The sequence below is a fragment of the Macaca thibetana genome, chromosome 1 (assembly GCF_024542745.1).
Source record: "Macaca thibetana thibetana isolate TM-01 chromosome 1, ASM2454274v1, whole genome shotgun sequence".
Classification (NCBI taxonomy): Eukaryota; Metazoa; Chordata; class Mammalia; order Primates; family Cercopithecidae; genus Macaca; species Macaca thibetana.
In genome coordinates, this window is record NC_065578.1 from 62775285 (window position 1) to 62919463 (window position 144179).

The window sequence follows — 144179 nt, forward strand, 5'->3', positions numbered from 1 at the left end:
AATGTCTATGCAGCGTACAATCATCCTGTTTTATTCTTGGTCATTGGTCCACAGAGCCGATAATTCTCTCATTTCTGTCTGTATGCGCTCATCAGGCCCAATGGCTTCTTTCCCAATTTCAGTGCTACCCACAGGGGAATAAGACTCCTTCTGTTGCTTTTCATAAATACTACAACTTGGAAATCTCTGCAAGTCAAGTTTTGAATGTGAGTAGAACCTGTGAATATGATGATACATTACTCCTATGAACATGTTACAAAGGGAGATTATCCAGGTAGGTCTAATCTAAGAAATGGGGACCTCAATCCTACAACTGCAAGGAAATAGATCCTGCCAGCAATCTGAATGCTCTATGTTAAAATCAGATCAAACTTTAAAAATTTTTAAAAGTTTAGTGTGCATACAAAGAATAGTTTACAAACTGGGAGACATCTAACCAAAAGTGGCAAGAAGCCTAGCTCACAGCAGTTACAGTGCAGCTTATAAACACTGAGGAGGAAGTATTTGATCTTCGTTACATTCTTTTTAAGGCAAGCAGAGCTGTTAAGCTGATTTGTCTATAGCCAATTGGTTTAATTTCATTCAATCACACTGTCAAGGACATTTTGTGTTTTGTTTATGTCTAGAGCAAGTGTTTCAGGGAAATAAGCATGACTTAAGTTTTGGCTACCTGGCTATGGGTGGTTGGACTTAAAATATCTAAACTGGGGCCTCTATTCTTATTTATCTTTAACACTTGGAAGCAGATTCTTCCCAGAGCCTCCAGATAAGAAGCCAGCTTGGCTCTTGACTTCAAATCAAGGTGTTCTTCCCAGAGTCTCGAGATAAGAACGCACCAAGCTTGGGTGGGTTCTTTTTTTTTTTTTTTTTTTTTTTTTTTTTTGAGACGGAGTCTCGCTCTGTCGCCCAGGCTGGAGTGCAGTGGCGCGATCTCGGCTCACTGCAAGCTCCGCCTCCCGGGTTCACGCCATTCTCCTGCCTCAGCCTCCCGAGTAGCTGGGACTACAGGCGCCCACAACCGCGCCCGGCTAATTTTTTGTATTTTTAGTAGAGACGGGGTTTCACCGTGGTCTCGATCTCCTGACCTTGTGATCCGCCCGCCTCGGCCTCCCAAAGTGCTGGGATTACAGGCGTGAGCCACCGCGCCCAGCGGGTGGGTTCTTATCTTGAGGCTCTGGGAAGAATTTAATGAAATTAAACCAACTGGCTATAGACAAATCAGTTTAAACAGGTATGCTTGCCTTAAAAAGAATGTAATGAAGGTCAAAATACTTTCTCCTTGATGTTTGTAAGCTGCTATATATCTATGATTACCAGGAGGCAACTGAACCTGGCCAAACCTTTTGATCTATAGAATTGGGACTTCTTGGGCCGGGCGCGGTGGCTCAAGCCTGTAATCCCAGCACTTTGGGAGGCCGAGACGGGCGGATCACGAGGTCAGGAGATCGAGACCATCCTGGCTAACACGGTGAAACCCCGTCTCTACTAAAAAATACAAAAAAACTAGCCGGGCGCAGTGGCGGGCGCCTGTAGTCCCAGCTACTCGGGAGGCTGAGGCAGGAGAATGGCGTGAACCCGGGAGGCGGAGCTTGCAGTGAGCTGAGATCGGCCACTGCACTCCAGCCTGCGCGGCAGAGCGAGACTCCGTCTCAAAAAAAAAAAAAAAAAAAAAAAAAAAAAAAAAAAAAAAAAAAGAATTGGGACTTCTGATCTACAGAATTGTGACACCATAAATGGGTGTTATTTTCAGCTGTTGAGTTTGTGGTAATTTGTTATACAGCAGTAGAAAAGTACGGGTCGAGTATCCCAAATCCAAAAATCCCAAACCCAAAATGCTCCAAAATCCAAAACTTTTTGAGCGCCAACATGACACTCAAAGGAAGTGCTCATTGGAGCATTCTGAATCTGGGATTTTTGGATTTGGGATGCACAACCATTGTAATGCACACATTCCAAAATCCAGAACAATCTAAAATCTGAAACATTTCAGGTACCAAACATTTCGGATAAGGGATACTCAATCTGTAATACAAGGGGATTGCATAAAGGAATGATTATCAGGAGGCAAGGAACATGGGGATCATTTTAGGTCTGTATAAGGGGCCACAGTAACCTTGTCCAGAACAGCAGACCTGCCAGTTAACTCGTAGAACCATGAACTATCATAATGAATGGGGGTTGTCTTAAACCACTCAGATTTAGACTGGTTTGTTATGCAGTTAAAGCTAATTGTTACAACTTCTGGGGTGAGAGAAGTATAGATCAATTCCTCCTAAATGAAAAGCCCCATCATATTTCCAAAGATACTGAAGAATATAGAAAGGGCATGAGATCTGAATTTGAGCCCATGACTCTTTATAAGTTATCATTTATTGATGACTTATTAACACTGGTAGGAGCTCTATATTCACTATCTAAACCATACAATTGTAAGGTAGGTATTTTGAAGGCTCGGTGAATCTATGTTATATTTTCATTTTGTGGAGTTAGATAACCTTGATTACATTCACCATTCAATCCTCAATTCTCTCTTCTATAAAATGGGCTTGATTATACTATTTAATTCACAAGATTACACTGCTATGTAAACTCCTGTGCAAATATTAGAACTCATTACTAGCAGTCCAGGGTTCAGTTTTCACATCATATTTGCCACTGAAACTCATCTAGAGTGACTACATCAACACACTGTATCTACATAACATGTACTATATCAGCATATATATCAACACTTGGTTTGTGAGAGTCTGCACTCTTAGGGGTCTGTTCTCCTCCCTGCTTGATCAAGACATACCAATTAACCACTAAAAGAATATAATTCACAAGTTAATGACAAGCTCTGGTTTTGGAATTGGGGAAGGACAGCTAATATTTTTGAAGGCCTCTATGTTTCAGGCACCAGGCTAGATGATTTACTTCTATCAGCTGACTATGATTGAATTTGTTTGGACTGGGTCATTTAGAAACCATTTCAAGTAGTTCTACTGTGAGCATGGGTCACAGTAGAATTCTACTGTGTATCCATGATTGAGAATTTCTGACATACAAAACCCCATTAAATCTCGCAAAAAATATTCCAAAATAGGCGATATGTTTATTTTACAGTAAGGAAATGGATGCCCACAGACATTAACTTTCCCAAGATCACACATCTTGTAAAGCCAAGTTTTCTGCCACTTTACCAAAATGACAGGTTTCTTGAACAGAGGAGACAATCACTCTTACCAAATTAAGGGAGATACTAAACCGAAAAGCAAGAAAGACTGAAGATTCCTACTTAATAATCAAATCCCCTTGGTTGACCTTGCTATCCCCCGTGAAACTTTTCCAGCCATATCAGTCCTTGTTTGTTGATCTCCTCACTTTATTTCTACTACACGAGTAACTGACTAATTTTGATGGTATTCATACTTATCCTTACCATATATTTCTTTCTACATTGGTCAAGTCCTCCTTGTACATTTCCTAGTTGCCAACCTGGTGCCACAGCGGGCAAATCATGGGAACAGCCCTGGTTTTGGAGCCAGACCCACCTGAATTGGCCTCCCGCATGGACTTAGCTGCGTGGCCATGAGACAAGGCATTTTATTCTTTGAATTTCAGTTTTGTAAGCATAAAAAGGGGAAAATAAAACCCATACTTTAGTAAGGTTTAGAAACACTACACTCAGTAAGTCATAGCTAAGTCACCGTCACCAATGGTAGCCAAGTGTGTGGTGCAGCAGGAAACACATGGAAAGCAGTAAGTCACATCAGACCTTTGGAGTCGATTCCTTTACCTAACTCAAATGCCCTCACATTTAGGGAGAAACAGAAAGAATTAGGACTCATGAAATCGAGCTGGGGCTGGCACTTCTGTCCCTCCCAACAGGTTTCCAGAAAGCTACTTACACACGATGCACTCGCCAAACCACTGGAAATCATTCTACTTTATACTTTTTTCCACCCTGCCTCACGTCCTTGCCCTATGAACGGGTTCCTACCCCAACCTCTGCCCCAACACTTAGGGGAGGAGTTGCGGGCCTCTTTTTACAGTGGATAGGATTCCGAAGGGGAGAGTAAATCAGTAAGGCTCCACCCATTTCACAGGAGGCCTAGAGAGGGCGCTCCCCTTTCCCCTCCCGCCTGACCTGCCAGGAGGTGGGCTGGCGCAGAGGGAGGGAACTGTCCCCTGTCCCTTTAAGGAGGAGGGCCACGCGCCGGCCGAGAGTGCGGCATAGCCCCCACCCGCCGCGCCCTCACCCCAGAGCAGCTGCAGCCCCAGCCGCGGCCGCCCCTCCGCCAGCCGAGTCAGCAGCTCTGACCCCCGGCAGCAAGTCGCCACCATGGTGAAGATCGTGACAGTGAAGACCCAGGCGTACCCGGACCAGAAGCCGGGCACGAGCGGGCTGCGGAAGCGGGTGAAGGTGTTCCAGAGCAGCGCCAACTACGCGGAGAACTTCATCCAGAGTATCATCTCCACCGTGGAGCCGGCGCAGCGGCAGGAGGCCACGCTGGTGGTGGGCGGGGACGGACGGTTCTACATGAAGGAGGCCATCCAGCTCATCGCCCGCATCGCCGCCGCCAACGGGGTAAGGGATGCGCGGCCCCGCGCCGCCGTGCCCCTTGGCGCGTGTGCGACGTGCGGCCTGCGGCGCCCTCCCTGGCTCGGGGCTGGCCGCTTCCGCGCGGTCGCCCTGGTCTCCACCTTCCGCTCCTCCCCCTCCTCCGCGTTCGCTCTTCTGGCCTGGAGGCCCGACGGAGGTAGCCAGGCTGGGGAAAGCGGCCGTGGGACCCGGCAGAGCTCCTCGCCTGACTCCCGGGGGGCGGGGAGGCACGGGCGCGGAGCCGGGCGTGACCTTGGGAGGCCCGCCCGACCCTCCGTCTCCGCCCGCCGCCTTCCCTCTCCCAGTCCCCCGCCCCTCCCAAGGCCTCTGACATTTGCCTTAACCTTGCCACCCGGGAAGATACGGTTACGACGCAGAGTGCCGTCGCCTTAAGCAGGAAAGGTTAGACAGCCGCCGCCTCGCCCAGAGCCCCCTCGCATCCCGCCCGCTCCCCTGCTATTCTCGGCTGGGACTGGCGCTTCCCGCTGGCTCGGAGCCCGACACTGTGGGGCAAGGGTGGCGAGAGCACCCATCCCCCTGGGGCGTCAGGCTGGCAGATCTCAGCAGGCGATTGCCAAGCTTCTCTTCCCGCCCCCTAGTTTGCCTTGGTTCCGAACTCCTGCCCTTTACGCGGCCTGCTTGCAGGGGGGCAGGCTTTTGAAAAATCTAGTCTTTGCCCAGTGGTGCCCGGGATCTGTTCCACCGACGGGGCTGGAGCTGAATTTTCATTAGAATGGCAACAACATACCCAAAGGCGCCCTTACGCAAGCAAGCAGTCGTGGCAGGCCAGGAAATGAACGCAACACCTTGGTTCCGCCCCGGGCCAAGGAACATTAACTGACTTGATTGGGCGGGTCCACTCGGATAGGTGAAACTTTAAAAAAAGGTTTTTCAGTAAATCTGATATATGAAAATGTGGGGCCGGGCATGGTGGCTCACTCCTGTAATCCCAGCACTTTGGGAGGCTGAGGCGGGTGGATCTCCTGAGATCAGGAGTTCGAGACCAGCCTGGCCAACATGACGAAACCCCGTTTCTGCTAAAAACACAAAACTTAGCCGGATGTGGTGGCGGACGCCTGACATCACGCCACTGCACTCTAGCCTGGGCGACAGAGTGAGACTCTATCTCAAAAAAAAAAAAAAAAAAAAAAAGAAAAGAAAAGAAAAAAGAGAATGTGGATTGATAAGTTGAGGCTATTCACTTACTTTTGTAAAACATTTCTAAGGAGTCAGAGGACCAAGTTTTCTTCCTATATTTTAAGTGAGATTTGACTTATGGCCAATTCTTCTGGAACGCATCCCCTGAAATGGATATTTCTATTCATTTTAATAGTACTTTGTTTATCTTATATTATTGACATTGAGTACTATTTGCCAAGCACCATGGTAAGCACTTCATTTCTGGGTCTCATTTATCCTCCTGCAGCTCTATAAGGCAGATGCTATTGTGGGTATCTTCAAGTTGCCAACGAGAACACTGAAGCTTAGGTAGGTTAAATAATTTACAAAAACTATAATGGCAGCACTAAGAGTCCAATATAGATCTGCCAATCCCAAGAACTTCAACATCTCCTGAGAATGAAGGGACCCTTGATCTCAAAGATCTGTTTTCCAGGCTCCAAAATCTAAACTGGGCCCTATCTACATCTGCCTCCCCGGGCCAAACATTTATAAGCATCAGTGAGGGAAGATTGCCTGGATTTGTCTACTTTGTGCTCCTGAATTTTCGGACAAGCACAAATTCCCATGAAAGAAGGACAAACAGTAGCTGTATTCCAGTAGATCCCTTCATCTCCCCATTACCACCTGTGCTGAATTTGCATTTCATTCATTCATTCAACAGATCCTGTTGAATACCATGTTCAGAGAAATGTGTGGACTAAAAGGATGATGCAGACACAAGATTTGTCCTTAAGGAGCTTACAGCAGAGTGGAAATTTTAGGTGCCAGGTGGAAATTTGTCCATTTGGGAGTAGTGTGGGGTGGGAAGGAAAGAATTAGTTAAGACTAAAAAAAAGTTCTTAAAACTTCATCACCCTTTAGCCATTGCCCTATTGCTTTTCTCTCAGCCAACCTTTGTAAAAGCTTTCTGCATTCCTATTTCTCATTCTCACCTCTAGTTTACTCGCCATTTCACTGCAATCTGGCTTCTGCCCCCTTCACTACTCCAGTAGAATTGCTCTGGCCAAAGTTACTAGTGACTTGCCAGTTGCTAAATCCATGGAATACACTCTCGGTTTTATCTTCTTTGGCCTTTCTGCTGCATTTGGCACTGCTGATTTTGTACTCTTAAAGTTCTTCCTCCCTTGGCCTTGCTTACTCTCCTGATTCTGCTCACACTTTTTGGAAGTTCCTTCATGGGCTGCACATTGACTCTTCCCTAGGTTTCTTCTTTCTTTCTTTCTTTCTTTCTTTCTTTCTTTCTTTTTCTTTCTTTCTTTCTTTCTTTCTTTCTTTCTTTCTTTCCTTCCTTCCTTCCTTCCTTCCTTCCTTCCTTCCTTCCTTCCTTCCTTCCTTCCTTCCTTCCTTCCTTCCTCCTTCTTTTTCTCTCTCTCTCTCTCTCTCTCTCTTTCTTTCTTCCTTTCTTCCCTTTTCTTTTCTTTTCTTTTCTTTTCTTTCTTTTTTTTGAGACGGAGTCTTACTCCGTTGCCTAGGCTGGAGTGCAGTGGCGCTATCAGGTCACTGCAACCTCCGCCTCCCCAGGTTCAAGCAATTCTCCTGCCTCAGCCTCCTTCGTAGCTGGGATTATAGGCGTGCACCACCATGCCTGGCTAATTTTTGTATTTTTAGTAGAGACGGGGTTTCACCATCTTGTCCAGGCTGGTCTTGAACTCCTGATCCACCCTCCTCGGCCTCCCAAAGTGCTGGGATTACAGGCGTGAGCCACTGCGCCTGGCCTATTCCCTAGGTTTCTATGCTCAGCTTGTTCTCTGATTTTGTTCACTCTGTCTACTCACCTGGGATTTTAATATGCTACTCTTTCTCTTGTGATATGATTGAGTCCAGATAGCATCTTCAGAAAGCTTTCTTGACACCCCATCCCTACCACTCTTCTTCCACCTATTAAGTGCTCCTTTCCCATAGATAATTCTAGAATAGATATATTAAATTCTAGTGAAATTATCTGTTTTTTTTTTTTTTTTTTTTTTTTTTTTTTTTTTTGAGACGGAGTCTTGCTCTGTCGCCCAGGCTGGAGTGCAGTGGCCGGATCTCAGCTCACTGCAAGCTCCGCCTCCCGGGTTCACGCCATTCTCCTGCCTCAGCCTCCCGAGTAGCTGGGACTACAGGCGCCCGCCACCTCGCCCGGCTATTTTTTTGTATTTTTTTAGTAGAGACGGGGTTTCACCGTGTTAGCCAGGATGGTCTCGATCTCCCGACCTCGTGATCCGCCCGTCTCGGCCTCCCAAAGTGCTGGGATTACAGGCTTGAGCCACCGCGCCCGGCCGTGAAATTATCTGTTTACATGTCACAGCCTCCTGCTAGAGATTAGGCTTCTTTAAGACAGGCCTGTTTTCCCTGTATCTGCAATGCCTAGGACTATGTAGCATTCAATGAATTCTTGTTTATTTGCTCTGAACGGTGGGTCACTTTTGTATTCTAGCACTTGATTTAAAGCCAGCATATAGTTGGTGACCAATAAATTTATTCACATCAAACATTTATTATGTGTTTGCTTTGTATCAGACATTGTACTTGAGGTATAAAATATTTGTGCCCTTGGGAAAGACATAGTCTGGGAGGGATGGTAGATAGGAGTCAACAGACAGCACAGTGTGTCAGGTGTTGTAATGGAGGGATATGCAGGTGTTTTTAATGTCAATGACTACTTGGGAAGGAAAGATGAAGGGAGGGAGGCTCCATAGAGAAGTGGTAGCTGAATTGAGTCTTAAAGAATGAGTTGGAGTTCCCAAAGTGGGTTTGTCGGGTAGGAGGAATTCTCGGCAGAATGAATACAAATTGAGGGAGTTTAGATTAGAAACAAATACAAATTTCTAATCTTTTTTTGTTTCATCCGCAAAGATTGGAATAATACATACCCAGAGAGCCTGTTGTGAGGATTAGATGAAACAACATATTTACAAGTACCTCACTTGGAAACTGTTCGAATGACAGGTGTGTTATTGTTTTGCTGGTATTAGGACACTAATCCAACCTGATGCAGGTATTAGCCACCCAGATGGTCTCCCACCTTCCTCTAATCCTCAACAGCCCCAACCGATATAGAGGGGTTCCATGTTAGTCAGAACCCAATTGGGTACAAATGACAAAAACCTTACTTAGATTACTCCAAGTGAAAAAGGAATTTATTGGCCCATGTTACTGAAAAGTCTAAGAGAATCCCAACGAATTCTGTAGTTGAAACTATTCCTGGTCTCTAAAAATCACTTTTGGGTCTAATGATCTGCAAATGACCAGCATTAGAAATTGAGGAGAGTTTAAGCTCACAAGTAAATAAATGTGTGCATATTTTGAAGGATGATTTATCACCACCCTAAGCAAAATAAAATAAATGCCTTTGTGGGAGCTTGTAAGTAGGGTATTCTTTGTTGTTGTTGTTGTTGTCAAGTTACAGGGATTCTTTTGTCAGCGACTCCTTTGCTACTCGTCTGTGGAAACTATGGAGCCCCTCCTCAGAATATGTATATTTTAAAATTTGAGACACGGTCTTACTCTGTTGCTCAGACTGCAGCACAGTGGCACGATTGTGGCTTACTGCAGCCTCAGTCTCCCCAGGTTCAGTTGATTCTCCCACCTCAGCTTCCCAAGTAGCTGGGGTCCACAGGTGCATGCCACCATGCCTGGCTAATTGTTTTATATTTTTTGTAGAGATGGGGTTTCACCAAGTTGCCCAGGCTGGTCTCGAACTCATGGGCTCAAGTGATCTGCCTGCCTTGGCCTTGCCTCCCAAAGCACTGCGATTACAAGTGTGAGCCTCCGTGCCTGGGCAGAGTAATTTTATTTTTAAGTGAATAAAATACAAAGCATTACAAAGGAAGCAAAATTGTATTGAAGTATAATCAAAATATTAGAAAACCAGATTTGTTATATATCAAGATACATGCTTCTTTACTGACATATTAGATAGCAAGATTCGTGGAGGATCTAATACTGCCTTACTTCAGAGTAGTGGTGAGTATAAATGATGTTTTGAGACATCTGCAATCTCAGTATTTTGAGATAACTAAATAGGATATGAAAATATAATTTTTATTGATGAGAAATTCCTAGGTAGTAGTAGTAATAGTAGCAGTAGTAGTACTAATACTGTGGTTTGCTTCCTACATTTATAATAAAAGGAAATGTTAAATTTCAGTTAGATGTTGGTGAAAATAAAGATTGTTTTGTTTATTTTGTCATTCATATTCGTGGACCCCATTGAATTCTACCCAAGGACGTCTTGAGGTGGGGGGAGGGGATGTAAGCATTCCAAGTTAAGAACCCCCACACTAAACAATGATCCTTTTTTAGTGTCAGGTGATGCCTGCACCAAAATGGGCCTCAAACACATGACCCAGAGGTTGAGGGTCTCATGTTCTCAGAGCAAACTAGTGGGACTTCGCAAACTTCGCCTTATAGCGCAGGAACTCCACTGTCTCCCACTTGAAGTAAACCACCCTTTTCTGAATTTTCATGGGGTCCATCTGCAAACACTGCTGAAGGAACATGTTTCTGGCTATAGGAGTTCAATTTCCTGAGAAGGAGATAAAAGAACACTGAGCAGGAAGGGGAAGGTTTTGGGACTCTTGGGTAGTTGGAGTTAGGTGGAGGCACCTTGCTACCTTTACTTTAAACCTTATATCCCCGGGGCAGGTATGACTTGGCAGAGAAACACCTTCAAGTCACTTTTTTTTTTTTTTTTTTTTTTTTTTTTGAGACGGTGTCTTGCTCTGTTGCCCTAGGCTGGAGCATAGTTTCAGGATCTTGGCTCACTGTAACCTCTGCCTCCTGGGTTCAAGTGATTCTTCTGCCTCAGCCTCCTGAGTAACTGGGACTACAGGCGCGTGCCACCATACCCAGCTAATTTTTGTATTTTTAGTAGAGACGGGATTTCACTGTGTTGGCCAGGATGGTCTGGATCTCTTGACCTCGTCATACGCCAGCCTCAGCCTCACAAAAGTGCTGGGATTACAGGCGTGAGCCACCGCACCCAGGCCAAGTTACTTTTTAATATGCTGTAACCACCCCCCACCTTTTAAAACAAACAAACAAAACAAAACAAAAAACACTTTTTAAATTATGGTGGGGCCAGGCACAGTGGCTTACTGCACTTGAGTGGGTCACTTGAGCCCAGGAGTTCCAAACCAGTTTGGACAATATGGTGAAATCCCTTCTCTACAAAAAATAAAAAAACTTAGCCTGGTGTGGTCGCAGGCGCCTGTGGTCCCAGCTACTTGAGAGACCGAGGTAGGAGGATCACGTTCAGCCTGCGAGGTCGAGGCTGCAGTGAGCTGTGATTGCACCACTGCACTCCAGCCTGGGGGATGGCAAGACCCTGTCTCAAAAATAAGTAAATAAATACAAAATGAATTATGGTGGGCTTTGAACAATTGTTCTCCCCTTGTTTACACTTTCTGATTTTGAATCAGCACTGAATGCCAGGATGGATAACCTATTGTCCTTTCCATCCAGGAGCATACAATCTTTTGGGGGAGATAAGACAGAAGAAACACATAGACATACAAATAACAGAATTAGAAAACATGCTGAGCTCAGAGAGAGAGAACATTTTGGACTGGGAAAGAAGTGCCTGCACCTAAAACCAATTATGTCTTGAAGAGCTGATAGTGTGCGACAGAAGACAGTGGCTGCCCTTCAGGTGGGGGACCTGCCAAGAGAGGTGAGGAAGAGGGAATAGGCAGGACTCTTTTAGAGCCAGGCACTTAGTCACTAAACTATCTTTGTTACATAAAATATTTAAATCAATTTGCTTGGGAGTTTCTCTTTCTTGGCTTCACTAATGCTCTTGGTGAAAAATCTTTTTCCTTTACTTTCTTTTTAATCAAATCTAATGCTAATGAAATTTTGTAGAATAAAAAAAGCATTCTCCCTTTTTAAGATAAAGGGTTTGTTTTGTTTTGGTTTTGTAAACAAGATAACATACAGAAGAGTGCTCTACTGTTTTAGAAAGAGTGACTCATTCAATAAATATTTATTGAACACCTACTAGGTTCTGGGAACTAGGGATTCAACAGTGAATTGAACAAAGTTTCTGCTCTACAGAGCTGTGGGGTTCTAGTTGATCCTGAGAGATGATAAACATGTCAAATGAAGATCAATTCTCTGAAGAAAAATAAAACCCAGTGAAGGGGACAGCATTAGAGGATGGGCTGCTCTTTTTAGTGCAGCACTTGTAAAGGCCTCTCTGATAAACCTCATGAGAGCAGAGACCTGAATCAAGTGAAGGAGTGAGCCATGCAGATATCCATGAAAAGACTTCCAGACACAGGAAGAGTTAGATGGAAAAGATAAACACATATAATCATTTAATATTGTAAAATTATGCCTCAGGTATATAAATGTAGCATACATTATATTGTACAAAGGGTCCCAATATACTATGACATTTTACATATAGATTATAAGTATTATTATATTATAAATTTATCTTGGGATAATAAGATGTATAATCAGCATTGATCAAATATTTAACAATAATTTTTTTCTCTCTTGGACTCTAGGGTAGAGAAAACTTTTCATCTACCCTCTTAGATTATATACTGGGGGACTTGCAAATTAAATGTAAAAGACAAATTAGCAACAAAAAGACATTTGTGGGAGTTTACAGAAAAATGTGACAGGAGGCAGTTAGACTTGGGGGCCTATATATCATCTCAGTAGGGGAAGGCGGAGGAGGAGAAGAGCGTTTGCTGGAAACCATGACTTTAGGAAAGATATATCAGCCCTTAAGAAAACAGGTAGGAGATACTGTAGTTTTATGCCAGTGTCTATTTAGTTATGGCAATAAGAGTCGATCTTCCCTGGTTGTGAAACTCCAGAGTTCCTTTGGGGCACACTGCTTTTAAGACAGATGAAGGAGTTTAGTAAAAAGCCCATTTTTAAATGACTGCGGCTCAAAATAATTTTTATGTCACAGTGGTATAGTCTGGATCCCTTCAGACTTTAGAAGAGCTTTCAGGAGAATGATTTGAGTGAGCTACACTTCTAAGAAAGTGAAGCAGGAAAGTTTGGACTGATCCCTTTATTCTCCTCCAAGTTCCCTTGAGGCCCACACAGACATAGCCAGTTATTCTGTTGACTTTGAAGCTGTGCTCACAGTTGGGATCCACCTTTGAAAAATGGCTCCTGAGTGTGTTAAGTAAGTAATGGCTAGCCGAGGGCTTCAGTTGGGAGGACTGTGGAGACTTTTCTCCCCTGGGGTCCTCAAAGGGGAAAGAAATCACAAGGGGGCAGCATAGGGAGTTGTTTGGAACGGGAGAGAAGGCTGTGCTTAGTGTTGGGATATGTGGATGGATATAAGCTGGGTTTTGTTTTGTTTCGTATTTTAAACTTCAACTGTTAGAAGTCCTCCTTCCCGTAGCTTCTCCAAATCACCACTGAGCTGATTCCCCAAGGCATAAAGAATTAACACAGTGAGTAATGCTAGTTAAGTCATGCCAATAAAGATTTAATCATGAATCAGAAACCCTTGGAAAATTATGTTTTCATATTGGAAAGGTGTTCTTTTTTTCTCCATTTGTACCCCAAAGTGTTTTGAAGGTTGAAATGCGATAGGTGGTAGGACAGAAATATTTGCTTGACTTGTCCAGTATGCTAATGGTGTTGGAACAGGGACTCCAGTCTTCTGATATTTCATCTGGTTGGTCTTTTCCATAAATAAATATATCCCAGAGCAAGTACCTCTGGGGATTGTTATAATATCCTAGTTAACAGCATGGAGAAACTGGCTTGGTCTATGTTAAGTAGGAGTTTCAGAGCTTTTAATATGTGAGTCCTGTGAGTTTGTAAAAGGATCCCAAACAACAATTTTGGGAAATACCAATCTATACCATGCTGGGTTGATAGGACCATCTATACTATACAAGAATCTTCACAGATTTAAGTTAAGTTTCTTCTTTTTAAACTGCCATTAAGGGCATGCAGGGAAGGTGAAATTTTGTTTTCATGTCCATATATACCGTATGGTTTATTTTGGCAACTAATACATGAATTTGTTCTTGGCTGCTTTGAGTGCCCGTGAAACACAGCACTCCTTTCCAGTGGAGGCACCCCAAATTCCTTCCAGTTACCCAGTCAGTACTCAGTGTTCATGGTTCTCTCCATCAAGCCCATGTGTGGCTCCTTGTGTAAACTTCAAGACAAATTATCAGGCCCCCTGTCCCCACTACATAACTATGTATAACTGTATATATAGGGAGAGAGTTACATAACTCTCTGTGTGTGTGTGTGTGTGTGTGTGTGTGTGTGTGTGTGTGTGTGTAAAGAGAGGGGATATAGTTGTATATTTACATATGTGGACCAGTCAGTAGCCATAGTAGTGTTAACATTGTTGCATTGTGCTGGCCCCAGCCATCACAGTCCTGTCCCGGCAGTGGAGTAGGTCCACAGGGAACCCTGGTTCCACCCTCAGGGAGGAACTCTATCCACCTGCTCGTGTAGCAGTGGACATTGGAGAAGGCCCTAAAAGTCCTTTTAGGGCCGTACAGCTTATGTAACCTGCTTCCTGCTGATAAAAGTTGGAGGATAAGAGGCAGGGGTGACTTTTGCAGGCCAGGCTCGTGGCTCTTTCACTGTACAGTACCTTCACAAATTTAGTAGGCTTCTGGCCTATCCTGACCAGTTCCATGTGCTGGTTATCACAGTGAAAGTTCTCACCTAGATAGTTTTGAAACCTAAAAACTTTGACTTGTATTTATTGGATGCTCTGTCCCTCCCCTGATTTCTCTATTACTGATGGTTACCTTGAGATAGGTGGAAAAGATAGGCTAGTATGAAGACAGTATCCTTAATCTGATTTTGCTGGTGGGCTAGTTCCCATTGTCTGACAGAGAATCCTGGGGAATATTTTATTTATTATTATTTATTATTTTTATTTTTTTGAGACAGGGTCTCACTCTGTCATCCAGGCTGAGTGCAGTGGTGTGATCATGGCTCACTGCAGCCTCGAATTCTCAGGCTCAAGCGATCCTCCCACCTGAGCCTCAGCCTGGGACTACAGACATGCACCACTACACCTGGCTAATTTTTTGTATTTTTGTAAAGATTAGGTTTTGCCCTGTTGCCCAGGCTGGTCTCCAGCTTCTGAGCTCAAGCAATCCACCCGCCTCGGCCTCTCAAAGTGTCAGGATTACAGGTGTGAGCCACTGCATCTGGCCCTGGGAAAGATTTTAGACACAGCCTTTTCTGCTAAGCCTGCTGTTTACCGTATAGCTGATTTAAATTGGTTCCACAAATAGTTGTCATCTCAACTCTGCGATGCCACAAATTCCTGGATTTGGGCAGCATCATTTGCAGGCCACAGTTAAAAAAAAAAAAAAAAAAAAAAAAAAAAAAAAAAAATTCCCTTAGCAGAGCCCATTAAAGCCCTTACCTGCCTTTATTTCTGTCTGCAGAATGGCCAGCCCTTGCCTGAACTCCCCTTTTTATTGTAGCAAGGGGTAGTCAACAAGCACTCATGTTCTGAGTTCTCCCAACCATTTGTCTCAAGCTACAAATTTGGTTGGCCAGGGGTCTGCCTCCCATGCTATCAGAGGCAACAAATTTTTGCATGCCATAAAAAGCATGCTGATGCCACATGTTTTAGATGCTGTTTTGGTACAGAATACCAACTTTTCTGTTAAAATATAGGTTTGGCTGCTGTTAGCAGAGTTTCCAAATAAAGTGCTTAAAGGTTGATAGTAATGGAACCCTTCCTTTCCTATCCTGAGTGTGGGCAGTCCAGGGCTGATGTGTGGCTCCATTATGGAGAGGTACCCATGCCCCTGTTCTTCTGTTGCACAGCCTTCCTTGGAGCGTTGCTCTCATCTAGGTCTGGGGTGGCTGCCCACCACCTTACCATCATGCCAGTCAACATGCCAGCAGGGGGAGAAAGATTGAGGAAGGCATACCTTTCTCAGAGTTTGAACATACCCATTGCACTCATGTCCCATTAATCAAAACTTAGCCAAGCTCACCTCTAGCAGCAAGGAGTGCTGCGAAATATCAGTCTTATTCTGGGTGTCATCTGTCAAGCTAAACATTGGGGATTTGACAAACTAAATGAAACGGAGAATTGATGTTGGGGAACAACCAATAGTTTATACTATCCTAAGCATTCCTTCCAAATTTGATGAAAATCACTGTCATTTTCAAGTGGTAGTGTTACAGAGAGAAGACAGAACTTAATTTTATATGGGCAACTAGATTTTTGGAAGAGACCTTGGCTGTCAGTTATTCCAACCCCACATTAGAAAGGAACCAAGGCACAAACATTGCCATTGTGTGAGAGTCTTAAACTACTTTATTGAGATATAATTCACATACCATATAATTTACCCACTTAAAGTGAATCATTCAATATTTTTTTAGTATATTCGCAGAACTGTACAACCATCACCACAGTCTAACTTTAGAATATTTCCATGATCCTAAAAGAAAACCCTTACATTAGCAGCCAATCTCCTTCGCTTCCCTACCCCTTCAGCCTTAAGCAGCCATTAGTCTATTTTCAGTCTCTACGTTTGCGTGGGTAGATTTTACATGGACCAAACGTACAGTTTCGGTTGCCAGGCAGGAGAAATTACATTTACCAAGTGAAAGCACAGGAGCATGAGAAGCAAAGTAAGGGCTGTGTTAGGAGCAGCGGAATTAGTATCCCATGCTTCTATGTGCCTTGTCCTGAGCATCGGAGAGTTAAAGATGTCCTCATTCACCAGGAGCCACCAGTTGAATGGGGAAGATTGACACATACAAAACCAGACAGTAACCATTAGGTGTTATAAAAGCTAACACAAAAGGAAAAAGAGATGGCCGTGGGAGCTCAGGGCCAGACTGGGATGGACGAGTGTGCCTGGGATGGGTGGTATGCCTGACGAAGGTGTCCTGCAGGAGATGAGTGTGTCTTTCTCGGCAGACTCTCTGTCCACAGCAGACCAGGCTGTCAAAAAGAGGATGCGACATTTCTCCAGGAGAATAGCTTCTTCATTTTCATGAGGGTAGGCAATCAGATTTCTTTTTTTATAAATATATTTGAACTTATATATCCAAATTAGTATCGTACCCTGCCAAATCGCCGCTCTGGGAACCGCGCGTGCACTCCAGTGATGCGTCTAGTGCTGAAAGCATTTGAAACTCCTCTATGGGAATTATCTTTCAGCCAGTCGGTTTATGGGTCACCTAGGAAAACCAGTCACATTATTTTATAGTCATGCCTCATTTTTCACCTAAAGTGATGTAACAAGATTTGATCACCCACTTTATTCATTAGACATGGCTCCAGCCAATTTTTGTCTTTTTCCAAAGTTCAAATCTACTCTCAAAGGATGAAATTTGTCATGACTGAGGACTTTCAAAGAAAGTGCCACAGACAGTAAAAACAGTTCCCCACTAAAAGAGTTAGAGAGATGTCAGCATTGTTTGAATAAATATGTTGTTTCCCAAGGTGATTGTTTTGAAGGAGATAATGCTAATTGAGATGAATTTACTCTGGCATAACTGTTTAAAGGGAGTTACTGTATTTTATACTATTCAAGCACGTTGACCTGTAGAGAGGAGCTTAGGAGACAGTTCTTGCCGAGGCAGAGTCCAGCATTCTGCTTTCTGCAGCCTACCGCAGTGGTCTGGGGTTACAGTTCTCCTCCATTTTGGTAAACATTTAAACCTGCTTTGGTGAGGCATTTAGGAGCTGTACAAAATGGGAAGGTTTGTTAAAATACAAACAGACAAAATGGCCAAATACCCAGCCCAGACTGAGGAAGAGAATCCTGTCAGCTCTAGACCACAGAACCTGAAACCCAAATGCTAAGCCAGTGCCCACCTCGAGTCTGTGAAATTGTCCCCTGACTTCAGAGGCCAGAAAATGGATCTGGGATGGCATAACTGGGTGGGGACAGGGAAAGGCCTTTTGATTTAGCAATAAAACTATTAGGTTACACCACCTCCATGGGGACTTTGAAAAATGTGTTCTGTGGAACAAGACGAAGTGCATTTTAAAGGAAGATTTGGAAATGAAGCAAAAGGGAAATAAGTGTAGAAAACTCAGATGGAATCAGGGATAAGATTGGCACCTGTCATGAAAGCCCAACTTCCTCTCTGGGCTGGGCCACACAGTTCACTCCAACTGCTTTGTGTTCAAATCCATGTCCATGAGAAAATCACTTATCCCACAGTTCGCCATAGATAGCTCCTCCATATGTAGATGTGGTATTCAAAAGAATAATCATAATATCTGCCTTGAAGGATTCTTGTGAGGATGAAATAAAATTTGCGAAGCACTTATTGTAGGGTCTGACCTTGTAAGTGGTTAGTAAAGAGAAGATTCTGATGATTCTACGATTATTGTGATTATTGCAAATACTGGGGCCATTGGAGGGCAGAGGGAGGAGACAAGAAGATGGGCCTAGGGAGGGTCTTTGTGCCTCCTCCCACCCTCACTTTTTGGCTGTCCTATCCTGCCTCTGTCCACACATTATCCCTTGGACTTTATCTGTCAGGCAGAGGTTCACAGTTGCTGTAAATCTCAGCCACAGGCCCACTGATCTGAGACCTTCACCTGGTTTGAGTCACAAGCTAGCAGTGGCTAGCTAAGGATGGATATTTCAGGATGGATCTGTGGAATGGTTACTGGGCCCAGGCCTATGTCTTGCTGCAGATGGGAAGCTGCAAGAAATGTATGCTGACATTTCTGGAAACCTCCTGGGACATGTGGATATGTTCATTTGACAAGCATTGTGAAACACTCTTTGTGTGCCAGGCACTGCGCACAGTGGTTGTGGATATAGGATGAGTAAGACAAAGTCCTTGTGCTTAGGGTGCTCATGCTGGTGAGACAGACACTCCATGGGTAGTTACAACAACATGGTGTGAATGCTAGAACAGACAGTCCCTGACTTACCATGGAATGATGAATAACAGTTGTTCAACTTTACAGTGGTATAGAAGTGATACACATTCAGTAGAAACCATACTTCGGATTTTGGATTTTGATCTTGTCTCAGGCTAGCAAAATGCAAGATGATATTCTAGGAGCAAGCCGCACCTCCCAGTCCACCATGTGGTCCTGAGGGTAAACGACCAGTAATGTACAATACAGGGTACTGTATTTAATAAATTACATGAGATCTTCCAACATTTTTTTATAAATTAGGCTTTGTGTTCAATGATCTTCCCTAACTATTGGCTAAGGTAAGTGTTGTGGGCACATTTCAGGTAGGCTAGGCTAGGCCATGATGTTTGGTAGGTTAGATGGATCAGATACATTTTTGACTGATGGTATTTTCAACTTACAGTGGGTTCCAAATGGAAGTCAGGCCACTTGGTGGCTACCTAATTTTACCACGTAACTTCAGTTCATAGTAGTGGCTTGCAAGTGAAGACTTTGAGACTTTGCTTCAAATCTCAGTTTCATAATTAACTGTACAATATCATGTATTCTGCTTAACTTATCTAAAACTGTTTTCTCACCAGTAAAGGGGGATTAATTCCAATATCTGCTATATCGGAGAATTTTATGAGGATTGAATGAAATAATGTACATACAAAGGTTTTGTGAACTCTAAGGTGCAACTCAAATATAAATTATTTGGTTGTTTTTAAAACTCCACTATTGCTTCAGGAAACTCACCCCACTGGGCTAATTCAAGCCTCTTGCCAAAAACAAATCTCTACACACAGTTTTGTCTAGTTCCCTCGAAGTCCGAAACTCAGACATGCTAAAGAATAATAAAAAAAAAATTACAGGCATTATGCCATTTTGAGACTCTTACTAGAATATCAAAATTACATCTTTTATGGTAAAATTTATGTTAAAAGTATATATAATCTTTGATGTGAGATCTGAGTTTGATTCCTGGACATGCTAGTTATTAGCTGTTTAATCTTGGGCAAATTGCTTGAGCCGCTTCTTTACTCATTTGTGAAATTAAAATAATACGTTGAGGGGTTTTGATGGGAAATACAGACACTTTAAACTTCTTGCGAAAGGTTTCCCAGCTATTACCCCCTCATTTTAACTTCTCTTCTTCCCCGATTTGCCAATGACCTGTCAAGATGCTCTACACCTGTTAGCTTATAAATTTCAGAACAGAAATGTCTTTCTTACAGAGAGTGTTTCATGCACAGAGCCTTGGGGGAGGGAGAACTTGTTCTATATAACTTTAGGTTTTCAGTAATATGTCATCAGCCTGATACTCACTTTTCTCAAAAGAACAAAGCAACCAGCCCCAAAGTAAGCAAAATTGATCCTGAGTGGCTTAAGTACTGGTTACGGTGTTTGGTGTTTGTACGCCAGGTCTACCCCTTATCGTTTTAGGATAGTGGTTCTGGTAAATAGTTGGTTGGGTACACTTGCTCCAGAAACCTCCCTGAATAAGATTTGATGGGGGTACTTTCCATCCCTGAAACATTTACTGAGCATTTCCTTATTGCTCAATACAGTGCTGTGTATTTGGGGCATGCAGCAGTGCGTAAAACAGTCTCAGCAAGTGGGCATTTCAATATAGTATGAGAAGTGCCTCGTTAGGGTGTATTGAGGGCCCTACGGAGGGGAACACGCAGGGGTGGTCAGAGGAAGCTTCCCAGGGGAGATGTGTTTAAACCAAGTCCTGAAGGATGATGAAGAGGAAGCCAGGAAAAAGTGCAGACACGGGGGTATGAAGAAGACATTCTATGTAGAGGGAGCAGCACTTGCAAAACAAGGAGGTCCTTGTAGAAAGTAAAACCACAGCCTTAGACTGTAAAGCAGGACTCATCCTAACTCCAGCATTGCAGGAACGGAAGAGGGAGGCCGCCAGTGACTCAGCTGCCATCACACAGGTCCTTAACCCCTAAGGCTTTCTTTTATATACAGGCCAACCTAAGGCCCAGTCTGGGAATTATCCTAAGGCCCAGCCTGGGTATTCTCTTATGGCCCAGCCTGGGAATTCTCTTATGGCCCTGAGGGAAGGGAGGATCTTGGAGACAGGATCAAAAAGCTATCTGTAGGCCGGGCAGGATGGCTGGCACCTGTAATCCCAGCACTTTGGGAGGCCAAGGCAGGCAGATCACGAGGTCAAGGGATCAAGACCATCCTGGGCAACATGGTGAAACCCCGTCTCTATTAAAAATACAAAAATTAGCTGGGCGTGGTAGCACATGCCTGTAGTCCCAGCTACTCGGGAGGCTGAGGCAGGAGAATCGCTTGAACCAGGGGAGGTGGAGGTTGCAGTGAGCCGAGATCACACCACTGCATTCCAGCCTGGCAACAGAGTGAGACTCCGTCTCAAAAAAAAAAAAAAAAAAAAAAAAAAAAAAAAAAAGAAAATGCTATTTGTAAGGAGGATTGGGTTGAAGTATTTGCCCAGTAACATATTAAGGCTGTCAGGAGCTGGGCATGGTAGCTCATGCCTGGCCTGTAATCCTAGCACTTTGAGAAGCCAAGGTGGGTGGATCACTTTAGGTCAGAAGTTCCTGACCAGCCTGGCCAACATGGTGAAACCCCATCTCTACTAAAAATACAAAAATCAGCCAGGCATGGTGGTGCATGCCTGTAATCCCAGCTACTTGGGAGGCTGAGGTAGCAGCATTGTTTGAACCTGGGAGGCGAAGGTTGCAGTGAACCGAGATCGCGCCATTGCACTCCAGCCTGGGGAACAAGAGTGAAACTCTGTGTCCAAAAAAAAAAAAAAAAAAAAAAAGGCTCTATCAGTTTGCTTTGACTCTTATCTTTCTTTAACCAGCAGGTTACGTGACACGTAACACCATCTGTGTGTGACCTCCTCTCTTCACTGGGGCAAGCCTTCTAACTTGGGTCAACTGGCCTGAACCCATATGTAGAATGATTGATGTTCACTAAGTTAAATTATACATTTACAGATGCAAAAAAAAAAAAATTAGACATACAGTGTGGTTGTGTTGTATCCTACTGCTCTAATATTAGGAAAGGGGCTGGGATGCTAGGTCAGCTATGACCCTCTTTTCCTTTTGTTTGCATTGGTCTCTATTTCTCTCTTACTCTCACCACTTTTCTACCTCATGTTGAGTAGCGCCATGAAGATCCCTCCATCACTCTGCCTGCAGATATCCTGGGAAGCAATGTAAGCTTTCAGCCTCAACCACGCAGACTAACCAGCTCTACTTCCTTCACTACTGCAGTTTCTAGTTCTGTTCCTAATTGCTGCACAAGACTTTGTGCTATTGAAACTACTTGGAATGCCAGTTCCCAGGCGGAGTGCCCTCTGTTGCAGACACCTTGTGCTTTGGGAATTTGTCTGTGATTAGGGGAGTAATTTTCTATTTGAGGTTGGTCTCAGGGAGGGAAACCACTCCTGACTACTGCCTGAAAACGCGCCTCCGTGCTCAGAAACAGTAATTACAGGGGTCCTTTGATGCTCTCACTTAAATATTTTAGTTACTCACACATTTATTGACTATCTATATGTGCCCAACCCCATTCCAGGTACTGAGGTTAAAAATGAGTGAGATGCAGTCTCTCTCTCTCCACACCACTGAGCAGAGGAGGAAGCTTGTTTGTACATATGGAGCCATGGCCCATGCAGGGTTATTTAGTGCTAGAAACCAAACACTCTGAAGCAAAGAAAAAGTGTAGGGGGTTGGGGGGCAGGGTAGGGGAATAGTCTACCCAGAGTGCCTGTCACTCAGAGCAGCCGCTCTGCTGCAAACGGAGTTGGCCTATTATTATTGTTATTATTATTTTTTTTTAGCACTTAGCAGTTTCCTAGGGCTGCCATCTGCCATAACAAACTGTGCGGCTTAAAACAATGGATATTTATTCTCTTGCACTTCTGGCAGCTTAGAAGTCTGGAATCGAGGTGACAGCAGGACCATGCTCCCTCTGAAGGCTCTAGGGAAGAATCTTTCCTTGCCTCTTCCTACCTTCTGGTGGTGGCTAGCGAGCCTTGGTGCAGTGTAACTTCAATCTCTACCTCTGTCTTCACATGGCATTCTTCCCTATGTATCTCTTCTGTCTCTGTCTCCAAATTTCCCTCTCCTGAATCCTGTCATTGGATTTAGGGCCACCCTAATCCAGTATGCTCTCGCTGTAACTTGATTACATCTACAAAGACCCTATTTCCAAGTAAGGTCACATCCCCAGGTACCTGGGGTGAGGACTTCAATATATCTTTTTTTTTTTTTTTTTTGAGGGGGTGGGAGTAGTGCACTATTCAACCATGACATCTATGCTCTCTCCACCAAATGCAGGTGGGTTTTGTACAGGCACCAAAGCACATATACTTTGCACTTGGGCAATAACCCTTTGGGAGTCACTTGGGATCTATTTCCTCTTAATTTTCTTCAAGTTTAAACAAATTTGATCATCCAAAGGAGCCATACATAGCCCGATGATGAGAAACATGAGCTTTGGCATTAAAACTGGTATTGAAGCCTGCCTTTCCAATTTATTGTGAGTCCTTGAGCAACTCATGTAACTTCTCTAATCCTCAGTTTCCTTATCGGTAAAATGGGAATAGTGAGAATCCTACACCACTGAGTTGTTATTAAGCCTGCATGGAAACCTACATGCAATGATATTCACTGTGCTGAGCGCTTTACATGATCTCATATAATCTTTCCAACAACTCTTAATTGATTGGTATTTAGACGCCTGTTTTACAGATGCAGAAATAGAAGCTAAGTGATTTGCCCAAGATCTCCAAGATACTGAAGAGTATCAAGAGTTGGAATTTGAACCTGGATTTCCACTGTGCTCTATTCCTCAAGACCCTTTTAATTGTTATCTAGCACTATAGTCTAGGGGTTCCTAAACTTTTTAAGTGAAAGTCCAACTTTTTATATCCCTAAAGCCTAGCTCTCACTGAAGCCTTGATTGGGGCCAAGAGAGAATGCCTTGCTGCTGCCCCCACGAGCCACCGTCCATCTCAGGAATTCCCACAGATGTCCACATTTACCCACATGCTGTTTTAAAAGCTTTTGTTTATTGAGTATTTACTGTTCACCTGGCTGCATATTACATTACGTGGAAAGGTAGCATGATAGTTACGTGTCTGCGCTCTGGAGACAGACTGTGTATGAGCTGGTGTCGTCTTAGAGCAAGCCTTCTCACTTGGGTTGGCCGAATCAAATCTATATGTAAAATGAACAATATACAGTTCACTAAATCAAAGCCCATCTCCACAGTCTACCTGACCTTGGACAGATGACATAATCTCTGTATCCCCCATTTTCCTTATCCCTAGGATAAGTGCTGAGAGTAATAAGCCCCTATACAGTTGTTGTGAAGATTAAATAAGTTAATGCTTGTAATGCACTTGAAACATGACCCAGCACATTGTGGCCTACTGAATTTATCTTCTACTACATACAGCAACCTTTGAGCAAGCATCATTGTCCTTACTATTTTACAAATAAAGAAACTGAGGCCAGAAAGGCCATATACCACTAGAAGGTTTGAGCAAAGCCAGGATTCAGACTCAGGCCTGTTTGACTCCAGAGCCCAGTGGTTAGAGCAGGAACTGTACTTGATTCATCTTTAAATCCTCCTTCTGCTACCTGTCTCATTCCCCCAGTGCCTGGACCATGGGGGATGTTTAATCAGTATTTATCTCACAGATAAACCCATTGCATCTGTGCCCTCCTACCTGGGCTTACCTGCTTTCGAGATCAGCGGATGTGTTAGAAGGAGGTGATCAGTCCTTATCAATACCTCTTTCTGTTTTTAGTAGTTTGGATAACATTTATTGAGTGGCTACTATATGGCCAGGCATTGTGGTAAGCATTTCACACATACTTTTCCTCATTTACTTTCAGAACCTTTTAAAGGAGGCTTCACTCTCTCCAATTTATAGAAACTCTGGCTTACAGGGACCCCTTAGAAAAGGATGTTCCCTCTTTGTGGTCACCTTCATTCATGTCCTTTACAGCTGGACGTCCAATTTTGGCCAGACCATATAATTGAAAATGATCTTAGTAATGAGACAGACAGAAAATAACCTCACCATTTCTCTCCTCCTCTTCTTCTTCTTCTTTTTTTTGGAGACGGAGTCTCGCTCTGTCGCCCAGGCTGGAGTGCAGTGGCCGGATCTCAGCTCACTGCAAGCTCCGCCTCCCGGGTATACACCATTCTCCTGCCTCAGCCTCCTGAGAAGCTGGGACTACAGGCGCCCGCCACCTCGCCCGGCTAGTTTTTTGTATTTTTTAGTAGAGACGGGGTTTCACCGTGTTAGCTAGGATGGTCTCGATCTCCTGACCTTGTGATCCACCCGTCTCGGCCTCCCAAAGTGCTGGGATTACGGGCTTGAGCCACCGCGCCCGGCCTTTTTTTTTTTTTTTTTTTTTTTTTTTTTTTTTTGAGACCCAACCTTACTCTGTCGCCCAGGCTGGAGTGTAATGGCGCAATCTCGACTCACTGCAATTTCCGCCTCCGGGGTTCAAGTGATTCTCCTGCCTCAGCCTCCCGAGTAGCTGGGATTACAGGCCCTGCCACCACACCCGGCTAATTTTGTATTTTTAGTAGAGACGGGGTTTTGCCTCAAGGCAGATCACTTGAGGTCAGGAGTTCTCTCCTCTTCTTAAAAGCCCCAGAGTCCCACCATATTTTAATTATTTGATGGAGGGCCAACCACTGCCTGCCACAAAACTTAAAGGGGCACAATTTCCCTTGTGATCTTGGTGAAGGGAGCCCCTAGAGTTGTGCAAGGCAGCTTTGGGCAGAGGTGAGTGAAGCAGGCACTGCTTCAACCCCTTATGAGGCTGCTGGCAATCTTGCTTGTTTTTCCGTTTTCCACCACAAGAGGGAAACATACGACCATGAATGATTTGAAAATAAAGCGATTCCTTAACTGATTCTCTTTTTTTTTTTTTTTTTTTTTTTTTTTTTTTTTTGAGACGGAGTCTAACTGATTCTCTTTTTACCACAGAATTTTAATAATTGTGCTCCTGGTAAGCTAGAATGGGGAGAGTTCTTCTGTTAGCGCCAAGTGAATATTCTTAAGGGATTGAAATTCAGATTGTCTTAAGAATTCTCCAAAAAGGAAATAAAAGAGACATAGAAAAATGTTACATGAACCATATAAATGGCTGTTTTTATAGGTCAAAATGGTTGAATATGGGTCATTTCTGATAAAACAGGAGATTTCTTCACATGTGCTTTACTTATGAAAAGGGGTTCCTAAGCCTTGCGCATCTTCAAATTGAGGAGGTTGTTTTCAGATGTAACCACATGGGTTCAGAATGGCAATTGTGCAGATGGGGAATGCCTTCCATGGCTTCTCTTTGCCCTCTGAGTGCTCATAGCTCTCTTGCAGGCTTCCAGATGAGTACTTTTTCCTCCATTTTAAAATGATTTGTTGACTTATCTGTCTCTCCTTCTGCACCAAAAGTTTCCTGGCAGCTTGAGTCTTCCTGAGGTGTACAGTGCTTGGTGAAATGAATACAACACATCGGTTTATACAGGAAATGTTGGGTAGATGCATGGGTGAACAGATGGACAGCCAACTGATGCATGCTAAAGGTTGTACACTCTCTGAGGAAGCTGTTTTGTTTGTTTTTATTTCCAAATCTACTTCAGGAGTCTTTGTGTACATGGGATTCTGTAGAGCTCTAAGCCATCTGGCCCTTGTAATTCTTCTGACCTTGTACCTTCTTCCAATTTTAACGTATTTTCTCCTTTTCTTTAGAGAACATTTCCTAACTCTACTAAAATGCACACAGCCAATGGCCCGTCCCAATAGCTGGGTATGAAACACACCTGCATGTTTTCAGATTCAGAGTAGTGCTAAAGGCTAATGCCTATGCAGGGCTCACAGAGCACTGGAACCAGCTGGTGCTAAGCTCTTTACATTTGTAAACACTTGTCTCTTTATACAGCAAATCTATGCAGTAGCTACTACTTTCAATCCCTGTTTCAAAGGTGAGAAAATAGAGGCACGAGGAGCCTACGTCCCTTGCCCACGGTCCCCCAGTCAGAAAATGGTACTCGGCCTCTCTGCTTGCTGTGGACTGAGGGAGCTCAAAGGTGAAGGGGAGGAAGTGTTCTCTCTTCCTTTTCTTGCCTGTACGGGACAGCAGGTAAGGCCTGGCTCACAGCTGGCAAACAGGACCCAGGACCCAGCTGGCAAACAGGACCCAGGTTTTTAAACATTTACGGAGCCCTGGTCAGCCCTGTAAAGAGATGTAAGTGGCTATAAGTAACAGAAGCCCAGTTAGGGTTCAGTCAGCCCTCGTGAAGCCTGACGTGCAAAGACTGCACACAGAGAGAGGGGCGCCTCCTGCAGCCCTGAGACACAGGCAGTGGGGCAGATGGACTTCAAGACCCTGAGACACATTTTGGGAGACCAGGCGGGCAGATCACTTGAGGTGAGGAGTTCGAGACCAGCCTGTCCAACACAGTGAAAGCCTGTCTCTACTAAAAATTAGCAGGGCATGGTGGCACATACCTGTAATCCCAGCTACTCAGGAGGCTGAGGCATGAGAATTGCTTGAACTTGGAAGGCAGAGGTTGCAGAGATTGCACGACTGCACTCCAGCCTGGGTGACAGAGTGACTCTGCCTCCAAAAAAAATAAATAAATAAAAGACCCTGAAACAAGAGGAACCCGGGCAGCGTCTCCTGTTGATCTCAGCACATCTGTTTCATTTTCTTCTCTCTCTGCTGACCCATTTGTCAATGGAAGTTAGGTTTCTCACTGTGTTATTATTATTATTTTTTTACAAACTCATTTAATCAAGTATCTATGAATATTTCAAATTTTTAAGTCAAATATTTGTTTTCTTTTAAAATTCCTTGTCTAATAAGGAAAACTTTTCAAGTATTCAAGTTGTTCTCATGTAGTCAAATAATAACAGCAGATCCTTGTACAGGGCATATATAGCAGCTCTGGTTTCAGAACTATCTGTAAATTACTTCATTCAAACATGACTACAACAAGTAAAATAGAGCTGCTACCATTATCTCCATCTTGGCAGATGAGGAAATGGAAGCACAAAGAGGTTAAGTAACTTTTTCAAGATCATATTACTAGTAACTGGTGGAATAAGGGTTCAGACCCTGTCTCTTTGGCCTTAGAGTCTGTTCCCTCAAGTACTACAGTATACTGTCTGCATCTAATGACTTAAAGTTATAAATATAATACAGTCCAAGTTGTCTGGAATGTTCCACTAATGTTTATAATTTTGATAAAATTCTTCTAATACCTCCTTAAACTTGAAATCCTGTCTAAATAAGTAACACCACCTGCACATTATGAACTGGACCCACACGGCTAATCTTTAGATAAACTCATATCCCACATTTCTTAAATGTATTTCAAATACCAAATATACCTAGTTTTCCCCCACTTATTCCAAAATTATTAATACTATGTTTATTTTATTATTGGTATCCTATGTGATATACTTCATCATCTGTACACTTAATTTTAAGAGAGTATGTTTTAAAATGCCAACTTAAAAAACCATTCTCTCACCTGAAGTGATGAGGGGTTACCTTTCCAGTTGAATTGGGGTGACACCAGCTGGGTGAGGTGTGGCTTGGCCAAGGGTCTGGATGTGGAGGCACCGAGTCCAGAATAGTAGCGCCAAAAGGAAGTCTCCAGTGGCTTGTGTTCCCAGCCCCTGTTCCCCGATTCTCAGGTCTGATGAATCTGCAAGCCCTACCTATGTGAGAAGATTCATCTAACCTATTTTTTGCTTGATTCTATTTCGAATTCTTTTCTGATTCTTCCCGTATATCGGATCCACAACTCTTAGAGATGTATGAGTGATCCAGAGTCGGATCCTGCATAGCTGTCACGGACTCTCACATATTGTCAGGCTAGTAGCAGTTCTATGGATATTCTCATGACTCAACTGTTCTTGGCCCACAGCTCATAAGTTTACCTGTCTTTCTGGTTCAAGGGCTAACCTAATCTGACTAGTACACTTTTGAGTCCCAATTCTAGATTCCAAGGAGAGAAAACATGAGTGGTCCAGCTTTAGTCAGGTATCTACCCCTTTTGCTCATGGCCTGGAGTCAGGGTCCTGGAGTAGAGACATGGCCCCAGGCCTTCACTCTTATGGAATAGTTGGGGGACAGTTCTCAGAGAAGGGAGGGGATGAGTAGAAAGCACAGTATGGAAAAAGGGTCAGAGGAAAGAGGTTGTTCAAGGAGTATCTTCACGGTAGGAGAGAGGAAAAAAGAAATCAGTGCTCCAACTGGGCCAAGAACTCAAAGTTGAAGTTGTATGTAGAAAGCTGGCAGAGGAATGGTGCTGGACGAGATCACATTGACTGGGACCCTCAAAGCCAACCCAGCTAAGGATGGAACCCTTTTTGCAAGCCTTGGTTAATCTTTTTCCGGTCTTCCTTCTCCAAGCTATTCAAGGCACCACTGCCAGCCAGTCAACTTTCCAAAAACATATTGGTTTATATTCTTTTTGCTTGAAAATTTCCATAGCTCTGCAGCACTTACAAAATAAAGTTTAGTACAGTTCACAAGGCTCCATAGACTTGCCCCAACTATTTCTCCAGTCTCATACCTCTCACTGCAACCTCTTGAGAGCCACAACTCTGTAAATACACCTTCAGGATAGCACCAAGGCCACCACGCTGTGATGGCTCCTTTCTGATGTGAACTTTATGAGGACAGAGGCCCATCCCCCTTTGTTTCTATCTCCAACCCCACTCAGAACGTGGAAAAAAAAATTTTGTATCTTTACATCATTTTCCAGTTCATAAAGGCTTTCCTAGACATTCAGTGAGGCAATCTTCACAAAACCCTTGGGAGAGAGGTATGATTTCATGAGGAAATTGAGGCCCAGAGGGACGAGGGGCTGGCAATGATTTACCTTATACCAGGCACGGTATCGGGTGTTTTCACATGTCACCTGTTTTCAATTTTCCGAACAACCTTCAGAGCTATCCCCATTTTATAGGCTCAGATGAGTTAAGTAACTTGCTGTAGATTGTACCTCTCATACATTTTACAGTGAAAGATTTGAGCCCTAGTTGTGTCTGGCCGCTGAACCTGTGCCCTTTCCATTAGAATGCAGTACCTTGCCTGGGGCTGAGCGTTTACTACCTGCTTAGTTACTGGTAGCTGGAGAAATGAATGACTGTTTTTCACTCTTGGGGACAAACTTCAAGCCGTCTGTAACAGGCACCTGCAGCTATCACAACCATAGGGCCTTGAGCTGGGGGTCTGATTAACCCTGCTGCTTTAAGCCAAATTTCTGCCTTTCTTTCTAGTGCTTATGCCTGGAAATAGGGTTATCAGGTCCATCCCTTATGCCCACTCCTGGGACATTTGCTAAAAAGAACTCGGTGTGAAGAGGTGAACCCATTCAGGCCAGCCCTCCTATGGGGCCTGGGACATCATTATTAACTGTCCATTAAATATTTTTTAGAGAAACATAGAAAAGAAAGAGTGAATAAAGGATTGGTAAGTCTACGGTTTCTGCTGTGTTCTACTGGGAAGGTATCACTGCTGATGCGAATGGGAGCTGGAGTCTTTGTGAGGCTGGGAGCGAAGGGGTTCATAACTCTGCCATTGTGAAATTGATTGGGCCCAAGACCAGTATGAAAGTTCCTTGTCTGAAGGGAGTAATCCTTAAATCCCCCATATGGTTTAAATGTAATTTGTGTCATTGTGAAGGAGTACTGGCAATGCAGGCGAATTCATTAGGCCAAATTGGGTTCGCTATGCTCGACAGTAACGTTTCTGAAGATGAAGTTCAACCTTTGCTGGAGAGCTGAAACAAATGAGTTTCTTAATAGCTGCCCCACTTAGTCTGAGTGTCTTAGGAAGCTTAATGTTTTTAATGTCTCTTCTTTTTTACTATACTTCACAGTCCATCTAACATTGCTGCTTCTGGTAATATTTTTATATGGGGTTGAATTCTGTAGTGTTCATAAAATTATGATCAGGCCCATTTTTAGAATAGAAGCTTTTCTAGGGCAAGGATTATGTCCTTTTGGTGTAGTATTGCATATTGACAAACACCATGCCTGGCATGTGTCATTGCTTAAAATGTTGCTCTCATAGTTCTGCCTTCAGAAAGAACTTCACTGAGAGACTGGCAGGCTGCCAGCAGAGACCATGCTGGAGTGTGGTATATTATGTGGGCAGAGAGGCTTTGGTATGGGATGTGGGAACATCCTTGTGCCCAAGTACCCCCAAATTTACCCTGGGATTTCAAGATCTCATTAAGAAAACTACCAATTACGTGGTTGGTTGCTCTGTTATTCCAAAGAAAAGATTATTGGAGTGATATTTCATAAATCTGGATCTATTATCGAATATGTCAAGACACACATGCCAGCCTAATTTACAAGCCCATATAAAACCAGAGAAAACTTGGCACAGAACTTACAAAATAGGAATTTAGAAAATCATTTATAGTAGAAAAACAGTGGTTATGTAAACTGTTAATAAAGCATGCTTGCTTTTTCAATTAATTTCTAAAGAATTTGACTTTTTAAAACAAATTAAGAGCCCAAAATAAGCTATAAAAAGTAGTTGTCTTTTGCCTGACAGGTTTTCAACGTAATAAATGTGTTTTGTGAATTGTGTTAATGTTATGTCTCGAGGTATTTCCTGCACATGGGCCAGGCCCATTTGTCATTTGAAGGGGGCCAGGCTCCCTTGCCAGTGGCCTACTTTCCACTCGTGAGCCCATTATTCCTGCTGGTCTTCTGCAGAGCAGCCTTGGAACACAGGCGCATTCTTGACAGAGGGCAGTTGGCAGCTACCAGTGCATGTCTACTTTCAGATGCTGCTTGACAAGTTAGTATAAAAAGACTCAGATTTTGTTGCTCAAGGGATGATTCACTTTTCCCTCGAAAACCTTAATTCCTCAGTGCATGCGTGGTCTGTTGTCCAGGCTGGAGTGCAATGGCACCATCTTGGCTGACTGCAACCTCAGCCTCCGAGGTTCAAGCAGTTCTCCTGCCTCAGCCTCCTAAGTAGCTGGGACTACAGGTGCACGCCACCACGCCTGGCTAATTTTTGTATTTTTAGTGGAGACAGGGTTTTACCATGTTGAACAGACTGGTCTCGAACTCCTGACTTCAGGTGATCTGCCCACTTTGGCCTCCCAAAGTGCTGGGATTACAGGTGTGAGCCACCATGGCTGGCTGAGAACACACATGTTTGTATTTAAATAGATCAGTAATAAAATCTTGGGGATTAAATGGAATTGGATATGAAATTTACTTAGGTAAAATGTTTTTAAACATCCTAGACTCTTCAGATACAAAGGACTTAAACTGCTTCCCTAAAAACATTTTGTTAAAAGTCAAGTACACTTACAACTGAAAAAATTTAAAAAATCTTATGTTCATATTTTTCTAAATAATAACTTGATCCAAACCTGTGCACTCAGAAAAACATATATATATATATTTTTTTTTCCATGTTTTGCTTACATTTTTAAGGACTTGGTGCATCCTCATGCCTGCTTTTTTGTATATTCAAAGGAATGACCAAGCTGTTGGTTATTCAGGGCAACTTTGGAGGTATCTGTTTTTCTAGAACTGAACACTATTTTGTTAAATCTTTGGTCGCCAATGAATAAATCTGTTAGATGATTTTTTTCCTGATAGATTGCATGTGTGAAGTAAAAAAAATTTCTTAGGTATCAAAATGACAGTGATGTAAGAAAACCGGGGGTAACTTGAGCTCCCTCACTTCCATTTTAAGATTGACCTTTAGCTTGCTAGGTGGCATGGAGCAACTCTAGCTGCAGATGGCCTTCTCAGAGATGAATGCCCAGAGAGGCTCTGGTTTAAGGGGTGGCAGGAGCAGTGAGAGCCACACCAGGGTGTCTTGTTCACAAACCTGCTTCGTGGGACTGCTTTTGCCCTCTTTGCCTGGGCTCTGATTGTAGAGCCTGGCAGCCACCTGGTGTTTACAACTGAAGTCGGCTGCATGCAGCACTCCTTGGAGCTATCTCTACCCTAACGGGGAAATGAGACAAAAATAATTGAAGGGTATTTGGCTTGGTTAAGTGGGCAGAAGTGTCCTCATCAAAACAACTTTGAAGACCTGCTTTGTGTGTGGGTGCGAGTGGGTGTGTGGCCCTTAACTTGTTCACAAGGGACAACAACAAGGAATTAACCAAGCTTTCTCATTGAGAGTGATCGTCCAGGCAAACCCTCTATTTTAGTTACTCATACGACACTGTTGCAGCTTCAGGTTGGACAGACCTGTTTTGGAGTCCCTTGACTGCTTTCTGGACACCCTCACTGAGCCAGTCGGTGGAAGTGAAGGATGAGTGATTTTGAAGAATGGATTTCTGGGACGTATAGAAAAATGGAAGAAGGTCCTCTCCCTTTGTTGACTTTTGCTACAGCTCCCTACCACGATCAGAAACCAGGAACAAGTGGATTACGGAAGAAAACCTATTATTTTGAGGAAAAGCCATGCTATCTGGAGAATTTCATTCAGAGTATATTCTTTTCCATAGACCTAAAAGATCGCCAGGGATCATCACTGGTGGTTGGTGGAGATGGGCGGTATTTTAATAAATCAGCAATAGAAACGATAGTGCAGATGGCAGCTGCCAATGGGGTGGGTATATGATAAGTATTGTTATGTTTCTGGCTCTCCAAATAACCTCTTAATTTTACAGAAGTATACAAATGTACAAGGATTTATATGTGGTATACACTTCAATTCTACTAACATCCGGTTAAGTTTCATTGTAACTTTAGTGATTGTATGTTGTGAAAATACTTGAGAAATTACATTAACCACACCGGGATACAGGAATGTTAAGTTCAGCTTCTTAGGTATTATGCTCTGTTCTATTGCTCGACAAAGTACCTGTTGCTTTTTAGACGTTTAAAGCACACTGCCGGTCTTAAGCTGTTTTATCTACATTCTAACTAGCTTCAAGGGGCACCCTGTCCTATGTAAGAGGGCTCTACTGAATGGTGGAGAGAAGAGGATTTTGTTTTCTTTCAATGGCTTTCTTGTTGAAGTTCAGTCACTTGTCAAACAGGAAAACAAAAGCCAGGGCATGCTGTTGTTTATGGATCCTGGTAGTCATGCAGAAATGCTAGGAGGAGGTTGGAAAATGTTAGGTGTGAGCCTTTCGAGAGGACCTGTTACAGGGGCACCTGCTTATAATGACCTTGGACACAAAGAAGCCCTGTGCATGGTGAATTTGTGCAGCAGGGTAGAGATAATAACTCCTGTAAGACTATAGTATGAGGAGGCTCTGCTAAACCTCTGCATCATGGAAAACCGTGTTGGCTGGATTAAGCAAATGAGAAGGAATATTGTACCAGAAAGCATTGATCTTGATAATCTAACAGTTCGCACAGCCCACTGGTTTACAGGAAGGTGGGCATCGGAACATTGATGTTTTTTGCTCTGCAAATTCCTCTCAGGGACCAAAAATATATTTTTAGTGTTTTAGATAATGATTAGCAATTAGTTGGAGCACATAGTCCTTCAGTACCTGCAAATTTTAAAATCTGTTGTATTTCTTCTCTGGAAGAGATTCTGATTCTGACAAGATAAAATTTAGTATTGCAACTACATGTGTTAGACATTCATTTTCAGTGTATTTTCAAAATACGCTGAGCAGGTGTGTTTGCGAAAGCCAAATTAAAACAAAGCAAAACAAAATAAAATGTACCACCACACGAAATTTAAGTGTTTGTAGATCCTATTGTTTATAATGAGAGTTTTCCTGATACTCAGTTTCAGAATCTGAATGCCTCTCATGTAAAAGTTGCTGATAAAGCACTCAAATATGAAATTATTATGAAGCATACACATTTTTTAAGATAAAATGTGACATGCCATAAATTTTTTCTTTGAGGAGAGCTGCAAAGGGAATGGTATTAAGATGCTTTTAATCTTTGGAGAGGGAACGAATGGAACATTATTTCTCCGCATATATCTAGACTGTTGAGTGGATCTGGTACCCTGTCCCCTTTGCTGTGATATATTTGGCTCCATTTCATTTTTGTGTGGAGCTGAAGGATGTGGAAGAGGTGGTAGGAATGTGTAATTCAGGCAGACTCTACAGACTTTCTCAGATTTGCCCTCTGAAGGTTTACTAAATAATACATTTAAATGATAATAATTGACTAAATATGGTAGCTGCCTATTTGTTAGAGCTGTTGGCAGCCCAAGAATATTTTCAAGTCTTTTCAAGGTAAGCTTAGAGGTGAGAGCCACCTTATTAAAGAGCACTGCATTTAAAACAGTCATGCTAACCAACTGAATTGCTTAAAACATTAGTGGACTGATAAAGCACTTCAATCTGATGCACTTTAAACCTATGAAATTCTAAAGGGTTTGATTTCTTCTCTGTCTAACATATCCTACATTCTGACTGTTTTAACATGCCTTTGATTGTGGGTAGGGCTGCAGGGAGGAAATCTAAAGGAAGGATAATTATTGCCACAGATTTTGACAAAAGTTAATGCTCCTTTCTTATCTTCATTAATAGCCACTGTGCCCATAAGCTGATTCTTGGAGGGCTTTTCAGCCCACTGAGCTAAATGGAGATCATTTTATTTTTTTCCCTTTACCATACTTTATCTGGTGCATTTATGGGTTATAAGTTTCTCTTCATTTTTATTTATATAGAGCTCTCTGCTTTTGAAGGACATTTTATTGCACAAAATAAGATATTGATGGGCCCCTTTTAGAATATTGATATCTCATTCAGTCCCCAGAGCTCTCAACCGAGAGGTAAGTTTAGAGGTAAGAGCAGGACCCATGTGCATGATTACAGGACAAAGAAAATGGAACTTGGTTTTTAATGAAACCTAAGAAAATACCAAGCCCTGTTTTCAGTTAAAAGGAATATTTAAAGTTTACTCCTTGCCGTGTTTGACTATTAGATGTTTGGGGAACAACGAAGTACCCGTTTTGGCGGGGAGGCATGAGTTTTAAGGAAGGGAGTCGTGGGAAAGGAAGGCAGGCAGGGGAGGCCATTTGAGAATGGACTCTTAGTGCCTGGCTGAGGGAGTTATCTCTACCTTGGGGGCCAGGAAAGGTAAAATATACATAACATCAGATTTACCATTTTAACCATTTTCAGTGTATGGTTCAGTGGCATTAATTACATTCACAATGTTGTACAACCATCACCACTATCCATCTCCAGAACCTTTTTAAAAAAATCATCCCATACAGAAACTCTGTACCTGTTACACAATCATTTCCCATTCCCACTCCCGCCAGCCTCTGGTAACCTCTGTACTACTTTCTGTCTCGATGAATTTGCCTATTCTACTTCCCTCATAGAAGCAGAATCAGACAATCCTTGTCCTTTTGCATCTGGCTTATTTCACTTAGCATAATGTTTTCAAGCCTTGTCCAGGCTGTAGAATGTGTCAGAATTTTATTCCCTTTTTTTTTTTTTGAGTTAAAAAATATTTATCCTTATGATCTGGCAGTCACATGAGAAAAAAAAAGAAAAGAAAAAAAATTATCCTATATATGTCCTTCCAGTCACATCCATACCTATATATTGCAATGTCATCTTAGAGTACAGTGACAAATTCTTTAAAAAGTTTTAATTGTGGTAAAAACACATAATAAAATTTACCATCTTAACCATTTTTAGGTGTATGCTTCAGTAATGTTAACGAAACATTGTTGTTCAACATATCTCTAGAAATTTTTCATCTTGCCAAACTGAAAGTCTATGTTCATTGAACAATTCCCCATCCTTCCCTCTTCTGAGCCGCTGGCAACCACCATTGTACTTTGTGTTTCTATGGTGTTGACTTCTTTAAATACCTCATGTAAGTGGAATCATATAGCATTTGTCTTTTGTGACAAATGTGAGCAAGTGTGGGAACAGATCAAAAGTGCCATGGGATGTAGAAAGCACTCTGTAGCTCCATAACAATCATCAGTATTGATTCCACACTATCTGCGGGTTCCTACAGTCTAAAAAGCAGCCTAATGACAGCATCCACCCTGGTGATTACCATTTCCTGGGGAAGGCAGGATATAACCAATATATTAGGGGAGCTACAACAAAAATTGTCCAGAGATCAACATATGAGAGCCAAGAGGTAACTGAAGTGAACCAGCTGCTTCTTGGGAGGTGGTTGGTAGTGGAGTGGTTGACAGTTTTCAATTTGTATTTTTTTTTTTTTTTTTTTTGAGACGGAGTCTTGCTCTGTCGCCCAGGCTGGAGTGCAGTGGCCGGATCTCAGCTCACTGCAAGCTCCGCCTCCCGGGTTCACGCCATTCTCCTGCCTCAGCCTCCTGAGTAGCTGGAACTACAGGCGCCCACCACCTCGCCCAGCTAGTTTTTTGTATTTTTTTAGTAGAGACGGGATTTCACCGTGTTATTAGCCAGGATGGTCTCGATCTCCTGACCTCGTGATCCGCCCGTCTCGGCCTCCCAAAGTGCTGGGATTACAGGCTTGAGCCACCGCGCCCGGCTCAATTTGTCTTTTGTGAGAAATGCTGTATGACAAATTTCACTTAGCATAATGTCCTCAAGGTTCATCCATCTTGTGGCATATGGCAGGACCCCCCCCCACACACACACTTTTAAGGCTGAATAATATTCCACTTTATGTATACACAACATTTTGTTTATCCGTTCACCTCATGGTAGACGTTAGCGTTCTTTCCACCCTTTGACTTTTGTGAGTAATACTGCTATGAACATTGGTGTTTAAGCATCTGTCTACGTCCTGCTTTCAATTCTTCAGGTGTATACCTAGAAGTAGAATTTCTGGGAAGGTTTTGGGGTCAGAAAAGGGACACAGCATTATGGCTTAGAAAGATGAACTAGATGGGTTTGAGTAGGTCAGATGGATCCAGCCAGGGTCGAGCAAGAGAGACTCATGTGGGAGAGAGGCAGGGGAGATTGAGTTAGGAGCTGTTGCAGTGGTCCAGGCATCTTTAAGGGAAGGAGAGTAATAGAGCAGTGTCTCCCCTGTATCCGATTGAGAGCAATATTCCTGAGGGTGATTCCCAAGAAAGAGCCTGATCTGGAAGGGGAGTTCTTCCACCAGATGTACTTCTTCTTGGGCTCAAGAGAGAAGCTATCTTGCTTCTATCTCTCAAATTTTCTTCTTACTCTTACCCCTGGCATAATCCCCTCAGCCTGGAACCATTACAAATCTCACCATAAGGAATGGCAGAATTAAGGGGTGACATGGGTGGTGTAGCTTAATATCATCAGCCTCTCCTTCCACACCAAATATAATCTATATAAAAATTGGTGTGCTTGGTGTGTAAATACAACTCGACAAGCCACCCCTAAACCCCTCCTATGGACATTCTAGAACTGCCTGAATATAGGCTTTTATTCTCACCACAACCACACTGGAAACTGCTGGAAGGTGAAATGTCAGTGTTGAGTCAGGAGGTTTCAATACTTTCCCCCACCGTGGCCACTAATGTGCTGTGTGGCCTTGTCATGTCATCTATGCCAGTGTCTGCCATAGCACCTTTCCATTAATGCTTGTTGTTATTGCTGCTGGATGGAGGCAAGAATGAATGAATGGGCAGGATCATGATAACTCTGGACCTCAGCTTCCTCATGTTTGCAGTGGTACTTGGGAGGAGCAAATGTGGGAATGGATCAAAAGTGCCGTGGGATGTAGAAAGCACTCTGTAGCTCCATAACAATCATCAGTATTGATTCCACACTATCTACAGGTTCCTATAGTCTAAAAAGCAACCTACTGACAGCATCCACCCTGGTGGTTACCATTTCCTGGGGAAGGCAGGATATAACCAATATATTAGGGGAGCTATACCAAAAATTGTTCAGAGATCAACATATGAGAGCCAAGAGGTAACAAAGTGAACCAGCTGCTTCCTGGGAGGTGGTTGGGAGGTGGCTGGTCGGAAGTGAACCAGCTGCTTCCTGGGAGGTGGTTGTTGACAGTTTTCAATGAGCTATGGAAGGGTGGCAGAGCCAACAGTCCCAGAGAAACTCTCCCCAGGAAATCCAGGTATCTCATGGACATTCTCAACATTAGAAACACATCTTCCACCATCAAGTTGTTTCTTCAATCATATTTATCTTGGGTGAAGCAAAAAGAAATAACAAACGGAAAATGTAAAAAAAATCCCTGTTTTTTAAGAGGAACTGACAACACCTCAACCTTCTTTTCCAACTTTAGTCATGTTGAAACAGATATAAATTACTGTCATTTTAGCAAAAAAGATTTAGGAGCGGTACTTCACCATCAGTAAGAGCTATGGGAAGGTAAGTTAAGAACGCAACAGAAGTCCCACCTGTCGCCCTTTCATGTAGGTCGTTTTGACTGGTTTACTCAGGAATAACTCCAGCATTCTTGTCTTAGGCCCAGGAGGTAACCCAGGTACACTGTAACAGGAGTATGTGTGTCTTGCTTTGAGGAAACCCACTATATGAAAAAGCCAAGCTTGACTGGAAAGATAAATTGATGAGTCATTTTTCAATAATCTTGCCATAAAATTTGCCTTTTTTACTTCAAAAAGATTTTTACTTTAAAAAAGCCTTGTCTTTGGGCAGAATCCCTTTAACTAGCTAAACCTTTTCTTTTCTCCCGTTGTGGATTGAAAGTATGATTGAATTGGATAAAAATTTGGGTTTTCTCATATTCTTTCAATGTATCCACATTGTGAACCTGATCTGGAAAGGCTCTTTTTAATATGCTGTGTTTTCATGCCAGAGCCTTCTAGTGCACACAGACCACACACTCTTCTAAAACTACAAAGTCCCAAAAACCATCTGAAGGAATTTGTTCAACATTGCTGATTCTGCTTCAGTAATATGGTGGAGACATCCAAGCTGTAGATTTTTATTAAATAAAATCTTTTCTTGTCTAACAGATTAATATTATTATTATTATTATTATTTTGTCCATCTGCCTGTTATCTTGGTGTTGTTTCTGAGCAGTGACTCTGGATGTATTGATGTTAAAGAGTGTGTTCTGGATTTCTTCTCCTAGATTGGTCGCTTGGTTATTGGACAGAATGGAATCCTCTCCACCCCTGCTGTATCCTGCATCATTAGAAAAATCAAAGCCATTGGTGGGATCATTCTGACAGCCAGCCACAACCCAGGGGGCCCCAATGGAGATTTTGGAATCAAATTCAATATTTCTAATGGAGGTGAGTTTGCTGTCATTTTGAGGACAGGTAAGTTTATCTTCAGTAGGATAAACCAATAGCTGGAGCCTGGGGAGACCAGGGTTTTGGTTCTGATCCTTTGTAGGGGGCAGGAGGGTGCTCTTTGCTTCATTTCAGTGACAGTGAAATGCTTCTCATTTGACTGTACCTGAATATGAAGAGCCATGTACAACTCATCCCTAACATGATATTTTCTTTTAGAAAAATCCTGCCACCTTGCTGGCTGAATGATGAAATGGTAGATGTGCTAGTGAAGAGGAACTGATGAGCTTTGGATTCTTTGTATTTCCATGTGAGCTGCATGAAGTGACCACTGTTTGCGGTTTGATTTCCAGGTCCTGCTCCAGAAGCAATAACTGATAAAATTTTCCAAATCAGCAAGACAATTGAAGAATATGCAATTTGCCCTGACCTGAAAGTAGACCTTGGTGTTCTCGGAAAGCAGCAGTTTGACTTGGAAAATAAGTTCAAACCCTTCACAGGCATGTTTACTTTCCTCCTCTTTCTGCCCACTCCTATTTCCACGTTGAGCGATTTTTCTTTCAACGTTTTAGTACAGGGTCTTCAGCTTTGGAAAGACTTCCTTGAGTGGTCTGTGAGCTTTGCAAGTGTTAGTTAATTAACGAGTCTGGAATTAGGTTTGGGAGTCCAGAGACCTGGGCTCCCTGGGCCCTGCCAGGGATCAGCTGCATGACATCGGGTAAGTCATTTCCAACACTCTAGGCATTAGTTTTCATGCCTTGACTAGAAGACCTGTAAGATTACATTCATAGTTAACTTTTCATTGACTTCTTGCTACATACCAGGGTCTTTACACACATTAATCCATTTTATTCTCACAGTAGATCTGTCAGGGCAGCACTGTCAGCATTCATTATTACAGATGAGGAAACAAAGGCTGAGAGAGGTTAAGTAACAGGCTCAAGGTCATGGTCAATGAATGGCAAAACCAGGACTTCAACTCAGGTTTGAATGATTCGCAAGCCTACATTTTCCATTTTAGTTGTCCTCATTCAGTAAAATCAATCAGACCATTTTGGGGGGACCAAATTGCAACTCTCTACATAGGCAGCTGTGGCTAACATTTTGTTGTTGAATGCCAGGTATTATAATAATTGACAGAATAAACATTTATAAAAGTATTCAGATTAATAAAATGAGGATGAGACGATTGGCAATGGACTTGCATTTTGACTTTGCCCTAACGTGTATTCTTTCTTCTGAATTGCAACTTTATGGAATGCATTTTATTAGTCAGTTAGTTCCTGGCCAAAGGATGGATTGCATTTTTTGTTTCAACCTACTCATGGAAAGCTGACAATTGCATACTAACAAAGATAAAGTGCCACTTTGATGCATCTCGAAGACATTCTTGAGGTTCAGAAGATACCACTAGAGAGTTTCTTAAAATCTTCATATTTTGAAAATGTTCAGAACCCCTGAATATCCAACAGTTTTGAAAATGTTCAGAAGCCCTGAATATTCAACAAGAACAACAATACTAAGTTCTTATATTTGCTTTATTCCTTAAGCAGTACATGTGAAAAGTGATTCATTAAAAAATTTCTTTTTCCACTTAGTACCATTAAGTCTTGATGACAATGGACTTGGAAAAAGAAAAGGAACTAAAAGTAGGCATTATATTTTCTGCTCTCTGTAACACCAAAACACACCTCTCAAAATGATGAATGGGGAAGCACTGTGGTGGCCTAGCAGAATTTATACAACCTCTGTTGAAAATCCTCTGTGTGCCTCATCCAAGCTGTGTGGGCAAGTTTCTTAACGCTTCACACATTGAGTTTCCTCATCTATCAAATAGGACTAATAACATTTACCTCTCAGGAAAATTGTTAGTGTTGGATAACTATTGGTAGTATTGGATAGTATTTAACAGTCATATTATTTGAGCTGTTCAATAATTGTCCCTCTAAAATAGCAATAGCAGGTTTACAGCCATATAATCACATCAGAATATAATCTTTCTAAATGTGGTTAGTCCTTCCATCTTTTAATGTTGCTTGTTCTCACAGTGGAAATTGTGGATTCGGTGGAAGCATATGCTACAATGCTGAGAAACATCTTTGATTTCAGTGCACTGAAAGAACTACTTTCTGGGCCAAACCGACTGAAGATCCGTATTGATGCTATGCATGGAGGTATACAGTCATTTCTTTTCAATTCCCATCTCTCAAGGATAGGAAGTCGCTCTCTTCTGTGTGTATCATGATGCTTTCACAAGCCTTTTCTCAAGTCTCTCTGATGGTTTTTAAATAGAGTTATTTTGCAACCAGAGCAATATCCACACAGATCAAAATCTAATTGTATGTAGCAAAAATAGTAGAGACACTCCTCGTGGTAAGCTCGTGTGAAGGTCAGCGTTTCCACATTAAGCATCAGGTTCTGAGTAACATGCAACTGCTGTTGTGGACTCTCCCTCCCCCTCAGAAGATACCTTACATTCTTGCTGCACGCCCCCATGTATTTCTGAGAGGACGGTCATTTGGGAGATGTGGTAAACATACTCCTGAGCCCCACATCCCCACTCACCTGCCCCCACATGCTCCTTTTCTTAGAAGAGGGCAAGAGCAAGCTGAGGATTAAATTCAGGAACATCAGGATGTGTACAGCTCTGTCTTCTTCCTCCGGGGGTTGTGTGGTCAGGTCCATAGAGAGGGCAGCTATCACTGTGAACCAGAACCACGAGGTTTTCTCAGACATGTAGGTATATGAGAATCCCTGAAACTTATACACATACATCTGCCTGCTTGGAGAAGCCTTTCTGCCTGAGATTGAACCCTTTTAGTGATGCAATTCAGGGATTCCTGTGACACTGCAAACCACAGTTAGAAAGTCTTCTCCTGGTGAGCTAAAATCTTCCATCCTTGGAACTTCTCCCCTTGGGTCCTAGTTGGCCTCTGGACTCCCATAGAATGGATCTACTTCTTTACTCAGACAAAAGCGATTCTGTCATTTTAAACCATTCAACAGATGTGTATTGCAGACCTGCAACATGCATGCCTGGGGAATAGGCAGGAACTGGGCAGATCACTTTCTTCAAAGAATGTGCAATGTTTGGGGAGATGAGGTGGGTAAAAAACTAACCCCTGGGTTGGGTACGGTGGCTCATGCCTGTAATCCCAACACTTTGAGAGGCCGAGGCAGGCGGATCACGGGGTTGGGAGTTCGAGACCAGCCTAACCAACATGGTGAAACCCCTCTATAAAAATGCAAAAATTAGCCGGGTGTGGTGGCACATGCCTGTAATCCCAGCTACTCAGGAGGCTGAGGCAGAAGACTAGCTTGAAGCTGGGAGGCGGAAGTTGCAGTGAGCTGAGATCACGCCACCACCCCCCAGCCTGGGCGACAGAGCGAGACTCCGTCTCAAAACAACAACAACAAAACAAAAACTCTAAAAAACTAACTCCTGCCAGGCCAACAAAATGAGAGTTGGAATTTCAGGTATTCTCTTTGGAGTTGGAAGAAGGCATAATTTGACTAGGGGTATAAAGAAAGGTTTCCTGGAAGAAGTGGCAGCCAACTCAGTTCTTACGAAAGAAAGATCTAGAGTGATGAAAAATCAAGCAATAGTCATTCTCATGTGGTCGGTGGCTGTGACGAAGGCATGAAGGCTTAAAAATGGATGTCACATTAGGGAAATGAGGAGAGGCCTGAGCTGGCCAGAGAATGGGCATGTGAGGAGGGCATTGGGTAAGAGGAGCTTGTCAGGAGATAAGACTACTTTTCACCAGGTCTTTTGGCTGTTCTTCTAACACTTTTGTTTCTGTATCGCTCACAGCCCTGGCTGCCTTGACCTCATTCTATGGTGTGTCAGTAACCTGCTTAACAGGTGACCCCTCATAGTACACACTTATTCCACAGTATTCTGACCTCTGGGGCATGTACTATATTGGGATTAGTATCATCCTTGATGAAAATGCTCTCTTAGCATTTCAGAGATGTGTGTTCTTGGTGGTTATGTAAAATGTCACTGTAAACATATGTACCTGGCTTCTCCTGTTGTTTGTTGGTGGTGGTGGGTTTTTCGTTTTTTTTTTTTTTTTGAGACAGAGTCTTGCCCTGTTGCCCAGGCTGGAGTGCAGTGATGCAATCTCGGCTTACTATAACCTCCTTCTCCCAAGTTCAAGCAATTCTCCTGTCTCAGACTCCTGAGTAGCTGGGTTATAGGTGCCTGCCACCACACCTGGCTAATCTGTGTGTGTGTGTGTGTGTGTGTGTGTATACACACACACACACACATATATATATATATATATATATATATTTTTTTTTTTTTTTTTTTTTTTAGTAGAGACAGGGTCTCACCATCTTGGCCAAGCTGGTCTCAAACTCCTGACCTCATGTGATCTGCCTGCCTCAGGCTCCCAAAGTACTGAGATTACAGGTGTGAGCCACCGTACCCAGCCTGTTTGTGGTTTTTTAATCAGTTTGTCAGCTAGCTTGTCATAGTAGAAAGATAACAGCTCTGAATCCCAATTCCCACTTTTTCTAGCCATGTAAGTTTGGGCAAATGTCTTTACCTCAGAACACCAGCATTCCAATGTATCTGTAAACTGCAGGTGATAATCATAATGTAAACTTTGTAACATAACTGCCAGGGACTATTCTCAGTGCTTCATAACTCTTAACTCATGTAATCCTTACATCAGTCCTGTTAGGTAGTTAGCATTATGACCCTCATTTTGCAAATGGAAGAGACTGAGGCACAGAGAGTTTAAATAACTTTCCCAAAATTATACAGCCCATGATCAGCAGAGCTGGGATTTGAACCCAGACACTCTGATTTCAGAGTCCAGGCTCTTAAGCTCCAAGCTCTACCACCTTCTGAGCTTTTCTGAAGGACTGAATGAGAAAGCACAGGTGTACAGTAGGGCCTTCATAATGGTTGGTTTCCTTTCTTTTCCCCACTCTGCCCTTCATGAACTGGCCCCACCTTTTCCAACATAATCTCTCCTTGTTCCATTTTCGAGAACATTCTTCTCCAGTCAGGTGTATCTCTCCACTAGTCCCTGAACACATTTCACATGTTCTTTTTGTTTCTCATGCCATTCTTCTCCCCAGAATGCATCCACCTCAGCCCTGAATCCTCACATCCTTTCAGGACTTTTATTTTCTGATTCTACATACTTTTATTCCACATTGTATATAGTTGTGGGACCGTATGTAAAGAAGATCCTCTGTGAAGAACTCGGTGCCCCTGCAAACTCAGCAGTTAACTGCGTTCCTCTGGAGGACTTTGGAGGCCACCACCCTGACCCCAACCTCACCTATGCAGCTGACCTGGTGGAGACCATGAAGTCAGGAGAGCATGATTTTGGGGCTGCCTTTGATGGAGATGGGGTGGGTATAAGTGCATTTAAGTGAACTCTGGTGCAGGCCAGGCCTGATCCTGCAGATGGGGAAAAAGGTGGGCTGCTTCTGCCAGACCCTGGGAGTGACTGTTAAGAATCCCTCATTCTGACCTGAGGTCAGAGCTAAATTATTAGAAGACCCTCTTGAACAGGAATAGGAGTCATTGAAATGAAACCCACACGTTTAATTTCAGACATCCATACTTGCTAACAGTGGCACGATGATTAGGTTCTGGTTATGATAGAATGACTGGTATTTCATGAACTGGGTGAGTTCTAGATGCCTGTCTTAAGGTAGGTTTCTGCTCTCAACCAGCAGCTGGCTACTTACTTAATCTCTGGACAAGGTTTTGGTCTTATAATACACCCATTCATTCATTCACACGAGCTGAATATTGAAGCTGCAATTTCATGGCCTATATGAAGATGATATTGAGAGAATTAACATTTTAATCATTCTCTACAATTAAAATGTTTAGAAATAAGCTGTTTGATTTACAAGGGTGACTATGTACCGGACAAGGAAGAGATGTGTCTTAGGTTTATATCCCTATATCTCACTGATGGTAGACACTGTACACATTTACTTAGTTGAAAATATATTTTTGTTGTTACTAGTGTTCTTTACCATTAGCTAGAATCCACTGTTTCCTGAAAAATAATTTTTCCCTTATCAAAATGTTGGGAAATTAAAGGGGTTCCAGCAGACATTATTTTGTAGTACATCTTTGTGATGCAGTGCATGCTGGGAGTGTTTTTTGGCCACCCTCCCAGTTACTGTGGTACACAGACTGTGGTACACAGTTTACCCAGTAGACCTACCAAACTATGTAAACAGCCAATATTTCTTCTCTCATTGCGTTTTCTCCTCCCCTGGGAAAAAGATGATTGGTTCCAGAGTCTGGAAAAAGTCTAGGAGGTTAAAGTGAGCTGGCCTCTGGAGGGAGAACAGAGGACTCAGCTCAAAAGGAGGTTGTGCTTGGACTTTAATTGAAAACAGTTTTAACTCTTTGGCATGGAGGTGCCTTTGGCCCAACGGTACTGTATAAACCCATTGAAAATAAAACCCAGTGTTAAAAATGCAGTATGGAAAAGAGATCAATTTCAAATTTTATGGTTTTAAATTTTATAAAACCCCCGTGAAAGATAGTTTGATTTCTTCTAGTTTGATTAAAAGGTCTTTCTTTGATCCTCTCTTCTCCCCAAGGATCGAAACATGATTCTGGGCAAGCATGGGTTCTTTGTGAACCCTTCAGACTCTGTGGCTGTCATTGCTGCCAACATCTTCAGCATTCCGTATTTCCAGCAGACCGGGGTCCGTGGCTTTGCACGGAGCATGCCCACGAGTGGTGCCCTGGACCGGTAGGTCTCTCCATTCCCTTGACCTTCCTGTCTCGGGTCGTCCCAGTCTTCACTGCACCCTTCACTGTGCCTGGAACACGTGTCCTTCCCTTTCAGCATCGGCATCTGATGCATAGAGTGTGCTGAGCGATTCCTGTGTGAGGGGATGGGTGGCTTTTTCTGGATTCGATGCCCCTCTCCGCACTCCCTTGGCACCCTGGGCCTCCTCCTCCTGGCACTTACCACACTGTGTTCTAGTAGCCTGTTTTCTCTTTGGCCTGCCCTGCTAGACTGTATACTTCTGCAGAGAAAGGACTGCCTTGTTCACCATCCTGGACTCTGCCTGACCATAGTGTGCCTGGCACATGGTAGGACAAACACACACACGCATATACTTTTTTAAAGTGAATGAATAGTTGAGTGTTAATGAATAACAATGGAAATACTCAAAACATCATTTTGGAGGATCACTTTCCTTTTGCAGTGTGTACAGAGTGTGGGTGAAAGAGCAGTTTGAAGTATTTTTAGAGTTTCAACAGAACTGGATCGCTCATGCCCACACAAACACAGTGAATGTTTATATATCACTTCATTGTACAAAAGCTTTGAGGTGGCTTGTTAGATCATACTTAAAAAATTGAAAAATAAAAGTCATAACAGATGAGGACCAGGGAAAATATTAGTTAGAATATGTCAGGTGTGCAGGAAATGTTTGATGAATAAAAGGTAAAGAATGAATGAATGAGTAAAAGGTCAAGGCCAGAGAGGAAAGTAGGCTGTGATATATATCTAGGCTCTTATAGTAATAGCTAATATTTATTGAACATTACCTTGTTGTAGACACTAAATATTTTGCATGTTTTAATTCATTAATTCTTAGATGAACCCCATGAGATAAATCCTATATTTAACACCATTTTTCTGGTGGAAACACCAAAGGACAAAGAAGTAACTTACCTGAGGTCACCCAGCTGGTAAATGGCTGACTTGGGATTTGAACCCAGAGCCTTTGCTCCCACCCACTGGGCCATGCAGTTTTTTTCTGTAGAGGAGAGATGGTTATAGAATTGGTGCTGACTTTGCTTCGGCTAACAAGAAAATAGCCACTAATATCCATATAGTGGTTTGTAGTTTGTACAGTGGTTTTTACATTCACCATCTCAATTGATCCTCACAGCAGACCTCATTTTAAGGAAGAGGAAATGGAAAGTCAGGGAAGCTAATAGTCTTGTCCAAGACCTCACCACCAAATTAGAACTAGCATTTGAACCCAGCGTGTCTACCACCAGGTCCTGCATTTGAAATTATGAGCTGGTTTGAGGTCACACTGTCATACATTAGGCCTGTCAGGTCCTGGAATACCTTCTGTGTCATCCAAAAACAGTGTAATTCCAATTTTTGGAAAAATTGATAATCCACATATAGAATCATAACTGAAGTACCTCATTACCCAGATAAAAGTTTTTTGTACTTTCATAGTTTTCAAAATCATAGATTTGATTTTTTCCTCAAATATCAGAACACAAAGCTGACATTGCTTTCCTGGAAATAAGGCAAACGTTCTGGGAAGCAAAACTCACTCTAACAGTGAATGGAACTTATCAGGTAACTTTTCATGTTCAAAGGGAAAGGAATTTTTTTTCTAAGTCACTCAAAGGTTTTAAGTAGTCTAAAGATACCTAGAGAGAAATAAAACACATGTTAGAAGGGAAGGGGAACCACTAATCAGTGTGGGTGAAGCCAGTACATAGGGGAGACCCCATTGGGCGTTTCCCCTGGGGCGACTTCTTATGAGACAAAAGCAGCACTCACCAGGCAGCTGAATACTGGGCGGTCGGTCATCCTGGCTTTGTGACCTTGGTCTGATCACATAACATTCTGGGCCCTGTTTCCTTCTCTGTAAAATGCTAACTGCCCAGACCCAGTATGTCATGATTCTGTGATTATGGGTATATCAAAACACCATTATTCTCTTCTTCATAGATTGTATAGATGCAGTCTGTATCCAAAATGTGGGTTTAAACAGCCTAAACAGCAACCCTGAACATTTTACTATGGATGCTTCTTCTAAAATATTAAACTCCGTGATCTGAATTAATTCTTTCTTCTTCCACCTTCTCTGAATCCACATATAATAGCCCATTGTGCACAAGGTTTCTCTTATGATTTTCCACCAGTCTTAGATTTATGTGTGACTCTGTGCAATGCTAAATGGGACCCTTGATTACAATAACTGTTGCCCTTTTCCGTCCCTCACATGGCTACGCTGACAGTCCTGCTGTGATGTAACTTTGATTTCATGCCTTTGAAGGGTGGCTAATGCTACAAAGATCGCTTTGTATGAGACCCCAACTGGCTGGAAGTTTTTTGGGAATTTGATGGATGCGAGCAAACTGTCCCTTTGTGGGGAGGAGAGCTTCGGGACTGGTAAGTCACACTCCTGTGCTAGCATTTTCCTCCCTGTAACCACTATTTCCAGTAAAAGCTTAGACTGCTAAGGTAGCACTGAAATAGCAACAGTAGTTGATGTGTCCTAAATCAAGGTACAAATTATTTATAACAACCCTGGTGAAGTGTACACATTTGAAAAGGGGTGAGCACATTCAGCCAAAAAGGCTGATTTTACTTTCAGAGGATCACATGGACTCAGACAGGAAGCTGGGGGGCCTCCTCGGCAGCGTGGTCATTGAGTCTGTAGGGATTAAACAGAGTGATAAACAGATTTTTCTTCCTTCAGTGGTCAAAGAAACCTTCATAGATGTTTTCATTTCTGAGAAGAAATATGGTGGAGCAAGCCAGTTTTTTGTTTTTATTTAAGAAGAGGTTTCAGCACAGCATTAAATCTTTCTCTTTTATAGGCCCAAGTTTTCTATAGCAGAATAATCAAGGCTAAGTGAAGGAAGACCATGAGGGTGGAACTAAGTTGCTAGGTGATCAAGAAATTAAAAATACATCCTTGTGCCTGAGGGTGTATGTGTAATTGTATTAATATTCAAGTGAAAGAAGAGTACATAGTATTCTCGGGGGATGACCCAAGACCCATAGACCCCACTCTGTGCGCTCTCCTTCCTCCTTTCTGCTTGTCCAAATATTGACCCGAACTCCCACTTCTTTCATGACCTTCTCTGCTACCTCATGCTGCCTGCATCAGTCTCTCTTTTCTAAACATCTGTTCAGGTGTGTGGCCCTGTCCCATGTATCAGTCTCCGGCCAGGTTATAAGGCAGTTAAGTGACTACATCTCTTCTCCTTTTATTCCCTCTACCCGATATTTTTAAGTAAATGCACTGACCTTGATCCTATGGTGCTCTATTGTCACGCTTTAGTGAAGAAAAGAAGATCAAAACCAAGCATTCTCTCAGCTTTGCAACTGAGTTGCAGTTCATGCCAGGTTAAACAGAACAGAGTACTGATTTCCTTTCCTTTCCTATAAGTCTGGAGGTAGAGCGGGTAGAATGAGCTGCTAAATTGGAGGTACATATTTACAGAGTTCTAAGCAACTTGGTATTTTTGAGAGTGGTAATATTCCTTGGCAATGAACTGCCTTGACAGAATTGGAAGGTATGAAGTAGGCTGGATTAGTCTTGGGGTTGAACAACTTCCACAACAAAGGCTAGACAGTTTCCCAAAGTTGTAGGTGCTTAAATCAGAGATTACAAGGCCACTGCTTAGTCCTTTTCTACTTCATATAATGTGCACGGTGCCATGCTATTCTGAGGGATACTACATGAATGCCCAATGAGCCTATGAGGTGGTCTTCTCCCATGAAACTCCCCACAGTGTCATCTAGTTCAGGCCTGGCATCAGTCATTCTTTATGAATGAAGATGTCTTTGAAGGCAGCAACTGTGTCAAAACCTTTGGTTTCCTGTTCCCATGTACTTGTATCAGTGTGGAGCCTAGTGAAAAGATAAAAGTCTAGAGTCAGGTTTCCCAGAGCATGTGGGTATGTGGAAGAATATTAGTTCCATGAGAGGGTTCTAGGGGTCAAGAAAAAGTGGGAAAATTGGACGACACTTCTCTATCTTGGATATTCACAATGATATTAGCATTTGAAGATTCCAGAACATTCTGCTATAAAGAATCCTGTTAGTACAGTTTTGCCTAAACATAGTTTACCACTGTATGTAATAATTATGATGATATTATACAATATCATCACCGCAATATGATAATTATTATTACCATCATTTCGTAGTATGTACAGTAACTTTTTTTTCCACAGACTCATGTGGGAAGCCTTGGGCAAGAGGGATCAGAGCCCCAGAGATAAGTAGGAATCCCTGGTGCTGACCGGCAGGGAATAGGCCTAAAGACAGGATGGCACAAGCTGCTCCTCTTACATGACAGGTCTTCAAATACAAGAAGCAGCTCTCAGTTCGTTCCTTCCTCAGGCTGTCCATCTTTGTTTCCTCCAGTCATTCCTCGTTTCACATTGTTTATAGACTCAGCGCCAGCCTCTACGTGCTTCTGAGTTTACCAGTGCCACTCTTGGAAGGTGATGCCCAGAACTGAGCCCAAATCTTCCAGGGTTGGCCTGGCAAGTGAAGAGTAGGGTGGGACGATTATTTCTAGTGATTGGGGCACTGTATTTTTCTTGACATAACTTTCCTTTAGGTTAGTTTTTAGGAAGTTGCATAATACTGTTTAGCCCGTATAAGGTTGTGGGTAATTAAACCCTTAAAGTTTTTACCTAGAACTATTTGCCAAGGGAAGTCTCTCATGTTATGTTTGTGGAATTGATTTATTTGAACCAAAGTATTAGACTTTAGACTATTGTTAAAGTTTATTCTCATTTATTAACACATTCAACAAATGCCTAGTACCAATCATGGTTTTAGCTTCTCCTTGGTATATTTCATATCCAAAGAGAGAATGCACTTCATTATCATGAGGATAATCACAAGCTCTTTCTCTCTCTCTCTTCAAAAAAAGAAAATTGTTGTGTAATATTTCTGAGATAAACATTTAAACAGCCAGGCTGCATAGCCATGGATCTCCACTGTTGTGACCGAGTGCAGCTGGGCTTACTTAACTGAACTCCTGATCTTCTTATTTATAGAGGAGTTAATTTTTAGCTACTGTGTCCCTTGCTAGTGAATGTTTCCAACAGTTCTTTCATAGTTTCTCAGGGTAGACATTAGTGACTCTATGAACTTTGAAACATTTGAAATCTATAGCTTAATTGAGCACAGAGTGCTTTATTTCTGTATTTTTCCAGGCAATAGCAGAGGAAATTTCTCAAAAATGCTTCCTTGACCTTTCAGGGTGGGCCAAATCCCCTGATTATTGACTCTTGTGGCACCATGTACCTCTTCTTTGTTGTATTTGTTGCAGCTGTGATTTTACAATTACTTACGATTATTTGATTAGTGTCTGTTGGTTCCACTAGACTGTATGTGCCATGAGGACAGAGATCTTATGTGTCTTATCCTGCATTGTATCCCTTGAGCCTCCCGTAGAGCCCAACATAGAACAGGTGCTCAATAAACTCTTGTTGAATGAGTTCATGAACACTATTCACTTGGCACTTTCTATTTAGACAAACAGATTCCTGCTGTTGGAAAAGAAAGAACTTTAAAAGGTATCTGATGTAAATTCCTGTATGATGCTGGAATCATAGTGACTGGTCAGTGCTTTTCAGCTTAACCACCCACCTCAGTGGAGAATCCACACCTCACCTCTTGGCATAGTCTGGGACTCTTGAAATGACTCAACACCACTTCTACCCCACGGTCCAGGGTTGGGAATTCCACGTCTTTGTGGGAGAAATGCACTTTTGCAAAAGAAAAGAAGTTTGCTTGCAAAGAGGTGCAAAGGAGTCTAACTTCAGGACTGGCCCACCGAGTAAAACAAACCACTAGTGTCTGAAGAACAATCTTGCAATATTACTAACATTACCAAGTATACATTAGTCTGTTTGTGCTGGAGGAGCAGCAGCTTTCTCATCTGGATATGGTAACCACAGAAGCTAGGATACTTCTTCAGAGATCAGCATTACAAACACCAGGGATAAATAGGGACAACTAGACAGGATGAGCCTGTTGTTGTTAGTTGATCTCATGGTACAAAGCTGTTTTTCCTTCCTAACCGTGGATGATTATGTACATGTTTATACACAATGGCAGAGGGCAGACTGTCAGTTCCATCCTATCTTAGAATTGTTGGGACATTGAAAGTGAAGTCACTGAATAGTATAGAATACGATGCATTTGAACCCTTCCTCAGGAAAATAGGGGGCTTGGGAAAGATAGATGGGAAACCAGGTTGATGATGAACTTGGTATCACTGGAGATATGTAAGTTATGATCCGGTCAGGTCTAGAGGTTAGCAATATTCCCTGCCCTATCTTTAAAGGTTCTAGTGCTAATGCATCATACAGGAGTGATAACTTGAAGAAATGTGGCATTAACGCTTTGCAAATTTCTTTTAATTGTAGTTTCTTATGAAAAGTCCTTCATGTTTGTACATTTTGCATTGATTCATTCCTCAAATATTTATTGAACTTTGACTTTATCCTGGATACTGAGTTAGACTCTGGGTCACATGGTGAACAAGGCCTTCTCATAGAGGGCTCCGTGAATGACAAGTGTGCAAAGCAACAGAAGGTGAAGTACAGGGGTACTTCAGTAGCTTTATTCTCAGGGTGCCTAACTTGGTTCTGTGGTGTAGGAGATCAGATTTTGTTTCTGGTTTTTCTGCCCATTCTAACTTGCATAGCTACTGAGTACATTTCCCTGCAGGCAAAGCCCACAGGGGAAGATTGTAGCACCCCATGTCTGGGCATAGCCTAGACAGAATACCCCAGTAGAACTAGGCTTATACACTAAATATAACTGACTCAATTAAACTGTTATCTGCCTGTCTCCCTCACCTGTATGTCTGTGCTCATCTGTGAGGGCAGGAGACACACCTTATGCATCTTGGTATCTTCTTATGTGCTTGGTACATGCTGGCACTGATTCACATTTGTTGAGTGTAAAGTGAAGTTTGTGTTAGGACACAGTTTCTGCTTATCAGACACTTACTACCTTTTTCCAAAGGCACCTTATGGAAAGGAAACCAAGTTCCAGGGGGAGTAATGAGGCAGATCAGGCCTCATTGCTAAGTGGAAGGCCTGACATTTCCTGGGGACAGCCTCCTGGGAGCTGGAGTGGTATGGAAAAGGCTCTCTTTCCAAGTGAAGTCGTTTGTGCAGTGGAAGGCCAAGAGGACAGGACTGTAGACACAGCAGGTCAGCTGAACCTCCCAGTCAGTCAACTGGGTCCCGGCCATTCTTTGGGCAGACTGTCTTAACAACTGACTTTGGGCCAACCCCTGTTGGGGAAGTACAACTCATAGTCTAGGGTGGGGCGTGATCACAGGGAATGGTATAAGCACAGAGGGCATGGGGAGTGCATCCGGGATAAGACTGAAGTTGAAAGTAATTGCAGAACATGTTAGCCAGGCTAGTAGGTGTATCTGGGATGGACTTTCTAGGCAGTGAGAACTGTATGTTCAAGGGGCTGGAGGAGAGAGAGAAACTGACAGAAAAAGAAAGAGACAGACAGACACTGGTACTTTCAGAGAACTCCATGCAGCTGTTTTTCAGCTGTCATGCCCCCATCCTCAGGCCTGTCACCTGGCAGGAGCTGGACAGCTCCTGAGATGCCCATAGTGGTAACCGTAACCCAATCCCTAAACTGTTAGCTCTTGGCTCCCTCAGGAATGGTTGACATTTTTCTTGGCTGAGACCCAGAATGTGCCCTGACTGAGTCGAATTTGTGCTTATCACAAGGTGCTGATTAGGCCGAAGTAAAGTGACAGGTGTTTGAAGATGCTGAAAGGGTAGAATTCCTGTCCCTGAGCAGAGCAAGGGTGAAGAGATCCAGTGCAAAACCCACCACTGTCTTTTGTGCCAGCTGGGACTAGCAGTCCTTGCCTACAGTGTTTTCCCTTTCTCACAGTTAAATGAGCTCGGCTTCGTTTTCTTTCTAAAAATTAAAACATAATGAAACAAGTAATTTATGTTCATTATGAAAAAATAAGGAAGGAGGGAAAAAACACTGTAATCCCAGTGCCCGGAGGAAAGAGCATATTAGGTTATATTCTTCCATTTTCTTCTCCAATATGTATAATCAAGGAGCATTATTTTTAAAAGCATAATAAAGTCAGTGGAAAATGTAATAATTTTCCATAAAAGCCTTTTATTTTTCCCTTTATTCAAGACAGTATCTAGTAGTTATATCACACCTCACAGTTTATAAAATATTTCTACTTGCTTTTTCATAGTAATTTCTCACAGTTACTAGAGAGAAGTTAGCATTATTTCTGTTTTGCAGTTGAAGAAACTGAGGCTTAGAAAATGTAAGTGATTAGTCCAAATTCAAGTAGCTTACAAGTACCAGAGCCTCAAATTCACGTTTTCTGATTCTTAAGTATCAAGCTTTATCTACTGAGCCACGACTGCAAAAAGAATAGCTTTAGAAACACGTATATGCACCATTGGTATTTTCCACTGGAAACTTGGCGTCATTCATCAGAACCCTGAAGAAAATGAAATTTGCTCCACCTTCCTGAGTATTAATAGAATTACCTGGAGTTTTTGATACATCCAAGGTGATTAGTGATGAACCAGAATATCCAAAGAGGCTGAGGATTATACAATTGGAATCGGATATTTGTTTATGTTACCCAGGGCAGGTATTTTGTTTATAATATTAGGTGTATGATTTAGTTATCTCCAAGTAACTTGGCCAGAGTTGGGTAAGACTTTTATATTTTATTTTCATTTCCACACAAAAGAAAATATCAAATTCCTTACTTAGGTCAGGAAAAGCACAAAGGAACACTGCCTTCTATACTTTCAGTCTAGCCAAAAGAGAAAAAAGAAAAAAATTGAGGAAAAAAATAATAAAAGAAGGAAGAAAAAAACCCAGTGGAGCACAGACAAATAATTCCAAGCTGGTATACTGCTGTCATAAATTCCCAGTATATTGGGGAAGCTGCCAGAATCTTGCTTCTCAGGATGAACTGTTGCCAAAACGTATCATTTGCAAAAGCCGTAAGAGCCAGAGAGCTTTTTGCTCCTTAAAATAGCAGTAAAGGCAAATAAAAGTCTAAAGATAGTAAAATTAGGTAAACATTTTTAAAATATGTTCTATAAAGCACTAAAAATATTGCCTACTCTCTCTAGTTTTGCCAGCATCCAGGTTTTGAGGACAGTTAACTTCTAAAAGTAGTATCCCATTGAAGAGAAAAGTCTTTTGAAAGAAAAAGTCATATTTTTTAAGAACCAAAAATAGAAGGAGAAAGTGTTGGAATAAATTGATTGGTTGATTCATTCACACAGTCTTTCATAATTAGTTATTTACTGTATTCCTTGTGCTATGCTAGTCACCAGACTTAATTACAAGGATAAATAAGAGGTGCCCCTAAGAAGCACACAGTTAGTGGGGAGAAAGGCCCACAAACAGATGGTTGAGACTCAAGGAGGCTGATGTCACCCCAGATGTTCTGTGCAGGTTGCTATAGGAGAAGAAAGAGAAGGGAGCTCATGACTGCCTAGGGAAGTTGGGAGCTAGTCTTAAAAAAGAGCGGACATTTGAGCTGGGTCTGAAAAGATGAAGAGAGGAAGGAAAAACATTTACCACGTGCCTCCTGCATACCCAGCATGGTGCTAGATACTCTGACAATTCCAAGAAGAATAAGACCCAGCGGGAAGTGCAGGAGGGCAGGCACATAAAGAATTCAACATAAAATAATGTTAAAACATGATTATAGAGCAGTTGTATACAGTTCTATTTAGAAATCAGAAAACAAGGCTCCATGTAGACTGCTTTCTTTCAGAGTAAGGAGTTTAAAGGCAAAAAAATGAGAGTTGTGTTCCATATCAGGCTCTTGGAAAAGGGTGTCCATGCATATAAGCACAACCAGATAAGCCCATTTTAAAATTTTGTTAAAGATTTTAGCAAGGACCTTAACAGGAGACAAATGTATCAGAGTTTGTTTAACCAAACCTTAATGGTTAAAGAACAGTGTCTTAGAGTTGGAATTGCTGGATCCATGAGTAGGTCCATTTTAAGGCTTTGATACTTTTTTGCCAAATTGCTGTCCAGAAGGATTGTGCCAGTGTCCACTGCCACCAGCTCTGTGGTGGAATCCTGTTTCCCGTTTATCCTCCTGGCACTGGCTGTTCGGATTTTTACACTTGTGGATTTTTATACCTTTTGTCAAGCAAGTAGCAGTTTCTCATTGTGGTTTTAACTTTAATTTTTCTTCTTAAAAGTAACACCAGCTTTTTGTTATGCTAATTGGTTGGGGGTGTGTGTGTGTGTATGATTGCTGTTTGGCAAATCGCCTATTTATATCCTTGACCTGTTTTTCTATTGAAATTATTTTTTCTTATTCATACATAAGAATTTTTTCTATATTGAATGTATTAAACATCTGTCTTAAAATATATCGAATGTGGCCAGGCACAGTGGCTCACACCTGTAATCCTAGCACTTTGGGAGGCCGAGGCGGATGGATCACCTGAGGTCAGGAGTTCAAGACCAGCCTCGCCAACATGGCAAAACCCTGTCTCTACTAAAAATACAAAACTTAGCCGAGCGTGGTGGTGGGCACCTATAATCCCAGCTATTCGGGAGACTGAGGCAGGAGAATCGCTTGAGCCCAGGGGGTGGAGGTTGCAGTGAGCCGAGATCATGCCACTTCACTCCAGCCTGGGTGAAAGAGCGAAACTCCATCTCAAAAGATGAAAGTATATATATATAGTATTGAACATCTACCTTAAGTGCTATCCACTTTTAAACAACCATATCTCTTTAATTTTTTAAAGTTTGTCAATGGGCTTTTAATTTTGTCCATAGTAGTTTTACAGTATAGAAATGCTAATTTTTAAGTGGATAAATACATCAATGTTTTCTTTTATGAATACTGAATTTACATTATTTATCACCCCTAAGATTTACATATAAATATATAAAAATACATGTATATTAATATAATATATGCTAGTATTTAAAAGCTTTCAAGTTTCACATTCAAATTTTTAGTTCAACTGGAATTATTTTTGTTATGGTGTTTTATAGGGAAGAAAACAATTTTTTTTTTTTTTTTTTTTTTTTTTTTGAGACGGAGTCTCGCTTTGTCGCCCAGGCTGGAGTGCAGCGCCGCGATCTCGGTTCACTGCAAGCTCCGCCTCCCGGGTTCACGGCATTCTCCTGCCTCAGCCTCCGGAGTAGCTGGGACTACAGGCGCCCGCCACCGCACCCGGCTAATTTTGTTTTGTATTTTTTAGTAGAGACGGGGTTTCACAGTTTTAGCCAGGATGGCCTCAATCTCCTGACCTCGTGATCCGCCTGCCTCGCCCTCCCAAAGTCCTGGGATTACAGGCGTGAGCCACTGCGCCCGGCCAAGAAAACAATTTTTTAAAGCTATTTATCCAGTTATCCAAACGCCATTTAAAAAGTAATCCACTGTTTTCCCACAGCCTCCAAGTGAGACCTTTGTCATATACTCAAGCCTCATATGTGCTTGGATCTCTTTCCAGATGCGCTCTTTTGTTCTGTTAAGCTACCAGACTATTTGAATTATTGAAATTTTATAATAGTCATGTTCTTTTGCTGTTTGTTCATTTAAGATCTACTGTGTTTTTCCTTCATATTAATACTTTATAACTGATATATCAAATTCTACCTAATTATCTCACTGACATTTTTATTGACATTTGCCTTAAATTTCTAAATCACTTTGGGAAGCATCAATTTCTTTTCAGTATCATGTTGCCTACTTAATATGTGACTCCTCCTGTGTACCCAAGTCCTCAGTCAGGCTGTGTGATTCCGTTAGTGGGGTCTGCACACCTACTGTTGAATCCTGTATTAGTCTGTTCTCACACTGCTCTAAAGAACTACCTGAGACTGGGTAATTTATGAAGAAAAGAGGTTTAATTGACTCACAGTTCTGCAGGCTGTACAGGAACCATGGCTGGGAGGCCTCAGGAAATGTATAATCATGGCAGAACAGTGAAGAGGCAGCTGGCACCTTCTTCACATGGCTGCAGGAGAGAGAGAGTGAAGGGGGAAGTGCTTTACACTTTTAAACAATCAGATCTCATGAGAATTCACTTACTATCATGAGAACAGCAAGAGGGAGCTTTGTCCCCCATGATCCAATCACTTCCCACCAAGTCCCTCCCTCAACATGAGATACGGGTGGGGATGCAGAGCCAAACCATATCAATTACCTTCTCAGGTACTGGGAGAAAGCACGTTTCTCACAGCAGCTTGCTCTCCCCTTGCCAGGTTCTGACCACATCCGTGAGAAAGATGGACTGTGGGCTGTCCTTGCCTGGCTCTCCATCCTAGCCACCCGCAAGCAGAGTGTGGAGGACATTCTCAAAGATCATTGGCAAAAGTATGGCCGGAATTTCTTCACCAGGTGAGCCACAGCCCAGCTAGGGTACAAGGTAAAGTGGGGAAGTGGGCAGAGAGAATTCTCATGCATCCACAGCCTCTCCTGTCTTAAGTGATAGTAAAACCTAATTCATCCAGCCTCTCCCAATTGGAGACTTTAAAAATAATTTGGTCAGGGATGAAATGAAGTCAATTTTTATGTCAGCCATAAAGAGTGAGGCTTTAAAAATGTAGCTAACATAATCAAAAGAATAAATGCTTTATAAGCATTTTAAATGTGCCCATTGGTTGGACATGATCATAACATTGGATTTGGATTCAGAGAAATGGATTAGAATTTTATTTCTTCCCCTTACTAGACTGAGGAGCCATTTAGCTTTTCTCTGTACTCAGTTTTGTCATCTGTAGAAATGGGAATAACAGTCCAGCTGTTGAAAGAATTAAATGAATAATGAGTCTGAAAATGTTTTGTAAACTCTGGGGTACTGGAAGCCTAGAAACTTTTTTTCATAAATTATAGAAACAGTTATGCTTAGTCCACATCAACTTTTCTGCCTTGTGAAATAGGTCCCCAGGGGCTATATGCTTGTCAATATTTCTTTCATTTATTCAACAGATATTGACTGTATACCCGATTTCCATCGGGTACATGGAATTCAGCAGTGAACAAAATACTTAGAATACTTAGTAATTATTCTTTATCATGCATACTTCTATTTTTAAAAAGCATTCAAAAATTTGTTGACAGTAGTACTTTTCACTAATTCCAATTTGCCTTTCCCCCAGTTAGTGTAAAACTCTAAGAATTTTTCTGAACCTCAGTATTCCAATTATAGAAAGAAAATATGATAAAAAGGATATTAGATGAATTGTTTATGTATAAGAAATGAATAGGTATAATTTCTCTGGACCTCAGTTGCCTGTTCTACAAAATGGGTGAGTTAGACTAGACAATTTAAAAAATATATCCCAGATTTTATAGTCCATGATCTCTGGATAGCCAAGAAAGAATTCAACTAAGTAAATTAAGCTCCTTAATCAGAATTCTTTTATTAACTTTGGACGAGTCCATTGATCTCTTTCTGTCTCACGTTATTCTTTTGTGGAAGGAATAAGTAATAACTATCTGACACCACACAGTAGCCCTGGGAACCAAGGCAAAAAAACCTCTAAATAACAGACGGAAAAACCTGGTCATTCAGAACAGCAGTTATGAACTCTCTAGAATCTAAAGTATCATAAAAACAGGGCCATGTCTGTTTTTGTGCCCTAAGCACACAACTTATAGTAGAGACTGCATAAATATGTTTTGAATAGATAAATGAATGAGTTAACAGGTGAACAATAGCCAGAGTAGAATAAGGTTAGGAGGGGTTGTTCAGAGAAAGGGTCACACCCTTGAATTAGTCACAAACCTCCATATAAAAATGATTTTAACATATTTTTATTAATTATCAAATTAACTGCTAACCAAGGATTACAAATCAAGTCTTTAGTACCTGCATTTATGATTAGTTAAAACTCCATTATACTTTCCACTTACTGAACAAAAGTGCTAGGCACTTTTGCATGCATTGTCTCACTTTAGCCTCAAAACAGTTATTGATAAGGTAGCTGAGATTCTGAGAGATAGGGCAACTGGCCCTGTAGTCACACAATTAATAGCCAATAGAGGCTGAATTCGTAGCTCATCGGTCTGATTGCAAAACCCAGACTCTTTCTATTCCACCCCTCTGTGCCTAGGGTTTAGAAAACATTTCTCTGGAACACCCAGAGGTCAAAAATGTAAAGCACAAACACCTGGTTGTAATTTCTTGTTGTTTATCATGTTAACTGGGGGAAAGAGCTGACTTTAAGATTAAGGGGACTGTTTGGCCTTTGATTCATAGAATCCTGGAGCCAGAATAGGCTGGCCTTAATTCCCCGGCATTTCTCATGTCTCAGAGGTGTCATCTTGCATATATCGTATCTATTTCACGATTACAAATAAACATAGACTCTGCTATCTTGAGCTTCTAAAAAATAACTCTCTCAAGAGGGTATATGCCACTAGGTCAAGAAAAGCCACCTGTACAAGTCTTTAACATCATAAGAAAGAAGTCAAAAAGAATTATTGAAGGAAAACTCATCTTCATAGAATTTCATTTGTGATGCACGTTTTTCCTTGGCCCTTTTTCATCCACACTGGGCCTTCTCTGTCAGGGTGAACCTAAAGGACCTTGGACCAAAATCCACTCCCACTGAAAGGAAGGAGGCAGAACTTAAAATAAAACAAAACTAAAAAAAAAAAAAAAACATTGAGAGAGCATCAGGATAAACAGCTGATGCATTTGGGGCTTGATACCTAGGTGATAGGTGCAGCAAACCACCATGGCACATGTTTACCTATATAACAAGCCTGCACGTTCTGCACATGTATCTTAATAAAATTAAATTTAAAAAATAAAAGAGGCATTTTAGGTATAAAGAGTCAGTGTTTGGCATCTTCATCTGGTCAGTGAAAACTTGGCCCTGCTTTGGGAAACTCTTGTAGAGCTGGAACTCTCCTTAGTAAAAATCTCAGCAGCCTAAGGCGGGTCTCAGGCTGGGAGCAGGCCCTGCATTCACCCTAGAGAAGCCCAGGGAGCTTGGAGAAGTGCCTGAGTCACTTGCTCCTTTCAAGAGAGCTCTCCAGAGATAACATTGCTTTTCATTTTACGTCCTCAGGATGTGGTGATTAAACGTTAGATAGCATCTTTCAAAAGCCTTTGAAACCTCTTAGAGCTTTATTCTGTAGAAATGCCAAGATGGGTGTTTTCTGCTTATTCAGAAGCTCGTAACCCTTCCCTGAAATCCTCCAAACCCTTCCTTTCATCCCTGGCCTGTTCCATCCCCAGTGACTGACAGGCCTGTATTTTTTTTTTTTTTTTTTTTTTGCCAGCTTCTTCTGAAGTTAGATAGTTTTGGGGGAGGGCCAAACAAATGGTGAAGAAAGTGCTGACTGATAGGCCTTGGTGTGATCTGCAGTCAGCCCGTGGGTCTCAACTTCGTGACTTCTTCCAGGTATGATTACGAGGAGGTGGAAGCTGAGGGTGCAAACAAAATGATGAAGGACTTGGAGGCCCTGATGTTTGATCGCTCCTTTGTGGGGAAGCAGTTCTCAGCAAATGACAAAGTTTACACCGTGGAGAAGGCCGATAACTTTGAATACAGCGACCCCGTGGATGGAAGCATTTCAAGAAATCAGGTAGAAACAGACCTGTGTGTAAGTGGGGGAGAGACCTCAGAGCTTCATCTCTGACATCTCAAGGCAAAAATGAAAAAGTTCCTGTTGGCCATTTTTCTTTTGCTGCCGTGTTTTTCTAGGGTGGCTGTTCTTACCTGGTTTTCTACTATCCCACGTGACTCTCACATGCACTCGTTGGGACAGTGGTTTATGCCCTGGTTCTATGCACTGTCCGGTACCCTCATTCTGGGATCCTTAACCTGAACTCCAGAGGGATTTTTGCCAGATATATGTAAGATGATGTGTCCATTGTACATGCAAAAAGGAGCCCCAGAATCTAAGAAAGAGGGAGAACTGTGGGAACTTAGATATCAACTCCTCTCTTTTCTGTCAGCAGGTTATAGCAGAGTGACAGCATGTAAGTGGCATTATCCTTATATGTTTCTCTCATATGTTCTAATTTCTAAAGAAGAGAAAAATAGATGAGGCATTCCCAGACTTAGAAACGTTGCATCATCATTCGCAGCACATGACTGGCACCCCACCTGACACAGCAGTACCTGGCAAGATGCCACAGTTTAGGACCCGGAGCATCTCTAGATGTGGACAGGATCGTTAGTGCTTCCCTTACTGCATACCGGGTACCCTAGGCTGCAGGCTGGGTCAGGCTTTCTCCCAGCTTCTCACGCCCAGGGTTCTCTCACCTCTGCTTCTGTTGGCTGTTTTTGTCACAGAGTAGACTCATCTCTCGTAATTCATAATAGAATAAAGAGGGGGATGAAAATTCTATTACAACTTCCCAGTTTACTTTTTTCCTATAGACCCAGATTTTTGGCCTGGTCCTTGTCAAGGCATCGCATCGGGTTCAGAAGGGCTGGGCTGTGGGATTTACTGGAAGCTTCCCTCTGGGGAGTAGGCAGTGAATGGATGGATGGGCCACAGCGACCCTCAGTGCCTGGAGTCTCCCCTCCTCAACTTTTAGCACAAGTGGTTTCTCATCCTTGTGCTTGTTTGCCATCTTTGAGAACTTTGGGTCCAGTTTGGATGATTGTAAATTATGCCTGAGGTAATTAGAAGAGAGACCTGTGGTTGAGGAAGAAAGGGATGTAGAAAAGGAGAGAGTGGAGCTGAGGGATGGCAGAGTGGGACAGACGTTTGTGTAATTAAACCCTCAGAGACAGAAGGGAAATCCAGGAAAAGGAAATGCCAGCCCTGCAGTGCCTCTGGCATCTGCCCGGAGGGAGGAGAAGTGCAAAGGCGTGTATGGGCGGCAGTGGCCTAAGCTCGAGGGCTGCTCTCTGTGCTGTAAAGAAAGCAGCTGCCACACTTTCTGTCGGCAGAAAACACAAGCATTTCGATGTGAGACCAGATAGAAGGGAAAAATATGATCCAACATATGTAGATAGAACCTCTGCAATTTAGTGAAAAGAATTTTAGAGTCTTCAAGTTGAAGCTGTGGGGAAAGGAGACCAACCTTGGTGTGTTTCTACAAAGCGAGAAATGGTTACTGAAAATGGACCGTATGCTTCCCGTGGTGACTAACTGCAGCATGCCCTCTGTGTATTTCTTCTGCTGTCTTCACTAATCAGAGCTAATGAATAGCACCATTAAACACCAGATGGGGATTGGTGACGAACAGCAGGTGAGGAGCAGTGTCTTTCTGGTCAGTCTTTGGCGTTATGCAAGGTTCTCCTTTTTACGGAGGATGGGTAGACTCATAAAGACTGAAGAGTCCTCAGGCAACTGTCTGGCCCAGCCTTCTTTCCTCAGGCTGGGAAATATCTGCCCCAGAGATCCCACAGTTTTTTCCCCAAGTGAGAAGATAATTGATGTCCAGAGATACTGCTGGGGAGAAAAAAGGAGGGCAGCAGAGAGAAGGATGGGCTTGGCACTGCACACGGACCTCGCTTTGAGTCATCAGGGATCAGCAGGAGATTGGCCACTGGCCCCTGCTTGGTAGGTTGGGAATAGCCAGTCTCTGCCATTTGGGACCTCTGGCTTCCTGTTCTCTTTTGAGGACCTTTGCTGGTGGTTTGTAAGAGTCCTTCCCCTCATCTGCCAGAGACCTCTTCTGCTCTGGTTTCAGCTCCTTTGGTCCGTGTTTCCCTCTTGATCTGGGGTTTTTTTTTTTCTGCATCTAGCAGCTTTATGTGCTTCATTATTAAGCTTCAAACTGGAATGGTTAGTCCATAAATCACAGGGAAGTGGGGAGAGGAGGGAAGCCCTCACCTCACCCAGCATCACTGAGGTCAGGTCTCCCCTGACCCTGGAAATGCTTCTCCCCCCATAGCTAAGCCCCCATCAGCTGGATGCAGAGAGGGTGACGGAAGGCAGGCTTACGAGGTGCAGCTAGTACCATTTATCAAGGATTTAACTCTCCAATTGATCAAGTATGGATGAAATTACGTCACCAAATAGACCCCTCATAATTTGCCAGCCTTCAATCTCCCAGCATATGGGGAAAAAAATCTCTGCTTATATTTTCCAGGGCTTGCGGCTCATTTTCACAGATGGTTCTCGAATCATCTTCCGACTGAGCGGCACTGGGAGTGCAGGGGCCACCATTCGGCTGTACATTGATAGCTATGAGAAGGATGTTGCTAAGATTAACCAGGACCCTCAGGTAATGCCCAGTCCTGTACCCTGGTTAGTTCATTCTGTTCAAGGGAATGATGGTTTGAGCCTGTGTTTCAATGCCTACTTCTCAAATGACTCAACAAGGTACCAGCTGTGCTCACTTACCTCCATGTTTCTTTCTCCATGTCCGCAACATTACAGATAATAATTTATAATAATAAAAATAGGGAGGCTGAGGTGGGAGGATCACCTGAGCCCAGGAGGTCAAGCCTGCAGTCAGCTGAGATCACACCACTGCACTCCAGCCTGAGCAAGACCGAGACTTTGAATCAAAAAAATAAATAAATAAATAAATAATAAAAATAAACAATTTTCTGAGCATTTATGGTTTGCCAAGCTCTGTTGTAAGCCCATTATGAAAATATACTCATTTAATTCTCAAATAACTTAGACTGTTTTTCTCCCTGCTACAGATAAGGAAACTGAGGCACAGAAAAGTTAAGCAACAGTTCATAGGTTTACATGCCTAGAAGGATAACTAGTCTCTCTCTCTTTTTTTTTTTTTTTTTTTTTTTGAGACAGAGTCTCACTCTGTTTCCCAGGCTGGAGTACAGTGGCACAGTCTCAGCTCACTGCAACTTCCACCTTCTGGGCTCAAGCAATCCTCCCACCTCAGCCACCTGAGTAGCTAGGATTACAGGCACGTGCCACCATGCTCTGCCCATTTTTTTTTTTTTTTTTTTTTTTTTTGTAGGTGGAGGTCTTAGTACATTGCCTAGGCTGGTCTTGAATTCCTAGCCTCAAGTAATCTTCCTACCTCAGCCTCCCAAAGTGCTGGGATTGTATGTGTGAGCCACTGCACCCAACCCGGGATATCTGATCTTTAAGTCAGCCCTCATCTGGTGTTCTGCTCTGTCACCAGCCTTTTGTTGCTTTGTTTGGTCTGATCACCTGCTTGGGCAGAACACACACTGGTTCTTAGATTTGGTGAGGGACAGGAAGAGGCATAGTTTCATGTGTCTTCACAGAACAGTCTGCAGACCTGCAGCCTGGTGAGCTGGGTTCCTCAGCCATTCCCCAAAAAGTCTTCAGAAGTATATCAGAGTAAGGAGGGACTCTGGGAGCAAAGGGTGGGACAGTGAACTTGAAGGACAACCCCCAAAAATGGAGGAGCCAAGGGGAAGCAGTAAAGTGCAGGAGACAGTTTAAGTGTTTTTCACAACCCTCATCTCAACCAGAGCTCCATAGCTAGAAAAAAGTTGGGGAAGTGTTGTGGTACGTTAGCCCCTTCTCAGTGATTCACAGCATACAATGCACCATAAAGGCTCCAAGAATTCGGACATGGTGGCCTACACCTGTGGTCCCAGCTACTCAGGAAACTGAGGCAGGAGGATCACTTGAGCATAGGAATTCTGGGCTATAGTGTGCTATGCCTGTAGGGTGTCCACACTAAGTTTGGCATCAATATGGTGGCCTCCCGGGAGAGAGGAACCACCAGGTTACATAAGGAGGGGCTAACAGGCCCAAGTTGGAAACAGAGCAGGTCAAAACTCCCATGCTGATGAGTAGTGGGATCGCACCTGTGAATAGCCACTGCACTTCAGCCTGGTGACATAGCAAGACCCCATCTCTAAAAAAAGAAAAGGAAAGAAAAAAAGAGGGTGCCAAGAAGACTTGCAGTAAAGGTAACTGTTTAAATAGCATTTACTGAAGGACATTTCTCCAAAGAAAATATACAAATGGCCAACAGGTGGTCCACATCACTAATCATCAGGAAAATGAAAATCAAAACCACAGTGAGCTGTCACCTCACACCTGTTAGGATGGCCATTCTCAAGAAGAGAAAAGATAACAAGCGTTGGCAAGGATGTGGAGAAAAGGGAACCCTCAGACACTATTGGCGGGAATGTAAGTTGGTAGAGCTATTTTGGAATAACCAAAAGTATGGAGGTTCCTCAAAAAGTTAAAAATTTTTTGGTGCTACTAATATATGATCCAGTATCCCTCTTCTGGATATATATTCAAAGGAACTGAAATAAATATGTCAAAGAGATATCTGTTCTCTCTTGTTCATTCAGTATTATTCACAATAGTCAAGATAGAGAACCAACCTAAGTGCACATCTACAGATGGATGAAGAAATTGTGAGATATATATATGTGTGTGTGTGTGTGTGTGTGTGTGTGTGTGTGTGTGTGTGTGTGTGTGTGTATACTACAGTGGAAAACTATTCTGCCTTAAAACAACAAAAACCAAAATCTTGCCATCTTGCCATTTGCAATAACATGGATGAACCTGGAGGACATTACGCTAAGTGAAATAAGCCAGACACAGGAAGGCAAATACTGCATGATTTCACTAGTATGTGGGATCTAAAAAAAGTGAAACTCATAGAAACAGAGTAGAAAGGGGCTTACTAGGGGCTACTGGATGGGAAAAATGGAGAGATGTTGGTCCAAAGGGTACAAAATTTCAGTTTTGTAGTACGAAGCAGTTCTAGAGATGGAATGTACAACATGATGGCTATAATGAATAACACCTGAAAGGTACTAGGAGCGTAGATCTTAATTGTTCTCACTAGCACCACCACAACAAAAAAGGTAAGTAGGTGACAAGATTGATATGTTAGTTGACTCTAGTAATCAGTTCACTATGTGTTTGTATATCAAGACATCATATTATATACCTTAAACATAAACAATTTTTATTAAAAAATTAAAAGTAAAATAAAATAAATAGCATTTGCCATGCTTATTTTTCCACAAAGCCTTTTTTCTTCTAACACCTAATTAAAATCCTGTGAAACTCATTTGGAAACCCCTGGCAAAGTGGTTTTGGGCAAAGATTTTGGGGTTAGAGAGCTCTTGTTTTAAATTCTATTCCTGCCACTTAATAACTGTGTGTCCCTGGGTAAGTCGTTACAATGTTATGAGTCTTGGTTTTCTTGTCTGTCAAATGGCAAAGTAATACCTACTTCATCCAGTTGTTACTGGGATTTAAGGAGATAATAAATGCAAAATGTTTAAACACTGTGGTTGGCATATACCATTAACTTTTCAGAATAAGCAGCTCTCATAGTTATTTTAGTCTAATTTTAAGCATAACATAAAATTTGCTATTATAGCCACTTTTAAGTATACAGTTTAGTAATGTTGTACATATTCATATTGTTGTCCAACGTATCTCTAAAACTTTTTTTCCCCAAAACTAAAACTCTACACCCATTGAACAGCGCCTCCCCACTTCTCCCTTTTCTCAATCCCTGGTACCACCTTTCTCCTTCCTGTGTCTGAATTTGACCACTGTAGGTACCTCACATGAGTAGTATAGTTGCTTTTATTACATAAAGCAGGAGATGAGAGATTGCTTCACTTTTACATTTTTTCCAGTGGGCAGGCCCCAGTTTCAGTCATCACCAGTACCCTGTTGTGTTGTAGGCATCCCTAAAACTTCATCCAAAGGCAATGGGGTCTGCATTATAGAGACTTAATAGCACAAGAGAAAAGGAAAAAGGAAATTGTGTTTACTTGTCTTTTGATCATCAAGATAAATGCTTGGCACATGGTAGATTCAAAGAATGAAAGAAATTTGTTTCCTCTGAACCACAGTCCTCGGGAGGTGGGATGGCAGTGAATGGTGTGAGGATCCCACAATGCCCAGGTGTATCACCATCTAGCCGGGGAGCTGCCTTCCCTTATTCTGCAGCTGCTAGGCCATCAACACTTTGTGGGGACTGCCCAAGCCCTAAGGGGAATTGCACGTGGCAGTTTCAGCAGGTGGAGCTGATTCTCCTCATCCAGGTATAATGAATTGGTGGAGATTTAGACAAGAAAAAGTAGCAGTCAGCAGTAGAAAATGTACTACTCCTAGCTCTGCTATTGAGTCATTTAGTCAAATTACTTCATCTCTTTGGGTATCAATTTTCTCATCTGTAAAATGGGCAGTTCAACTAGATTATTAGTTGTTTTTTTTTTTTAATATTGAAAGCATTTATTTACTTAAGCAACACAATTCTTTTTTTTTTTTTTTCTTTAAGCAAGAAGTAGATGTGGGGAGGGGTTGTTGCATTTTTAAAGATTCCCGTATTAGGCTGGGCACAGTGGCTCACGCCTGTAATCCCAGCATTTTGGGAGGCAGCAGATCACCTGAGGTCGCGAGTTCAAGACCAGCCTGACCAACATGGAGAAACCCCGTCTCTACTAAAAATACAAAATTAGCCAGGCATGGTGGTTCATGCCTGTAATCCCAGTTACTAGAGAGGCTGAGGCAAGAGAATCTCTTGAACCTGGAAGGCAGAGATCGCGGTAAGCCAAGATTGCGCCATTGCACTCCAGCCTGAACAAGAGCGAAACTCTGTCTCAAAAAAAAAAAAAAGATTCCTGTGTTAGTCTGTTTTCACACTGCTGATAAAGATATACCCGAGACTGGGCAATTTACAAAAGAAAGAGGTTTAATTGGACTTACAGTTCACGTGGCTGGGGAAGCCTCACAATCATGGTGGAAGGCAAGAAGGAGCAAGTCATGTCTTGCATGAATGGCAGCAGGCAAAAGAGAGAAATTGTGCAGGGAAACTCCTGTTTTTAAAACCATTAGATTTCATGAGACCCTTTCACTATCATGAGAACAGCACAGAGAAGACCCACCCCCATGATTCAATCATCTCCCACTGGGTCTCTCCCACAACACTTGGGAATTATGGGAGCTACAAGATGAGATTTGAGTGGGGACACAGAGCCAAACCATAGCAACCCCATTGGGTACAGTGTGGGAAAGAAAGTGGAAGATATACAAGTGGATGTGGAGGCACTCAGTGCTCCAGGTAAGAGAGAGGATATTGACTTGGCAAGAGTTACAGCCGGAGAGTGGAGAGAAAAGGGGGCCGTGGAGAGAGATTTAGCGGAGAAAAGTCACTTAGGCCTGCTCATGGACTGAGCATGGGGAAAATGCAGAGGAACATGTCAGGAGCAACTCCTACTTGTTCACTTTACATGAAAGACAGTAGTGTTGATCCACTGAAATAGAAACTGCTGGAACTAGGTATTGGGGGATATAACATGTGTTTGTTTTTGGACTTCTGGAGTTTGAGGAGCCTTGGAGACCTGGAAGTGGGCAGTCAGACATATGCTTTTGGAGCTAAGCATCTGTGTTTAGAGGAAGTGATGGAAAAGCTTCTCTCTATGTCTTCCTCAGGTCATGTTGGCCCCCCTTATTTCCATTGCTCTCAAAGTGTCCCAGCTGCAGGAGAGGACGGGACGCAGTGCACCCACCGTCATCACCTAAGAAGACAGGCCAGATGTGGTACGTCCCTCCACCCCCGGACCCATCCAAGTCATCTGATTGAAGAGCATGACAGAAACAAAATGTATTCACCAAGCTTTTTAGGATTTGACTTTTCCACTAACCAGTTGACGAGCAGTGCATTTGCAAGGCACTGCCAAAGAAGATGCCCTTGGGAGCTATGAGGGAAAGAGGACCTGCTGGCTTAGATCAATCTCAATTCCTTTTCATGCCCTTCTGCATTGCTGCTGTGTGGGTATTTGTCTCCTTAGCATCAGGTACAGTTTACACTACAATGTAAGGTGCAGATGGAGCATCAGCAGCGAGCAAGGCCATTCTTCATCCTTAGGATGTGGCAATGAAATGACGGTGCAAATTCCTTTCTCTTTCGTGAATCTTTCCCCCCATTTCCTGTTTACATGTAACCCAACAAAATGCAATTTCTGGTGCCTTCTGTCCAATCAGTTTTTTCCTCTGAGTGAGACGTACTTGGCTACAGATTTATGCCTTGTTTTGCGACATTGTCCCATTCGCACAGATATTTTGGGATAATAAAGGAAAATAAGCTACAATTGCTTGTAAACTTGTCGTCTTTTTTTCTTAACTGCAAAGTACTTTTTTGATTTTAGGAAGAAAAACGATTTTTTATTTTTTAGAAGGAGGGGAGTATTGTATTTTGTTTTCATGTCCTAGCCAGAAAATGAAACGGTCTCTGGGCTAGGTTGCAAATCCTTAGACTCAAGAATTGTAATTTTTTTTATTGTCCTGAATATTCTAAAAAGTAACATAAATTTTAAGAGAATTGTAATTTAAAATCTTAGCAGGGTCACCTGAGCTCTGGATTCTTCCAAGGTAGACAAATCAAGCTTGACATGGTTAACTTGGAACAAGGGAAAGGAAGAGTGATTTTCCTCTTCCTAGTGCTTCAGTAGCAAAGCACTGGTACGTGCCCTGCAGTACTGAGATGCCTTGATGCTTATTGAAGGGAGGCAGAACCCTCAGAATCTGAGAGCAGAGTTACTGGCATGTGGCCAAAAATCTGAGCCCACTGGCATCTTATTCAGCTCAGAACACTTATATTCCATCCACAAATATATTATAGTTAAAAGCATAGACTTGAGAGCCAACAGACCCAAGTTTGAATCCCACTTGAGACCTTGAGTGACTTTTGAATATCATTATCCTTAAAGTGGGGAAGAAGATAGTTCTACCTTTATGAATTGTTGAGTACCTTAAGTGAGTACATCTGTGTAAAGCAGTGAGCACAGTATCTAGTGCATGGTAGGTTGTTAAATAAGTGAAAACTAGGATTATGTTTATGATCCCATTTTTAGATTTTAAAGTACTGTATATACAGGAAAAACGAAAACTATAACACTAATATTTGTAACACATTTTACATTTCCAAGGTACTTCCACAAAGTCACCTTGCCGTATGGGCTATTCCAGAAAGTCAGCCCAGCTCTGTACCCTTCCCCTACACAGTGTGGACTCCCTGGCACAGGTGGCAGGATCTTTATCTGGGGTAAGATTTCCATTGTTGCCAGCTCAGCAAACTGTGCTTTGACAATGATGACAATGATGGGTGTGGTGGTGATGAGTTTGTCTGGAACGTTAACCCCATGCCAGGCACAATTCTGAGTGCTTTCCGTATACTCTTTATCTTCCCGACAACTCTGAGGTAGTACCCTGAATATTCCCATTTTACAGATGAGGTTCAGTTACTCACTCAAGATCACACTGCTGGGGAGTGGTAGATGCCCCCAGACAGTGCAGCACCAGCCCTACACAGTTCAAACCACTTCAGATTTCTTCTACGGACTGGCTACTTCTAGGCTACACCTAACATGTGGAAGAAAGGTGTGCAAATGCCGCCGTGCTTAACGCATTAAAGGGGGATACTATGTGCTCTGAATGCCAAAGACTTTGTTATTTTGGCATTAGATTAGCTCCTGCAGAGATCTGGATATCTGGATATCTGGATGTATCAGTCAGCCTGGAAATATGTATTGACCCACATTAAGTGTGAGGTGCTTGGGAAGAAGAACTGTATAACAGAGTCCGTGCCGTCAAGCTGCCTGTAAGACTAGCTGGGGGAATCAAGTCTAGCACAAGTAGAAACTGTATGGGATAAATGTTATGAGTTGTATAGGCAATACCTACATATTCTCCAAGCACCTATTCTATCTCAGATGTTGGGCTAGATGCTTTCCAGTAACCCTTGAAGCGAGACATTATTCTTCTCGTTTTCGAGTTGAGGCAACTGAAGCTCAACAGAAGCTTATTAATTTGCCCCAGGTTCTCAGCTACCATGTAGTGGAACTAGAATTCTGACCCTAAGACTTGTTCATATTTCCTGACCCTTTTCTGCCTCCTCATCTGTTGAATCAGCTGCGGACGCTCCCAGTTCTGTGGCCCCTGGAATGGCTTCAAAAATTTCCTCCTCCTCCTCCCTGATCATATTTCAACTGCTTTCCCTGCCTCCACTTGGCAACAGCTTGGAAGTTAAAAGCTCAGGGGAGGAAGAAGGAGGTGGCCGGAGCCATGGGGCAGTGGAGGTGGGAGTGGGTAATAAGGATCACTGTCTCTCCGCGTGTGCCCCAGGGAGCGCGGGAGAGGAGTCCTGAGAGGCGGGCAGCAGCACCCAGCCAGGCTTCCCCGCCTTCCAGCGTTGATGTGGTCTGTGAGTCAGGCTTGTTTTCTTTGGGGTGTGGTGAGAATTTCAGTGAGAAAATTGGGTTGGAACTATTTGGGGCCCAATTCTGAAATTCCACTTTTCCTCTCCCTCTTGACATTCAGCTGTTCTCTCAGAGAAGCAGTTTCCTGTTCAGCCATATACCCCAGGCCTACACAATGGCCAGGCTCCCAGTGGCTGGGCTCTGCCTCAAAGGGAGTGAAAGCAGAGGCCAAGCTCACTGTGGTTCTGGGGAGTGTCATCTCCTTGGCCCTTCGAGACCAGGCTTGGGGACAGGGTACTTCTGCCTCTTCTGCCATGCTGCTTTCTTCCACGTTTCTTGTTGACTCATTAGAAGCTGGCCTTGCTTATAAGAATTATCCAGAAAACATATTACCATGAGTAAGAGGCGCCTTCCTTGTGTTTCTGCATTCCGAACCCCTCAGCAGAAGGGGTTGGATATGAGTATAATAGCCTTCATGCAGGACTCACTGCATGGCCCCTGGGCTTTGGCGGTGGCACCCCATGGCCTTCTGGCCTTCCTACTTGCCCCTTCTGATCCATTCTCCACACCACCAGCTAAGTGCTTTTTCAAATGTTGAAGTGCAGAGGCCTTTGTGTAGCCTCCAGGCCCGTGTGACTCGCCTGCCTGTCGCTTACCTGCCCGCTTACCTACCCGCTCCTCTCCCTTTACTCTCAGCCTTGCATTCCAAGCTTCAGTCATGGGGAACCACAGCAGCTCCCTCCTGCCTCCAGGCCTTGGAAGCTCCTCTTCTTTCCACCTGAATCACCTTTCCCCTCCATCCCACCCTCCACTACATTCTCCACCTTTCTCCGCCTTTCCCCTCTATCCCACCCTCCAAAACATTCTCTGCCTTTCCCCTCCATTCCACCATCTGCCGTATTCTCCCAACTCCTACTTGTTCTTCAGGTCTCAATTTAAACATCGTTTCCTCCAAGAAGCGCTTTCTGAGCCTCCGGTGTCTGGTTTGGGAGCTTTTTCTGGTTTTCCTATCACCTCTATTTCCCCCTTCGAGGTGCCTATCCCACTCTATGTTCCTAACCTGTTTACTTCCATTTCTTCTACTGCCCTGGGAACTCCTAGATGGCAGAGACTGCTTTTTTCACCAGTGTTTACCCAGGATCTAGGCCTGTGTCTGGCACATAGCAAAAGCCTCATTAAATATTTTCAGAATGAGTGAATGAAATCTACTAGTTGCACAGCAGAGTGTTTCATTATGTGGGATCTCCCTGACCTATGAGGCAGGATTATCTCAATTTTACAGGTGACAAGTGATTTGAGCAACTTCCATAGCTAGTCACTGGCTAACCAAGAACTCTTTCAAGAAGTGTTAGAGGCTGTAAGTGAGAAAACACCCAGGAGAGGGGGGCAGGAGGGTACTGGCAACAGATGGGAGTTATGTGTCATGGTCACTTTGAAGAACATGTTTAATTATTTCCCACTGCTACAAAATCAATTGGGGTGTATACTTGGGGAAGAGTTCTACTGAATACAGAAATGAATTCTTTAAGGAATACAATCAATAAAACCAGCCTCAATCCCCAAAGCCCCCCTCTGAGCAGATTCATAGAAAGGAACCCACGATGGGTAAAGTGGGTACCCTGGCACTGGGTGTCATGCTGGCAGGGCACACAGCATCTATTTCTGGAAGACTGAGAGGCTCTTCCCAGTTCTCATTATCAGAACAAGAAGCATTCCCACAAGTCGGTGTGTCATTATCCAAAACAAGTGAGGTCACTGGCGGGAGCATGTCTCATGTCTGTCTGATCATCCTATGGAAACTGTGGAGGGCTTTGGTTTGGTTTTCACCAAATGTGAAAGCTCCACCTACATCCAGTAAGTTGTCATTGTGGGTTTGGGTTAATAACTATTTTCCAGAAAGCGTGTCTTATGTGATTCACTGAGTGCAGCTCTCCAATTAACAGAAAGGCTAGTTATGAGTAGCAATCTCTTTGCTTCTCTTGATGGTGTCATTTCATAAAAGCTTCATCTTCATTGGTTTCTGACTTCATTTTTACGTGATGGTAGGAGGGCTATTATTATCCCAGATAAAGAAATGGAAGTTTTGAGAATTTATGTGATTTGTGCGGAGTCCCGTGAATGATGAAGGAGAAAGCTGACCAACCACCTCCAATCACCCTTGGAGGTTTGGATTTTTTTTTTTTTTTCTGTTCAACCTTTGCTGTATAACAAAGTACCCCAAAATCTAATGGTATTAAACTTTTGCATGATTTTATGATGCTCACAGATTCTGTAGGTCAAGAAACCAGTCAGGGCACAGTGGAGATAGAAGCTTGTCTTTGCTCCACGATGTCTGAGGCCTCACCTGGTATCTTTGTCTGTTTGGGCTGCTATAACAAAATGCTATAGACTGGTTGTTTTGTAAACAGTAGAAATTTATTTCTTACAGTGCTGGAGGCTGGGAAGTCCAAGATCAAGGCACCGGCAGATTCAGTGTCTGGTAGGGGCCCACTTTCTAGCTCATATATGGTGACTTCTTGCTGTGTCCTCCTATGGGGCGGACGGGGCAACAGGTCTCTCTCAGGCCTCCTTTAAAAAAGACACTAATCCCCTTCATGAGGGCTCCACCCTCATGACCTAATCACCTTCCAGAGGCCCTGCCTCCCACTGCCATCACCTTGGGGATTAAGATTTCAACATGAATTTTGGGAGGACACAAACATTCAGACCATAGGCTTTGGTCCTATGTCCCCAAATTTCATGTTCTTCTTACATGCAAAATATACTCATTCCAACCCAACAGCCTCAAAACTCTTAATTTATTCTGTCATCAACTCAAAAGTCTGAAGTCCAGAGTCTTCTCTAAATATCAGCTAAATTAGATATGGGTGAGGCTGAAGGTACAACTCATCCTGAGGCAAATTTGCTCTCCAGCTATAAACCTATGAAATCAAACATGTTATGTGTTTTCAAAATACTGTGGTGGCACAGGCATGGTATAGACATTCCCATTGTAAAAGGGAAATACAGGAAAGAAGAGGGGTTACAGGTCTCAGGACCCAGGTCTGAAAGCTAACCGGGCCAACGATGTTAAATCTTAAGACTGAGAATAATCTTTGGTTTGCTATCCAACCTGCTGGGCTCACTGGGGCAGGGAATGGGACCTCAGGCTCCAGAATATCCTACCTCCATGACTCTGCTAGGTGCAGCTCATGCTGCAGCTCTCATGGGTTTTAGTCAAGTGCCTACCCTTCTCCTAGGCTGAAATCACACATAGGTGACTCTACTGATCTGACAGCAGCTCTACTAGACATTGACCTAGTGGGGACTGTGGTGGCCCAGCCTTCTTGGCAGCCCTCTGCCTGGGTCACACACCTGAGGCTCTGGGTAGCTCCATCCTTTGAAATCTTGATGGAGGGAGTAATGCCTCCTTGGCTTGTATACTCTGTGTGCTGGTGGAGGTGGCATCTTGTGGACACTCCCAAAGTTTACGCTCTGTGCCCTCTGGAGGAGCAGCTACAGAGTACCACTATGCACTTGAACTCACTAGACCTGAACTTGGGGCAGCCAAAGAGCTTGGCAAAGAGCAGAGCCTTGAAATTGTTCTGTTCCCCCAGTCCCTTGCAGTCTGGACCTGTGAAGTAAGGAGCAGCCTTGATGATCTCCAAAATGCCTTCAGGATTATTCCATTGTCTTGCACAATAGGTCCTGGCTTCTGTTTAGATGGGAGTCTAATCTCCCTATTGTCTGGATGAATAGCTCCTAGCTTTGATTAAGATGGCCCATCTGAACTAACTTGGCCACACCCTTCATGTTCTTTCTCAAACAAGCTTTCTGATTTTTTTTTTAATATGGGTAGGCTGAGAATTTTCCAAATTTTTACGTTCTGCTTCCCTTTTGATTAACAGTTTCATTAACTTTAAATCATTTCTCTCTTCTCATATTTCACTATAAGCACTCAAGAGAAGCCAAACAGCACGTTTATACATTGCTTGGAATTTTTTCAGTCAAATATCCAATTTCATTGCTCACAAGCTCTACCTTCTACAAAACACTAGAACATGAACATAATTCAGACAAGTTCTTTGCCACTTTATAAGAAGCATGGCCTTTCCTCCACTGTCCCATAACATGTTCTTCATTTCTGTGTGAGATCTTATTAGAATGGTCTTCACTGTCTGTATTTCTGTAACTGCCCGATGGGTTCAGTTTGCCCCTGCCTAGACAGAGCCAATTTCTCAAGACAGGGGAATTGCAATAGAGAAAGAATAATTCTTTCAGAGCTGGCCGTGTGGGAGATCAGAGTTTTATTATTACTCAAATCAGTCTCCCCAAGCATTTGGGGATCAGAGTTTTTAAGGACAACTTGGTGAGTGGGAGAAGCCAGTGAGCCAGGAGTACTGATTGGTCAAGTAAGAGATGAAATCATAGGGAATTGAAACTCTCCTCTTGTGCTGAGTCAGTTGCTGGGTGGGGGCCACAAGATCAGATGAGCCAGTTTATCGATCTGGGTGGTGCCAGCCAATACATCAAGTGCAGGGTCTGCAAAATGTCTCAAGCACTGATCTTAGGAGCAGTTTAGGGAAGGTCAGAATCTTCTGTCCTCCAGCTGCATGACTCCTTAACATGATTTCTAATCTTGTGGCTAATTTGTTAGTCCTACAAAGGCAGTCTGGTCCCCAGGCAAGGAGGTTTGTTTTGGGAAAGGGCTGTTGTCATCTTTGTTTAAAACTATAACTATAAACTAAGTTCCTCCCAAAGTTAGTTCAGCCTATGCCCAGGAAGGAACAAGGACAGCTTAAAGGTAGGAAGCAAGACAGAGTCGGTTAGGTTAGATCTCTTTCACTGTCTCAGTTATAATTTTGCGGAGGCAGTTTCTTTTCTACCAATGTTCTGCCCACATCCATACAGGTATTCTGTAAGAAGACTGAAGCTCTCTCTACAGCTCTGCTTTTTTTTTTTTTTTTTTTTTTTTTTTTTTGAGAGTTTTGCTCTTGTTGCCCAGGCTGGAGTGCAATGGTGTGATCTTGGCTCACTACAACCTCTGCCTCCCAGGTTCAAGCAATTCTTCTGCCTCAGCCTCCCAAGTAGCTGGGATTATAGGTCTATGCCACCACACCCAGTTAATTTTGTATTTTTAGTGGAGACAGGGTTTCTCCATGTTGGTCAGGCTGGTCTCGAACTCCCAACTTCAGGTGATCCACCTGCCTCGGCCTCCCAAAGTGCTGGGATTACAGGCATGAGCCACTGTCCCGGCCCAGCTCTCCTCTTTTTCTAAGCCCTTACCAGAATTGCCTTTTATAGTTAATTCGTGGTAATGTAAGTATTTTCTAGCATGCAACTCAGAATTCTTTCAGCTTCTGTTCATTACCCAGTTCCAAAGCCACTTCCATATCTCAGGTATTTTTTACAGTAGCACTCCTACTTCTCAGTACCAATTTCCAATCTTGGTCTGCCTGTCTGCTATAACAAAACATAAACTAGGTAACTGACACAACAGAAATTTATTTCTCACAGTTATGGAACTGGGAAATGTAAGATCAAGGCAGATTTGGTCTCGTGAGGACCCATTCTCTGGCTCTGGTAGTGCTGTCTTGCTACCTGTCCTCACATGGTGGAAGGTGTGAGGGGTCTTTCTTGGGCCTCTTTCATAAGAGCACTCGTCCCATTCATGAAGGCTCTGCCTTCATAACCTTATCACCTCCCAATAGGCTCCAGGTCCTAATACCACCACCTTGGGGCTTAGGATTTCTTTTTTCTTTGTTTTTAAAATGGAGTTTTGCTCTTGTCACCCAGGTTGGAGTGCAGTGGCACGATATTGGCTCACTGCAACCTCTGCCTCCTGAGTTCAAGCAGTTCTCCTGCCTCAGCCTCCTGAGTAGCTGGGATTACAGGTGCCCACAACCACGCCTGGCTAATTTTTGTATTTTTAGTAGAGATGGGGTTTCACCATGTTGGCCAGGCTGGTCTCGAACTCCTGACCTCAGGTGATCTGCCTGCCTTGGCCTCCCAAAGTGCTGGAATTACAGGTGTGAGCCACCATGCCAGGCCAGGATTTCAACATATGAAATTCAGGGAGACACTCATTCAGACCATAGCACCTGGAAACACTGAAACATCTGGGAATAACTCAAATAGCTAGTGCTAGAATCATCTGGAGGCTTCTTCACTCATGTCTAGTATGACTCAATGTCTTGGGTCAGCTGGGATTGTCAAATCTCACACCTGCACATGACCTCTCCTTGTTGTTTGGGTGTCTCACAGCTTGGTGCTGGCTTCCAAGTGAGTATCCCAAGAGCAAGTACACCAAGAAGGTCCAGTGGCAGCTGGCAGCTGTATTTTCCTTTCCTTCCTTTGGAAGTCATGCAGCATCACTTCAGCCATATCCAATTGATTACCATCAAGTCGTTCAGCCCAGTCCAGATTCAAGAGGAGGGGAATTACCCTCTACCTCTTGTTGGGAGTGTGGCAAGGTCATATTGCAGAACAGTATGTGAGATGGGGGCTAGTGTAGCCATTTTTGGAAAATACAGTGTCACAACAGGATTCCTATTCTAAGCATTTCATCTCATTGGAACTGTGTGATATATGGCCTTTTGTGTCTGTGGAGCTCTTATTTTAATACAAGGCAAATGCCCCTAAACTAAGTGCTTTGCTCACTATACCTTCATGAGATGAGTACTGTAATATCCCCATTTTACAGATGGGAAACACAGAAAGGTTTGATAACTTGCTCCAAGTCCCAGCTAGTGAGTGGTGGAGCCAGACTTTGAACCCTTGTCCCTGGCACTGCTAAACTGTATGCAAATGAATGTCTTTTAGTGATAGGGTTTAATCTCCTCTATCTACAGTAAGAAAATGGAAGTCTATGATGCATTCATAGCTATTTATTGAGCCCCTACAATGTGCCAGACACTGCTACATCAGAGGCCACAGATTAGGCAAGAAGAAAGGTAATTAAACCAATAATGGGAATTCCCGGCACCAGGCATTGGGATGGAGGTCTCTGTGCATTGAGAGCTGTGGGAATAGAGGGGTGAAGGCATCTGTTCAGGGCACACAGCCCAGGGCCTGAGCCAACCTTTCTGTCTCTGCCATTAGCAAACACACCCCCAGATGTGAGCTTTTAGGGTTCATTGCCACCCTCCTTCAATGCCCCTAGGGCCTGCCTGGGAAAGGTGCCTCGCTTCATCTGGCCTGTCAGGGTCCAGGCAGAGATTCCTGCCCTGGCAGTGGCTGTCAAGGCCCTGCCTTAATCTCTCAGGTAGGCAAGCAGCTGCCTCCTCCGACTGCAGGGCAGGGCAGAGCTGCCAGCCCAGTGCTTCTGGCACACTCAGGGCCTTTCTCTTCTCACAAAGACTGCTGTGTTGGATCTGTTTTTCTAAGTCAGATAGTTATTTGATTTCCACCTCAGATCTCAGTGCCAGCATTTAGCGTTGCCAGCCTCACCGCCACCGGCCATGGTGCGAGAAGGAATTCGGGTTCCTGGAACATGGTCAGAGAATGCACTCCTTCATGCAGGTGGGTGGAGGTCAGGAGTGGCTTCCCACACCAGCGGTCTAACACCTGCCTGACTTGAAGGGGTTCTGGTGTCAGGAAGAGCTCAGGCTGTACTCGGCCATGCCACCTCTGTAAGTTGCCACAGACTGTAATGAAGACCAACCCAGAACATGCTTCTCATTTGTCTGTTCCCTCTGTCTGGGTCTAGTAAGCCGAGCCAGGGCAAACAGAGAGGGCCATCATCCGTGTGGGGTCATGCCTGGATGTGAGGTCATTCCTGGATGTGGGGTTATACCAGGATGTAGAATCCCAAGGCCAGGCTGGGCCTAAGTGGTGGAGAAATATTGTTAGTGGGGGCAGCCAGAGCGTCATAACCAAAGGGGACCCCAAACTAGGTTGAGAGGGAGGCAGGAGATCTGAGCCAGACAATGAGACAAATATGAGGGCTCTGGCTGGCTCAATTCAGGCCACAGGCAGGAAGGAGAATCATGAGGACAGAAACCAGGAGGGTCAGAAACAGGTTGGGAGGGGGCCAGGAATGGCCAGGTAACTGGCGGCCAGCTAAAGGTGAAGGGCTGGCTAAAAACACCAGCTTGGGATTGTGGGCATGCGCTCAGCGAGCATTTTCTGTGGGGGCTTGTGCATCCTAGGCGGAGGGTCTCTCTCCGGAGAATTTGTATGTGTGTTTCTCGCAGATGCCTCAAGGGTATAGCTAGCCTGGAACCCTTTTTAAAGTTAATTTATCAGCTTAGGGATTACAGGACCCCGCAAGTGGAAGGAAATGTAATCCCAAACCCATGAGAATATTCATGTTTAGAAAGTCCCAAAGGAGATGACTATTCTACCCAGAGCCCAGGCCAAGACACAAATGATCTCTCCATGGTGATGGGTACATTCTTCCCCCTGGTCCATCATTTCATCATTTGCTGAGATGCTCAGCTCTAGGTGGGATTTGGGTAGTGGAGAGAAAGGATGTCAGATCTAAAACCCATGTTATTTAGGCCCAAGACCTTGTCTTGTTTCCCCATGCGACTTAAAATCCAAATCTCTTGGTTACCTAAGAACTTTCTTTTTTTTTTGAGACGGAGTTTTGCTCTTGTTGCCCAAGCTTGAGTGCAGTTGTGTGATCTCGGCTTGAGAGAAGAGAGACAGACCCTCTCATATTGTTTTATATTGTTTTATACTCAGAAAAAGAAAGAGAAGCGAAACTAAAGGCAGATAGCCCGGTGCCTAGGAAACAGACCTGAAACCAAGGAACCAGACCTGAAACCAGTCCTGGGCCTGCCTGACCTAAGCCTGGTAGTTAAAGATTGACCCCTAATCTATAGATAAGATAACCTAACTGGTTATGTTATCTATAGATTCCAGACATTGTATGGAAAGGCATTGTAAAAATCCCTGTCCTGTTCTGTTTTGTTCTGATTACCAGTGCATGCAGCTCCCAGTACGTACCCTCTGCTTGCTCAAATTGATCACGACCCTCTCACATGGACCCCCTTAGAGTTGTGAGCTCTTAAAAGGGACTGGAGGCCGGGCGCGGTGGCTCAAGCCTGTAATCCCAGCACTTTGGGAGGCCGAGGCGGGCGGATCACAAGGTCAGGAGATCGAGACCACAGTGAAACCCCGTCTCTACTAAAAATACAAAAAATTAGCCGGGCGTGGTGGCGGGCGCCTGTAGTCCTAGCTACTCAGGAGGCTGAGGCAGGAGAATGGCGTGAACCCAGGAGGCGGAGCTTGCAGTGAGCCGAGATCGCGCCACTGCACTCCAGCCTGGGCAACAGCGTGAGACTCCGTCTCAAAAAAAAAAAAAAAAAAAAAAAAAAAAAAAAAAAAAAAAAAAAAAGGGACTGGAATTGCTCACTTGGAGAGCTTGGCTCTTGAGACAGGAGTCTTGCTGATGCTCCCAGCTGAATAAACCACTTCCTTCTCTAACTTGGTGTCTGAGGAGTTTTGTCTGCAGCTCGTCCTGCTACAGGTTCACTGCAACCTCTGCTTCCCGGGTTCAAGTGATTCCCCTGCCTCAGCCTCCCAAGTAGCTGGGATTACGGGCTTGCGTCACCATGCCTGGCTAATTTTTATATTTTTAGTAGAGATGGGTTTCTCCATGTTGGTCAGGCTGGTCTTGAACTCCTGACCTCAGGTGATCCAGCTGCCTTGGCCTCCCAAAGTGCTGGGACTACAGGTGTGAGCCACTATGCCCGACCTACCTAAGAACTTTCTAAGGGAGCTACAGCTTTAGCTTCTCACTCAACCTTGTTTTCCTGTTTCCACATTATCTTTGGCACATGAGGATTTCTCATACTTTCTTACAAATTCTATTGTGCATTTACAAGGGCCTTTGCTGTGGTGCATGGAGTATTTCTGGGTAACTCATAGATAGCTGGGAGGTGTTTCAGTGTGCCCAGAATCTGAAGTCCTTTTTCTTCCACTCATGCCCCTCCATTCCACCCTTACAATAGCCAGTATCATCTTAAAAAATAATAATAGTTTGTTTATAGTTTTTCACTTGCAACTTTTCAGTAGTTTCTCGTAGCTTTTTGTTCATTATAATATTGTTTTGTCAGTGTTTTTGGAGATCCCACAATCTTCCTCATTTCTCTTCTATAATCAGCACTCGGTTCCTTGAGCGAAACTCCTCTCAGATTCCATGTGGCCCCAGGGCTGTCAGTCACAGTACCTTCCGCTTCCTTTCCTTTCCACCCCCATTCCTGCTACAGGGGCGGGAACGTGGCCCAGGGTAGCCTAATCATTGGACCACATCCCTGTGGACATAGTGATTGGGCCAGTGAGTAGGCATGTGAACCAAGATGGACCAATCAGAGCCTTTCCATGATGTTTTTTCCAAATGGAAGGTAAAGGGGTAACCTTTTTGAATCATAGGTTACAAGGATATAGACCTGATGAGTATCAGTGACTCTTTTCCTACCAGATTGACAGATCCTGTCAGTGCAAGAGAGAATGAGGTAAACTAATAAATTCAGAAACAAGCAGAGATAATAATAACTTAGTGGAAAAGAAAGTCTTTTTTACATTTTTTCATTTATTTAGAAGATGGGATCTCACTTTGTCACCCAGGCACCATCATAGCCCACAGTAGCCTCAAACTCCTAGCCTCAAGCGATCCTCCTGCCTCAGACTTCTGAATACTTGGGACCATAGGTGCATGCCACCACATCTGGCTGGAAAATAAAATCTTTTTTTCTTTTTTTTTTTTAGACAGAATTTCGCTTTTGTCGCCTAGGCTGGAGTGCAATGATGTGAGCTCGGCTGACTGCAATCTCTGCTTCCCGGGTTCAAGCAATTCTCCTGCCTCAGCCTCCATAGTAGCTAGGATTATAGGCGTGTGCCACCACACCCAGGTAATTTTTTTTTTTTTTTTTTTTAGCAGAGACGAGGTTTCACCATGTTTGCCAGGCTGGTCTTGAACTCCTGACCTCAGGTGATCCGCCCACCTTGGCTCCCCAAAGTGCTGGTGAAACGTCGTTGTTGCCTGGGGTAAATACCTGAGGTTCATTGTCTTGTGCCAAGACAATTCAGGACATGGACACATGCAAGGAGTGAGTTGAGGAGCAGAGGTTTAACAGGCAAAAGAAAGAGAAAAGAGAACAGTTCTCTGTCTTGTGAGCGAGATGGGCGCCCAAATGGGAATTCTGGCCTGTGGCAGACTGCACCAGATTTTATAGACTGGCTTGAGGAGGTGGTGTCCGATTTATGTAGGGCCCACAGATTAGTTGGACTGGGCGGGACGTTTACATAGCGAGGGGGGAAGGCTGGCCACCCCATCCTAATCTTATTATGCAAATGGCCTTTCCACTTGGCCGGCGCCATGTTGTCTGCTTTTTACTGTAAACGTGGCCGGCTAAAAGAAGAGAACATGAAGCTGCCATTTTGAATATGCCTAGTCCCAGGTAGCCTTTTCCTATTGGCACAACTGCCGATATTCACCCTTGCAATCTTCCAGCTTGCTTGTCTATGTCTGAAGCTCAATTTTACAAGCTGCTCTTTGTTAGAAAAGAAAATGATTTGGAGGCTGCTTTTCCTTAAAAGGAAAACCTTGCCAAGAACTTCCTTACCATCACTATCTGCCCAAATAATTTCTTCTTAACTCCTATATCCCTGGGATTACAGGTGAGCCACCATGTGAGCCACTGTGCCCCGCCACGAAAACCCTGGGCTCCTGGATCCAGCCATATCTGGAGCTTCAATTACATGAACCAGTAAATTGCCTTTTTACTTAAATGAGTTTCCATGTAACAAAAAGAGTCTTGACCAATGTAGAGCCACATCCTTCACTTGACACTCGAAGACAAGGCCTTGTGTGATCTCCACCCTCACCTCACACTACTGTTTTCCTCCTCCCAGTGATCCATCAATACAGAACTTCTTTCAGTTTTTTTGGTTTTTTTTTTTTTTTTTTTTTTTTTGAGATGGAGTCTCACTCGGGCCCAGGGTGGAGTGCAGTGGCACGATCTTGGCTCACTGCAACCTCCGCCTCCCAGGTTCAAGCAACTCTCTGTCTCAGCCTCCCGAATAACTGGGATTGCAGGTCCCCACCACCACTCCCAGTTAATTTTTGTATTTGCAGTAGAGACAGGGTTTCACCATCTCAGCTAGACTGGTGTTGAACTTCTGACTTCATGATCCACCTGCCTCAGCCTCCCAAAGTGCTGGGATTACAGGCATGAGCCACTGTGCCCAGCGCTCTTTTAGTTCTTCAAGCGGGCCAGGCTCCTTCTTATCTCATGGCCTCCTCACATGTTGTTCTTAACTAATTCCTATACATCCTTCAGGTGTCTGCATGTAGGTCATGTCTTTAGAAAAGGCTTCCCTGACTGCCTGACTAGGCCAGGGTCCCCCTACAATCCTCCTCTACATTATAAACTCCTGCAGCACTCATGCTTTTCCCTCTCAGCACTCGTTGCAGTAGTAATGAATACATTCTTTGTTCACGAGATAATTCCTTGTTTACAGTCCATCTTCACCACTGGACTATAAGCTTCATGAAGTTAAGGACCATTTGTCTTTTTTAAATTGTTATTCTTTTTTTTTTTTTTTTCCAGAGTTTCGTTCTAGTTGCCCAGGCTGGAGAGCAATGGCATGATCTCAGCTCACTGCAACCTCCACCTCCCGGGTTCAAGCGATTCTCCTGCCTCAGCCTCCCGAGTGGCTGGGATTATAGGCATGTGCCACCACGCCTAGCTAATTTTGTATTTTTAGTGGAGACGGGGTTTCTTCATGTTGATCAGGCTAGTCTCGAACTCCTGACCTCAGGTGATCTGCCCGCCTCGGGCTCCCAAAGTGCTGGGATTACAGGTGTGAGCCACTGCGCCTGACCTAAAATTGTTCTTTCTTTTGAGGCAGAGTCTCACTCTATTGTTCAGGCTGGAGTTCAGGGGTGCAATCATGACTCACTGCAGCCTCTACCTCCTGGGCTCAAGCAATCCTCCTGCTTCAGCCTCCTGAGTAGCTGGGGCTACAGGTGTGCACTACCACATCTGGCTAGTTTTATTTTTTGTAGAGATAGAGTCTCACTATGTTTCCCAGGCTGATCGTAAACTTCTAGGCTCAAGTGATCCTCCTGCCTCAGTCTCCCAAAGTGCTGGGATTACCAGCGTGAGAGACCACTCCCAGCCACGCCCATTTATATTGATCATCCTTGTGTACTCAGTGCCTAGCACAGTGCTTGGCACAAAGTAGATGCTCAGTAAACATTTATCAAATAAAAAAAAAAAGAATAATTGAACGTTTGACGTGGAAACCCATGCTTTCGATCTCCACAGGCTTTGTAATCTAATACACAAACCTAGGCAATCCTGATTCATAACGTGACCACAGAAGGTTCCCTGGGGTGATAGAGAGCCTCATGCATGATTTAGTCAGGTATTTTGAGCTGGGATTCTGTCTGACCAGGCCAGAGTGGACCTTGCTCCCAGGAGATGGCAGTGTTGTGCAGTCTCTGACTTGTCAAGGCTCCCACACTGACTTCCCTGAGACCCTGGAAGCTGTAGAGCAGGACCTTGACTTCTCAAGCCATGGACGCCATGTCCCAGGGTCAGCTTTTTAAAGGAGCTGCGTGGGTTCAGAGCAACTGAGAAGCAGAGCCTTTGTTCCAGAGGCTGGCAGGCCCCCAATCCAAGATAAACAACCCTCCTCCCCAGTTCGAATGACGGATCTGGTTTGGTCTTCTGTTCAAGAACTCTCTTTCCAAGAGTGGCTGAGAGGCTCCTTTGCAGTTTTAAACTTTACAATCTCTTAGGAGAGAAGACCCAGGCCGCAGAGTTGCTGCCTCCTGGTGCTTTGGAAGATTCTCCCTATTCATACTTTCTGTCAAATCCCACAGCTGTTCCTTGCTGTGAGTGCAGACTAGCCAACCACCAACACAGACCCACAGGTCCTGTCCTGTTCGGATCCTTGCTCTGTCACTTACCGTGTGACTCAGGACAAAGCCCTTACCTTTTCTCAATAAAAGGAATAGTCATACCTATTTCTCAGGCTTGTGCTGAATGATTAAGCCAACAGTGCCTGGCACCTGCACCTGGCACTGTGCCTGGAGCATAGTGGGTGCTTAGTAAACATGGGTTCCCTTCCCTCTCCTCCTCCCACACTGTGCTTCGGAGGGGGTTGGGGGAAGGAATGTGAGAAAGGCTCTGAGCAGGATTTCACTAGCAAATGTCTAAAAACAACAACCGTCTTCACTTCCCTGGAGCACCTTCCTATCCCCAGTGTGACTGGAAAGCCAGATTAAAAAGCGCCCATGGTCATTGGAACTCACCCCAGTCAAATAATCCACGTTACCAGTCCAGTCCATGTGAGCCCGGCTCCTGCTGCTCCCCACTGTGGGGAGCCACGTGCTCCTGGGAATCCTGAGGTTCACCCTGGCCCAGGGGCCTTGGCTCCCTTTCAGTTCGTTGCTTTCTTTTGTGGTGGAGCATCTGGGCTGTAGCACTGGAAGCGTTTTGGCCCTGCTGCTGGGGCCTTTATCTCTGTGCTGTGTGCCATGTCAGAACCCATTAGGGACCAATCTGCTGAGGCTTTTGAAGGAGTAATCAGTTTGTAGAGGGAAGGGGCCGTGCCAAGCCAGGCCAGATGGAGTAAGTAATGAAGGCCCCAGATTAATCTCGCCTGTCTCTTTTTTCCAATATGAAGGCTCAACCCAAGAGCTTGGCAGTCTCAAGACAAATTATACTTGTCAGCTTCAAAGCATAAGTTCCCTTCCAAGCCAGAATGCACTTTCTCTCTTTCTCTCCCCATCTCCTTCTCCCTCTCTCCTGAAATACAAAACTGGAGTAAAAAACGGGGTGCATATGAGATGTTGTGACATTTTTGCATCATCGTAATAATAAGAGCCTCCACTGGGCATTTACGATGTACTAGACAACACACTGAGTCCTCTACATGCATTCAGCTTATTTATTTCTCACCATAATTCTACAAGATCTATACTAGTATCCCCATTTTATGGGCTAGGAAATCAATGTTCAGAGAGGATGATTAATTCAAGGTCACATAGTAAGTTGTGAAGCAAGGATTCAAACCTAGGTTTGTGTTACTCCAACAGCTACAGTATACACACCCTGTAGTTAATCTCTCTGACTTAAGTCTTCGCCTGAAGGGAGAGTCCATCTCCGAAGCCAAGAATACAGTATCCTGCTCCTTTCCATTGTTAAAAGTTTTCCCTGCAGTCTTGGGGTGAGAGCAAGGGATAAGGGTTGGGTTCTCAGAAAAACATTTCCGGAGGTTACTTTTGAAAAATCCTAGTCTTTGAGATACAGATACATGGGAACAAAGATCTGTGGTTAAATAAATTTGGGAACCCCTACATATAATTGTTTCTCCTGGAGTCACAAGACATGTAAGCAGGCAAGAAGTCTTAAGAGGTCCTCAAAGTAAAGAAGCCCAGTGAACTTAGTCGTATCCACTGTTTCCCCAAATTATTTGGTCCACTTATGTTTTTCAAGGCACAGCTAGAAGCCCCCATGTCTGTACTATAGCCTTGCTACTTCAAGTACTGTGCTCAGATCAGCACAGCAGCATCGCCTGGGAGCTGGCTAGGAATGCAGAATCTCAGGTCGCACCCCAGACCCACTAACAGTTTCCTTCCTTGACAACAGGGCTGTAGCAGGGAACAAAGGGGATCTGGTAGAGGGAGGACAAGAACATTAATGGATAGAGAGAAACCATAGGTGAAGAATGGACCTTCCCAGTGTTGCAGTGCTTCAGTGTTGCTCGGAACCAAGCTTGACTCTGCTCTTTGCCTTTAATGCTTCCAGCTCATCCAGCTATTGTAGTGCCAGTAGCTCCTGTATGCCCCATTGCGAGCAGTCTCCAGTGTCCATTCAGATCAGCTCCCCTGCACTCACACCCCTCCATTGTTCTCTTCCTGGCTTTCTGACTCTCTTGGTTCCAGAGGCCGCCTCTGCTGACACCCACTTCAGGCCACTCTTGTTAAGGAGCTTTAGGACACTTCTCTTTGGTTTTGCCCCCAGGCCCTCTCCTGGACCTGGTTGCAAAGTCTTCCATTACTCATTTCCCCAAAGGCTTATGCAAGATGCTGCCAAGAGGAGGATCAGAATTTTAGGACGATCTGCAAAACACTCTTTTTGGGGAATTTTAACTCAATGTCTCACATGGAGACCTAGGCATTCTAATTATCTTAACTGGCAGGATAAAGTAACAAGCAATTCTTGAATGGCTACTGTGTGCTTATTGCTGTATTTGGGATCGTGTGGAAGGCATACTGGTCACTGGACAAGGATGCCAGTGGATTACCCTTTTTTCATTGGACAAAGATTACCCTTTTTTTCTAGGTAATCCTTTCTCAAAGAAATTAACTGCCTGCATGCCTGCCTTCCTTTCTTCCCTCCTCCCTTCATCAAATATTTATATGCCAACTGGGGAATGCAATGGTGAACAGGACATAGTCTCTGCCCTTAAGGAGCCTCAGTCTGGTGAGGGAAAGAAAATACAATTATAGTTCAATGAAAGAGGTGCACACAGATGGCTGTGGAAGCACTGAAAAGGGGCTTCTAATCCAGCCTCGGGGAAGGGGAAATAGGGCTGTCAGGGAAGGTATGGAGGCAGTGATACCTGGCAGGGTCTAGGGCAAAAGCAGGAGTTGATAAGGTTAAAATAAAGTTGCAGGCCGGGCACAGTGACTTGATCCTGTAATCCCAGCACTTTGGGAGGCGAGAAGTGGGCAGGTTGCTTGAGGCCGGGTGTTCAAGACCAGCCTGGCTAACACGGTGAAAACCCATCTCTACTAAAAATACAAAAATTAGCCGGGCATGGTGGTGCATGCCTGTGATCCCTGCTACTTGGGAGACTGAGGCAGGAGAATGGCTTGAACTCAGGAGAGGGAGGTTGCAGTGAGCCGAGATTGTACCACAGCACTCCAGCCTGGGCAACAGAGCAAGTGAGTCTCTGTCTCTAAATAAATAAATAAATAAAATTTAAAAATAAATAAAATAAAATAGGGTTGCTAAATTTTTCAAATACAGATACAGAATGCCCAGTTATACTTGTATTTCAGATAAATAACGAATAATTTTTTTAACATAAGGATGTCCCAAATAATGCTAAAAATATTTCCATTATTTAAATTTAACTGGATGTCCTGGATTTTACCTGGCACCATTAGAACTGTTAAGAGATGTGGAAAAAGAGTTCCAGGCAGAGGGAGGAGCTTATTAAATACTGGGAATTAAGAAGACTGTGAGTCAGGGAAACCACAAGATGTTCAGTGTCTGGGAAGAGATGCTCCTATTTCCCAGCCTACAATAAAGGGATCTAATAGCTCCTCGAGAAAAGAGCTCAAATCTTGCTTTTTTTGTCTGTGCCTTCCTATAGCATCTACATAGACACCTATGGGCATAAGGAGTCCTTCCAACTTCCACTGCCCTTGCCCACCTTCAGGCCCATCCCATTACGTATCTCCCAGCAGATGCTCTGCTTTAAACTTCTCTAGCAGCATCCATTCCTGTCATGTAAGACTGAAGCTTCCAGGGTCACCTTATCATCATAGATGGCTGGAACTGGAAGGGCATTTGCATTTCAAAGATGAGGCAAGAGTGGTTCAAAAAGAGAAAGTGGGTTATACCAAGGACACCCTTGATATAATCAAGGTTAGTGGCAGAGCAAGCATGAGAACTCACATCTGTGACGCCATCCAGGTTTCCTTCTTCTGTACCTCTCAGCACTCTTCCTGCAGTCTTGCTGCTATGACCCCTCCAAGCCTCACAATGAAATTTGGTCCCCAGTGTTGGAAGTGGGGCCTAATGGAAGGTATTTGGGTCATGGGGGCAGATCCCTCGTGACTGGCTGATGCTGTTCTCACGCTGATGAGTGAGTTCTCAGTCTGTTAGTTAGTAGAGAAATCTGGTTGCTAAAAAGAGGCTGCCCCCTCCTTTCTCTTTTTGCTTCTCCTCTCACCATGTGATCTCTGCACACACTGGCTATCCTTAATCTTCCACTGGTGAGGCTGGCAAGCAGCCTGAAGCCCTCACCAGAAGCAAATGCTGACACTGTGCTTCCTGTACAGCCTGCAGAACTGGCAGTCAAATAACCCTCTTTAAAAAAATAAATTGCCCAGCCTCAGGGATACCTTTATAGCAACACAAATGGAATAAAACAACAGCTTTACCCATTTTGTCCAAATCTTTCTTATTTCTTCATTATCTCAGGAGACAATTAGACCATCCACTCAAACTTTGTCTTATTCATTATGAATGATTGTGTTTTCTCACCTTGAGTAGGTTGCTAACTCTCTGAGAACGAATTAAGTATGTTTGGTGCTTGGGCGTCATGCCCTTCCCATGGGAACTTGTGAAGCCCAGGTGAGTTGATGTTAAGTTTTGGGTCCCAGAAGTCAGAATTGGGCACAGAACTCTTACCCCAATCAGCAGGAGTACAAACCACTAGAACAAAGGCTGAGCCAGAGTTCTTGGAATTATCCAAAGATCAAACTGCAGAACTATTATGTTGGTGCACAAGTAATTGCATTTTTCATAATTAATTGTGGTTTTTGCAATTAAAAGTAATTGCAAAGGCTGCAATTACTTTTGTACCAACCTAATATCTCCATGGGTGCCCTGAACAGGAGCATGTGGGGCCAGGATCTGGACAGAAATGGAATGAAATGGATGTGAGTCCAGAACAGAGAGAAGAGGCAGCAGAGTATGCATGGCGTTGTGGGATGAATTATATCCTCCACAAAGAAGGTTTTGAAGTGCTAACTTCCGGTACCTCAGAATGTGACCTAATTTGGAAATGGAATCTTTAGAGAAGTAGAGTTAAAATGAGGTCGTCAAAGTGGTCCCAATCCAATATGAATGGTGTCCTTCTAAAAAGGGGAGATTTGGACACAGGGACAGACATGCACACAAGAACAACACATGGACATGGAAGTGGAGATTGAGGTGCTGCATCTATAAGTCAAGGAATACTGAAGGTTGCCAGCCAACCCCCAGGAGCTAGGAGAGAGGCATGCAACAGATTCTCCCTCACAGCCTCAGAAGGAACCAACCATGCCGATACCTGAATCTCACACTTCTGGCCTCCAGAACTGTGGGACAATAAGCCTCTGTTGTCCTAAGCCATCCACTTTGTCCTGCTTTCTTATGGCAGCCCTAGCAAATGAATATACACGGAGTACCTTGGAGTGCCCCAGGGTTCTGCCATGGACCCTTGCTGTCCTCTAGGTGGCATCATCCAGTTCCTTGGCTTCAAAGCCATACCTAAATCAGTAAATTCCTAATTTAGATCTCCAGCCATGGGCTCATCCCAGAACTTGAAGTTTCTATATCCCACGGTCCACTTGTCACTTTTTGGGATGTCTTTTAGGCACCTCAAATTCATGGGGCTCAAACAGAAATCTTGATCCCTTGCATGATCATAATCATCTTATTCTTTCCCTGGTGTGATGGTTAATTTTAGGTGTCAACTTGGCTGGTCCAGAAGGTACCCTGATATTTGGTGAAGCATTATCTCTGGGTGTGTCTGGGAGGGTGTTTCTGGGTGAGATGAACATTTGTGTTTGTGGACTGAGGGAAAGTTGATTGTCTTCCCCCTAAAGTGAGTGGACTTTATTCAGTCGAGGCCTGAATAGAATAAGAGGCTGAGTAGAAATAATTCTCTCTATATATCTGACTGTCTTTGAGCTGCAACATCATTCCTCTCTTACCTTCAGCCTTGGGCTGGAACTTACCCAATGGGCTCTTCTGGTTCTCAGGCCTTCAGACTTGGACTGGAGCTCTACCATCAGCTTGCCTTAGTCTCTAGTTGCCACATGCAGATCTCAGACTTCTCAGCCTCCATAATCACATGAGCCAATTCCTTACTGTCTCTCTCTCTCTCTCCGGGGGTGTGTGTGTGTGTGTGTGTGTGTGTGTGTGTGTGTGTGTGTGTGTGTTCTGTTTCTCTGGAGAACCTGGACTAATATATGTAGTTTTTCCCGTCTCAACAAATAATCCCCAGGCATCCAGATGCTCAGGCCAAAAATCTAGGAGCTATCCTTCAGTTTTTTCAGTTCAGTGTACCTGACAGTGCCATCAACTTGACCTCAGAAATATGCTCTGAAACTCTCCACTTTTCTCTGCTGGTGCCACACAGTTCAAGGCACCCGGATTACAGCAATGGGTAATCCACAGCTTCCGCTCCTGCCTCACCCCCATTCTCCACACGGCAGCCAAAATGAACTCTTACAAACAAAACCACAGCATGCCACTCTCCTTTTAAGACCCTCTAATGACTTCACAACACACTTAGAATAAAAACCAAACATCTAGCCCCAGCTCATAAACATTGCAGGATCTCGCCCTGACAACCTTTTCAACCTCCTCGCCAGGTGCCCTGGATACCCTGGCCTGTCATGGGTTCCTCACACACTTCGAGCTTCTTTTTATTGAGACGAGGTCTCACTCTGTCACCCAGGATGGAGTGCAGTGGCACGATCTCGGCTCACTGCAACCTCCACCTCCCCGGTTCAAATGATTCTCATGCCTCAGCCTCCTGAGTAGCTGGGGTGACAGGCATCGCCACCACATCCAGCTAATTTTGTATTTCTAGTAGAGACGGGGTTTCACCATGTTGCCCAGGCTGGTCTCAAACTCCTGAGCTCAAGGGATCTGCCCGCCTTGGCCCCTCGAAGTGCTGGGATTACAGGTGTAAGCCACCGCTCCCGCCTCAAGATCCTTTTTGATGGACTCTGCACTAGCTGCTTCCTTTTTGCAGAATCCTCTTCATCCCCTGCCCCGTCAATATCCTTATGATGTCCCCATGACCTTCTGATCTCTGCAAATGCCACCTCCTCAGAGAAGTCTCCCCTGACCAGCCATCCTGAAGCAGTTGCTTCCTCATTTACAACCCCACAGTACAATTGTCAGCATGAGTGGTATCTAATGCTATCAAACAAGTTGTCTATGTTTTTGTGTGTTCATTTCTTTATTTATTGTCTCCCCCTCACAAGAGTATACAGTTCAAGAGAGGGACAAGGTCTGCCTTGTTCACCATTCTTTATTCAGTTCCTAAAACAATACCAGGGCCATGGTGAGTGCCTGACAGGCATTTGTTGAATGATTGCCATGTGGCTTTGAGATGTGTATTTATGGCTCTTTGGACTATGCAGGTAGATCAGCCTGGTTTAAAAATAGAGGATTAGATGGACATCGGCTCCTGGTACATGGTTGATATTTGTGGCAAGCATTCCTGAGGGCCCATGCCACAGCCCCGAAGCCCACCTCTGATTTCAGCTGAAGCTGTGGTGGGCAGTTCTATGCTTCCTGCTCCCTAAGCTCCTTCCTTCCTCCTTTCCTTCCTTCCTTCCTTCCTTCCTTCCTTCCTTCCTTCCTTCCTTCCTTCCTTCCTTCCTTCCTTCCTTCCTTCCTTCCTTCCTTTCTTCGTTCCTTCCTTCCTTCCTCCCTCCCTCCCTCCCTCTTTCTGTCTGTCTGTCTGTCTGTCTGTCTCACTCTGGAGTCTCACTCTGTTGCCCAGGCTGGAGTGCAGTGGTGTGATCTCAGTTCACTACAACCTCCTTCTCCCGGGTTCAAGCTATTCTCCTGCCTCAGCCTCCAAAGTAGCTGGGATTACAGGCGCCTGCCACCACGCCTGGCTAATTTTTGTATTTTTAGCAGAGATGGGGTTTTGCCATGTTGGCCCAAGCTGGTCTCGAACTCCCAACCTCAAGTGATCCTCCCACCTTGGCCTCCCAAAGTGTTGGAATTACACATGTGAGCCACCACGTCTGGCTCCTAAACTTTTCTTAGGGTTTTTGAAGAGGCAAGGCAAGGAAAAGCAAAAAGAAAACGGCACAGTCCAAAAGAGCTACAGAGTTCATGCCCCCAGGATAATCTTCAACAAATGAGAGGTGGGAGTTTATGGATAAAAAGCCTCCAGTCTTACAAGGAACTACCCAAGGTGTATGCTTCACAATTTCTCGTGAGGGCTCCTGCAGAAGTGAACCATAGTTGCCCATAGTAGTAACTCGCTCACACTCTCCTATTGGCTGTTCCTCCTCCTCTGTCTTCCTCTCCCTGCCCCCTCCTTTCTGTTTTCTGGCTCACCTCCTGAGTAAACTACCTGTGTCCAAATCTTTGTCCTGGGCTCTGCTTTCAGGGGATAAGATAATGCTTAATAGTTTTTGGATGCGTGAATGATTCAATTGTAGAAGACAGTTTCAAAGCAATTTAAGAAGTGTTCTTTGCCGTATACTTGGAAAATATTATTAAAAGCTATTCTCAACTGCTTGTCTAGCCTATAGATTAATATGTTTTTGTTATGCTGTTCCTTTTTTTAAAATAGATTTTTATTTGTATGGATAATATCGATTTACAAAAGGATAATTTAGGTTTACATGCTTGAAGTTTCCAAGGTACCTTCTTTCCCATGGAATTCATTTGCCTGTTAGGCTCTAATTATTCCAGTCTGTATGACCTTGACCTAAACACTTCACTTCTCGTTCTCCCTGCATATAAAATGAGTGAGCTAGATAGATACTTTCTGCGGTATATTTAGGTACTGAGGTTCTGTAGGTCTATATGCAAGACCAGATTGTGTTTATTGAAGGCAAAACAGTTCTATTTCAAGGCAAGGGCTGCTTCCTATGACCAAAGGTGGATATATCATGAAGCTAGTGAAGCCTAAGCTTCAGGATCCTGCCCTTGCTCTGGCTCCGTGCAAGGCCCCACTGGGAAGCACCCTAGCAATGCGCTCATGTGGTCATATGCTTTGGTAAAATGTGCAATCACACTATTGTTTCTTGTTTTTCTCGATGAAGGTCTCCCTTTTTTATTTTTGGAAACGGAGATTCAGTCTTATTGCCCAGGCTGGAGTGCAATGGCACAATCTCGGCTCACTGCAACCTCCGCCTCCTGGGTTCAAGCGATTCTCTGGCCTCAGTCTCCGGAGTAGCTGGGATTACAGGCATGTGCCACCACGCCCGGCTAATTTTTGTATTTTTAGTAGACATGGGGTTTCTCCATGTTGGTCAGGCTGGTCTTGAACTCCCGACCTCAGGTGATCCGCCCGCCTTGGCCTTCCGAAGTGTTAGGATTACAGGCTTGAGCCACTGCGCCCAGCCAGGTCTCCTATTTCTCTCCTTCTCTCCCTCTCTCCCTCCCTTCCTCTCTCCTTCCTTCCTTCCTTCCTTCCTTCCTTCCCTCCCTCCCTCCCTCCCTCCCTCCTTCCCTCCCTCCCTCCTTCCTTCCTTCTTTCCATTTTTTAGACAGAGTCTTGCTCTGTCACCCCAGGCTGGAGTGCAGTGATGTGATCTCAGCTCACTGCAACTTCTGCCTCCCAGGTTCAAGCGATTCTCCTGCCTCAGCCTACCGAGTAGCTGGGACTACAGACAGCTGCCACCACGCCCGGCTAATTTTTGTATTTTTAGTAGAGACGGGGTTTCACCATATTGGCCAGGCTGGTCTTGAACTCCTGACCTTGTGATCCACCCACCTCAGCCTCCCAAAGTGCTAGGATTACAGGTGTCAGCCAATGCGCCCCGCCAGATCTCCCATCTCTTATAAGCTCTGCAAGCCTGGATCTGCCCTGTGGCCTCTTCCTGTGCCCTGGTTAAAGTCTGTCATAACTTCCTGCTGTGGCCGCAGTCTAGCTGCAGTGACCGCAGCCTGAGGGGTCCACGTGGAGAGATGCAGTCCACTCGTATTTGCTGTGTAAGTAAACCGTGGGTGCATTGAGATTTCAAAATGACTCTATCTTCAAAGTCCCTGAATTGAAATCCTTGCGCTGCTGATCTATCTTTTGGATTTTAGAATCTGGGTGGTTCCAAGCCTTAATTAGCACACTTTAGTCTAGACTACTTCTGTCTCCCTGAAAATGGTTTTAACAAATGATAGGTCATGCTTGTTAGGTAGACTCTTCGCCACAAAAAGGCCTCAAATTAATCTGCTCCACAGTATTTATTTATATGTAAAGTTTACTTGTCATTATTGAGTGTTAGGCACTGTGCGTTAAGAGCTTTACAAGCATTGGTTCTCCTCCAAAGAATGTTGTAAAGCATTATCCCCAATATATCGATGAAGAAACCTAGGCCCAGAGAGGTTAAGAAAATTCCCCAAAATCACACAGCTTAGAAATGGGAAAGTAAAAATTTTTTTTTTTTTTTTTAAATTTTAGACAGATCTCTCTCTGTCACCCCAGCTGGAGTGCAGTGGTGCGATCTCGGATCACTGCAACCTCTGCCTCCCAAGTTCAAGCGATTTTCCTGCCTCAGCCCAGCCCAAAGTACAAATTTAACACAAAGTTTTAAAATCCTCCGGGCAAAATATCCATAGACTCTTGGAGATGACACATTTGAGGGACAACATTGGTTTTCAAGTTAACATCTTGATATACTTTTAAAAAATCACTACTTTTTCTTTTCTTTTTCTTTTCTTTCTTTCTTTTTTTTTTTTTTGAGACAGAGTCTCGCTCTGCCACCCAGACTGGAGTGCAGTGGCATGATCTCGGCTCACTGAAACCTCTGTCTCCCGGGTTCAAGTGATTCTCCTGTCTCAGCCTCTCAAATAGCTGGGACTACAGGTGCACACCGCCACGCCCGGTTAATTTTGTATTTTTAGTAGAGGTGGGGTTTCGCTGTGTTGGCCAGGCTGGTCTCAAACTCCTGATCTCGAGTGATCCACCCACCTCGGCCTCCCAGTGTGCTGGGAATACAGGTGTGAGCCACCGTGCCCAGCCAAAAATCACTACTATTTTTGTACTTATGTTTTGTAAGTGACTATTATGCCATATATGCAGTGACATCATCATTCATTCCTTCATTTATACATCCACCCCTCCATCCATTCATCTACTCATCCATCCATCCATCCATCCATCCATCCATCCATCCATCCATCCATCCATCTGCTCATCTGTCCATCCATCCATCCATCTATCCATCCATCCATCCATCCATCCATCCATCCATCCATCCACCCACCCACTCACTCATTCATTGGTCCACTCATCACATTATCCACACATCTATCTATCTACTCATCCACCCACCCCTCCATCCATCTATCCCCCATCCATTCATCCATTCACCATCCATCCTTCCATCCGTCCATCCTTCCATCCACTTGTTCATCCATCTCTCCACCCATCCACCCATCGTTCATCTATCCATCCTACAATCTTCCCTGCACTGGGTCCTATTCTAGGTGCCAGACATCACACATCCATTTCCATGACACATTGCCTTTCATATTATTTCTCAAACTCAGAACAGCATCCCTTCTCATCTCTGTCCAGCCAGATATTACCAGCTCTCACATGCAATTCAGATTCCTCATCTGCATTGAAATTTTCTCTTCCTACATTAAACCAAATAATTTCAGTCAAAATCTGGATTTGGTGTAATATTAAGACCACAAGGCTGGGTGTGGTGGCTTACATCTGTGTGAGGCATTTTGGGAGGCCGAGGTGGAAGTGAGGATTGCTTGAGCCCAGGAATTTGAGACTAACCTGGGCAACATAGTGAGACTCTGTCTTTACAAAAAAAAAAAAAAAAAAAAATCAGCTGGTTGTGGTGGCATGTGCCTGTGGTCCTAGCTACTGGGGAGGCTAAGGTGGGAGGATTGCTTGAGCCCAGGAGGTCAAGGCAGCAGTGAGGGAAAAAAAAAAATCCACAAGACTTAGAATTTGGCAGATTTGGCTTAAAATCCCAGCTCTGTCCCTTCAATGGCTGTGTAACCAAATTGTTTTATTCTGTCTCTAGTTTCCTCATTTGTTAAATGGAAATAATAATAATAATTAGAATAATAATAATGGTAATATCTATCTTAAAGGTGATTGGAAGATTCAATGAGCAGTTGAATGTGAAATACATGGCAGGAAGTAGATGTTTAATAAAAGTCATTTTCTCTGTCTCCCTGTTGCTCCTTTCTTCTCCAAAAAACTGACCCAGTGGTCTGTACTGCAGCTGACTCAGATTCAGGTTGTTAATCAGTTAATGTGTTTAAATCATTTCTCTAATAAGAAGCCTATTAATTCCTCAAATGCATAGACTACATCTTATGAATCTGAAGCATCTTTCTCCCTGCATGGGGATCCATATGGTGCTAGGGATATAGGAGATGCCCCCTAAGTAGTTGTCAGTTCAAACTGGATTCAGCGTTTCACTCACTTCCTTCAGTTGCCATGAAAAAAAGGAGTGAGGAAGCTCTGCAGGAGGTTCTGGAGGCCCCGAACCGGCCAGGGGTCCCGCATGCCTGCTTGCTCCTAGTCCCCAGCAAGGCTGCTCATGTCTTGAGGGTTTCTATATCAAGACTCTTGTTCTCCCACCCAGAGTCTGGGGAAGGGATGAGGGTCAGGTGGAGAGGCAGGCGGTTGCAGAAGTCATGTCCTAAGTCTGAGTCATGTGCAAGGCTCAGCTTGGCATCTGGCCGTGGAGCCCCACGGCTCTTGTCTGTCAGGGTCTCTTAATGCTGAAGGGAAGGCAGCCCAGACAGCACCAAGAGGGCAGGTGAAGATGAATGCAGGGACAGCCAGGCGGCGGCCAGCCAGGATGCTGAGTTACACAGGGGACCGAGACATCATGGGATTAACTTGGCAAGACGTAAACTAGTTCTCCTCCCGCCGAGGGAGATGGCGACCATCAGTGGGAATGGAATGAAGCACACTTGCTGGCCCAGGCTAATCTCTGCTGAGTTTTTGTGAAACCCAAAAATTCTTTATGTGTGGGACTCATACATAATCTGCTGAAGTTCTAAAAACCACAGGATGAATGCATAGTTCATGCTGTTTGCCGGGAAATTTCTAATTTTCAAAACCTTTTAAAGTGTCTCTTTAAGAAGTCCACTTTAGGAAGTCAGCAAGGAAAACCCAAGAGGGAACCAGAACTCCAGAAAGGGTGGAAATATTGTCGAATTTTCCTGAGCACATATTCTGCTTTAGCCAGTAAACAAGAAGTTGTAATTAGATTGTTTCTGTAAATATATTTATTCATAGGAAATCAGCATTTACTTATGACATTTGTCCATAGGAAATCCCCAGCCCCACTTAATAGCTGTTGAATAAATAATTTGAGAATAATAGCTGATAGCACAGCAAATGATTGGCGCCAGGGTGTGCCTCTGAGGACACAGATGTAGCTCATCTTGAGGGGGGTTTCCTCACACACAGTCTCCAAGACTAAGATTCTAGTGCAAATGGTTTATTTAGGAAGTGTTCTCCAGCAACTCTTGTAGGGGAGTAGGGAGGCAAGGCAGGGAAGGGAAGGAGGCCAGTGAAGAATGAAGTTTTTGATCACCTTACCATCTGGGAAGCTGGAGCTTAACCCCAGTGGGGACACACTGGGAGCTAATGTCAAATACCTGCCTTAGACTTTACCTGCCTGAGGAGTGGGGGAGCTAGAGCTGCCCTGGGGCTGTTAATTCTAAGACTTGTCTGTCCTGTCTTGTACATGGATACAGCAGGTTTCCTCCATTTTAAAAAAGAAAGGCCTTAAAGGAAAGACATATGGATGCTGAGAGTCTGTTGGGCCAGTTTACCCCAAAATGAGAAGACCTTAGGGGACATAGCAGTTCTGCCACCCTGCAGTATCACCAGCCCCTAGCACGGTGCCTGGCCACAACAGGCAGCCTGTGTTTTTCCACTAAATGAATGAATCCACAACAGCACCCATTTTATTTATTTTTATTTATTTATTTAACTTTTTTTAACTTTTTAAAAAATTATACTTTAAGTTCTAGGGTACATGTGCACAACGTGCAGGTTTGTTACGTATGTATACATGTGCCATGTTGGTGTGCTGTACCCATTAACTCATCATTTACATTAGGTATATCTCCTAATGCTATCCCTCCCCCCTTCCCCCACCCCACAACAGGCCCCGGTGTGTGATGTTCCCCTTCCTATGTCCAAGTGTTCTCATTGTTCAATTCCCACCTATGAGTGAGAACATATGGTGTTTGGTTTCTGTTCTTGCGATAGTTTGCTGAGAATGATGGTTTCCATCTTCATCCACGTCCCTGCAAAGGACATGAACTCATCCTTTTTTATGGCTGCATAGTATTCTATGGTGTATATGTGCCACATTTTCTTAATCCAGTCTGTCATTGATGGACATGTGGGTTGGTTCCAAGTCTTTGCTATTGTGAATAGTGCTGCAATAAACATCCGTGTGCATGTGTCTTCATAGCAGCATGATTTATAATCCTTTGTGTATATACCCAGTAATGGGATGGCTGGGTCATATGGTACATCTAGTTCTAGATCCTTGAGGAATTGCCACTCTGTCTTCCACAATGGTTGAACTAGTTTACAATCCCACCAACAGTGTAAAAGTGTTCCTATTTCTCCACATCCTCTCCAGAGCCTGTTGTTTCCTGACTTTTTAATGATCGCCATTCTAACTGGTGTGAGATGGTATCTCATTGTGGTTTTGATTTGCATTTCTCTGATGGTCAGTGATGATGAGCATTTTTTCATGTGTCTGTTGGCTGCATAAATGTCTTCTTTTGAGAAGTGTCTGTTCATATCCTTCAGCCACTTTTTGATGGGGTTGTTTGTTTTTTTCTTGTACATTTGTTTGAGTTCTTTGTAGATTCTGGATATTAGCCCTTTGTCAGATGAGTAGATTGCAAAAATTTTCTCCCATTCTGTAGGTTGCCTGTTCACTCTAATGGTAGTTTCTTTTGCTGTGCAGAAGCTCTTTAGTTTTATTAGATCCCATTTGTCAATTTTGGCTTTTGTTGCCATTGCTTTTGGTGTTTTAGACATGAAGTCCTTGCCCATGCCTATGTCCTGAATGGTATTGCCTAGGTTTTCTTCAAGAGTTTTTATGGTTTCAGGTCTAACATTTAAGTCTTTAATCCATCTTGAATTAAATTTTGTATAAGATGTAAGGAAGGGATCCAGTTTCAACTTTCTACATATGGCTAGCCAGTTTTCCCAGCACCATTTATTAAATAGGGAATCCTTTCCCCATTTCTTGTTTTTGTCAGGTTTGTCAAAGATCAGATGGTTGTAGATGTGTGGTATTATTTCTGAGGGCTCTGTTCTGTTCCATTGGTCTATATCTCTGTTTTGGTACCAGTACCATGAACAGCACCCATTTTAGAATGGCCACAGTGAAGGCTGGAGAGGTAACCCAACACGCAATGGCAGGGCACCCAAGGGCAGGCATTTCTCCACATCCCAGGCTTTTGGATACAACTGTAAGGCAACTTTGACTTGGGGGTCTTGGGTCTCTATTGTGATGGAGATGAAGAAAAGACTTAAAATTGATAAAACCAGCTAAAGCTGGAGAGTAAACAAGATACTCGCCCAAGTCTAGAACGCTTCCTACAGATGTCCAGGAAATGCTGCCCTAGACTGATACTGTGTTTGCATCTTAGACCAGAATTAAAAGCAGTCCCTCATTTAGGAACCAAGCCAGCTGGTGTGGGAGGCAACATTTTATCGTATTAGAATTGGATATCAGAATAGGTGAGGTTGAGGATGCAGCCAGAAGAGGCAGGGGATTGAGAAGAAGACCACACCCAAGCTCTTTGGCTTCAGGAAGCTTCCAGGCCACAGTGGGGACATATTTTGGCAATTGGGCACACTGATTAGCTAACCTTGTCTGGATTGTAAATCTAGTTTCATCATCTATTAGCTGCTGGCTATGGACATTTTCTAGACTCAGCCTTAGTTCTCTCATTTACTCAGGGGGCTAATGCTCATTTCAAGGCTTTGTGAGAATAAAATGAAAGAATGGATAGATAACTCTGTTATCCATCCATAATGTCTGCAAGGAACAGTGCTGAACACACGGCTGATGTTATTCTCTCCCAGAGACTCTGATCTGTTGGGCTGCCGTCAGTATCCTCAACATCTAGCACAGTAACTGGCGTAGAGCAGATCGTGAGAAAGAATGTGGAACTGGGTGAAGTCATTTGTATTCTCCTATATCAATGAACTCATCACCTTCTCACCTTCCATCCAATAATTGGAGTTTACTTCCAATGTCCTGAACAAGTGAAACTTGAACTGAAAGTTTACATGAAGAAAACTTCATGTACCAAGTACCAAGGCTGGGGACAGATTTACCGATTTTACCTTTGTGCCAGGCACTGTGATAATCACTTTCTGTGGAAAGTTTGATTGAATCCTAAAAACAAGTAGTAGGTTAGAATAGGCCAAAATGGTTTAATATTTACAATTTCATATGCTTGTACTGTATACATGGATTAGGTCTTATTATTTTTTACATTGTACACATGAAAACTGTGAGACATGAGAAAGAAAGCAACGTAACCATGGTGTTATGGACGGTGTTTCTCAAACTGTAATGTGCACTGAGGACCTTGTGTAAGCGCACATTCTGATTCAGTCAGTCTGGGAACCATCTGAGATTCTGCATTTCTCCAAGTTCCCAGGTGGTTCCTGCTGGATGGACCACATGCTTTGAGTAGGGGATTTGAATTTTTCTGACTCCCAAAGAGACTCTAGAGCTGAGATGGGGATCGGGTAAGGAGACTACCAAACAAGCATCCTGTAATATGTTAACTTTTTTCATAGAGGAACTTTTCTTTGATCCAACTTTATTGCCTACTATACATTGAGCATATGATAGGCACACATTTGCCAACCAGAAGACTCCAGGATCTTTCTCTCTTCCTTCCCGCCCTCCTCTCCTCTCCCCTCCCTCCCTCCCTTCCTTCCTTCCTTCCTTCCTTCCTTCATTTTTTCATGCTTTTTCTCTCTCTTTTTTTGACTTCTCTTTTCCCTTTGCTTGTTATAAATTCATTAAATTTTTTTCAGATGCAAGTAATGCAAGTAGCAGAAACTGATTTTGGTTTAGTTGAGTCAAAAGGGGAATTAACTGGAAAGTCTTCCAATGTGGGCTCACAAAATTTCCAGAAAGTCTGGAAGACCATGTTTGGAACAGAGGCTAGAGCCAAGATGTATTAGTCAGGGTTCTCTAGAGGAACAGAATTAGTAGGATAGATGTATATATAAAGGGGAGTTTATTAAGGAGTGTTGACTCACACCATCACAAAGTGAGTTCTCACAATAGACCATCTGCAGGCGGAGGAGCAAGGAAGCCAGTCCGAGTCCCAAAAGTGAAGAATTTGGAGTCCAATGTTCGAAGGCAGGAAGCATTCAGCGCTGGAGAAAGATGTAGGCCAGGAGACTAAAGCAGTCTAATCTTTCCACGTTTTTCTGCCTGCTTTTATTCTGGCTGCGCTGGCAACTGATTAGATTGTGCCCATCCAGATTAAGGTGGCTCTGACCTTCACAGTCCACTGACTCAAATGTTAATCTCCTTTGGCAACACCCTCACAGATGCACCCAGGAACAATACTTTGCATCCTTCAATCCAATCAAGTTGACACTCAATATTGTCCATTACACAAGACAACTCCAGAGGGTCAAGAAGCTGGAGCCCCAACTTTCACTGTCTGGAAGGTGCTATGTCTGGGGCATGGCCTCCTGATGGAAGCATGGAATCTCCAGCCAAGCTTACCCCTGGGTCTGTGCCCTTCACCCCCAAAACTACTACTATAAAATAACTCTAATGACCTTCCAAGTTTCACCATCCCCCCATGAGTCAAAGAGTATTCAATTGGCTGATGTTGGCTTACATGCCAGGTCGGTGGCTGCCAGGTGACCAGGAGAAGGAGGCAGGGCACTGTCCCCTTTGTTCCCCTAATGGAAAGGAAGATTGATGCTAGACAGCACAACCTGCAAATGTCCATCACAGCTATGCATGACTAGTTTCTTTGATTCTGCCTTCTAGAAAAAAAAATAACTCAGCTGCCCTGCAGTTACCAAGAACCTCAAAGAAAAGAGTGAAAAGCACAGCCTGAGAGTCTGAGAGCCTAATCACCTTGATTTAAACGACATCAGACATTCAATTCTGCTCAGCTACAAGAAAAAGAGGAAAAGGGAAAAAATAGTTTTTTCCCTGGTTTTAGAATCTGCTGATGAAAATTCGGAAGCACTTCTTGGTGATGAAACCAAACATGGCTTTCTGCAGCTTGCCACGAGCTGAGAGACATAGAAAATCTTCCTCTCTTGGCCAGGCGGGGTGGTTCATGCCTGTAATCCTAGCAGTTTATTTGGGAGGCCAAGGTGGACGGATTGCTTGAGCTCAGGAGTTTGAGACCAGCTTGGGCAACATAGTGAGACTTCGTCTCAAAAAAAAAAAAAAAAAAAAAAAATTTAAAATCTCCCTCGGGAGCTCCCTTCCTTCCTTCCTTTCACGCTTTAATTAATTTCCATGTACGTGTATTCAATGAACATTTATTGTGTAACTACTCTGTCTCCAGACCTGTGCTAGGTGCATAGGAAACAATGATGAAAAATAGAATTCCTTAGGAGAAGCTCTGATGCAGTGAAATTGTAGGATATGAATATGATACAATGAAAGTAAGAGTTGCCATAAAATTAGTCCTGGAGGGCTCTGAGCATTGGGGAAAGGTTTTTATTCAGGTGAGTAAACTGAGCCTGCCACTGGCTGGCAGATTTACTGTTGAAAACAAAATGTTCTTAGCTACAAAAGCAACTGAATATTTTCAAGGCAAAAAGCCTCCACGCCCTTGCCTTATAGAACAAGTCACCTTCCGTTTGTCACCAGTAGACGGCGACAACACGACGGATTAAAGCTGGTCCTTAGTGAAGGAAACCAGCAGGCAACATCTAACTTCCTATGTAAGAGCTGGAAAAATAGTCTGGCAGTAAATTCTTTTCTTTCTTTCTTTCTTTCTTTTTTTTTCCTTGTACAAAGCTATTTCAAAACTTTACAATCTGTTCTCAGGGAGTAGGCCCTTACGTTAGTGAGGAAGGAAATTCACATAAAGAAATCAGGACCAGTGTAAAATCAATGGGACTTAGGCTGTAATAAAAGTCTAGAGGACCAAAAACCTAACAAAAATATTCCTCATTGTTAAGATATAATGTGTCTCTATGCACCAATTGATTAACGGTATTTATAGAGCAACTACTTAGTGGCGTTCTAGGGACTCAGAGGTGTTCAAAAAAGGTAACCCTTCAAGAGAAATATGAATTTCAAGGTTTTTTTTTTTTCTTTTAAGCACATGACATTTTTATTTTGGGCTGTACTTTATAAGGTATGAAAAGTAAATGGGATTTGCAATCACCATTTCTGCAGTGTAACTTTGGGCTGCTGGTTGATACAAACACCTCCATACTCAAAAAAATGCAAAATTATTTCTGTAGTGGAGTCATCTTGTTAGTCAACCATTTAATCAATACAGCATAAGCACTCATGTGTTGGGATACTGAGGTTTCGAAGGCACATTTTCTGTCCAGAAGGAAATTGCGATCCAGCTAGAGAAGAAAAACATGGGAACAAACATATTATTTAGTAACAAGTAAAGGGCCTGGTGTGGTGGTTCACACCTGTAATCCCAGCACTTCGGAAGTCCGAGGTGGGCGGATCACACAAGGTCAGGAGTTCGAGAGCAGCCTGGCCAATATGGTGATGGACTGAGACTGACTCAAAAAAAAAAAAAAAAAAGAGAGAGAGAAATAATATGAGGATTGCCACTTAAAAGGCACTCCAACATATTGCAAACCCTGTGAGACCAGAGACCATTTTGACTTGTTCATCAAACACATTTCGAAGAGCTGACATTTAGCATAAGTTCTAAGCATATTTACAGAGTCAATGAATCAACACACGAATGAATACCATCTAAAGGGTAAAGAATAATTCATTAATGAAATAATATGAGGGCCAGTCTTGGTGGCTTACACCTGTAATCCCAGCACTTTGGGAGGCTGAGGCAGGTGGATCACTTGAGGTCTGGAGTTCGAGACCAGCCTCGCCAACATGGCAAAGCCCCATCTCTACTAAAAATATAAAAATTAGCCAGGCGTGGTGGTGGGTGCCTGGAATCCCAGCTACTCTGGATACTGAGGCAGGAGAATTGCTTGAACCTGGGAGGCAGAGGTTGCAGTGAGCAGAGATCGTGCTGCTGCCCTCCAGCCTGAGCGACACAGCGAGACTCTGCCTCAAAACAAAAACAAAAACAAACCAAGAAGAAGAATCAAGTGAGTGGTGGTTTGGATGGACAGTTGGGTGATGGAAGGCTGTCTAGGGCAGGGGGTGAAGCATGGGCTTTCAGATCAGGGGGTACTTGGCTCCACCCGTGATTGGGGATGACCCTGGGCAAGTCATCATCCTCACTGAGAAGCCAGTGGGGCTGGGTTTGATCCTGGATGCATGACGTAATCTCTATGAGAATTTGAATCAGTTCACCATTCTGAGCCTCAGGTTTCTGGTCAGTTCAGTTAAAATGATAGTAACAGTACCAACTTAATGGGGTTGCTGTGGGGATAATCTAGATAATCCATGGAAAGAATTTAACCCACTGTCTAGTACACGATTAGCTCTTATGTTGATGGGGATTTCATTCCTTCTTCTGAAAACTGGAGATAACAATAGCCCACATTTAATAGGCCTCTTGTAAAGGTTAAGTAATAAATGTAAACATATTTTACGTGTATTACATGTGTTACATATAAATAATGCATGAATGTAAATTGCCAAGCACAGTTCTTAGCATACAATAAGTATTCAAGAACTGCTGCTAGTGAAAGTAAAGACCACTTATGCCAGGGTAGTCAGGCTTCTTGGAGGAAAAGAGGCTTGAAGGATGAATCATCTTTGGAAAGAATACAGAAGCAGGCATTCTAGCGGGGGCCCAGGCATATAAGCAAGTCATGGAGATAGAAATATGAAAGATGTGTGCTCGAGAAAAAACAGAATCCCTAAAGGAAGCACCTGATCAAATCAGAAACCTAGAAAGGTCGTTAGACTCAAGGATGGTCATGCTTGCAGCAGCCAAAATTGAGACTGGGTCATGAGATGAATCACTTCAACAAGCCACTTCCTTCTCTGGGCCTCAGCTTCTGGGTTGGTAGGGTTAGACAGGAGTGGTTCCTCATCAGGGACTCTTTCAGTGCTAACATTCTGTAAATACAAGTTTGATCCCACAGTGCAGTGTGAGCACACATGTTTATGCAGCCCCGGAGGACTTTAAAATTGATGTGTGAATGTCTTCAGTGCTTACACCACGGAGGCTAGGTTTCCTTCAAGCCATTCATTCATTCATTCATTTTTCTAAATATTTACTAAGCTCTGACTATGTGCAAAACACTATTCTACATGCCAGGGCTTGCTTTCTAAAACCAAGATCTGACTGCATCCCAGCCCTGCTTACTTACTTTCAATGACTTCTGGTTGACAAGCGCAAACTCCAGGCCACATAAACTATGTCCTTCCCTATTGCCATGCCTTGCTTTTGTTCCTGCAGTTTCCCCTCTCTAGATTGTCCCTCCAAGTCGTCTAGACTGGCCAGCATCTAACGATCCAGACTCCTTTAAAATTTCCCTTCCCTTCTGAAGCCATCACCAAATCTGCTTGTCCCTTGTCCCTAACCCACACTGGTGTAATGCTTTCTTCTCTGTGCTCACACAGCACTTTGTATCACCTCTGGTTACTGTGCTTGTCACTTTTTCAGTTCATTGTTTTTGTGGCTTTCTTTCCTGCTAGATTTTCAACACAATGAGGCAGGAACAGTGTTTTATTCATCTTTGAAACCTCAGCACCTGGTGTACTGCTTGGCACATGAGCAATAATTAAACATTTGATGAATGAGTTTGTTGAAGCTTTGGAAGTGGATGAGAATGGTGATATGAATAATATGACAATAATAGTGACTATTTTATATCATGTACTTCTTACACACCAAATTCTGAGCCAAGTGCTCTACATTCATGATCTGTTTAGTTTTAATCCTCACAACATGCTGTGAGGTAGGGCATAGCGGGTTGGTGAGACATCTGTCTCTGAAGTTACAGAGGCCAGAGTTTGAATTCTGGTTCCATGAGTTCCTTGTACACTCTTGTACTTTGTGCCTTGCAGTAGGGGATTTGGTTAAGGAGACGAGTGGGGCTAAATGCTCCCTCTGCTTACCAAACCAAGTACTCTGAAATGGGGTTGCACCTGCCCAGAGGAAAGTTAGTGCCTGCCCATAGGCTGCCCTTTTTGGAAGTGGATGAGAATGGTGATTTCATATTTGAAAAAGGGCACCCTATGGGCAGCACTGGCCTTGTCTAGCTCCAACCCATGCCAGCTGTGTGGCATTGTACAACTTACTTAACCCTGCTTTTTGCCTAGCCTTTCTCGTCTTTATAATGAGATTAAGACACCACTAACCTCGTCAAGTTTTTGTTAGGGTTAGGCAGGATAATGCATGTGGTATGCTTGGCACTTGTCTCAGATACATATCCCATAGATGTTAGTTTTTATTATTAGTAGCAATAATAGCCCTATTTGCCAAATAAGCACATTTAGAGAGAAAAAGAGTTGGCTGAGAGCAGAATTTGGGGGCACTCCTCCATTTAGAGGCAGCAAAAAGAACCAGGGGAGAGAAGGGCTGAAAACATTGTGCTAGGGTAAGTTAGAGGAGAGGCCGGTCAGGTATCAGAAACTTCTGAAAGATTAAGCTGGAAAAAGCCTGCGAACAGTCCCCTGGACTTAAAGTTAGAGATCACTAATGATCTTTGAATGAGAAGTGTCATGACAGCAGTGGGAGAGGAAGCCAGATTGCTGTAGGCTAAGGTGTCAATGAGTGGTAAGGCAGAAATAGTAACTCTGACCTATTCTTCAGAAATTAACTTGTGAAATGCTTGTTTCTGTGCCCCCAAATTCATATGTTGACATCCCCAACCCTAAGGTGATGGTATTAGGAGGTGGGGCATTTGGGAGGTGATTAGATCATGAGGTTGGAGCCCTCATGGATGAAATTAGTGCCCTTATAAAAGAAGCCTGAGGCTGGGCGCAGTAGCTCACACCTGTAATCCCAGCTACTCAGAAGGCTGAAGCAGGAGAATCACTTGAACCCGGGGGAGTAGAGGTTGCAGTGAGTCAAGATAGCACCACTTCACTCCAGTGTGGGTGAAAGAGCGAAACTCCATCTTAAAAAAAAAAAAGAAGCCTGACTGAGACAGACCTCTTGCCCCTTCTGCCATGTGGAAGGTGCTGTCTATGAGCCAAAAACTGGGCCCCCACCAGACACTGAATCTGCCTTGATCTTGGACTTTTTCAGCCTCCAGAACTGTAAGAAATAAATTCTTGTTGTTTATAAGCTACTAGGTTATGATATTTTGTTATAGAAGCCCAACCAGACTAAGACATGAAGGGTCAGAGGCAAATAGGTTAGTTGCTTTAGGGGGATTCAAATTGATAAACACCTTCCACATACTTTATTTCTTTTTTTAAAATTTTATCCACATGCTTTGTTTTAGGTGATAGGTATCCCCTTCAAAGGACCAGATCAAGGGAGCTCTAGGGAAACATGGACCCCTGCTCAAACCCCATATCTATCTGGAGAATCTGGCCATCTCTCCATCTCTCCAGACTCCTGGGATGATAAGAAGGATGATTTATCTCAACTACTGAAATACTGAATGGGGCTCTCTTGTATTTAAGGAGAGAAGAGAGCTGAAGGTATTTTTTTTTTTTTTTTTTTTTTTTTTTTTTAGGCAGAGTACAGTCAACAGAATACAAAGCGATAGAAGGATGATGTCAATGACCCAGGTGGATGGATTCATCCTGATGGGTGGTGGGGATGGAGAATGCAAGAGAGAAGACAAATAGACAAGTCAAGGATGCAGCCGAAGGAAGATGAAGGACTCTCTGATGGTCTGTCTTTCTTGGAACAGAAAAAGGTAAGGTCTGCAGAGAGTTCAGGGAGCAAAAGGTAAAGGGCCATACACTGGTCAGGACAGGTTAAATGCTGCAACAAACAATCCCCAAGTTTTAGTGGCTTACTATAATGAAAGTTTATTTCTCTTCATATCAAGTCCAGACAACATGGGGTTGGCAGGAGCCTCTGCTCCATGCAGTGATCAAGGATCCGGGATCCATCCATTTTATGGCTCCCTCATTTTGTGGGGCCTCAAAGTCCTTTTCTGAACCTTCTTCATCTGCTGGCAAAAGCAGGAAGAAAGAAAACGTGGAGGATGGTGTAGGAGATTTTATAGGCCACTCCTGGAGGTGTCGCACATCACTTTTGCTTATGTTTTGTTGGCTAAGCTTCAGTCACATGATGAATCTTAACTGCAAGGGAGGCTAGGAAGCATCATCAAACAGTGTGCACAATACCATCTTGTCTGTGTCCTCAGTGCCCAGTGCCTTGCACAATGTCTGTGCAATAGTGGATATTCAGAAACATCACTGAATAAGTACATAGGTGAACATGATCTCATTTGGTCCTCACTATTCTCTCTACTGGTACCCTGCTTGAGGTTCAAAGACAACATAGACCTAATGTCCTGGATATGATCTAAAGGTTGGGCTTATGCTTAGAGCTGGTCTTCCTATGATGCTGATGTACTGCAGGGATCCATTCATACTCTTTGCACTGGTATGTTTGCTAGCTGGGGTGGGACCTGAAGTCTGTAGTTAGTGAATCTGGCAGAATTATACTGCCTTCCTCTCAGGGAAAGAAATATCAGATCTTTTCTTTCAAAGCGCAGCACTATAACAAGTTGAGCGAATGTTTCTACAAGTACATTAACCAACTACAATTTCCAGTCCAAGTATGAGATAACCAGCCCATGATTTGGCTAACCAGATCCTACCTAAACCATCCAGCCCCTTGCTAAACTAGCAAGTCCCAAGATGAATGGACATGTTACTGACTGAACTAACAAGTCCCCATTTAAGCTAACTAGTTCCCGCGGCCACAAGGTACTGCTGATTCGACCGTGTCCTACAGAGAAAGTTTAAAACCCAGGACTGGGGTTAATCTTCTCCATGACCTTTATACTGACGCTTTTTATGGATAACATGCACTCTAGAAGGGGAAGGAAAGCTGGTGATGTGAGTCATAACTTTTCTAAAGGTCAAATAAAGGGCTCTTTATCAGGCTGGCGAAGCTTGCCGACAAGTGCAGCATGATGCGGAACCGCGTCGGGCAGGGAATGCCAAGGATATTTTTATAAACAACTCCAGAGCCATCAACAATGTGGGTCTGGTGCAGAGATTCCCATATTTGCAGATGATATTTCATGAGCCAGGGTGCCCGTGAATGAGAGTGAGTGCCAACAAGCCCAAGAAGGAGAAGGAAGCAGAGGCAGGCAGTTCTAAAACAAGTCGGTGTTTCAGGCCTGTGGAGACACAGGGGCTGAGGCTGACATCTCTAACTCACTCAGCCTGGTGTGGGGCAGTAGAGGCAGCGCTAGGTAGCAGGGTGTTGGGTGGATGGGAAGTGGGTAGGGTGTCCTAGTGCCAGGAGTCCTGCCCAGACAGTAGAAAGCAGCTGGGCCCTTAAGGATAAGAGTTCTGATGGCAAGGAGATAGGCATCCCATTCAAAGGGCAGATCCGTGGAGCCCTCAGGGAACATGGACCACCCCCTGCCTAAACCCCAAGTCATCTGGAAAATCTGGCCATCTCTCCAGCCTCCTGAGATGACAAGGAGGATGAATTTCCTCAACCACCCAACTCCAGACAGGATTGTGTCCCGTCTCATGATAAGGCAACTCACTTCAAAGCAATTTAAGGTCCAGGCTTTGGAGTCAGTGGGTTCTAAGTCCCCAGTTACCACCTAGTAGCTATGTGGCCGTGGGCAATTCATTCAACCTCTCTGGGCTTTAGTTTCCTCTTCTATAGAATAGTGATACTATTTTGCAGGTTAGTGAAGATTTATTTAACAAGATTGTGCATGAAAAAAGCGTAACCAACTGCCCAGAAAGCAGTAGGTACGTAATATTCAAGTTTGATTTCCTTCCCCTCAAGCCTGGCTTAGCGCTCTCTGGACCAGGTTTAGGCCTTCCCTTGTCACAGTGGAGCCTTGGATAGGCATGTGGCATCACTTCTACAGTGCCCACTTTGACTGCCTGCCCAGCAGACATGGGATCCTGCCTTGCTTCCCTGGCCCATGTGGGCCTGCTGATGGCTCCAACCTCCCTGGCAGGAGTTCTCAGGCTATGATCATTCTGAGATCATTCAGGCTTGTAGAGACACAGCAGGTAAGGCCTCATTCTCAGGCTATGATCAGGACTCATGCCCAGCATACTTATTCTTGGAAATAGCACAGTACAGGCAGGCAAGGTACTGGCAGGTATGGATCAAGGCTGGGAACCTCTGCCAGACTTCACGTAAAGAATTAAATCTTGCTCATGAATGAAGGCAGTTGTGGCTGGGCTGACCTCTCCCCCACGTCTCTTTCTAACAATGTCCAAATTAATGTTCTCCAGCTCTGCAGAGAAAATATTCTAAAGCATAGTAGTTTGACCTAAAGAAGGACTAAAAGTCAGACAAAAGTTCTACCATGTAATTTATATGTGCTGAGCTGATGTGGATGGGAATATGTTGGTGGTCAACCAGGGAGCCTTCTACATTCTTGAGTCAAATTGGAGTGGTATTTATTGTGGTCTAGGGAACTCTTTGGACAGGCAAGACTCCAGGCCAGTGTTTATGATAATGGGGGATCTCTAGATCACCTTTCCCAGGACATCCAGGGATGCTTGTGCACATGTGCACACTACATTTTAGGAACTCTATCCTTCCTTCTTTTTTTTTTTTTTTTTTTTTTTTTGTTTATTTTTTGTTTCTTGAGATGGAGTCTCGCTCTGTTGCCCAGGCTGGAGTGCAGCAGTGTGATCTTAGCTCACTGCAACCTCCACCTCTTGAGCTCAAGCGATTCTCCTGCCTTAGTCTCCCGAGTAGCTGGGATTATAGGCACGTGCCAGCACACCTGGCTGATTTTTGTATTTTTAGTAGAGATGGGGTTCCACCATGTTGGCCAGGCTGGTCTTGAACTCCTGACCTCAAATGATCTGCCTGCTTTGGCCTCCCAAAATGCTGGGATTACAGGTGTGAGCCACCGCGCCCGGCCCATCCATCGTTCTTGACTCCATCTCCATCCTTCTCCACTCACTCTGCACCAGCCACCATGGTCTTCCCAACTTGAACACTCTAATCATTACCCTTGGAGCCTTTGTTTTCACTCCTCCTCTTGTCTGGGAACTCTTTCTTCCCTCATCTCCTTCAGGACTCATCAGAGAGCGTCTCACTGACCATCCTTTATAAAATGGCACCCCCGCAAACTACTATTCCCTTATCATGGTGATGTTTCTTCTTACAACTTAGCTTCAGACCTATTACTACTTATTTTTTGTTTACTGTCTGTCTCCTACAAAATCAAGCTCCATGAAGACAGGTTTTCATTTTCATTTTGTTCACTGCCGTTTGCTCAGTTCTTAAAACAACCAGGCCCCTAGTAGACCTTTAATACTTGGTCAATAGATGTGGGACTTGACCTTCAATTCGGCCTGTTGTCCATATATAGTGAATTAGGTAGAAAGCTATCATTAATCTCTTTACACAGATGAGGAAACTGAAGTTCAGAGAGGTTAAGTGACTTGCCCAGAGTCAGTAACTAGTTAGAGAGAAGGTCATAACCAGAACCCAGATATCTTGAATCTCAATATTATGCAAATGATGTGAGTCATTTGTGCCTCCTTAATTCTTCAGCGCATTTCCCAAAGGACATCATATTGTGTTGCCTTAAAGACTGCCTTTAAATGGAGCACTGACATTTAAGCTTGATTGATTCTGCTCACAGACTTCTCAGAAATTGGAATTTAGAGGTAATAGGCAGAGACTAGTGCTTTTCAGTACAAACCACTTTTCAGTTTGTCCAGCATCTACTCTGAACTCTGTTTATTCCAGGTCTAATGCAGAAAATACATGCACTAAAAAACAAATTAAAAATAAATGATAAGTGAGTTAGAAACTGCCTGGGGCTGTCAGGAACTTATGCACCGTGCTCTGTGGGTTTTGACTAAATATTTGCTTTGCAAGTCAGGAAGCAGTATGTATTTATCGAGGCAGTCTCCGGCTGAAGGGCACACATGCTACTTCTGGGGCTTAGCGCAATCTTTCCAGAGAAGTGTGCACGCGGGCCTAAGTACCACGGCCTTCTGCAGAGAGGAGGCAGCTTGGCATCAGAGACCCGGGTTCTTGTTTGAATTCTGCCCCTCTCTTGTTGGGCAAATTTGGGCAACTTACTGCTCTCTCTGGACCTTTTTGCCCTTAGCATCCCATGACTTTAATACAGGCCTGAAAGACTTTTATCAAAATAAAAATAGTTAGAAAGAATAATAAGACCTAGTATTTGATAGCACAGCAGGGTGACTGTAGTCAATAATAATTTCATTGAACATTTAGAAATAATAAAAAGAGTATAATTCGATTGTATAATTTTGCAATTATACAATACAATTACACAGATGAGGAAACTGCAGTTCAGAGAGGTTAAGTGACTTGCCCAGGGTCCCCAACTAGTTAGATAGGAGGTCATAAGCAGAACCCAGACATCTTAACACAAGACGTAAATACTTGAAGGGATGGATACCCCCTTTTCCATGATGTGATTATTAAACATTGCATGCCTATATTGAAGTATCTCATGTACCTCATAAATATATACACCTACTATGTACCCACAAAAAAAAGAAATAATAAAATAATTAAAAGTAAAAATTAAGAAATCGTTTTGTGGTCAGGAAATGGTTCAGATGTGAGGGGTGGGGAAGAGGTTGTGAGTGCTTTTCTGTGTCTGTCTTCTATCTTTTCCATTGCGTTAACTCTTTTCTTTCTTGTTTTTACTCTCAATTCAAGCATCTCTTTCTCTAAGCACTTGTAACCAATGCCAGAACTTCCTGAGGGCCTTTGCTGTGTTCTTAAACAACAGCTAGTACCTGTGCCAGAAACAATCTGTGCTTGCAGGATAAGTGTTCGGCTATGTGGGGTGATGCGGTGGGCAGCGCCTAGAGTTTCCTCTGTCTAAAACATCACTCATCAGATCACACAGTGGGAAAGATGCTCACTGAACACGTTCACTCGGCAGCTGCATATTGAGCTCCTTCCAGAGGGATATGTCAGCCAACAGAGCTCAGCCTGGCCCTAGCGAAGCATAAGGTCTGGCAATGGAGAGATGGTTAGGGAATCAGCCCTAGTTCATGCTCCCGTGAAACTACTACAGGGAGCTGTAGACACAGGAGGGGCAACTCCTTCCAGCCTCAGTCTTGGCAAAAACCCTGGCGAACCTTTCCAAGGTATAATATGTGGCCTCTAAAACAAGATCTGAAATTATTCAGATAATTTCAGATAATAACTTCAGAAAGCTGAAGTTATTCAGGTAAAGGTGAGGAGGGAGAAAGTGTTCCGGGCTGAAGGTATATGTGTGTGTAAATGCAGAGGCCAGGCTGGGGGTGGATGAATTCAAAGAAGGCAGAGAGCAGGGGGCTGGAGTGGGAGAGCAGGGCAGGAGATGAAATTAGAGAGGAAAGGGGATGGGCTGGGTCTTGCCTAGAGCCGTGTGAGCACTTGAAACAGTTTGGGCTGGCCGGGCACAGTGGCTCACGCCTATAATCCCAGCACTTTGGGAGGCTGAGGCAGGTGGATCACCTGAGGTCAGGAGTTCAAGACCAGCCTGACCCACATGGTTAAATCCAGTCTCTACTAAAAAAAAACCAAAAACCAAAAATTAGCTGAGTGTGGTGACACATACCACACCCTACTCGGGAGCTACTCGGGAGGCTGAGGCAGGAGAATCTGGGAGGCAGAGGTTGCAGTGAGCCGAGATCGTGCCACTGCACTCCAGTCTGGGCTACAGAGCCAAACTCCATCTCAAAAAAAAAAAAGTTTGGGCTCTGTGCCCAGGGCAGTGGGCAGTTCCTGCAGCTTGGGAATGTCACATTCAGATTTGTACTTTAACAAGGTCACTCCCCACCTCTGCAGAGTGTACAGCCTCTCTCTGGAGGGAGGCAAGGCTGGAAAACCAGAGACTGGGTGACCGGGTAAGAGAAATCATAGAGCAGAGGAATCTTTTGACTCCAAGAGCAGGTCCAGGCTGTGGAGCTTCCAGAACAGGTTTTGTCTGCTGTTCTTTCTCAAACCCCCGTGGTTCCTTTTCTCCATGTGGCCACAGCATTCTCAAACTTGATTTTAATACATTCTGGGGTTTTGTCACATTAGAACAATGGGATACAACCTGTTTAAGCATGAGAACTGTTTCTTAACGTAAAAGACTTCACCCCCACGTCACCGTTCTTGTGCTTTTAGTGTCTGTTAATTGAGAAAATAACTAAGGAACAAAGCCTCCAGGAGATGGAGGCACACTTGAGAATTATGCCCACATCTGTATGGGAGCCAGGATTTAACCAGTCTGTTGACATGGCTGTTGTAATGTACGCATCCCTGGAGCCATCTGAAAGAACTCTGCATCCCCCGCCCCCAAGGGATTGGGAACCATTTTGCTGGAACATGTGTGTTAAGAAGCCACATAGACATCTGTCCCCAGAGTGCAGTGCATGGCTGCCTTCTCTGTAAACCGTGGGGTGCATAAACTCAGCTGGTTCTAATTGCACAGGGCATGCCATATTGTTGCCCGATGTAATGTCAATTTTTATTTATTTGTGTTTGTGAAAAGCAGGGCTGATTAGACCACTTAAAACTACACAGGCTGGTTAGAGCCAGGCTGGCGTTAGTGATTTCAGCTGCCCTCCCCAAAGTCATCAGTGCTCCCAGCTCTCAGCCTCCCTCTGAGAATGTAAACTAGGGGCCTTGTGCTATCATGATTTCTATTTCATCCTGACTCTTATAAACTACCATATAAAAAGCAGCCGCTGATGGTTTTTTTACATTTCAATTTCATTTTGAGGCTTGGAAAATCACAAAATAAAAATAGCCCTGAGAGTGGAAAGTTTGGGGGAGTTTGTTTAGCTTTCTTTGAAATATACTTTGTGAAGAAATGTCAGTCATGAGATCTCTCTTGGTGGAGTGCTTTATTGTTGGTGTACTTTTTTTACATCGCTTTCTCCTGTGTAATCCTAAGGGAGAGGCTGTGAGGTGTGAATGATTACTATCCTCATTCTGCAAATGAGACAGAAGCCCAGAGAGATGAAAACTCTGGCCTGGGACAAGATGGCATGACCGGGAATGGCAGAGTCAGTCCAGGTAAATCCTTACCCCAAATCCTGGTCTCCCCTTACAATCTTACATCTCTCCATGCCTGGTTCCCACCTTCCTCCTTCCTCAGGTGTCCAGACCATGTCTGGACAAGCATAGGCTCTGGCTTAGTCACCGGGCAACTTCCTCCCTGCCAAGAAACCTACTGCTCAGTATAAGACTATTTACTTACAGACCCTCTGGGTCCCCTTGCAGGTGGCCAGCTCCTTGAGGACAGGGCATTTGACTTTTGTCACCCCTGTGTCCTTAGGACCCAGAACAGGGTTTAGTACATAGTAGATACTTGGTAAATGTCCTCCAAATGGAATCATCATTGAATAAGGAAGGGTTGTTTTTTTTTTTAATCCTTCTATTTCATTCCATTTTGGTCCTGATTATAAATTGGCCATTAAGAGATTGATTAAAGTCTTGAGGTTATTACTGGGCTTATCATTTTCCAAACTGTGTTTTGAAGAATGTTCTGAGACATGTCAATAGGCATTCCCCTAAAATTAAAATTTTCATGGTCATAGAAGTTTGGGGAATGCTGATTAAATTCAGCAGGTTTTTTTAATTGCAGATGTTCTCAAAGCATAGATCCTTCTCCAGGTCTGGTTCCCTTCGAGATCTCTCCATCTGTATGAGTTGGAGGCATACTTCTCCATTCTCACGGTTGTTTAATGAGTAACTTTTAAACACACACATCTGTACTTGTACACGGAACTCTTGTCCTGAGTGGCCCATCGTTTTCAGGGCTGCTTCTCTCACGGTATCACCAGTTCTCAGCAAAGCTGCGAGTGTGTATGTTTCTCTTCTTTATCGCCTTCTCTGCCTCCACGCATAGCCAGGCCATAGACCTCCTAGTGCCTGAAAAACTCCCTTCCCTTTTGCCTAAAAAGTACTAAAGTCTCCTTCATTTAAATAAATATTTCCTTGTTCATACTGCTTCCTCAGGCTGTGGCTCCCTTTTACTTCTGCTCTTTGACTTCAAACTTTCTTGAGGAGTTGAGCACATCCAAAGTCACAATGCCTTCCTGAGGGCAGTCTGCCTCCAATGAGTAGTGAATGCAGAGGAGTCAAGCCAGCCTCTTTGCCCCAAGTCAGGATTACTCTGCAGGTCCATCCAAGCTCCAGAGCTCCACCTGGGATTAGCTGAGACCTTTGCTTCAACATGCCAACTTCTTCCCCTGGCCAATTCTGTTCCTTCATGTCTGTCAAGGTATTTATTCCAAGAACGCTCCCCAGTTCCGATATGCTTATGTCCATCTCCAAGTCTGCTTCTCGGGAAACCCACCCTGCAGCAGATGGTTCTCAGAGTAGCCAAGAATGTAAATATTAGTGGGAAAATTTTAAGCTGCATTTTGAGTTGGCAATAAGAACACCATCATTGGTGGTAGATGGAATAGAGATGGCTCCTGGCACGAAATAGCAGTTCAGTTGTGAAAATTGTCATCATGGTGAACTGGAAAGGTATATACATTTAAGGAATCTTGTGGTGGGTCAGGTGTTTGGGTAATATGGAGTCATAAAGAGAATGCAGTTGGATGGGTATATCTGAGAGTTAGTTATTGATGCTTTTGAGAAAGATAATGAAAGGCTGAGAGTAAATATTTAGCAGCATAGAAAGAAATTCTCATCTCCTGAGATCTGGAATAGAAAGAGCTGAGGATCAGGCCCAGGATTTAATTATAAGAGAAGTAGAGCTTCTAGACCCAGACGGGGCTATTCCACCAAGGTTGAGTCCCAACCAGGAAGAAACAGAACCCTGTGTTATGGCAGGAGCACATCTGGGTTGATGCGCTTCAAAATCTTGAGTGTCCACATTCCCCTGAATTCTTCAGGCTGGCAGAAGTAGCCCCCCACTCCCTCTTAGAGGCCAGTGCTTCCCCCTTGCTTGTAGACAATGTAGAGACCATTACGCTGCAAGTGAACACATGACCTCTCTCTTTACCCACCTTTTGGCCACAAGACAAAAAAAGATAGAATTAAATCAAAACATATCCTTGCAGGAAAGTACTGAGCCTATTCAGGAAAGAAAGAAACTAGATTTCAGAGAAGCTGTAGGACCTAACCCACAAGTACAGAAGCTGGGAGAGTATGTGTGGGCCTGGACTCTGTGAGTGCTGGATCAAGGGGAGACCGACCATACAACTGGATGAGGGAGAGTTTATAGGTGTGGCAGCAATCTCCCCGCCTAGGACCCTGGGAGGCAGTGTTAGCACACCTCCAGGTGACTCTTAGAAGGTTGGAGAGGGCTTTAAGCTGCAGAAGTGAAGTGGAAATACCAGAGTCACTATGGAAGACATTGAAAGGAGAGACTGAATGGCTCAGAGAACTGTGCATACCAGAATGAATAAACTGTGTAAGACTGGTAAATCCACCAGAAGACTCTGTTCCACAGATGGGCTCCGAAAACACTTCGTTTGCCAAAGCAATAGGCAACACACTGACAAAAAGACCATCATCATGGAGAAGCTCAGTGATGGCTGCTGTCTATAGACCAGAGTTAATGCTGGGAGATTTGGGATCCTAATAACATTAGATATCAAAAATAGAGGCCAGGTTTCAGCATTTAACTGTGAGAAGCAAAGGAGGTGCAATTATCATAGTAACAATAGGAATGATAAGATCTCAATAAGAATAGGGACGATAAAATCTCAGAGATAGAGGCCAGGTTTCAAGATTTAACTGTGAAAAGCAAGGCTGGCACAATTATTATAGTAAATTATTATTATATGGCACAAGGTTCCATTTCTTCCTGGTTGGAACTCAACCTTGGTGGAATAGCCCCGTCTGGGTCTAGAAAAGCCCAATCTGCTATGGAGATGGTGTAATGTCCCCAGTAGGTCAAATACGCAGGTCAAGGAACCCAGGGGTTTGTGTAGGAATAGCCCCTTTATCATCACTCTCAGTTATTCACTTGGGGAATTTGTGCTTCATTTTCACAGCCCTGGTTTCTAGAGGTTTAGCAGTGTTGGCTCACAGGGAGAAAATGCTTCAACCAAGCGACACAGCAAGAATCCCATTAAATGTTAAAGCCACATCTTTCTCTGTAGTCCTTTCAGGCTCCTGGCAGGAGAAATTGATCCTGACCATCAGGAAGAGGTAGCACTGGTGTTACACAGTGGGGGCAGGGAAGAATATGTTTGGCACCCAGGTGATCCATTTGAGTGTTTCTTGATACTTTTTGCCCAGTTTTGATGGTAAGTAGGTAAGTGTAGCAGTCACTGCCTGAGAAGGGCAGAGGAACAAGAGTTCAAATCCCTCAGATATGAAGGTCTGGGTCACCCTCACCAGGTAAGCTATCTGAATCTGCAGAGGCAGTAGCTGAGACTGAGGGGAGTGATAGGAGATGAAGAAGATGCTGAGTATCTGGTTTGTCCTTGGGACCAGGTGCAGCAGGTAACACATTAGTTTACAGCATTAACCTTCCTCTTTTAAGTTTCTCTAGAAAAAGAGGTCCACTAGCATCCTGAAAGATCTGCTTTCAGGACACACACCAAAGGATTGGATCTGAGCCACATGAGGTATGGACTGGTGTGGATGCTGTGGTGCCCCAGCCAAATTCTGTCTCCCCACTCCCAGGACCAAAGCACTCATTCCCCCAGCTACTAAGAGTGTTGGCAATTGACAGCGTATGGGTGAGTCCAGTCCCAGAGGCTGCCCTCAGCTGAAGAGAGTTGCCTTGCTCAATGCCACACACCTTCCTTAAGGGCAGCCCTGAGCCTAATGGGTCATTGCTGCGCCGTCATAAAAGCTCAGCCCCATTGCCCCAGTTAGGAACAATGCTTTAGGGCCCTTCGAACACCAGAGCTCTCTATGGAATGGGATGAGGGCTTTTTTGTGACTGCATCACAGCCCAGCTCCACTCTGTGCCCAGTCCTATTCCTTTGCTTCCTCCATAGATCCCAGTTCTGAGAGCCCTCCCGAGTGAGTTTTCGGCATGCTAATCTTTTCCTCAGAGTCTGTGTTCCGGAGAACAGGGAGGCAATACAAAGCAACGCTCAGTTCCAAACAACAGTAAATTCCAAGCTGGATAATAAAAAAATAGGTATATGTATGTATGTGTATATATTAATATATGTGGAGATATATATATATATATATATATATAGGCAAATCATGGCAAAACTTCAGAAAATCAAAAAGATATTTAGAGATGGGAGGAAGGAGAAGATAGCGTCAGAAAGACATAACTTTTCTCAAAAGAGCAGCAATTTTTCTGAGGGCTGACTTATCTAGAGAAAATATTGAAGCCAGAAAAGGGTAAAATGAAATTGTCAATGCAGTGACATAAAACAAGCTAGAATCTCATACCCAGGAAAAGAACCAGTCAAAAATAAGGGCAAAATACAGAAATTTTCAGAAAAAACAAAAATGCAGTAAGTTTACAAACAGCAGACACTTAATAAAATGTTTGTTAAGGATCATATCTCAGACAGAATAGACGGAGGGTGCAAGGACCTATGGTGAATGTGTATTTTGGTAAATTTGCAGATAAAACTTAAGAAAACATTTAATTAATGAAATAATAATAATGTCTAATATCTGTTCGGGGCAAAGAGCCTAGAATAGACAAAAGTAGCATGTGAATTTAGAAGAGTGGGAGATCAGATTTAAGGCATTCTGAAGTCATAGCATATTTGGAGAAAAAAATACTATTTAAACTTTGTTCAAAAGAATGAAGCACTTTAATTAATAAATTCCAAACATGTAGGGGGAGAATTAGGACAGGGAAGAGAAAAAATGCAGTCAATCTAAAGGAGGGAGGAAGGGTGGGTGTAAAACAGGAAAGGCAGAATGAATAGAAGGATAAACAGTAATAAGAGAGTAGAGTTAAATCCAAACAAGTCAGTAATCAAAATAAGGGAAAAAATTCTGGGCATAGTGGTGCACCCTTGTAATTCTGACTACTTGGGAGGCTGACGTGGAAGAATTGCCATAGCTCAGGAATTCAAGATCAACCTGGTCAATATAGCAAGACCCCATCTTGAAAGAAAAAGAAAGCAAGAAGGAGGGAGGGAAGGAAGGAAGGAAGGAAGGAAGGAAGGAAGGAAGGAAGGAAGGAAGGAAGGAAGGAAGAAAAGAAGGGGGAGGGAGGAGAAGAAAGGAATAAAGAAAGTGGGGGAGGGGAGAGACAGAAAAAGAGAAAGGAAGGGGGGAGGGAGAGAGAAGAAAGAAAGAAAGAGAGAGAGAGAGAAAGGAAGGAAGGAAGGAAGGAAGGAGAAAAGAAAGGAAAGGAAAGGAGAGGAGAGGAGAGCAAAGGAGAAAGGAACATGGTGGCTCACACCTGTAATCCCAGCCCTTTAGAGGCCAAGGTGGGCAGATCACGAGGTCAAGAGATTGAGACCATCCTGGCCAACATGGTGAAACCCCGTCTCTACTGAAAATACAAAAATAATAATAATATTAATAATAAGCTGGGTGTGGTGGTGTGCATCTATAGTCCCAGCTACTTGGGAAGCTGAGGCAGGAGGATTGCTTGAATCCGGGAGGTGGAGGTTGCAGTGGGCCAAGATTGCGCCACTGCACTCCAGCCTGGGGGCAGAGTGAGACTCTGTCCCAAAAAAAAAGAAAAAAGAAAAAAAGACAAAGAGATAAGAAAGAAAGAAAGAAAATAAAGCAAGCAAGAAAGAAACAGAAGGAAAATGGATTAAGCTGTCCTGTTAAAGCACAAAGACCCTCATACCGCATAGAACAAACTCCAGCTATGTCCTTTCTACAAGAGACTAACTAAATAAAACACAAGGAAAAAAAAAATTTGAATGTCAAAACCTAGAAAAAATATGTCAGGAAAATATTAACCAAAAGAAAGCAGGCCTATAAAACAAAACAGACTTTGAGGAAAAAAGCATTTAAAAAGATAAAGAAAATCACTACAGAATGCTAAGAGGTTTGATTTGTTAGGAACATAACAATTGAAAACTTTTATTTACCTAATAGTACACCTTCAAAATATAGAAACAAAAACAGTTTGATCTATGAAGAGGCATTAACAAATCCTTCACTGTTTTAATACAGCTTTCTTGGTTATTGGTAGATCAAGTAGAAAACAATGTTGGCAAGGATATTTGAGATTTGAACAGCATCATTTAAAAGCTTTCAGGACACTGCTTTGGTTTACCATCTCCCCCAGGTCTCCACTTCACCCCATATACGCTCCCATCACTCTTGTCCTGACTTTTTCATTCACGCATCTCAGGGTAATCCTTGATTTGTGTCTGCACCACCAGTTTTATTATCTGCCTCTGGTTTGTGGCTTTCCTCATATTCTCAATTTTGTCTTCATAGTTTCTTAAGCAAGATTTCTCTCTTCCAGTATCTTAGCCAAAGAGAAGCCTAAGCAGGGCTAGACTTAAACCCCCTTGTCTTCTTCATATTACAAAAGGAGTCGGGGGACAGGTTCAGACATCATATAAATGTTACTGCTTGGCACATGTTAGGTAAGTGCTCATAAATGTATATAGAACAAAAGCAATAAATATTAACTTATTTGAAGGATTTTTCTCCCAGTATCATTTATTTCTAGATCAAAGTGCTTAGTCGTATCAGACCCTAATCCCTAAATGCAGACAGCTTTATCCATTTTCCTTCTCCCAGCCCTGCATCCCTACACATTCCAGGTCTTTATCTTTCTTCTCTAGTCCCTATCTCCTACCACTTAGTGCCAGCCACAGAATGAGAGAGGCTGGGAATGGTTCTTCCACTAGAGCTCATGGCAGAGACAGCAGTGGTATATGGAAACTACCTCATATGCAGCGCTCTCCCAGCTGATAGCCTTCTTAGAAAATGAGAATTCATCTGGCAATAAATAATAAGGGCTACAGAGTTGTTCCTACTCTTTGACCTAGTAATTCCACTTCTGGGAATTTTGTCTAAGGAAATAACTTAAGGGAGAAAAAATCCATCTGTCTAAAGATGTTCACAGCAGATCAATGCATAAGAAAGGAAAACTGGAAACAATCCAGATTCCCAGTATTGGGGAAATGGCAGGCAGATTGCGACACAGTATCACAATGGAATACACTATAGCTATTACAAAGGACAGTTATATGCACTAGGCCAATTCTTGGAAGTGTACTTGTGAAGTTACATTCTGAGAGAGCAGCCTACCAGAAAACTCACCATTTATTGTCTATTGCTTGTAAGACACTCCAAACCTGGTTGTAAGGATGAGGAAGATGAGGAAACTGAGGCTCAAGGTGTTTATTGCCCTGCCTGGAAAGAAACTGGAATTCAAGACTGGATCTCTCTGATCCCAATGTCCGTGTCCTCCTGTACATGTAGCTCCCAGCTGGTCTAATTTTCCAGCAAAATAGAAAGGGAACAGAGAGTGATCCAAGCAGATTAGAGTTCTGTTTTTTGATTTTTTTTTTTTTGAGACAGAGTCTTGCTCTGTCACCAGGCTGGAGTGCAATGGCGCGATCTTGGCTCACTGCAACCTCTGCCTGCCGAGTTCAAGATTCTCCTGCCTCAGCCCGCTGAGTAGCTGGGAACACAGGCGCCCGCCACCACGCCCAGCTAATTTTTGTATTTTTAGTAGAGACGGGGTTTCAACATGTTGGCCAGGATGGTCTCGAGCTCTTGACCTCGTTATCTGCCCACCTTGGCCTCCCAAAGTGCTGGGATTACAGGTGTGAGCCACCACACCCCGACTAGAGTTTATTTTTAATTGTCTTAATAATGAGAAATGTTTAAATTTTTTTAAAAAAGAGGAATAAAACAGATCTGTCTCATGAAGACCAGGCCCGACAATAGCTCGATCCAAGGGTCTGTGCCATGTAGACACCCACATTAACTATCTCTCCATTATGTACCCAAATAACCTAAGGGGCTTGTTCAGTGCACACATGCTTTCTTCCCTGAACCCCTACTCTGCATTGAAACTTTATGTCTATGACACAGTGAGCTACTGCTCGTGGCAGAAATATGGATATTTATTTTTGGTTTGGAGCCAGAAAGAAAGATTGAAAATCACTGATTAAAGCATTGTCCTCAAAAGGTCCCTGTGAAAACCCAGGAGCTTGTGACACAAATGAGAAGAATGAATGTTTTCCAGTTTTCGACATATGACTTGATATAGGCACATTGGGTAAAATGGAGGATGCTTGGGTGTTGTGTGAATTTTGGAGTAAGAGGGATTTAGGTTCAAGTCTTGGCCCAGTTGTAATTGTGGGTAAGATCTATTTTATTTTATTTTTTAAAATACTTATTTATTTATTTTGAGATGGTGTTTCACTCTTGTTGCCCAGGCTGGAGTGCAAGGTGTGATCTTGGCTCACTGCAAACTCTGCCTCCCGGGTTCAAGCGATTCTCCTGCCTCAGCCTCCCGAGTAACTGGGATTACAGGCATGTGCCACCACCCCTGGCTAATTTTGTATTTTTAGTAAAGATGGGGTTTCTCCATGTTGGTCAGGCTGGTCTCGAACTCTTGACCTCAGGTGATCCACCCGCCTTGGCCTCCCAAAGTGCTGGGATTACAGGTGTGAACCACCGCGTCCAGTCAAGATCTATTTTAAACACACACACACACACACACACCCCTGGCATTTGCCCTTAGAAACAGTTAGAACAGCATGTCTACCTTGCCCTTTACTCTGATATCATTGAATTTTGCCACTGAGAAAATGTCATGGTTCTTGGGCTAATGATGTCTCAATGAAATGTAAGGATTATAAATACTTTGTTTCTAAAGATCTTCTGTTCTTTAGCTGATGCCTGCGTTTCTGTTCCTTGTCCTTCCCTAGTACATTCACCAACCAAAGTTGCAATGGCAGGAGCCTTTCTGGCTTCTCTTAGGGCCACCTGCGCCTCCCTGCAGTCTGGATGGCTGACTTCCCCACTTCCTCCTTCATTACCTCTCATTAGAGAAGCAATTGGATCACAGGTTTGGACTGACCAATGAATAAAGGGCAAGGGGCCACTTCGAGGTATTTTTAGTCTTAAAGAAACTATAAAACCAACCCAGACACAGCAATGGGAGGACTCCAGGCTCAAAGGCAGTAGGCCCAGAGGACAGCTTGGCATGAGTGCATCAGCTTCAGAGTTGTGCTTCTTGGCTGTTCTTCGGAGTGAGCAGTTGTTCCCTCAATGACTTCGCAGAAGAGGCAAGATGAGGTTGGTGGGGAAAGACAAGTGGCATGGGTTTGTAAGACCCTTGCTGTCAACTGACCCACCCACCCTGCTAGGTTCCTGCTGCCATGACCATATCCTTCTAGTTAAAAGTAATACTTTTCTTCATATTTTATGGCAGATAGTTGGGATTTTTACTTTGCCATTTCAAATACACAGAAAGGAAACAGTAACCCCAGGGGTGAGGAGCGGGCAGAATAATTCAAGATATTAAAGTCAGAACTGGGTCACTGGGCAGGAATTACAAGAGGGAGCTTGTGCTGTACAGACCTCTAGGAACTACTAGCAAATACAGTGCTTACTTGCACTGTGACTTTGAGCCAGGTGCTTAACCTCTCTGACCTTGAGATTCCTTATCTGTAGAATGGGCTAATCCTTCCCATGATGCAGAGTTGTTATAAATATTAGAGAAAATGTGTCCAACATACCTGGCTATTAGTGCCCAGAATGACCTTAATATGGAAATAGCATCTGGTCAGAACGAAGGGTCACACCCTCCATGTGCCCTGAACACATAGATAGTGTAACTACAACCATGCACTATCCCAGCATATTTTAATGGCATGCCGCCTTTCTCACTGGTGTGTAAACTGTGAGGAGAGACTGAGTCAGATTCACCTCTGTGTCCTCAGGGTGTGGCTGGTACCTGGCACCATGCCAGGCTCAGAGTGGATACTTTTGTATTTTGAAATTGTAAATTAGTATTTGGATGATGAAAACACCTCACTGTTTTTCTCTTTCCTCTGCATTTGCCTCTTTTATTTCTTAAATGCAAAGGAATTTAAACCAAATAGGCTTTTTGTGATCAGATTGTGCTAGGCTGTGTTTCAGTAACAGCCCACTCTGAAATCTCAGTGACTTAACTTAACAAAAGTTTATTTCTGACTCATGCAAAGTCCCCTGTGGTTATGGGCAACTCTCCAGGACAGCTGTTCTCCATACAGTGGCTCAGAAACTCCAGGCGCCTTTGATTTGGTGGCTCCATCATCTCAGCACAAGGCAAAGCAAGAGCCCATGGAGAGCTTCACCCTCCAGGTTGTGCTTCAGCCCAGAAGTGCTACCTGTCACTTCCCTGCAGAGGCCCTTGGCCAGACGTAGTCATGTGGCCACATCTAACTGCAAGATAGCTGGGAAGAGTAGTTTTCAGTGTGCCCAGGACGGAGAGGTGAGCTGGGAAGTGAGCTGGAAGTTTCCGTTTGGTTAGAGAGGGTCAATGAAGATGTTATACAGGAGGTGACTTAATAGTCTAAAGTAGAAATTAAGAAAGTCAGCGATTAAGATAAAAATGTTGTATGTATTATCTATTGCTTTATAACACAATACCCCCAAATTGTGGCATAATCCATATTTTTTTATTTCTCATGATTCTGTGGATTGGCTGGGCTCTGCTAGACAGTTCTTCTGGCACATCTGGCATTAACCAGGTCACTTGTGTGGATACATTCAGCTAGGAATCTGGAAGGGCTGAATATCCAAGATGGCTTTATTCCCATGTCTGGTGCCTCACTGGGGGTGGCTGGAACATCTGGGGGACGACTGGGCCTCTCTCCCTCCCTGTGTGAGATCTCTCCTCTAGTCTAACTTGAACTTCTTTACATGGTAGCTGAATCCCAAGAGAATGCACAAAGGCTGCAAGGTCTCTTAAGAACTGGAAGTTGGCCAGGTGAGGTGGCTCACGCCTGTAAGCCCAGCACTTAGGCAGGCTGAGGCAGATGGATCACCTGAGGTCGGGAGTTCCAGACTAGCCTGACCAACGTGGAGAAACCCCATCTCTACTAAAAATACAAAATTAGCTGGGCGTGGTGGCACATATCTGTAATCCCAGCTACTCGAGAGGCTGAGACAGGAGAATTGCTTGAACCCGGAGATGGAGGTTGTGGTGAACCAAGATCGCACCATTGCATTCCAGCCTGGGCAACAAGAGTGAAACTCCAATGAGATACCATCTCACACCAGTTAGAATGACAGTCATTAAAAAGTCAGGAAACGACAGGTGCTGGAGAGGATGTGGAGAAATAGGAACACTTTTACACTGTTGGTGGGACTGAAAAATAGTTCAACCATTGTGGAAAACAGTGTGGCAATTCCTCAAGGATCTAGAACTAGAAATACCATTTGACCCAGCCATCCCTTTACTGGGTATATATGCAAAGGATCATAAGTCATGCTGCTATAAAGACACATGCGCATGTATGTTTATTGTAGCACTATTCACAATAGCAAAGATTTGGAATCAACCCAAATGTCCATCAGTGACAGACTGGATTAAGAAAATGTGGCACATATACACCATGGAATACTACACAGCCATAATAAAGGATGAGTTCATGTCCTTTGTAGGGACATGGATGCAGCTGGAAACCATCATTCTCAGCAAACTATCGCAAGAACAGAAAACCAAACACTGCATGTTCTCACTCATAGGTGGGAACAGAACAATGAGATCACTTGGACACAGGAAGGGGAACATCACACACCGGGGCCTATTGTGGGGAGCGGGGAGGGATAACATTAGGAGATATACCTAATGTAAATGATGAGTTAATGGGTGCAGCACACCAACGTGGCACATGTATACATATGTAACAAATCTGCATGTTGTGCACATGTACCCTAGAACATAAAGTTGAATAAAAAATAAATAAATACATAAATAAAAAAGATTATAAGTAGCACAAAAAATAAATAGTATGCTATAAAAAAAAAAAGAGTGAAACTCCATCTTAAAAAAAAAAAAAGAAAAAAAGAACTGGAAGTCACAGGATTATTTCCACTGCATTTTATTGGTCAAAGCCAATCAAAAAGGCAGCCCAAGGCTGGGAGCAGAGGCTCATGCCTATAATCCTAGCACTTTGGGAGGCTGAGGTGGGAGGATCACTTGAGCCCAGGAATCTGAGACCAGCCTGGGCAAGATGATGAGACCCTGTCTCTACAAAAAACAAAACAAAACAGAAAAACGGAGCATTGTGGTGTGCATCTGTAGTCCTAGCTACTTGGGAGGCTGAGGCAGGAGGATCCCTTGAGCCCAGGAGTTTGAGGTTGCAGTGAGATTCAAGAGGAGGGGAAACAGACTGAACCTGCAAGTCTGTCCTGGCTGGGAGGAATTTTTGGAGGCCATGTTTTCAGATGATCTATTAATGCCCTGAACATTAACAGTACAGTAAAGCAGGTGTGTCTGTATGCTTCCATGCTACCTTCTCCCCACCATATGAGCCTGTGCAGAAATCACTAACTGATTTCAGCACACTTACCTGCTGAGCCTAGGCTCTTTCTCAAGTCAGTACCTCAGGTAGATTGGCCAGAGTTGGGGCAAGAGATGAAACTCATTTGCCATCCCAACCAGAAAGAAATATAGAAACCACCAAAATTGTATCTCTGGTATGATTATACTGACTATAGCTCTTGGGTCTGCAAATGAAGAAGGATGGGGACAAGCAATAAGATTGTGAGTCATGCTTTTTGTCATATTTTTGTAATAAGTAGGCAGTTTTAGATGCCCAGGGGATATAAACATTAAAAATATTATATTATAGGGCAAAGATATAAAAAAGAGAAAAAAGCTCTCAACAAGGGGATTGAGTGGAACCAGCATGGTTGGCCCACAGAGAAAGGAATTTTGAGGGACCCAGAAAGGGGAGCAGGTGACACAGGCTTTTCAAGGGGTTCTGGAGTGAGCAACTTTGGTCTGAACAGGAAACTGTACTTGGTTTCCAGCCAGAATGAGCTTGGCACTCCCAAGCTCTGAGGTTTGGGTAACTAGTCTAGTTGGGCTTAGAGATATAACGGGTTGGAAAGTCAGGGCAGCTTTATGTGTCCAACTGTGCTAGTTGAATTCTACAGCAAGGTTCAGTGCCTGCATTTGACCTGTTTCCATGGGGTTGGAATCCCCAGATGTGTCATAACGTGTTAAAATCAGTTTTGTGCTCTAAACTGCTGAGAGTGTTATATTTCAGGTACCTCATCATAAAAGAAGGTTACAGAAGTTAGGGCTGCACCTGTAAGGACAGAGGTAACATAGAAGAAGTCTATGTTATTGCTTTTGGTGGTGGCGGCAGCTGAATTAACTAAGCTCCAAAGCAAGGGGCAAGGCGTCTTCTGAGAGATTGGACATATGGCATCTCCTGAGCCTTAAAATCATAGATTATTTTAGCCTTACCTCTTCAGCAAAGCAAAATCCTCATGTAGAGGGACCATGTGTGATATAAGGCAAAATGTCTTTCCCTTTCCCCCAGTCAGGGGTGATGTGGTGGGAGGTATGTTGGATTTGGACTCAGGAGGGGGATTACCTAAACAGCAACTGTAGTGCATAGTGGGTTTTGGTGTCATCTAGACCTGGACTTGAAGCTAGGTCTGCCATTTCCCAGCTGGATAACTGGCATGCCTTAGTTAGCAAGTTTGTAAAGTGATGGTAATGATACCTAGTTTTCAGAGTTGTTGTGAAGATAAATATCTTCAAAGTACTAGTGATAAAGGAATAGTATTTGCAGAACTCTTGTCGTCTGGTACCGTCTCTCATCATTTTATTAGTGCTTATCAGCCTGCAGGCCTTCAGATGAATGACTTTCTTTCTTAGCTAAAGCATTTGTATTCAGCTGCAACTTAGAGGGAGGTAATCCAGTTGCCAAATGGTCCCAGAAGTAGTGGTCCAGATCCTCTCCCTAACAAGCAGAGGAAGATGCTTTTGTGTAGTGGTTGCAAATCAGACTATTTGTGAGGCCAGGTCACTGTAAGTTCTGGAATTCAGGGAAAAACTTTTCCCCAGATAAAATAGAAAATTGCATTTCCTGACATCTCAGCAACCATCTGGGTTTCTTTCTACATCAAATATCATATTTTGGCTACTGTACCCTGTTAAAACATTTACCATAAACTCTCCCTCAGGATATTTCAAGGACCTCCCCCCACCATAAAACTTCCTAACCAGAAAAACCCCTTTGGAATACAAGGGATGGTCATGGATTAGGAGCGGGATCAAAACACTTCAATTCATCACATAGCAAATCTTCTCTGGTGAGGCCTTCACAAGGATATTTTATGGAGAGATTCCTTCTTTTGTTTATTGTCAATGTAATGTTGCTTAACACCAAAATATTTCTCTATTGCCATGTGCTACAGTGTTTGTCTGATTCCTATCTGGGTGAGGCTCAAGGCTTAGTTCAGATTCCCTCCTAAACATTCTAGAAATGCTCCCTGTGTTTCTGGTTTCAGGGTATTTGCCACTAAGTTTCCATCTTGCAGCTGCTCATGTGTTCTGGTGGCAGAGAGAAGCTGGGGGGTTATCACATTCAAGCAGGTACTGAGAATCGAATACAAGCCAGGCACTGTGCTAGACGGTGGAGTGAGGAAAGCCATGAGACAGGCTCAGCCCTGGGGTGTTCACAATCTGACCAAGGGCCTTTCCTGTTCTCAGTAAGCATGGGTAGCCTATGTGTAGTGTACCTTATTGGTTTAACTGACCATCTTTGAAGTGGAATGAATTATTCCACAACAACCCAGAACTTTGGCACTTTGGCCTCATCTGCCATATTTAGTTAAGATAGTGCTAGATGTCGCAATACACCCCCTAAATGTAGAATGAATCAACAGAGTAGAAGTTCATTTCTTGCTCACATTAAGCCCAAATGCATGTTTCCAATTGCCAAGCTGCTCTTCTCCAAGCAGAGATGCGGGGACCCAGCGACCGAAGGAGCCCTTGTTTTTCCCAGTTGCTGGGGAAAGTGGTTAAAGAAGGTGCCTCACTTCTGAAACACTCCAGCCCAGAAGCAACAGGCATCACTTCTGCTCACCTTCCACTGGTGAGAACAAGTTACATGGGCACACCAAGGTGCAAGGGGAAAGAGAGACCCTGGCCTGGCAGTGTCTTTCTGGTGACATCTCTCCACCGTGAAAGGGGAACATGAACCTCTGTCGGACAGCTGGCTGTCTTTATCACATCTGCCCCCCATTGGTAGATAAAAAACTTTGATTACTTCCCCACCAATTCACTTGTCTGCCTCCTTTTTGCATCTCTGGTCATGTATCTTACTCAAGGATCTTCTAATTCTCTTTCTAGTATGATGTGATTAAAAGAACACTGAGCTAGAATCAGAAGACCTGAGTTCTGGAATTATTCACACTTCCTCACAGGATGATCTTGAGCAAATCATTTTCCCTCATGTGTCTGTTTCCTTATCTGCAAAATAAAGGTATTAATAGCTGCTATACAGGGGCATTAGGAAGGTTAAATATGATTCACATCCAAAGTATGTAGTACAGTGCTTGACAAATAAGAGAAACTCAACGTGTATTTAGTTATGAATTGAGTGAATGATGAAAGAAACTTTTATCAGTCATTTTCCTACCACCTTCTACTGGTCCCTGTGGCTGTGTATATTGGCATTATTTAGGTATATGGGGGCATGAGGAGGTGATGGGAGGGGAACTGGAGTTTTCCCAGCTACTCAATAAAGTCACTGAAGGCAGGAACTGTGTGTGAGCTCTCTTTTATAGGTCCCCCTTCAGGCACATGGAGCGGATGCCTAGTAAACTGGTGAATGCATTTTGTTGAATCATGGATAAGCGTTTACACCTTTGCCTCCAAGGGGCTGAATACTGAGGCAACCACAGTTATGACTGTACCCTAAAACTGGAGCTGCCTCATCTCCAAGAATCAGACTATGTTTGTTCTTCTGGTTCCAGGGTGAAAGGCAATGTTTCCAAGGTGGGAAGGTCAGTCCTGGTCCTTTCCTGACTGAAAATTGAGAGGACCCTTCTGTTCACCAGGCAGACGGCTTCTGGCCTCCGAACTGACCTCAGCATTCAAATCGCCCACTTGGGTATTGAAAGCAATAAGTCCTTCTAGCAAACCATAGGCAACTGCGGTTAGGGTTGAGTTTGATATTCAAACTCAAGTCCTGAATGGGCCACTAACTTAACAGGGCTGAGTGGTCAAGTGAAAAGAGCAGGGTCTTTGCAGTTCCACAGCGCTGGCTTCAACTCTGGGCTTGGCAGGGAGGCTTTAGGTGACTTCTTCAGCCATCCCAAGACTCGGTTTCTTCATATGCAAAATGAGCACCACCATCCCACCACCCTCTCTTCCTTTCTCCTTCTCGTACAGGGTTGCTGAGAAGCAGATTCATATTAAGGTTGAGAGGTTAGGCTCTGGAGGCAGACTCCTAGTTCATGTGATTGTGGCACGTTACCTGACCTTTCTTTGCCTCAATTTCCTTGTATGTAAAATGGGTCAATAATACTTCCTACTATATATACTTGTGAGTTAATTTATGTGAAATGCCTAGAGTAGTGCCTGGCAATCAATAATAAACAATCAACTAAAATAAGTAATTAATAACTACTATTATTTTTAAATCATTTATTTTATTTTTTAATTGACAAGTAATTATTGTACATATTCATGGGGTACATAGTGATATTTTAATACATATAATGTGTTGTGATTAGATCAGGGTAATTAGCATAGACATCATCTCAAACATTTATCATCTCTTAATGTTTCAAATACTCGATATCCTCCTTCTAGCTATTTGAAACTAAATATATTATTGTTACCTATAGTCTTCCTACAGTGCTATAGAACACTAAAATTTATTCCTCTTATCTAGCTATAATTTTGTATCCTTTAACAAATCTTAGCTGGGTATGGTGGCACATGCCAATAATCCCAGCACTTTGAGAGGCCAAAGTGAGAGGATTGCTTGAGCCCAGAAGTTCAAGACCAGCCTGGACAACATAAGAAGATCCTGTATCTACAAATACATTTTTTAAAATTAGTGCATCTCTGTAGTTCCCATCATGTTGGGAGGCTGGAGTGGGAGGATTACTTGAGCCCAGAAATTCAAGACCAGCTGGACAACATAAGAAGATCCTGTATCTGCAAATACATTTTTTTAAATTAGTATCTTCTGTTCAACTTTTTACTTCTGTGGGATTAACTTTTTTTTTTTTTTTTTTTTTTTTTTTTAGTTTTCACATATGAATAAGAATATGTGGTGTTTTCTCCTGGCTTATTTCACATAACATAATGTCCTCTAGTTTCATCCATGTTGCCTGGAATGACAGGATTTCATTCTTTTTTATGGCTGAATGGTATTCCATTGTGTATATGTACCACATTTTCTTCATTCATCTCTTATTGGACATCTAGGCTGATTCCATATCTTGGCTATTGTGAATAGTACTGCAATAAACATGGGGGTGCAGATGTCTCTTAATTGCTCTTATTAGAACTATGATTACTATTAGGAGAATTCAGTGAATGTAGCATTGTTTGATAACTCTGAAGTCACAACCCTTAGATTTTATTACTAAAGCAATAGGTCTTCCCTGGTCCCCACTGAGTCATGCTGCTGCTCCAGCCCTATTTTCTGGTGTCTTTGCACTTGTGGGAAATTTCTCAGCACCAATGGGGGCACTTGCTTAACTTTTATGCTTCTCTTTGCTGTGGCTGAGAGCTGGTGGGCTTCTTCCACATCTGGGCCTGTGCTCTAGTGTATTCTACCCTACAGTGCTTAGAATACATGTTCCCTTCAGTACAACTCCTAGTCGCACTCACTGAAGCATATCTGCGTGTTTATACTATCCCTGGAGTGAGAGGGAACTGGCCCCAAACCAGTATCACAGACTACAGAGGGGAAACTGCGATGCCAGGGTCTCTTTAAGTGTGAACCATCTTCTGATACCCTACTCTGGGAAACTGGGACATGGGGTTAGTGGAGGGAAAGACCATACACCTGGAGGTTAAGAGGGTGGGGCTTGGGATCTAATGAATCTGCATTGGAATCTGTTTCACCTTTCCATAGTTGAGTTATGTTGGCTCATTGACTTCACCCTTCTGAGCCTCAATTTCTTAATCTAGAAACTGGGCATAATAATACCTACTCCATAGTGGTGTTGTGGATCAGATGATTCAGTAGCTGGCATGCAGCAAGTGTTCCACTAAAGCCAGTAGGCTTCGAGTCAGCAAAACTGGGTCCTAATAAATCAGCTACAAATGTTCTGCAAAGCACTGGGCAAGTCACTTAACATCTCTGGGTCTTCATTGTCTTCATCTTTATACCACGTCAGTTTAGCTAAGCTGGAATCATGTTTCTCAGAATTCCTTTTCCTGTGCGGATCTGATTTTAGAGTTGGCCACAACACAAATCTGTGCTAGATCTGGAAGGTGGAAGTGAAGCAGCAGCCATTGTTACGCTGTGGCAGCATACACACTGCTGCTAATCTGCTTGCTCAGCTTGGTGAGTGGCTGCCCGGGTCCCACAGCCCCTTCAGCTCCTGCAAGATCCTTTAGCTTTTTCAAGTCCCATGCCAGGGTGTATGCAGTTGCATGCTGTATTAGTCAAGGTTCTCTAGAAGGACAGAACTAATGGGATATATATATATATATATATATGAGTTTACTAAGTATTAAGTCACATGATCACAAGGTCGCACAATAGGCTGTCTGCAATCTGAGGAGCAAGGAGAGCCAGTCTGAGTCCCAAAACTGAAGAACTTGGAGTCCAATGTTTGAGGGCAGGAGGCATCCAGCGTGGGAGAAAGACGTAGGCTGGGAGGCTAGGCCAGGCTCATCTTTTCACATTTTTCTGCCTTCCTTGTATTCTAGCCATGCTGGCAGTTGATTAGATGGTTCCCATCTAGATTAAGGGTGGGTCTGCCTTTCCTAGCCCACTGACTCCGATGTTAGTCTCCTTTGGCATCACCCTCACAGACACACCAAGGATTAATACTTCGAATCCTTCAATCCAATCAAGTTGACACTCAGTATTAACCACTACACATGCAAAGGGCACAGCTTCTCCTGCAGGTCCTACACAACACTGAGGGTGGAGGTCATGGTAGACAGATGCAGCTTCCAGTTTACCTTCATGGGTTCCTCATTTTCCACTAAGTTCCAGTTCATTCTTGGTCTCCATCAGTTCATGTCCAGCTGTCCTTCCTGACTTCCAGCCTGGCTGACCTGTGTGAACTTTAGGCACAACACCCAACACAGACACTTCAGCAGCCAATGCAGTTGCGTAAGATCTAATTTCTAGAATACATTCCTTATGCTACGTCAGTCTTAGTGAATCTACTTCTCTGCTCAAACTCTTAACACATACAGTGGGGCTAGTAGCAGCAACCTCACAAGGTTACTTGAAGGATCAAATGAGATAATGGATGAGAAACTGCTTTGAAAAGTATAACGTGCTTTAGGTGTGCCTAAATTTAAAAAAATTGCATATAGAAAAATGTATTAATGAAACTCAAAAGTTTAATTCTTTCAGCTATTTTAAAAGCAAAACAAAACTGCAAGCAGAACTCCTGGTCTCCCTAAGCCCTGCTCCACTATCTTCTCTCCAGTTGCTCAAGCCACAGTTCCTAGATGACCTTTGACACCGTTCTCTCCTACACACCCTTGCTCATATTCAGAGCTTAGTCACATCTCATGGCCTACACTGCTAACACCCTGGCACAAGCCACCATGCCTCTTGTCAGGTTTATGGCAACAGTCTTCTCCCTGGCCCCTTGCTTGTACTCTTGCCCCAAAATGATCTGGTAAAAACTCGAGTTAGATTATCTCATTCTCTGCTCAAAGCCAGTCAGTTTCTTCCCTCTTGGAGGAAAATCCAAATTCCTCTTGATGACCTGACGGGTGCTTGGCTCTTCCTGCGTCTCTCATCTCATTTCCTACCACCTTTTCCCTCGCTCACTCGGCTCACCATACTGGCTTCCTTGCTGCCCTTAAACAGGCCAAGTGTGTGCCACTTCTTAAAACCCTTTTTCCTGTTTTTCGGAGAGAAGGAATCATACCCTGAAATGATGTGTCTCTGGTGTGACTATTGGCTTAGACACATCTGGGAACTTTGCTTGCCACCCGTACACAAGTACTTACCAGTAAACTATGCAACCACAGACGAAAGCTGGATGTCATTCTGGAAAATGCTTTTTACCAGGAATTAAACGGGAAGTGAGGTTGCTGTTAGTCTTATGCTTTAGAGTGACAATTTAGATTTTAATTATTACTATCCACAACAACATCTTGCATCTCTGTAGCTATCCAGGGTTTTCAAAATGCTTTCACGTCTGTTATTTACTTTGGTCCTCACAACAGAATGAACAATTGGGTATTATTTTCCCCTGTTTTACAGATAGGAAAACTAAGGCTCGGAGGAATCAATTAACTCCAGAGTCAAAGAGATAGTGGTTGACAAGATTAACTTTCAGGCGGATTTGCTGATTCAAGGCTCTGTACTTTTTGTACTACAATTAGGAGCTTGCCAGAAGAACTTTATTTGTAAGTAGGGTCAGATACAACGCAAAGAAAGTTACTCTTGCCATTGCCACTGCCCATGATTCAAAATGCTCCCAGCATGCTGAAACTTTTGAAAATTTTACACTTCCTTTCCAATGCAAATATCCCTGGAATTTGTGTGCAGCGTCAACCATTTTGCTTTCCTCCTGAGATACCGCCACAGCAGAAATGGCCTTATTTATTAATTAGCTGGGTGTGGTCGTGGACACCTGTAATCCCAGCTACTCAGGAGGCTGAGGCAGAAGAATCACTTCACCCAGGAAGGTGGAGGTTGCAATGAGCCAAGATTGCACCAGTGCACTCCAGTCTGAGCAGCAGAGTGAGACTCTGTCTCAAAAAAAAAAAAAAAAAAAAAAAAAAAAAGAAATGGCCTTTTTTGTTTTATGGGAAATTGAGGAAGAGAGAAAGGAGAAGTGTTAGGTAACAAAAATTATTTGCTTAATGAGACTTTAATCGTGCTCCTGAAACTTTTTCTAGGCCCATCTGTACACTTCCTTACAAAATACAGTTTTAACAAATACCCTGCTAAGTCATTTTAGCAAGAATGCCCCACCCTTTGTATATGATCAGGTTTCTCATCCTCCACCATCCCTCAGGTGACCTCAGACCACCCTGGCCTGCCTTCAGCAAGAATCCTGTTAGGTCTGTGTTTTAGTCAGTTCTTGCACTACTATATACAAGTACCTGAGAAGGGGGTATTTTTAAAGAAAAGAGGTTTAATTGGCTCACAGTTCTGCAGGCTGCACAGGAAGCATGATACTGGCATCTGCTTGGTTTCTGAGAAGGCCTCAGAAAACTTACAATCATGGCAGAAGCTAAAGTGGGAGCCGGCATATCACATGGCTGGAGCAGAAGGAAAGAGAGGGAGGGGAAGAGGTGCCACACATTTTTAAGCAACCAGGTCTTGTGATCACTCACTCACTATCCCAAGAACAGCACCAAACCAACAGGATGGTGCTAAACTATTCATGAAGGACCACCCCATGAGCCAATCACCTCCCACCAGACCCCACCTCCAATGTTGGGGATTACAATTTGACATGAGATTTGGTGGAAACATAGATCCAAGCAATAATAGTCAGTTTAGCCAGAATTCTCCTTACTAATTTCTTAGTAATTTTCCATCCACCCACTCCCATCCTGCTTCTTGGCTATAAATTCACACTTGCCCATGTTATATTCAGTGTTAAACCGAATCTCTCTCCCACTGTGCAAAATCCCATTACAGTGCTCCCTGTACCTATTGCAATGATCACGAATAAAGTCTTCCTTCATGTGCTTTAGCAAGTATTATTGAATACTCCCGTTTCTTTAGCATAGGAAATATATCATTCAGGTAAGTGGAGTAGGCATATTATCCTCACTTTTTGATTGGGCAATATGATTCAAAGTGCTCAAAACAAGTTGTCAAAGGGCAAAATCATATCATGTTGTTTCCCTTGTAGAATGAAGGGTATTGGATTAAATACTGCTAAATTTGTTTCTGACATCCCATGAGCCCAACTTGCTGAACTTTTGCAGCAAAGTTGTGATGAGGGGGCTGCAGAGAAGTGTATCCTTTATAAAAAGTTAGAAAAGGTCATATTTCTCAGCACTACAGGCATGCCCTATAAAAGCAAACAAGTGTTTCAAAAAATATAGGATTTTCTATCACTCAAGTAAGAACTTTTGTTACACCGCTGGGACATTTGTCGCAGACTCAGAAGTGCAATGTGCTTTGCAAAGTGGAAAAGATTCTGGAATTTGGAGCTAAGAAACCCTGAGTGCATGTGTCATGGTTCTCATAGTTATTGTTTATTACTAATACTATTGCTATTTTTTTGGACACCAATACCTGTATTTTGTATTTTCCCTGCATTTTCTCACTTAACTGATCCCACCCCCCAGCAATTCTGTTAGGGAGATGTTATTACCTCCATTTTATATATGAAGAAATGGAGGCTTAAGATCACAAAGCTGTTATGTGTAAGAGCTGGGATTTTTTTTCTTATTTTCTTTTTAGAGACAGAGTCTCATTTTGTCACCCAGGCTGGAGTGTAGTGGCATAATCATAGGTCACTGCAGCCTTGAACTCCTGGGTTGAAACCATCTTCCTGTCTCAGCCTCCCGAGTAGCTGGGACCACAGGCCTACATGACCATGCCAGCAAGGGCTGGGATTTTAACATGGGTCTCTCCCACTCTCAAATCGATGTTAGTCAGGAGTTTTGGGGAGGGCACAAAACTAGAGGTGATTGCTTTAATTGAATTTAAAAGATTTTAGGTAAAGTCCATTTGAATCCTAAAGGTTGCTTACTACTATGAGATACTGCCTCCTTTGCAGGATTGTTTTGAGATTAGAGAAACCCATTGATATGGTTTGGCTGTGTCCCCACTGAAATCTCATCTTAAATTACAGCTCCCATAGTCCCCATGTGTCATGGGAGGAACCTAGTGGGAGGTAATTAAATCATGGGGCTGGGCTTTCCCAGGCTGTTCTCATAAGAGTGAATAAGTCTCATGAGATCTGACGGTTTTATAAAGGGTTGGTCCCCTACACATGCTCTCTTGCCTGATGCCATGTAAGACATGCCTTTGCTCCTCCTTCACCTTCTGCCATGATTGTGAGGCCCTCCCAGCCATGTGGAACTGTGAGTCCATTAAACCTCTTTCCTTTATCAATTACCCAGTCTCAGATATGTCCATATAGCAGCATGGAGAATGGACTAATACACCCATACAAAGGACCCAGCATAAGGCCTGGCACATAGTTGGTACTGAGTAAATGGAACAGGAGGTGGTATAGGATGGCAATTGGGAACCTTGCTCTGGAGTGAGACTTAGGGACTACAAATCACTTCTTCCACTTAGTAGCTGTGTGACCTTGGGAAAGTCATATAATCCCTCTAAGGCTAACATTTTTCACATATAAAATGGGGATGATAACCAATGTATTCCAAGGATTAAATGAATGAGCTGATATGCATGAAGAACCTAGAACTGTTCCTGGCTCATTGTTGTCATCAGGAAATTTTGACTGTTATTGTTTATTAATATGATTATTTTTTTCAGTCTCCACCTGTGCTGCTCACTCCAAGAACAAGGATGGTGGCAGGAGTTGTGGTGAGTGGTGAATGGGGAGGGAGGTGGATATGGTTTGGATGTGTGTCCTCTGTAAATCTCATGCTGAAGTGTGATCCCCAGTATTGGAGGTGGGGCCTGATTGGAGGTGTTTGGGTCATGGAGAAGGTCCCTCATGAGCATCTTGGTGAGGTCCTTGGGTAATGAGTGAGTTCTCACTCTATTAGTTACCGTGAGATCTCATTATTAAAAAGCGTCTGTGACCAGGTGCAGTGGCTCACACCTATAATCCCAGCACTTTGAGAAGCCAAGTAGGGAGGATTGCTTGAGCCCAGGAATTCAAGACCAGCCTGGGCAATGTGGCAAAACCCCATCTCTACAAAGAATAAAAAATTTTCTCAAGTATGATGCATGTGCCTGCAGTCCTAGCTACTTGGGAGGCTGAGGTAGGAGGCTCACTTGAGCCCAGGAGGTTGAGGCTGCAGTGAGCCATGGTTGTACCACTGCACTCCAGCCTGGGTGATAGAACAAGACCTTCTCTCAAAAAATAAATGTATAAAAAGTAGAGTCTGGGGCCTTCCCACTCTCTCTTGCTTCCTGTCCTACCATATTCCATGCCTACTCCCCCCTTGCTTTCTGCCATGAGTAAAAGCTTCCTGAGGCCTCACCAGAAGCTGAGCAGATGCCGGTGCCATGCTAGTACAGCCTGCAGAACTGTGAGCCAAATAAACCTCTTTTCTTTATGTTACCCAGTCTCAGGAATTACTTCATAGCAATGCAAAATGGACGAACACAGAAGTGAACACCCCACATTTCTTTGGGGCCTCCTCTTCAGCAAGCTCCCTAGCATGATGAGAAGGCCTCCAACGGTCTGCTGGACCCATTTCTCCATCTTCTATCAGCTCAATTTCCCTTGAGAGGCTTGGATAGGGGGCACCAGTGAACCTGTGAGGAGAGCAGCTTAGGCCCTGCAGTAGGGGAGGGCAGAGAGTGAGGGGGTGGAGGCAAGCAGGAGAGGAAAGTGCTGGCATTCCTAGGAGGTAGGGCAGAGACACTGGGAACCCCAGGCTAGGTGTCAGATTCCCAAGATGTGGTGGTTTTGTATTTACATCCCTGTGTGGGCAGGGCAGGGGGCCAGGGACTCAGACAGTGAAACCTCAGGCTGACTGTCACAGGTGCAACACTGGCAAGCAGGGGCTGGTAGCTTGGTTTTTCCAAGGGATCAAGGGCACGATGGACTATCTAGAGGTTTTGTGCTCTTTTTTGTGACAAAGTGACTAAGACCTCCAGCCTGCCCAAGCCTCAGGTCAGCGAAGGTAAGAGTAGGTGTGGGGTATGTGGTGTGGAAAGGCCTGCTCCTATCAGATGAGGATGCTTCTCCTGTTGAGAGGGCTTGTGTGTGACTGGGGCCATGGAGCTGCCCAGAGATGAGTGACCAGCACTGCTCTTCAAGCAGTTAAAGCAGCCTGCTCTCCCCAGCAGAAATGAACATGAAACCTCCAGACATCAGACCCTGCACTACCTCCTGCCTCTGGGATATCCCAAGAGGCCCCGGGGGCATCACCTCTGGCCTCAAGAACAGAGTTTAATTTTGGGTGTTTTTCAGTTGTCTTTATCTTTTCTAATGCTGGAAATATAAGCTGTTCATACTATTTGGTGAAAATGGGGAAAAGATTGTGTCTACCACAATGACTACCACAGTGGAAAAGAGCACGGTGTCTGACTTGTAGTTGCTGCTCAACAAATATTTATTGAATGGCTGAATGAAGCTCAGACAGGGAAAAAGACTTGAAGAAAAAAAGCCCCTCTAAAACGTTGTTATTGGTTGGTGGTAGGATTAGTGGTGATTTTTTATATCTTCTCTAGCGTCTGGAGTTTTGTATTGTGGTAATAAGATTATTATAATAACAGGTAATTATGACCAAAAGGAAATTAGAGCCAAAATTAAGTGGTCATTTTCATATGAAGCACAGGCCTGCTTGCAGCATCAGCAGTTCAGCTGTGGGAACCAAGGCCTGTTGAGGGGACACATTTTTACATCTATTTCAGGTCATGTATCTCCACCTCTGCTCTTCCTCTTCAAAAAGAAGGAAATCTATCTCTACTCCAAGTGAACACACGCTGACCTTCTTCCTCCCTAAACTAGTGCCTCGTCTAAAATCCTGCCGAGATTCTAGAGCCGCAAGGTTTTATAGTGGTTAAGGGGCTTTAGGATAGACATATCATCTGGGTGCCTTATAATGTACTGCTAATTCTGAAAAAAAATTTCCTCATGGTATATATTTTTTTCAAAAAGCATTTTCTCCTTATTTTAACACCGCATTGCAACCTAGATAAAGTTGGCAGTAAACAGTCTGTCCCTTTACTGTGAACTAGCACGGTCCTAAAGATTGTTGTCCAACCAAGAACAGATTAGATTGGGGGAAACTCACTCCCAGGCCTCCCTGTTCTTTTATGAGGAGTTCATCCTAAAATATTTACCCATTGTCTTCCAACCCCATAACCCCCTAGGCTACAGTGAAGCCTGCTAAGGGAGCTGTGGCCATTTGAGGATTAGGCCAGAAGAGCTGGCTCCTGTGCTATCGGGTGACAAGATTCAGAGACAAGATAGAAGCACCTTCCTCATCTCCTGAGACCTAGTCGCCAACTCTACAGGAAAGTTACGGTTGCTATGGTGACAGGCTACATAAGGCACACTGTCAGCAGAAGTGCCATTTAAAAAATAACTCCACCTTTTCTTTCTGCTTTTCTTTCCTTTTCGTTTTGAGACAGGATCTAGCTCTGCCACCCAGGCTGGAGTACAGTGGCACCATCACAGCTCACTGCAGCCTTTACCAGGCTTACGCGGTTCTCCCCACTCAGCCTCCCAAGTAGCTGGGACTACAGACATGCACTACCACGCCCAGCTAATTTATTTTTATTTTTTGTAGAGATGGAGCCTCATTATGTTGCCCAGGCTGGTCTCGAACTCCTGGGCTAGAGGGATTCTCCTGCCTCAGCCTCCCAAAATGCCTGGATTATAGGCATGAGCCACTGCACCTGGCCCTCCACCTTTCCTCAAACTTCAGAAACCCTCTTTGACAAAGGGTCAGGTTAAGATGCTTGAACTTTT

The 144179-nt window shown here is 43.6% G+C and overlaps 1 protein-coding gene and 1 long non-coding RNA gene across 4 annotated transcripts in view; both read left to right on the forward strand.

Annotated features, from left to right (window-relative positions):
- Positions 1–4059: 4059 nt before the first annotated feature.
- On the forward strand, positions 4060–70530 carry PGM1 (phosphoglucomutase 1). 3 transcript variants are annotated; one of them, XM_050756181.1, is made up of 11 exons: positions 4060–4570; positions 39610–39772; positions 40126–40272; positions 41821–41946; positions 44958–45148; positions 46367–46521; positions 48812–48927; positions 58789–58924; positions 61942–62125; positions 64593–64727; positions 69872–70530. In XM_050756181.1, exons 1-11 carry the CDS (start codon positions 4325–4327, stop codon positions 69959–69961), a joined length of 1689 nt encoding a protein of 562 aa, XP_050612138.1. In that variant the 5' UTR covers positions 4060–4324; the 3' UTR covers positions 69962–70530. The 3 variants fall into 3 exon arrangements, with proteins under 3 accessions (XP_050612138.1, XP_050612226.1, XP_050612044.1); XM_050756269.1 differs by lacking the exon at positions 4060–4570 and adding an exon at positions 8591–8698; XM_050756087.1 differs by lacking the exon at positions 4060–4570 and adding an exon at positions 32539–33241.
- Positions 70531–82239: 11709 nt separating this feature from the next.
- Positions 82240–144179, forward strand: part of LOC126935142 (uncharacterized) — a 63316-nt gene continuing 1376 nt past the window's right edge. The window contains exons 1-3 of the long non-coding RNA XR_007719195.1: positions 82240–83474; positions 110110–110295; positions 141059–144179. The exon at positions 141059–144179 is cut by the window's right edge and continues 1376 nt beyond it. This is a non-coding gene — a long non-coding RNA (uncharacterized LOC126935142). The remainder of the gene's footprint in view (positions 83475–110109; positions 110296–141058) is intronic.

Bases quoted from the DNA above. Each gene is read 5' to 3' on its own strand.
- PGM1 (XM_050756087.1), top strand. From the start codon at position 32,942: ATGAGTGATTTTGAAGAATGGATTTCTGGGACGTATAGAAAAATGGAA. The intron at 40,273-41,820 runs GCATGTTTACTT...TTGTTCTCACAG, and splicing joins TAAGTTCAAACCCTTCACAG to TGGAAATTGTGGATTCGGTG. The intron at 58,925-61,941 runs GTGAGCCACAGC...GACTTCTTCCAG, and splicing joins GGCCGGAATTTCTTCACCAG to GTATGATTACGAGGAGGTGG.